Here is a 123,061-nt window from a genome sequence, read left to right on the forward strand (position 1 = left end):
AGAAGTCAGAAAAAAATCCTTGCTGAGTGGGACCAAGCTATAAATGTTCTGTAGAAAAATGCAAAAGATGTGCAATTTTTAAAACATGAATTATTAGATACAGAAACTGGTACACTCCAGTTAGAATAGTGATGATAGATATAGACAAACATGCAGTCTGAAGGAGACTGTCATTTGGAGTATAAGCCGGGACGAGGGTCCCCCGGTGGTTCAGTGGCTGAGACTCAACTCTTAATGCTGGGGACACAGGTTCAATCCCTGTGGTCAGGGAACTAGATCCCACATGCCACAACTAAAGACCCTGGATGCTTCAACTAAGACCTGGCACAGCCAGTAAAGTAAACTAACATTAAAAAATAAAGTGGGACAATTTTATGGAACATACACTATTACTTTTAAAAGCCCACATCCTTTGACTCTGAAACTTCAAATGGGTACAAACAGGGAATCAGACTGGTTTATAGCTTGAAAGAAACTCAAATGCCCCCTACCAAACAAATTTATAATACACTGTACATGCTACTGGGGAATCACCTTTATGACAGTGACAAAAAGAAGCAAAGGGTACTTTTTCTCCAATTTTTTAAACTGTGGTGAAATACACATAAAATTACCATGTTTACCATTAAAAAAATTTTATTGGGGTATAGTTGATTTACACTGTTAGTTTCAGGTACACAGTAAACTGAATCAGTTATACATACAAACACTGTGGGATCCTCTTCTCTTATAGGCTATTACAGAGGACTGAATTTCCTGTGCTATACAGGTCTTTATTAGTTATCTATTTTATACTTAGTGGTGTGTATGTATCAATTCCAATCTTCCAATTTATCCCTCTCCAAATCTTTACCACTTGTATGCATACAGTTCAGTGGTAATAACAATGTTCATAACATTGAGCAATTATCACCACCATCCATCCCCATGAACTCTTTCACCTTGTAAAACTGAAACAATACCCAGTATTTCTTCACTTCCTCATTCCCAGACCCTGAAACCACCAGGAGTATTATTCTTCTAAAAATATATCCAGACAACCTATGTTTTTACCAATTCATCAAAAAGAAAACTGGATGACTGTGTTAATAGTATAATTAAAACCTCAAATATTAAAAATGTTATGGTACTCCATCTAGAAATCCTCAACATTGGTGTCAATATGTGACAAACCTAATTTTAGTTTTTTGTAATGTACCTGGAAAGAGGTACAGCTAGATGTCAACTGTGATGCTCATTCACTTTCACATCCCTAAATCTCTCTGTATCCTCTTGCTTTTACTCAGACCCACCTATTTTTATTTGCTTTAAAACATTTTATTGCAATCTTTCTAATAAAGATCACCTAATTGATTTTGGTCCCCAAATTTCTAGGCAGCCCACCCCCTCTCCACCGGAGTTTGACAGCTGCTCACACAGGTTCACGAAGGAAACATGTGAAGTTTCAAGGATCTGACCAACACCAGGTAGGGGACATCCTCTGCATCAGCAAAATCCTAAAACTTCATAAAAGAAATACATATTAAAAACATGCAAAAAAAATGCAAGTAGCTGGCATTAGAGCATCAATCTGTTCTAGATACAAGGGACAGACTGGTATAAACTATCAGAGAGAACAGTGATTAGCCAAAAAGGACTTGTGGCAGTAATCACCTTCTAGTATATAGATACCCAATTATTTATTACACCATATATCTGAAACTAATATAACTATATACCAATTTTACTTTTTAAAGAAAACTGCCACACAAGAAGGAAAGAAGCAAGAGTGGATCAGGTGATTTCAAAGATCCTCAGAGAACCATTCAGAGACTCTAGTCCAACCAGTTCATCATCACCACTCTGCAGCTGGCAGAAAAGCCAGGAAGAGACTTACCACAGTACCCAGGTAAAAGGCATCTTGCTCTCCACTTCTTGTCACAGCTTGTTGCTGAAGTGGCAGGAACCATCACCTGGAGATCCCAGTCACCCCAAAAGTGCTTCTCCAAGAGAATTCCAAACTTTAGGCCTTCAGTCACCAGGCTAGCCTGGAATCTCTGTGAAGGGGTACTGCCCTGGCTGGGTTTCCAAAGCTCTCAGGCTAGAAAAAAGATGAAAGCAGGATAACCAATGAGAAAAACAAACAGTCACAGCCTTCCCACCAGCTCTTCTCAAATATCCAAGTATCCAGTTCCCCCAAATGAGTCAGAAATTAATCTTGACATCAAGACCAGTATCAGAGACTCTAGTCTGAGAAATCATCATTCCCAATTTAGGGAGATCTGGATCAAGGAAAGCATTAGAATTTAGAACATTCAGAGATGATAGCCCCAACATAAGGATTTATCAAATTACGCGTTCAGCGATGGAAAGTTCAGGAGAGAAAAGCAGAAAACAAATTTAAACTGCAGAAATATCTCCATCAAGAAAGCACCTTAGCAGAGTAACTTATACTAGGAAAAGGGGTGGGGGAAGCAGGTTTAGCAAGGCTGAGAAAAAAAAGTTCTTAAGAGTTAAAAAAAGATAACCTGTGAAGAGACAGATAGCAGCACACACAGCTAATACGTACCCTTCTTTTAAGAATAACACACCGGTGGACGTTTTAACTTCTGACGGAGAAATGAGACACAGGAATACGAGATCAGTAACAGTTCTTGAACAGTAACTTCTCCCCGCAACCAAATACCAAAGATCCCAGCACCGGTGGCGGTGGAGGTGGTCAGCGCGCTGCGGTGATGGCGTCAGAGAGACACTCAGAATCACCTGGAGTCATCATCACCCCCATCCTCCCCCAGCGAAACCGCCAGTCACTCCAGCTCGCACAATCCACTCACCCTCGTGGTGCCTCGGACCCTCCTTCGAGAATCAGGAGCCTGGAAAGAAAGAAGTTAGTCAGGAGAGGCCAGGGCGACTCCAGACGAGTCCCCCGTGCTCTGGGCTGGATCAGTTCCAAGCAGTGGCGTCACGGAGATATCAGAAACTCTAGTCTGTATTAATAATTCATCCCGCTCAGCCCGAGACTGCGGTTCCCCTACTCAACGTGTTCCCGAGGTACCTGCATGCCGGTAGCTGTGCAAAGACAGCGCAGGCTGCAGCCTCCCCCTAGTCTGGGGACGGTTCCGCAGCAGGCGACAGGCCAACCGCGTAAGGACCATCTTTAGTCCGCGCGCGTTCGCCGCACAAAGAGAACTTCACGGGCGGGGCCAGGGCTATTTATTTACGGCGGCGCGGCTTCGGGACCTGACGGGCATGGCTGTCTTCTGAGATGCCTGTCTCAACCCGCAGAATGTTCCTCATCAGTCGTCCACATAAGACGAAAGCAATGTGAAAGAGAGGCCACGAGCGAATATTTCACATTCTTCTGGGCAAATATTCGGAGACGTTTTGTGAATTTTTAAATACAAAGAACAGGTGACCTGACTGGCCAGGCCGGAGAAAGTCCCCAGCGCTGCCCGGTGGGCGCACACTTCCTGGATGGACTCCCAGGAGGTCCAGTCCCAGCTTGTGTAACCTGAAGCCTTGTCTTCAGTTGTCACGTGTCCCAGCAAGGCATTGGTGTCACTCCAAGGGACTGTCACCCCGCTGTCTCTAGGCAGCGAAATATGAATTCGCAACCCCCCCTTCCAGCCGACAGACCTGTCAGGCACATTATTTCTGGTCTTTTTTTTATAAACAGCTTTCAGTTCAGTTCAGTCGCTCAGTCGTGTCCGACTCTTTGCGACACCATGAACCGCAGCACGCCAGGCCTCCCTGTCCATCACCAACTCCCGGAGTCCACCCAAACCCATGTCTATCGAGTCGATGATGCCATCCAACCATCTCATCCTCTGTCGTCCCCTTCTCCTGCCCTCAGTCTTTCCCAGCATCAGGGTCTTTTCCAATGAGTTAGCTCTTCGCATCAGGTGGCCAAAGTATCGGAGTTTCAGCTTCAACATCAGTCCTTCCAATGAACACCCAGGACTGATCTCTTTTAGGATGGACTGGTTGGATTAAGGTATAATTTTATCTACGGCGGGGGTGGGGGGTGCTGGGGGGGGTGGGGGGGGTGGGCGGGGAAGCACAACCTGAAAGTTGTGAATTCTGTTTTATTCTGCAGGCAAAACTGAGGACCTTGAAATATGTACACCATCATGTGTGAAATAGACAGCTAGTGGGAAGTTGCCCTGTAACCCAGGGAGCTCAACCTGGTGCTCCCTGAGGACCTGGAGGGGTGGGATGAGAGTATGGGGGTGGGAGAGAGGTTCAAGAAGGAAAGGATATATGTATACTTACGGCAAACACAACATTGTAAAGCAATTATCTTCCAATTAAATGTTAAAAAAACAAACAAACAAAAAAAAACAACACTGAAGACTTTAGCCCAGGTTGCAGCCTCTCAGCTCCAAAGAAGAAATGGAGGAGCCAGGCTATATATATATATAGGGTTTTTGCAACAAAGGCCGTGTAGTCAGAACTTTAAAAAATTAACTTAATTAAAGAAAATCAGACATCTCAAGTCAATGAATTTACTCTTTTTCTGTGTATGGGAAGATGCAAACGTCTGGGCTTGTAAAAGTAATTCCTCAGCCATCTGGGGCTGGTATCCTGTATTTCCCCAACCTTATTCTGCAAGGGGTGCACCGTTGTAGTGGGTGGCTGCATCCACAATTTTTTCCTCTTGCACAACTGAAACTCTGTACTTGTGAACAGTTACTCCCCATTTCCCTCTTCTTCAAGTTTTTTTTGTTTTTTCTTCATCCCACAAACCAATCGTTAGAGAACTCTCCTTGCGACTCGAAATCCTTCAGTCCTTCTGTCCCAGGAGAGGGCTCTGTCCCTTGTCCTAGGAAGTGGCTCCACCTATGGGTAGCTCAAGGCATTTCAAAATGGGCTTAAAATACTCTTCAGAGTGCCATGCAAAGGGACTGGGGTGAGCGTGTGTTACATACGAGTTAGGGCTGGGGTGCCCTGAGAGAGAAGGGACCAATCCATCAGGGCAGCTGGGGTGCTCCACCCCCAACCTGGTATAAGGGAACCAGTTAAGGGCCTTCTCTGGAGGGTCCCATGGGCCAACTGGGAGCCAGCTCTTGCTTCAAGGTAGATCATCCCAGAGGGAAAGGAGGACTACCCACGGAGGCACTTCCTTAGTGATACTGCTGATAGCTGGGGTAGCCAGGGGCCGCGGTGCCCTTCTTTGGGGGCAGTTGGTTGGGGTTCTCCAATAAGGAGAGTGCACTGTGGAACTGCTGGACAGTGTAGTGAGTGTGGAGGATGCCAACACGCTGGATGAGGGCCAACAGAATGCCCACCCCCACCCCCCACCCCGAATCATTGCCGAGCCCACCATCACCAATGGGTTGCTGTGGGCACCTAGCACAGACCTGTCAGTGCTTCACTGGTAATAGAGTTCCAAAATATTCCTTGCCCTGCAGCCACACCAGACCCGTGGATGGTGGCAAACAGTCGCCCCACTCCCGCCCACACACCGCGAAGCTACCTCCAGTTTGAGGGGCTTTGCTCTTTAACAGCGTTGACAATGCCTTTCAATCGGTGCCGAATTCCTACAGGATCATTGTGGAAGCCCTTTATGGCCTGGAAGACTTCATTGCCGGTAAAACCCATAATGAAGGTTCCACCGCAATCATCCACAGTTCTCCATGGGCGAGGCTCCTGAGCAAGGGTACTCCTCCATGGCTCATGTCTTTTTAAGTTCTGTGTACTTTGGCCAAGCCTCACTGCTTGCAAGATTTTACTTCCACCAGGGATCGAACCCAGGCCCCGGCAGTGAAAGCACTGAGTCCTAACCGCTGGAGGGCCAGGAAATGCCCTGATGTTGCTTTCTAATGAACTATTTCCCTAGTGAGGACTCATGAAATTAATTGACCCAGCTTCAGGAATTCTCTTTTTTGGCCCATTAAGCTGTTGGTGGCAATTTCCCTAAAGTTTAGCATTACTATTGCTGCCAGTGAATCAACATTTTAAGGCTTTTCCAGCTTTGATTCACAGCAGAATATCCCTTGCCACCAGCTGCTTCTCCTGGAAACACTGACACCTTCCTCTCCTCCCTCTCTCTTGTCCCCATACCTCTAAAAAATAATCAGGAATAGCCTCTGGTACAGTGGTTTTTCTCAACGTTGGCTGAAACGTCGTGGTGGCTTTAATGCTATACAATGAATTGGCCTACTTCACAAGACTCTGACTCTTATAGGGGTGGCCGGGGTGGGGGGTGCATATCAGTATTTCTTTAGCCTCCCAAATAATCTCCATATATCACTACCTTTGCAAACCTTAACTCCAATGATTTGAAATTAAAAGATTTGAGGGACTTCCCTGGTGGTCCAGTGGTTAAGACTCCATGCTTCCACTGCATGGGGTGAGGGTTTAATCCCTGGTCAGGGAACTATGATCCTACATGTCCCTCTGAGCAGCCAAAAATAAATAAGATGGGGGTTTACTTTTAAAGATTTATTCTATTACCTGGCAGGTTAAGTTTTTAAAAACTTAAGCAAGCCTCCAATTTCTGCTGCTGCAGCAGTTAAACTGCACATACTATAAAGTAAGTTATGGTCAGAGCATACAATATCATATTACAGTTCACCTATCTTGTTAGTAAGACCAGCCTTTGAGAATTGGTCCAGGAACCAGAAGTATATATTTTTATTTTACCTTTACAATCTTTTCCTTAACAAGGCATCCCATACTTTGTCATTCCTAAAATGTTTTGGTTTCCCAGAGGGGAATGATTTATTGAAAAATACACAACATGAAACTTTAAGTTGTGTGATTCTGGAGTTGGTATTCATAGGCTCAGTTTTTTGGAAGGAAAGAGGTTGGGATTCTACTCAGGCTAAAGAAAGTGTTGCTTTGCAAATGGCTCAGTGGTAAAGAACCCACCTGCCAGCAGGAGATGCAGGTTGGATCTCTGGGTTGGAAAAGATCCCCTGGAGAAGGAAATGGCAACCCACTCCAGTATTCTTGCCTGGAAAATCCAACGGACAGAGGAGCCTGTTGAGCTACAGTCCACAGGGCTGCAAGAGAGTCTGGATGTGACTAATACAACAAAGTGTTAAGGACTTTTAACTGCTCCAGTAAGAAGCAGCCCCTAGAGAAGGGCTTGTGTGGGAGGAACGCCCGTTTCCCCAGCGCTATGCCGCACAGCTTTTATTCCTTTTTCATAATTAAATGTACTATTAAGTACAAAAAGGCTACTGTCAGTGAAAAAGTGTTAGTCACTCAGTCCTGTCAGACTCTTTGTGACTCCACGGACTGTCACCCGCCAGGCTTCTCAGTCCAGTGAATTCTCCAGGCAAGAATACTAAAATGGGTTGTCATTCCCTTCTCCAGGGGATCTTTCAGACCCAGGGGTGGAACCCAGGTCTCCTGCATGAAGGCAGACTCTTTTACCTGAAACTGGAGTAAAAACACCACTTGAAGTTAGACAGGAACCATACACCACCAACCCCAGTGTTCAAGCAGAGTGGAAAAACACCCTGGCCCTGAAATCACTTCTTTCTCCCTAGTTTTGCCCTGGATAGCTTAAGTGACCATCTCCACATGCTAACCTCTGAAAAAAGCTTCAGAATACCTACGGTAGAGAATGGTATGATGAGAATTACTGGGGTGACTCAAAGATCCAGGTACAGTGCCTGGCCCATCCCTCTTTATTGCCTTGCCCCCAAACTCACTTCCCTAAAACCCTCACTTGGAAAACTCCAGCTTCAGAGACCACAGCTGAAGCCAATGCTAGCCCACAGCACATTTCTGTCTTGATGATCTAGAACTTTGGAAGTGAGGGAATTCAGACAAATGCTTTATTTTAAAAGGAGACTACCAAAACTAAGAGGCTAAGTAATTGACACTAGATCATCCAGGTGGGATTTATAAAACTGATTAAACTGCACCTCATTTTTACTCTTTTGTCCACCCCTAAATTTATTCATACCTTAAACAAGACTGGAAGACTCACAGGTTAAATATGAATAGCTCTGCACAGAATGTGTACAAGAGAGGGAGGAACCATAAACCTCTCTCAACACTGCCTTTAAACCCACACTAATTTCTCCTCCCCAAAACCCTTTGCAAATCCCATCCCTACTTTTCCCTAAAACAAACCCCATGAAAATTAAAAGGGGCACCTAGAATTTGTTTTTTGTAATAGACATAACTTACCACCTACAAAAAAGTCACAACAAAGTATAGCTATAGCCATGGCTCCTAACATATATATAAGACTCCAGAAGTACTGCCCTTTCATGGTCTGTGGAATTCAAACATTCAGAGAAGCCATTATCCCTCCCCAAATAAAAATAAACATCCGCATTCATCATTTCCTTTTTATTCCTTAAGTATACAAATTTAATTCCATGACTTTCTGTGTGTTTACAAAGCAAAAAACAGGACACAGGGTGGCAGTGTTGACTCACTTTAAACAAAAAAAAAGGAAAGCCATCCTTAAACTACCAATTTACATGAAACGCAAATTCTGGTGAACACACTCATTATAACATACATAAATAACAAAAACAAGCTAGTTGAAAGGTTACAACCTAATCATAGAACAAACTGACACAGCACAGGGCTAAAATATTGGGAAAGATCAAAGTCCATGGGTCTACTAGAGACAGACAAAAAGTAAGGCCCCTAATCCACCTCCTCAATGGTGGGGCCAGACCCAGAACCCCCTTTAGGGGCCTGAGCCCCAAAGCCGCCAGCCCCGGGGCCGCCCGCCCCCTGGTACAGTCTGCTGATGATGGGGTTACACACCTGCTCCAACTCCTTCCTCTTGTGCTCAAACTCATCCTTCTCCGCTAAGGTGTTGGCATCCAACCAGGAGATCACCTCCTGGCACTTGTCCAGCACCTTCTTCTTGTCCGCCTCGCTGATCTTGCCCTTCAGCCCCTCATCCTCCACGGCGCTCTTCATGTTGAAGGCGTACGACTCCAGCGCGTTCTTGGCAGACACCCTCTCGCGCTGGACCTCGTCCTCCGCCTTGTACTTCTCCGCCTCCTGCACCATGCGCTCGATCTCCTCCTTGCTCAGCCGGCCCTTGTCGTTGGTGATGGTGATCTTGTTGGCCTTGCCCGTGCTCTTGTCCGTGGCCGTGACGTTCAGGATGCCATTGGCGTCGATGTCGAAGGTCACCTCGATCTGGGGCACCCCCCGGGGGGCCGGCGGGATGCCGCTCAGCTCGAAGCGCCCCAGCAGGTTGTTGTCCCGAGTCATGGCTCTCTCGCCCTCGTACACCTGGATCAGCACGCCCGGCTGGTTGTCTGAGTAGGTGGTGAAGATCTGCGTCTGCTTCGTGGGGATGGTGGAGTTGCGCTTGATCAGGGCGGTCATCACGCCTCCGGCCGTCTCCAGCCCCAGCGACAGGGGAGCCACGTCCAGCAGCAGCAGGTCCTGCACGTTCTCCGACTTGTCCCCCATCAGGATGGCCGCCTGCACCGCCGCCCCGTAGGCCACCGCCTCGTCGGGGTTGATGCTCTTGTTGAGGTCGCGCCCGTTGAAGAAGTCCTGCAGCAGCTTCTGCACCTTGGGGATGCGGGTGGAGCCCCCCACCAGGACCAGGTCGTGGATCTGCGCCTTGTCCAGCTTGGCGTCGCGCAGAGCCTTCTCCACGGGCTCCAGGGTGCTCCGGAACAGGTCGGAGCACAGCTCCTCGAACCGCGCCCTGGTGATGGACGTGTAGAAGTCGATGCCCTCGAACAGGGAGTCGATCTCCAGGCTGGCCTGGGTGCTGGACGACAAGGTCCTCTTGGCCCGCTCGCACGCCGTGCGCAGCCGCCTCACGGCCCGCTTGTTCTGGCTGATGTCCTTCTTGTGCTTCCTCTTGAACTCCTCCACGAAGTGGTTCACCAGCCTGTTGTCGAAGTCCTCCCCGCCCAGGTGCGTGTCCCCGGCCGTGGCCTTCACCTCGAAGATGCCGTCGTCGATCGTCAGGATGGACACGTCGAACGTACCCCCGCCGAGGTCAAAGATGAGCACGTTGCGCTCCCCCTTGCCCGTCCTGTCCAGGCCGTAGGCGATGGCGGCGGCCGTGGGCTCGTTGATGATCCTCAGCACGTTCAGCCCCGCGATCACCCCCGCGTCCTTGGTGGCCTGCCGCTGCGAGTCGTTGAAGTAGGCCGGCACGGTGATCACCGCGTTGGTCACCGGGTGGCCCAGGTACGCCTCGGCGATCTCCTTCATCTTGGTCAGCACCATCGACGAGATCTCCTCCGGGTAGAACGCCTTGGTCTCCCCCTTGTAGCTCACCTGCACCTTAGGCTTGTCTCCGTCGTTGATCACGCGGAAAGGCCAGTGCTTCATGTCCGACTGCACCACCGGGTCGCCGAACTTGCGGCCGATCAGCCGCTTCGCGTCGAACACGGTGTTCTGCGGGTTCAGCGCCACCTGGTTCTTGGCCGCATCGCCGATGAGCCGCTCGGTGTCGGTGAAGGCCACGTAGCTGGGGGTGGTGCGGTTGCCCTGGTCGTTGGCGATGATCTCCACCTTGCCGTGCTGGAACACCCCCACGCAGGAGTAGGTGGTGCCCAGGTCGATGCCGATGGCCGTGCTTTTCGCCATGCCGGTGCCCTGCCTCTTCGGCTCCGAGATGAGCTTCAAACCTGAAAACGGCCGACAGGATCCGCGACGAGAAGCTCGGGCTTTTCGGAACCCGAAAACTGAACGCGCCGAGCGGCTCGAGGAGGTCCTAGGAGATAGCGGGTCTGCGGAAGCTGTTCTCACGGACTAAGCCGCAAGTTTTATCAGCTCTCTCCAGGCTGCTGCTTTTTCTCAGGCGGTTCTGTGTTTATAATTCTTCATCAAGCCCCGCCTTTTTCCTCCTCAGCCAATGACCGAGCTCAGTGGGGCTGCCAGGTCGGGAATATTCCAGGGGTTTCGCCTCAAGTCCTGCCCCCTGGCTTTCTGGGACCAATCAGCGCCCTGGATGCCACTCCTCCCAGAACTCTCCAGACTCTTCTAGGATTCGCTGAAACAGGAATCCTAAGGGGAGGGGGAGAGGGGCTGAAAGGTCCACCCACTCAGTCTCTGGTTTCCTGGTGACTAGCCAGCCAAGTAGTTTGGAGTCGACTGGAGGGATCAGCCCTGGGCTTGTAATTAATTGTAGGGCGATGAGAGGCTCTTGTGGCTCAAATTAGTTTGGTGGTTTAAAGTAGAATTAAAGGCTACACGACTCCCGGGACAGCCAAAATACAGAAAGTTCCCGAGTTTCTCGAAGAGGGTTGGCTATCTATGGACCAAGGAAAGTGATTGGAGGCTAACGCTGATGGAAGCAGCCACGTTTGGGCTGGCTCGCCGAGTGGCCGGGCTGGCCGAGAAATGCCTTGGTCATCCGCGGCGCTTTTCCCGTCTTATTTTTAAAATGGGAAGAAAAAGGAGAGAGATACGGCTGTTTAAGTTTTGACTCCTCTTTAGCCCTATTCAGATGGGTGGGGAAATTTTAATTTTCAGAAGAAAAGCAATTAGGTATATGGTTTTTAGATTGTAGAAGGTTCCCAACGCCTTAGAAGGGACCTGCTTGGTCCGGGTGTGTGGGAAGGGGCGGGTTGGAGCCACAGCGCCCCTGTCCCCGCCCAGAGCCGCTCCCTTTCGCCTCGGGCTGGACTGGGCTTGAGAAAAAATATTTTCCATAGATGTTTAGCTGTCTTATGCGCTTCTCCGGATTCCTCATCTTTCCCAGCCTGGGGTGCGGACGCCCCCCTCTCCTCCTCTGTGCCTTTTAAATTCCTGGTTCAGCCTCGGGTGATCAGTGGTGCCCGGATTAACCTGAGTCCCGAATTCGGTCATCTGCCTTGTCATTTGCGGTTCGTAGTCTGTCCACCACTTTTAAGTAATTGTGGTGTGGTGGTGAGCCTGCGAGGGGGAAGTAGGGGTGGGGGGAGCGTTCAGTCCTGTTTGAAGAGCATGCTATATAGTTGGTTGGCGGGTGGCCCATTTTAAGCAAACTGTCTGGAATGATGCTGGAAGGTGAGAGAGGTTGGCGGGACCTAGGTTCTGTCTCCTCTAAAAGTTCAAGTTGTTTGCTGTGTACTTAATTCGTTCATTTAACTTTTTATCCTAGATTTCAGCTTTCTGTTGTTACCCTCCTTCCTGTTTTAAATACAGTCACATTTGGTAATTTATTCTGGCTTTTGTTTCTTCATCCTTTATGGGCAATGCAAGATCCCTTATTAGGTGCCTAAAGTGAAAATGTGAGGGACATTAAAGGCATAGTAGAGGGGATTCACAACCCACAAAATAGACTCATTACTGTATCCACCTCTTGAGCACAGAAAACATAACAGCACAAGTAGGAGGAGGCAGTTGTGGGGTTTTGTTGTTGTTGTTTTAAAATTAATAGCTAAGCCTTAGTTGCAGCATGGTCAATCTTAGTTGTAGCATGTGGGATCTATTTTCTTGACCAGAGATCGAACCCAGAGTCTGCATTCTCCTCCACAGAGTCTTAGCCCTTCTGGACCACCAGAGAAGTACCTGAGGAGGCAATTTCTGATAAAGAGAAGAAATCTTGCTTTTGAACACTTTTGCTTAACTGACATTTACACACACACACGCGCGCGTGCACGCACAGCCATCCATCAAAACACCTCTTCCTGAAGTCCGAGGGTATTCAGTTATTCTATAATTTGTTCAGGTTAATCAGATATAAAAATATTGCTTTAACAAATCTATATCTTTCACTGTGCAGGTAGGTGATAACTTTTTTTACATTCAGGTGTGGCTCTCTAATGAATCACCTCCTTAATCTAGTCAAACTGGTTAAACTTCAGGAATTTTCCATCTCTTTATGCAGACTCTGAATGGGGATTCCCCAAATTTCCATCTTAGCCACCCAGTTTGTGAACACTTCCAGAGAAGTGTTCACCTCCAGAGAAGTCCTTAACCTCATCCCCTCTCTCTGAAAGCTTCCTCACCATCAGCTGCTACCAGCTGGAGTTCTGGATTCTCTCTACTCTTCAAAATTTGCAATTCTCTTCCTCTATTGGCTTGAAGCAAAGGGCATCATTGTCTCCACTGCTGGACAGGGAGAAAAGGTGATAGGGCCTCAAATCTTGTGGTTGCTGGGGTGAGGGAGAGGGGGAGCCACTCGAAAATACTGTTTTTCTTTTCTTTTTTTTTTTTTTATTTTTTTTTTGAAAATACTGTTTTTCATGAATCAAGCAGTCAGCTACACACTGTATTGACCTACGCTTTGCGTTGTCTCTCTGTGGATGACCTGGAAACCTAAATATCCATATTTCTTTTCCTTTTCCTTCCAGGAGAGTCTCTTGAATTGTGTCTTCCTTTCACCCTGGAGGCTTCCCAAAGCAGGAACCTCAGGTACAGGTTTAATTGGTGCCTAAGGAGATTTTAAGAATCCCAAGAGATTTTTCACAACTTTATTTGATGCATTCTGGAATGAGTTGTGTTTTTTTTTTTTTTTTTTGGAATTAGTTTTTTAAAATCGGGTTTAGCATTTGGAAGAATCAAGGTTAAGGTTGCCCAAGCCTGACAGGGTAAAATTTAAGGGTTGGAGATGGGAAAGCGATTGCCAAGAATGTTGACTGCCAAGGGCAGGAAGTGGGTGGGGCCGGGGGAGCCTTCCTCGCCCTAAAGTTGCAGGATCTTTTTTTGTTCTCTCTCCTTTTTCCTACAGTTTTTCATCCAGTATGATTTTTCTCAAGTCTATTTGTTTTTAAAAGACAGTATAATTCTAGGTTTTTCAGACAGAAGCAAAAGAGAACAATGTGGCACCTAGAGCCAGGCATTTTTAAATTTTATTTTTGGTTGTGCTAGATCTTTGCTGCTACAGAGGCTTTTCTCTAGTTGTGGTGAGCGGAGGCTACTCTCGAGTTGAGCTGAAGGTGAGCAGGCTTCTCATTGTGGTGGCTTCTCTTGTTTCAGAGAATGGGCTCTGCGTGCTCAATAGTTGGGGCACACAGGCTTAGCTGCTTCTTGGCAGGAGGACATGTGGGAATCTTCCTGGATCAGGAATAGAACCCGTGTCTCCTGCACTGGCAGGCGGATTCTTTACCGATGAGACACCAGGCGAGCCCCGAGCCAGGCATTTTTAACCTTCAAAGGGCAAAGGCCTGACAGTGTTAGTCACCCAGTCATGTCCGACTCCTTTGTGACCCCGTGGACTGTAGCCCGCCAGGCTCCTCTGTCCATGGGATTTTCCACATAAGAACACTGGAGTGGGTCGCCATTCCCTTCTCCAGGGGATCTTCTCCACTCAGGGACAGAACCCAGGTTTCTTGCACTGTGGGCAGATTCTTCACCGTCTGATCCACCAGGGAAGCCCGGCAAAGGCCTGGGAACTCTGCTAATTTCCAGCAGCATGGGGAAAAAAACTAGCAAAGGGAAGATCTGGGTTTGTATCTAGACTCTATCTCCTTGTTGAAGCTGTTTTTCTTTCTTTCTTAACAATGAAGTACTTATAAATTAACTAAATTACCCAAATCTGTATAAATTAGAATTGAAATTTATTTCATAGTATGTTACCATCAAGAATTACAAAGACAATATTTAAAAGACTGTAGTTCAGTGCCTGTGACAGAGTAGTACTCAAAAGTTTCTGCCTTTCCTTTTTTTTTTTTTTTTTTTAACATTTGAATAGAAATTTTATTATTTTCATTTTCCAAGTGTTTTCTTTTTCTATCAGGGGAAAAAAGAGAAATCTTAAGGACAGCTGTCACTTACTGCCAAACTGAGGGTAGTCTTTCTCCGGTGGTTTAGTCGCTAAGTCATGTCTGACTCTTGCGACCCCATGGACTGTAGCCTGCCAGGCTCCTCTGTCCATGGGATTCTCCAGGCAAGAATACTGGAGTGGGTTGCCATTTCTTTCTCCATGCCCTTCCTTCTTTTATTGGAGTAACGCTCTCTCGAGTCTCATCTCTCAATAATTTCTTACAGAGGTGCTTACAAAGTTGGGGATTACTACCAGGACTATGATAGTAATACTTTCGGTTTACCAGAAAAACTATCTTAAGATTTTTAGGCAGAGTCCTTCAGCCAAACCTTTCTGTTTTCAAAGATGAGCACAAAGGTTCAGAGGTTTTGTGGCTTGGCCAGATCACCCAGACAGGTAATTACAGAACCGGTGACTGAACCGACATGTCGGCATATTTCCTACTTTGGAGTCCTCTCAATGTTGGCACATAAACCCTATCGTTCCACGCTCTATAAAAAAAAAAAAAAGGAAAAAGAATAGAAACGACCATGGAAGACCGTAAAGAGTGAATGCCAGGGCTCTACGTGCACCATGGGGGTGTGTAACCTGCGGAGACTCACCTCCAGGCTGTTGCTTCTGACTCACGCCTATCTACCATCTACCCCACCCAGCCCCGCCGCTTCCCCCTCAACACCCACACTTCCACCTTCCAGCCCTTCCAGCTTCTCCCAGGACCGTCTCCCCTTCCCGTTATCACAGACTGGTAGGTTGTTAACAGAGGAAGGGAGGGGGAGACCCGCTACTATGGCTAGGCTGGCAAGAATCTTCTGGAAACTAAATGTAGAGCCGTGACTAAGCTTGATGCTCTAGGGTGGCGGCGGGGCAGGGGGCGAGGGGCGGGGGAGGGAGACTTGGGTGGGGCAGTTTGTTTGTTAGGAGTGTTCCTACGAGCCAGTCACCGCCTCAGAGCCCAGAGGGCTCGAGAAAGTTCCTGACACAGCCCGAAACGGCGGCTAGGAGCCAGAGCGAATAAGACCCCGATAGAGCGGGGCGGGGCCTGACGGCGGGGCTGGCCGCGGAGTTGCCTGGCCGGTGCCGGCGTCCTTCGGGTGTCTTCTTCAAAATGAGATTAAAGGAATGAATAGGGGAGAGACCTTTAGAGTTTCCCTCAAACTCGCTAATTTGTTGGGTGAAAACACTGGGCAGGTTTGTAACTGACACAAGTAATCGGATGGATTGGGGTGGCCAGAAGCGAGAAGGTCCCCACCGCCCGAGGCGGGTGCGCCGCAGCTCTGGGCAGGGATGGGCTACAGCTGCGAGCTTGCTGTCTTCTTTCTGCCGCCGCCCCATCTCCCGAATCTAGTCCCTTGTTCTCATGGGGACGTTTGGAGGGGTAAAAGGGTGGAAGATCCTCTGGGGGTGATTCTGGTCTTCTGGACTCCCCCGCCCTCTTACCCTGTATTTCCTGTGTGCCCTCCCTCCTCCCCCGCCGTGCCCTTTCCCCCGATCCCCTGCCGGGCAGTACTGGCGCCCGTGGGGTGGGGCAGGTTGGCTCGGCATCCCGAATTCGCTGCGATACCTGACTCCTTAACGTCTCTACGTGAGCTGGACTTAGGAGAGGACTGATGGCGTTGCTGTATCCCACTGAACTGCACTGGATACTTTGCGGGTGACCCTCGGGGACGGACTTAAGGTGATCAGTTAGAATAAAGAATGACAGTTGCCCTTTCTTATTCCTACCTTGAGGCTCGCCCCCTCAGAAATCGCCAGTGTTGACGTTTCACCTGAAAACCATTTAACTGAAAGCCCATGCTTCTGTGCACTTCTCTCACAATTACGTTATTGCTTTGGTATCCTTTTCATTTTTAATGACAGAATCCAGTTAAACACCAGGAATAACGTAGTATCTTGGATTTAAAATCAGTCGCATTACATAACCATTAATTTTTGAGGGCTGGCATAGGGAGGTAGGTGAGATTGAAATTAGGGAAGGCGTTAGATTTTAAAAATGCTTTTTGATCGACCATTGTTTTTCCTTGATGCACGCCCCCCCCCCCCCCAAGAGTTCCTGCTGCTACCGCAGACACCTTCTCCAGGAATGACTTTGCATTCTCTTTGTCCCTCAGCTTTATGTTGAAGGTGATTATTTTCAAAGTAGTCTGTGTAAGGGACTGTGCAGTAACATCGTATATTGACTTCCTAATAAAACACCCTGATAGTCTTAACTGATTTAGCCACAGGAACTCATTTTCTCCAAATTAATTTCTGGAGATTTCCCTAATCTCTCTTATCAAAGGTGTGTGTTAGGTCTTTACCAATCTCCACCCACCCTCCCCATCCCTTGCCACCTCCCCCTAAAGTAGTGACTGCTTGGAGAGTTACTGTATTATCTGCAGATGACAGTCACAGATGGTACTGCAGTTCTGTGGGGGCAGAGGAGGTCTTGTTGCAACCACATATCCCCATGAAGGTTGACTCATTGTGGCAGGAGTCCACCGTGCTACACTTCACCTACTCTGAGGATTAAACCTGTGTTTATATGCTGGCCTGCAAGTCTAAGCACCTCTTAGATTTTCATTTCCAAACTTACAGGGACAGGTCTACCTCTCCATGTTATTCCCATTAATATTAGAGTTTCTTCTAACGCAAGTATTTAGTGAAAGATTTGGTGGGCCTTGAGATACACACACAAAGTGCTTTTCCAGAATGTTGACACAATTTTTTTTTTACTATTTTTGGTGAATTCACATAACATAAACCCTTTTAAAGTGTACAATTTAGTGGTACCTAGCCCAGTTTGTGCAATCACCACTTCCAGAATCTCCATTACCCCCAGATACAATTCACTTTTAAAGGGGCTCACTCCCAAGTCGTGAGGATTGTGCCTGGCCTTTTTCCACAAACAGGCTGTGGAGGGGACTATGCCCAGAATGCTAGCAGCAGTTAGGGCAAGAAGCATCTCCAGTGGAAGCAAGCCTGTGATTAAGCCTTCCTGGTACAGTGCAGCAGGTTTTTTCACTCTTCTAAATTAACCAGCACTAAACCTCTAGCATTAACCATATTATCTGACATAGTTGTTTAGAATCAGAGAGTCAAAGCAGAAAGATTACTGATTGTGAAACCTAGGGTAGACCCATAACCCAGAACCAGACATGCACAAAGCCCTGTGGACAGCAGAGCAAAAACCAATAAAACCTCAGTTGGAATCCAGGTTCAACATCTTCGCTGAACTCTTTTTTTTAACCTTGAAATAAATCTTAGTCAAGCCAGTGACTTTAAGGCTCCACATACATCCACCTGTGGAAGCCAAACACTGCCTATACTCAGTATGGTGGAATGGGAGTTAATAAACATTTGAAAGGCCCTGGTACAGTACCTGGTAGGTAAGAACACTGAAATACTGGGGGTCCTCGTGCTGGGGCATGAAACAGTGACACCTCTCTAAAGTACTCAACTGGGATACTTAAAATGTAGGTAACCAGTACTGGAAATATGCAGCATTTTTATCCCAGCATTCTTTCAAGAAATTAAATATAAACTGAAGCATCAGGCCAAACCCTTCCATTTTAAACTCTGAGACCTGGGGATCACAGAGGCTAACACAATAGTGCATAACTAGGCAAGCCAGTACTAGAATTCACATTTCTTCAAGGCAATTTAGGACTCACCTTCTCTTTCATGCTGAATCCAGATAGTAACAAGGCTCCAAGGTATCACCTGTACTTACAAGCAGCAGGAGCCATGACCTTCCACTCTAACTGCCTCTTTTATTTACCTGCTTCTGCAGGAATACTCCCATTCACAGGCTCCTTCTGAGGTCACCCTTAAAGTATCGAGTCCCCCCGCTCCCCCCCACCTTGAGGCTACCATGCCAGTAGCCCTTAACATTTTCTGGGTTCACAAACCCAACCTTTCAAATGAGCAGTTTTAGATTTCCCAAGGATACTATTTCCCTAAAAGAAATGTGTCATAATGCTATATTCTTCCTTTCCGGATCTCTGACCTTACCTAAGAGGCCAACTGCAGTTCACTTTTGGACACTGTAAAAAAAGACAACCTCTGCAGATCCTTCCGACTTCAAAATAAAAACACAGAAACAAACATCACTCTAATTATGTGAGTTTATTTACTTGAAAGTAAACAGTGAGAAACGGGGGGGGGGGGGGACGGTGGAATTAGCTTGAGTTTGGCATGAGTACTACAAAAAGAGAAGTTGACAAAAGATGGCACTATACATTCAGCTCTATACTTAAGACTCTGGAAACGAGTTCCAAACTTAACCAAGAGAGACAGTTCAACATCTCAAACAGCTTGCATAGCTGATAGCTGATGAAAGGCAGATATATAAGGCAATGCAAAGCCTTGGATCCCAACAGTCTCCATAACAAACATGAGCAATCCAGAGGATTCCTAATCCACCTCCTCAATGGTGGGGCCAGACCCAGAACCCCCTTTAGGGGCCTGAGCCCCAAAGCCGCCAGCCCCGGGGCCGCCCGCCCCCTGGTACAGTCTGCTGATGATGGGGTTACACACCTGCTCCAACTCCTTCCTCTTGTGCTCAAACTCATCCTTCTCCGCCAAGGTGTTGGCGTCCAACCAGGAGATCACCTCCTGGCACTTGTCCAGCACCTTCTTCTTGTCCGCCTCGCTGATCTTGCCCTTCAGCCCCTCATCCTCCACGGCGCTCTTCATGTTGAAGGCGTACGACTCCAGCGCGTTCTTGGCAGACACCCTCTCGCGCTGGACCTCGTCCTCCGCCTTGTACTTCTCCGCCTCCTGCACCATGCGCTCGATCTCCTCCTTGCTCAGCCGGCCCTTGTCGTTGGTGATGGTGATCTTGTTGGCCTTGCCCGTGCTCTTGTCCGTGGCCGTGACGTTCAGGATGCCATTGGCGTCGATGTCGAAGGTCACCTCGATCTGGGGCACCCCCCGGGGGGCCGGCGGGATGCCGCTCAGCTCGAAGCGCCCCAGCAGGTTGTTGTCCCGAGTCATGGCCCTCTCGCCCTCGTACACCTGGATCAGCACGCCCGGCTGGTTGTCCGAGTAGGTGGTGAAGATCTGCGTCTGCTTCGTGGGGATGGTGGAGTTGCGCTTGATCAGGGCGGTCATCACGCCTCCGGCCGTCTCCAGCCCCAGCGACAGGGGAGCCACGTCCAGCAGCAGCAGGTCCTGCACGTTCTCCGACTTGTCCCCCATCAGGATGGCCGCCTGCACCGCCGCCCCGTAGGCCACCGCCTCGTCGGGGTTGATGCTCTTGTTGAGGTCGCGCCCGTTGAAGAAGTCCTGCAGCAGCTTCTGCACCTTGGGGATGCGGGTGGAGCCCCCCACCAGGACCAGGTCGTGGATCTGCGCCTTGTCCAGCTTGGCGTCGCGCAGAGCCTTCTCCACGGGCTCCAGGGTGCTCCGGAACAGGTCGGAGCACAGCTCCTCGAACCGCGCCCTGGTGATGGACGTGTAGAAGTCGATGCCCTCGAACAGGGAGTCGATCTCCAGGCTGGCCTGGGTGCTGGACGACAAGGTTCTCTTGGCCCGCTCGCACGCCGTGCGCAGCCGCCTCACGGCCCGCTTGTTCTGGCTGATGTCCTTCTTGTGCTTCCTCTTGAACTCCTCCACGAAGTGGTTCACCAGCCTGTTGTCGAAGTCCTCCCCGCCCAGGTGCGTGTCCCCGGCCGTGGCCTTCACCTCGAAGATGCCGTCGTCGATCGTCAGGATGGACACGTCGAACGTACCCCCGCCGAGGTCAAAGATGAGCACGTTGCGCTCCCCCTTGCCCGTCCTGTCCAGGCCGTAGGCGATGGCGGCGGCCGTGGGCTCGTTGATGATCCTCAGCACGTTCAGCCCCGCGATCACCCCCGCGTCCTTGGTGGCCTGCCGCTGCGAGTCGTTGAAGTAGGCCGGCACGGTGATCACCGCGTTGGTCACCGGGTGGCCCAGGTACGCCTCGGCGATCTCCTTCATCTTGGTCAGCACCATCGACGAGATCTCCTCCGGGTAGAACGCCTTGGTCTCCCCCTTGTAGCTCACCTGCACCTTAGGCTTGTCTCCGTCGTTGATCACGCGGAAAGGCCAGTGCTTCATGTCCGACTGCACCACCGGGTCGCCGAACTTGCGGCCGATCAGCCGCTTCGCGTCGAACACGGTGTTCTGCGGGTTCAGCGCCACCTGGTTCTTGGCCGCATCGCCGATGAGCCGCTCGGTGTCGGTGAAGGCCACGTAGCTGGGGGTGGTGCGGTTGCCCTGGTCGTTGGCGATGATCTCCACCTTCCCGTGCTGGAACACCCCCACGCAGGAGTAGGTGGTGCCCAGGTCGATGCCGATGGCCGTGTTTTTCGCCATGCCGGTGCCCTGCCTCTTCGGCTCCGAGATGAGCTTCAAACCTGAAAACGGCCGACAGGATCCGCGACGAGAAGCTCGGGCTTTTCGGAACCCGAAAACTGAACGCGCCGAGCGGCTTGAGGAGGTCCTAGGAGACAGCGGGTCTGCGGAAGCTGTTCTCACGGACTAAGCCGCAAGTTTTATCAGCTCTCTCCAGGCTGCTGTTTTTTCTCAGGCGGTTCTGTGTTTATAATTCTTCATCAAGCCCCGCCTTTTTCCTCCTCAGCCAATGACCGAGCTCAGTGGGGCTGCCAGGTCGGGAATATTCCAGGGGTTTCGCCTCAAGTCCTGCCCCCTGGCTTTCTGGGACCAATCAGCGCCCTGGATGCCACTCCTCCCAGAACTCTCCAGACTCTTCTGGGACTTGCTGGCTGGCACTGTCTCAGAAAGGGGTAATGGGAGGGGAAAAGATGGGAGGGGCTGGTGGGTCAGGAGTTGGGGCGGTGGTATTGACGCCGCCCTGCTCTAGTCGCGTTACAATGGAGGTGCTGCCTCTGACCTCACGGGCTAGTGGAGAATTAGGATGATAGGTCTGGACCCAACTCAAAGTCGTATGACGGGGCGGGTGGGGGGTGGGGGGACACCGCCTGCGCCGTTTGGCTATTGAAGGAGCCCCAAGTTATAGGGGCTCCGCAATCTGAACCGTATCAAACTGGATCGAAGGCGGCGGGAAACTAGGTGAGTCAGAAGTGCTGTGACTGGAATGGGCTGGGAATAGGCAAGACGAGTAGGTCCTGGTTTGACGAGGTATTGGAAACTTCTCTAGTTTGTTTAAATATAAGGTATGGGTGTGGTGGCTAGTCAGCGAAGGGGGCTCCTTTAAGGGCCGCAAAGGTGGCTGGAATTGCTTAGAGCTACCAAAAAAAAAAAAAAAGAAGGAGCTGGTAGGTTATTGTCTCCAGATAACAGGAGTTCTGTTTTTGAGATTAGAGAAAGTCTTAGAGAGCACCACCTCACCTGAGAAAACTCACGAGGGCTTGATTGGGTTCTTAGCGGCATTCTTCAGACTGGCCGAAATCTCCACAATCCCTAATAGAGGGTAAAAGAGGACCGGCAGTGCTGCTAAACCCACCTGTGGAAGTGATGTCTTCTGAGGAGACTAGAACTTCAAATAATGAGTTCATCGGGAGACTTGTACAATATTAGAATAAACTATATCACAGACATAGAAACAGGACCGTGGAGTGAGGCCCTGTGGGGAATTAGAATCAATATGCCACTGCCCTCCCTCTTCATGCCTGTTAGCTAGGAGTTTTTCTATCTTGTCCAAAAACCTTGTTTGGAAGAGATGTTTGTACAGGGATTATATGGCAGGATTATTCATAATAGCCATAAAATGGAAACCAATTAAGTGCCACAGAAAGAATGAGTAAACAAATGTGGTATATACATACAATAAAAGTTATTCAGCCATAAAGATGCAAGAAATTATGACATATGTTGTAAAATAGATGAACTTTTAGGATATTATGGTAAATTAAGCCAGTCACACACACAAAAAATAGTGTATAATTTCACTCATGTGAGGTACTTAGAAGAGTCAAATTCTGAGAGACAAAAAGTAGGCCCCCCCAAAATATGTAGACTAGTGGTGGTTCAAGGGTTGGGAGGTGAGGGGAAATGAGTTGTTTAATGGGTATAAAATTTGTTTTGCAAGATAAAAATTCTGGAAATTCGTTGGCCAACAATGTGAATAGACTGACTTCTGAATTATATGCCAAAAATTGGTTAAGAGGGTAAATTTATGTTGTGTGTATTTTACTACAGTTAAAAATAAAATTTAAAAGTTCTCACTGAAAAACTTTTATCTCATTCTTTTCCCACAGACCTAGAAAAACCATGGCTGCTGCTAAGGGAACGGCCATCGGCATCGACCTGGGCACCACCTACTCCTGCGTGGGGGTGTTCCAGCATGGCAAGGTGGAGATCATCGCCAACGACCAGGGCAACCGCACCACCCCCAGCTATGTGGCCTTCACAGACACCGAGCGGCTCATTGGCGATGCGGCCAAGAACCAGGTAGCCATGAATCCCCAGAACACTGTGTTTGATGCCAAACGTCTGATCGGCAGAAAATTTAATGATCCTGTCGTGCAATCAGATATGAAACTTTGGCCTTTCCAAATAATCAACGAAGGAGGCAAGCCCAAGGTAATGGTCTCCTACAAAGGGGAAAAGAAAGCTTTTTATCCTGAGGAAATCTCTTCTATGGTACTGACTAAGATGAAGGAGACTGCTGAGGCTTTTTTGGGCTACACTGTCACCAATGCTGTGATCACTGTGCCAGCTTACTTCAATGACTCTCAGCGTCAGGCCACCAAGGATGCAGGTGTTATCGCAGGTCTCAATGTGCTAAGAATTATCAATGAACCCACTGCTGCTGCCATTGCCTATGGCTTAGATAAAGCAGGTCAGGGAGAGCGACATGTCTTAATCTTTGATCTGGGTGGAGGCACATTTGATGTGTCCGTGCTGACCATAGATGATGGGATTTTTGAGGTTAAGGCGACAGCTGGGGACACCCACTTGGGTGGAGAGGATTTTGACAACAGGCTTGTGAGCCACTTTGTGGAAGAATTCAAGAGGAAACATAAGAAGGACATCAGCCAGAACAAGCGGGCTGTGAGGCGGTTGCGCACTGCCTGTGAGAGGGCCAAGAGGACCCTGTCATCTAGCACCCAGGCCAACTTGGAAATTGACTCACTTTATGAAGGCATTGACTTCTACACATCCATCACCAGAGCCCGGTTTGAAGAGTTGTGTGCAGACCTATTTAGGGGCACCCTGGAGCCTGTGGAGAAGGCTCTTCGGGATGCCAAGATGGATAAAGCTAAAATCCATGACATTGTCTTAGTAGGGGGCTCTACTCGAATCCCTAAGGTTCAGAGGCTGTTGCAGGACTACTTTAATGGTCGTGATCTCAACAAGAGCATCAACCCCGATGAGGCAGTTGCCTATGGGGCTGCAGTTCAGGCAGCCATTTTGATGGGGGATAAGTCTGAAAAGGTACAGGACCTGCTTTTGTTGGACGTGGCTCCCCTGTCTTTAGGTTTGGAGACCGCAGGGGGAGTCATGACTGTACTAATCAAGCGCAACTCCACCATCCCCACGAAGCAGACACAGATTTTCACTACCTACTCAGACAATCAGCCGGGCGTGCTGATCCAGGTGTATGAGGGCGAGAGGGCCATGACTCGGGACAACAACCTGCTGGGGCGCTTTGATCTGACTGGCATACCTCCAGCACCCAGGGGAGTGCCCCAGATTGAGGTGACCTTTGACATTGATGCCAATGGTATTCTCAATGTAACAGCTATGGACAAGAGCACGGGCAAGGCCAACAAGATCACCATTACCAATGACAAGGGCCGGTTGAGCAAGGAGGAGATCGAGCGCATGGTTCTGGATGCTGAAAAATACAAAGCTGAGGATGAGGTCCAGAGAGAGAAAATTGCTGCAAAAAATGCCTTAGAATCCTATGCTTTTAACATGAAGAGTGCTGTGAGTGATGAAGGTCTACAGGGCAAGATTAGTGAGTCTGATAAAAAGAAAATACTGAGTAAATGCAATGAGGTCCTTTCGTGGCTGGAGGCCAATCAACTGGCTGAGAAAGATGAGTTTGATCATAAGAGAAAAGAATTGGAGCAAGTATGTAACCCAATCATTACAAAACTCTACCAGGGAGGATGCACTGGGCCTTCCTGTGGAACAGGGTATACACCTGGAAGGGCTGCAACAGGCCCCACAATTGAAGAAGTAGATTAATCTTATGTGGAGCTGGACGGTTCTAGGGTGCCTCTAAGATGAATTTTGTTGCCCTCATCTTCAAACATGGTTATGATTCCTGAATTGACTGGACCTGAATCTAAGTGACTATCCCTTTTGGATTCTGATGGAGGAGTCTCATATACCATCTTTTCACACTCCAACCATTTTCTGACACATTCCAACAAATTTCTGACTCTGGAATGAGACTCTTAGGAAAACTAGGCACCTCTCGGAACCATTTGAAGAATCTGAATGTCTGTTATTTATTTCCAGCCTTCCCAACTTCCTTTTTCCTGTGTGGATGGTTATTGTCCCTCAGTAAATTTGTTCCTAAAGCAAATTACTTGTGGTATTTTTAGACTATGAGTGTATCTTGTAAAAAGGGAGAGTGTGTGGAGCAACCATGTGTGGTCTGTTTGTGAGCTAATTGTGAATGATTAAGCTGGTAAGGGCAAAGTATTTGAATTTTCATGAGCTGATTGAAGAAGGGAAAATAACTTTTGATTATCAGGCACCTTTAACCTTTAGCCCCAGTTAGAGTAGCTGCTAATTTAGATACTGCTTTTAAGTGATTGACTGATTTAGGTGTTTAAGGTTGAGCCTGGGGAGTTGGGGCAAGGACCAACTTCTGCTTGATGTCCTGATGTCACTCATAGGTGGGGCCTAGGAGATCCTGCCCCTGCGCACTACATATTACTGTCCTTTACCTGCTGAATATATTTCTTAAAAAACCTCCTAACAAATGTGTACTTTTATGCAAGAAGAGAAATGAAAAACTTATGAGCTTATCCCTTAAAAAAATACCTTCACCTATTGTCATAATTTCACATACTTATAAAGCCTGGGGGAACATGATATAGAAGTATGTGTAACTGCATTTACTGCATTAGTGTCCCTTTGTGTTAGAGAGGGAAATATTTGGACGTGAAATATTAGAATGGGTACTTTTATCCCGGATCCATTGTGTTCTGTTTTACTCAGTCCTTTACAGGACAGCCGTAGGCAGAGTGTAAAAGAAATGTGGACTGAGAGAGTACTGTGTTTATTGGGAACCTTTGATAAAATCAAGATTTGCGGGCGTGCAGGCTCTTGATCTCGGGGACTTCCCAATTTTTGTTGTTGTTGTTACCCAAGTGTAGCATACAGAGAAAAATGTACAAACCATCATGGATTTTCACAAGCTCTCCGGCAGTCAGTCTGCAATAGGAAGTGTCTTTAGAGTAAGAGCAAATCGGGCTGGGAGTGAATTTATTGTCAAAGAAAGGAACAAAAACCTAAGAGGCAGTGAGCCAGCCTTTTTAACCCTCCGGGCGCAGTTGGGACCCGCGCCTGCGCGGTGGGAGCTCGCCCCTCCGGGAGGAAGTCGGAAGGCGGGAAGCCCCGCCCCTCTCCCGGCTTTGGCTTTCTCCTCAGTTTTACCGGGCCGGCTCCCCTTGAGCTGTGATCCAGCTGCTTGCTTTCCTCCATCACTCGGAGCTCTCCGCTGCGCCTCCCCGCTGCGCCTGCGCGACCCCATCCCGCCCCACGCGCGGGCTCGCGTTCCAATTCCCGCCAGGCCTCCGGCCCACGGCACCCGGCCCGCGCCTTCCCGGTCCGGCAGAGAGCCGGCGGCGCAAGCACCATGGTAGGTAACGTGACGTCACAAGGGGGCGCCCTCGGGGAGCGCGGGCGGTTGGGACGGTTGGGGGCGGGGTGGGCGTCCCTTTGGAGGCTTTGTTCCTCTGGGCTGGCGTTGGGCCCTAGATTTTCCCTCCATTATTGGTTCCTCACCTCAAGTTCTTTGAGAAGAGACTTGGAAGCAAATGGAATTTTTTACCCCCTATGAGAGAGTCAGCAGGGACAGTAGACCTCAAGGAGCATTTCCTTGACGGAGACCAGGCTCCGAGAAGGGGCCGGTGGAATACTTAATACAATTATCTAGGAGGCGTGGGCAGGACTCCAGGAGCGATAGTCCATTGAGGCAGACCCGAGGTGTGCAGGGCAGATGATTCTAGGGCTTTATGTCAGGGGCTCGTAGTATGCATCATCGTCAGGGCTTCAACTGTTCATTCGAGTATTCCTTCTTGTGTATTCCTGTGAAGTATTCCTTCCTGTGAAGTTTAGAGAACTGCCAGAGATGTGGCGGGATCCCAATACTAGTGTTTGGTAATACTGGAAAGGGTTCACACCTCTTTACTTTGTCCCTTCCCATATGATGGTTTTCCCCCTCTCGCCCAATAGCTCTTCTATTCCTTTTTCAAGTCCCTTGTCGGCAAGGATGTGGTCGTGGAACTCAAGAATGACCTGAGGTAGGTACTTGTTCCCACAAGTTTGTAGGGGGTGGATGTGCTGAGCGCCCTGGAACCTGTTTAATTTGAGGAGTATTTGAGCACTAGGCAAAGTGGGAGAGTTACAAAAGGAAGAAATGACTTGTGTCTTAAACTTACAGATTAGCTGGGGAGTTGTATCATGTATTGGAAAACAATATAAAGAAATCTGTAAGTAGTAAGTACCAGAGAGAAAACAGGGCAGACCCAACTTCGAAGTATCAGTTCCACAAGTAACAATGTATGTAGAAAGATGGTAGATTTGCGTGTGTGTAATAGTAACAAGTTGGGGGGGGGGGAATAGCCATAAATAGGGAATGGGTTCGATTGTGGTATTTCCATATAATATAGCTGTCACATAGAAATGAGATACCAATAGGAAAAGCTATTGCAGTACTGTATATGTGGCATAATCTCCCTTTTGTTGAAGAAAATATAAAAGATACACAGGAGACTGGTGCAGCTCCTCCTGTCTGTACAGCTTTTACATCCCCTGTCCCCTTGTATCATTAGCTTCTAATCATCTCTCAGGACTTGGATTAAACGCATATCCCTGGACTTGCCTGGTTCTAGCCAAGTACACTATTCTGTTACAAAGTCTTTTTCCTTGCTACAGGGTGCTTCTCAAATTATGATTTCATAGAAATGTAACTGTTTAGGAACCATCTTTCCTACAGGGCCAAGACCATGTTTAAGCTTACCACTGTGTACCTAATGTCTAACACAGGCCTGAATAAATTGTTTAACTCATTTTATTTTCAGAACATCTCTACATGACATACACTATTGTTGCTGTTTTACACATGAGGAAACTGAAGGTTGGATAGATTAAGAGACTTGGTTAGGTCTACACAACTAGTAAAAGACAAAACCAGAACTTAAATTCCATTATCTGCGCACACACCTGTAATACCTTTCTAATGGGCTTCTCTGGAATGCAGGAGACCCTGGTTCAATTCCTGGGTCAGGAAGATCCACTGGAGAAGGGACAGGCTACCCACTCCAGTATTCTTGGGCTTCCCTTGTGGCTCAGCTGGTAAAGAATCCACCTGCAATGCAGGAAACCTGGGTTTGATCCCTGGGTTGGGAAGATACCCTGGAGAAGGGAAAGGCTACCCACTCCGGTATTCTGGCCTGGAGAATTCCACGAATTTTATGTCCATGGGGTCGCAAAGAGTCAGACATGACTGAGCAACTTTCACTTAACCCCTTTTTAAATTAAAAACAGGGTATAGTCTCTATGCAGTTGTGAAACTTGCTTTTCACTTAACAGTATGTTGTGGGTATTTTCCATGTCAATAAAGTTGATGTTTAATGTTGTTAATGTCTGAATGGCATTTTTCTAAGCTGGCTAGAACTGATTTAAGCAAAACCTTGCTTTGCTGGACACTTAGGCTGTTCCCAGTTCTTTGTTTTTACAAGTGATTTTGCCCTGAACATCCTCAAGCGTAAATCTTTGTATACATCTCATTTCATTAGAAGAAGTAAAAAATCCTTTGAATGAAATGTACATTTTAAATATCAAAACATACTACCTGACTATCCTTTAGAAAGTTTGAATCAGTGTATTGTCTCCCCAGCAGTTCCTTCTACATTTCTATGTGAGATAATTTCTTAGTGGGGGAAACATTGACATGGCAGAATGGTGAAGCAAGGGATTTATTTGCCTTTTAGGTCAGAGATTTCTGATCTATGGTACCCGCAATGCATGTGATATTGATGGCATATAAATTGGGTCCATATAGAGAGACAAGTGTGGAAACCACAACTACTTTCATCACTTCTGTAAGATGACTTGTTTTTTATTTTCCTCTTTTTTTTTTCCTGGGTTTTCCAAATGGCAAGAATAACTGTTGTTATAGCCCCAGACCTTAAAGCAAGGACTTAAAGATTCAAACGTAATCCATTGGGTTGGGAGAAGTGTTCTTTCTCTCATGCTGGGTGTCAGACCACTTTTGTGCCAAGTATCTCATTCTAAAGGGACTGAAGAAAAGTTACCACTTTATGCAATTCCTGAAAGTTATTTCACAGCTGCAGTAGGTGATAGGGCACCAAGGGGTTTTTTTTTGTTTTTTTTTTTAAGCATCCAGGAATATGGTGAAATCACCACTGAGGCAGTTGGTCTGACACTGGATTTCAAATTACTTAGAATTTTACAAAAATTATGACCCAACAGAGAACGGACAACTTGAATTTTGGCAAGATAAGGATATTTTAAAAACTGCTATTTATTAACAATTTTTTAATATAAAAAAGGTCAATTAAAGAGCAGTTATTCTTACAAAGAAAACTATTGACAACCTTTACCACACTATACACATACTACACTAGCTTTTTTTTTTTTTTACACTAGCTTATGTTTCCTCTTTTGTCATAGATTCTTGGAATCTTTGAGTGCACATTAGTGTTTGAGAAACAGGTTCTAAGGAACTTAGAATCTGGTGGTGACATGCAGGAGGGTTAGGATGAGGGCAGCCAGGCTGGAGGCTAGCCTGGATTGAGCTGTAAAGTCATTAGACCTTGGTTTGTCAGAATTATAGAAATTGCAGAAATGTTAGACATCAGCAAACAATGGGGATTTGTAGGACATGAAGGGTCCTCGATTTACAGGGTTTGAGGTTGTGAGACAGTGTTGAAACCATTGGCAGAAATTAAAGGATTGGGAGAGAGTCTGGCTTGAAGCACTGGTATTTAGATAGCATTCCTCTTTAATATTGCAGGGGGCTCATGGATTGAGGGAGAGGACATCTCTTGTGCCTACATCATCAAGAACACTGATAGTTTGTTAATTTATATACATTACATATGGGGCTCTGGTTCCAAAGCAGTAGTATTTGAAAAGAACTGATAATTTGGGTCAGACAGGCCTGGATCAAAGTCCTTGTTCTAAACTTGGCCAAGTTACAAAATGTTTCTGGGCCCCTGGATGTTTCATAATAGCTACCCAATGAAATGGCTGTAAAGATTACAAATACTGTGGAGAATACAGGTCTGGCACATAACAGTTGTCTGATGGCAGCTACAAGAGTAAGTTGGTTTAGGGAGAAGAGATGTGAGGTCTAAAATAACACACTGCTCTGGAAGCACTTTCTTTCCTACTCCAGAGCTTAGTCATGCCCCTTTCTGTTTGTACCTTTTCTGGTTTCTTCAAGTCCTTTACTTCCCCCATCCATGTTCTTATACCCTGCTCTGAAGTCACCTCTGTGTTGACTTTGGTATAAATTAACTTGGTTTTACCCTCTCTCTGCCCATAACAGCATCTGTGGAACTCTCCATTCTGTGGATCAGGTGAGATTATAATAAGGGCCCTGAATGGGGTCTTGGGGAAGGAAACGGGAGAGCTTGAGAGCTGGGTACTTTCATCTTGTCTCTAGTTTTAATGATGGTGTTCATCTTTTCTTAGTATCTCAACATCAAACTAACTGACATCAGTGTCACAGACCCTGAGAAATACCCTCACATGGTGAGTTGTGGATAGTAGAGAAGAGGAACACCTCTCAAAGAAACCAGGAGGTCCCTGGGTGGATGGAGGGCATTTTTTAAGGGTGTTTTCACATTTGCCTATCTTTGTCTAGTTATCAGTGAAGAACTGCTTCATCCGGGGCTCAGTGGTTCGCTATGTGCAGTTGCCAGCAGATGAAGTCGACACACAGTTGCTACAAGATGCAGCAAGGAAGGAGGCCCTGCAGCAGAAGCAGTGATAGTTCCTCCTACCTTCCCCTCCTTCCATTGGTGACCCTTAACATCATGTCCCAGCCCCGGAGGCCTCCCTCCCATACTTCTTGAGGTGGTGGTGGTTTTTTGATAGCAAAAGCTTTTTTTTTTTTTTTTTTTTTAAGGAATGTGGATGAGAGGGCTAATAATGGGGAGTGGCTGTCCTCTGTTGAGTAGGCTGAGGAACTGAGAAGCCTTCCCTGTCTCCAGCACCTGCCTTTTTCACTTCTTCCCTGGAGGTGGTGGGAGAATCTCTCAGAGCTCTCCAGGGTAGCACGTGATTTATTGTGGGGAGGGAAGGAATCTATCCCGCATCGGGAATAAAATTTATGAAGCAAATTCGAGTTCTGGTTCTGTGTGTGCTTTGGGAAGGGGGCTGGAGAGGGTGGGAGAGGCGTGCTGAATTCGTCCAAGCCCTGTTATCCCTGTTACCCAGCATTATCCGCTACTACTCTCCTGGTACAAACCATATCATTACCCCAACTGGACTATGCCGTTTTCTGAACATTCGCCTACCCAACATAGCCTTATACTGTACCTACAGTGCTTGCTGTCCTTCTATTAATATGAAAGTTAATGAGACACCAAAAGTGCGTTTGATGCTGCTGGATTTTTTTCCTCAACCTCCCAAATCAGTACAGTTTTCCCCGCTATCTATTGTAGATAAATACAAACAAGGTACAATTTTTGCTGTGGAGAGTTGCTGGCATTGAACACACGCAGTTAGCAAATAGAGTTCCCGCTACAGATAAAGAATTCTCAGCATGAACGGACCTTATAGGCCCTCCAGCGTGACTCCCTCTTCCCACAGAGGAGGAAATGAGGCCCCGGGAGGTTAGGAGGCGGGGAACCTGCACGCCGGGGCCTTTGGTCGAACGGACCCCAGACTCGGGCGCCGTCCGCAGCGGGCAGCGCTCTCCCAGTCGCTTCCCCGGCTGCCCGCTCGGCACCGCCCTCCCTCCCGGCCGAGGACCCGCGCGGGGTGTCCGCGGCGGCGCCTGACCGGGTCGCGGTTCCCGGGGGCGTCCTCCCCCCGCCACCCCCGTGCCCACGCCCCGCGCCATTCCTCAGGAGCGCGATCTGCAGCGGGCGGCGTGACTACCCCCAGGCCAGCGTCCAGCAGGACTGCGCCTGCACACGCAGGCGGGGCACGGTCGCCCGCGCCAGGACCCGCGGGCCCGGAAGCGCTCTCAGTCACAAAGGGGGGGGACACGTGGGCGCCGACGGCCCGGGCGGCTGTCTCAGGGAGCTAGGGTCGCCCAGAGAACCGCCCGCCGTCCCTGCCCGCCGGATTCCTCGGCCGCAGCCGCCAGGCCAGTCCAGCTTCGGCCGGCGCCCGGCTATGAGGTGGATGCCCGGCTCAGTGTGACCACCTCCCTCCAGTACGTACATGCAGCCCGAACCCGCGTCCCACGGCCGCCAAGGGACTCCTACGAGCTTCCCACACTCCCCGAGGGCCCGCGGTCACGGGAAGTTAGTTCCCCACTGTCACTGCCACCCCGAGAGCTGGGTCCTCGGGTCTTGAGGCCCAGTCATACTTAGTCCTAGATGCCTCGGTCTTACCCTGTCTCTCTTTCTCCTTAGGGTTTTTCCACCGCGTTCGGACCTCCCGCGTAACCATGTCCATTCTGTACGTCTCTCCTCACCCCGATGCCTTCCCCAGCCTCCGAGCCCTCATAGCTGCTCGCTACGGGGAAGCTGGGGAGGGTCCGGGATGGGGAGGAGCCCACCCCCGCATCTGTCTCCAGCCGCCCCCCGCCAGCCGGACTCCTTTTCCTCCACCCCGTCTGCCAGCCCTGGAACAGGGTCCCGGTGGGCTCTGGGTGTGGGGAGCCACGGCTGTGTCCCAGCTGCTGTGGCCAGCAGGCCTGGGGGGTCCCGGGGGTAGTCGGGCAGCCGTCCTGGTCCAACAGTGGGTCAGTTACGCAGACACCGAGCTAATACCAGCTGCCTGTGGGGCTACGCTGCCGGCCTTGGGACTCCGAAGCTCGGCCCAAGACCCCCAGGTGAGAAGAAGCGTGAAGTGGGGAGGGGGAAATTTAGAAGAAGAAAGCAAAAGTCGGAATGGATGGTGAGTCAGGAAGATAGCGTATCAGACGTTGAAAAAGACTGATCATATCCCGGATTGCCACTTGGTTTGGTAGCTTTGGGCAGGTTAAACTCTCTGAGCCTTGGTCTTCTTATGTCTATAAAAATGAAAATTGAGAACATGTTGAGAAGGTTAAAAGATGTGTGCAGAGCACATAATCTAGTGCCAGGTGCTTTAAAAGTCTCTGAGTTTGGTGAATCTGAAACCGAGGAGGTTAGTTAGAGGTTACTATGAATTGTAGGAAAAGACTGGGTGAAGAAGAGGTGAGGAGAGGCAGTCAGAGAAGACAGTTGCTGGAAGAAGACAAAGGAGAAAAGAAATGAAGAAGGAAAGCAGGGGGAAGGAGAGATAATCACACCAGATTATAAATGTAAATTCTTCCTGAATGGAGCTGTGCCTTACAGGCCAATAACACCACCTCCTTGCAGAGTATTGAGCGTATGGCAGATACTTACAGTTTTCAAACAAATGAATGAATGAAATGAATATATGACATAGATCCTGACTTACCCCCTCATATCCTGACTGCCCTATTGATATAGAGGGCTCCCCCTCTGGGATTCTCTCTCCCCCTCGGCCTCATTTATTTTTCTTCAGGGCTTTTAAGGAGAACAATAGGGGGTAATGCATTATATACTTGCACATTTATTGCTGCCCCTCGCTACTAGAATGTAAGCTCCAACAGGTCATGGACTCCATCTGTTCAAACTGCCTCCTTGTTCATTAGATAAGTACCTGGCATGCAGGAGGTACTTAATACGTATTTGTTGAAGCAATTACCGTGTTGCCTCATGTAATCTTTAGCCTCCTGTGCTTAGTATATTGCAGCTGACATATAATAAGTGTTCGGTAGGGGACTTCCCTGCAAGTCCAGTGATTCATACACTCTGTGCTTCCCCTGCAGGGGGCATGGTTGGATCCCTGGTCAAGGAATCCCACATGCCCTGTGACCCAGCCCCCCAAAAAAGTTTTCAGCAGGCATTTATTGAATGAGTGGGAAGAATTTTTATTATGATCATTTCAATGAAGAGGAAACTGGTAATCTGTGGGAATGGAAGGAGGCCCAAATGGATTGCATGGGGGTGGGGACTGTGGTGGGCCAAGCGTTATCTCATACCCTTTCGTCTTCCCACTAGGCTGCACTGGCAGCCCTGGGTAGAGCCCTGAGCCCCTTGGAAGAATGGCTTCGATTGCATACCTACCTGGCCGGGGAGGCCCCGACTCTGGCTGACCTGGCAGCTGTCACAGCCTTGCTGCTGCCTTTCCGTTATGTGAGTCACTGGGACCTGGGGAAGAATGAAGACAGGTTCCCTTGGACCTCACTACAGGGTGACTAAGGATAATTCATTTCTTTCCCCCACCCCAGGTCCTGGACCCCTCTGCCCGCCGGATCTGGGGTAATGTGACTCGCTGGTTTATCACATGTGTTCAGCAGCCAGAATTCCGGGCCGTACTGGGAGAGGTGGTTCTGTATTCAGGGGCCAGGTCTCTCTCCCAACAGCCAGGTGAGGAAGGATGGAGAGTGGGTGGGGAGGGGGTTCCTCTGGGCCCTTTCATAGGCTCATTTTCTTTTCTCTCTTAGGAATAGCAGAATCAATGGGACAGGAGCTGGGGGATGGTACATGGGAGGTCAACATGGGGGAGCCTTTGGGGACCTAAATAGGCCATCTGAGACATGGTAGCCCTGTGAACAGCACTCTTCACAGGCCTGCAGCAACACGTCTGCATTTCTGTGCCTCTTTCCAGGCTCTGATGTCCCTGCACCCCCAAAGACAGCTGCTCAACTCAAGAAAGAGGCAAAGAAACGAGAGAAACTAGAGAAATTCCAGCAGAAGCAGAAGGTCCAACAGCAGCAGCCACCCCCTGGGGAGGTGAGAGGCTGAGGGTGGAGCAGGATGGAGGGTTGGTGCCATGGTGAGTGACTGGTATCTAGGCCTATATCCTTTTCCTCCCAAGCAGAAGAAACCAAAACCAGAGAAGCGGGAGAAACGGGATCCTGGGGTCATTACCTACGATCTCCCGACCCCACCTGGGGAAAAGAAAGGTACTAAAAGAAAGGAGGGCGAAGAGAGACCCTCACTCTTCACCCCACCCTCCTTTTCTCTTTTCTTTGTATCCTGTTTCTTCTGTCCTTGCTCCCTCTACTTTGCCTAGTGAGGCCCATGTCCTTCTCTGCTGGCCCCTCGTCCTTCTCCCAGCTGCTCCCAGCCTCGGCTCTGACCCTGCCCTTCTCCCTCAGATGTCAGTGGCACCATGCCTGACTCCTACAGCCCTCAGTACGTGGAGGCTGCCTGGTACCCTTGGTGGGAGCAGCAGGGCTTCTTCAGGCCTGAGTATGGGGTGAGTGGACACTGCCGCCCAGGCCTGGAGGGGATGGGGATGGGGAGGGACAGGGTTCAGGATCCATGGTCCAGGAAGGGGCCAGGCCGTGGAAGAGGTGACATGAGGCCTTAGCAAGCACCCATCTTCCTCCCCGTCAGCGTTCCAGCGTGTCAGCACCAAACCCCCGGGGCATCTTCATGATGTGCATCCCACCCCCCAACGTGACAGGCTCCCTGCACCTGGGCCATGCGCTCACCAACGCCATCCAGGACTCCCTGACCCGCTGGTGAGCTCCTGTCCTCTCCTCCAGGCTTCCCTCTGCCTTCTGGCTCCTGCTCCTTGGCTCTTTTCTCTTTGCTGACTGGGGCTCTCACCTCTGCCCCCTGGTGGTGCTACACTTGCCTCTAGATCATTCCCATCTGATGACTTAGCATCCTCTTCTGGTCAAGTAACCAACACTCCCAGCTTGCAAACTCTCTTCTCATGCCACTAAAAATAACATTATTTTGAATTTAGAAAGAAATAACATGAATAGTTTCTTGTAAGAAATTTACAGCTTCAAGTTTCCTTGACCACCTTCCTCCAGATTCACTCCCTCCTAAGAATTAGACACTATTATCATTTTGATGTGTGTCTTTCAAGACCTTTCCTATTTACTTACATATTCCTATACCCATGGAATTCCCAGGTAGCTCAGTGATAACGAATCCACCTGGCAATGCAAGAGACACAGGTTCGATCCCTGGGTCAGGAAGATCCCCGGAGAAGGAAATGGCAAAGCTCTCCAATATTTTTGCCTGGGAAATCCCATGGACAGAGGAGCCTGGTGGGCTATAGTCCATGGGCTCACAAAGAATTAGACATGAAAAAAAAAAAAAAAGAATTAGACATGACTTAGCAACTAAACAATATCTTGAAAATGTCAGAAAGTGTCCATATCCATTGCAGCATATAAGAAATACCTGTGGTCTGTATGAGAAAGAAGTTGCTATAGTCCTGTCCCCAAGGAACTCTAAACCTAGTGGGGGTAAACAGATCAATACAGTAGTGAATATAATGTAGTTTGGTGAGTCATTGAAAATAATGTACAAATACAGTGAACCTAATTAAGCTTACCAATGTTTTTTTATTTAATCTTCACTATCTTGTTAAAGAAAGCCTCCCCTACCTCAAAGTTATAAACATGATCACCTATTATTTTCTTCTTTTTTTATTTTTGGAAATGATACTATTTTCTAATGCTTTTTCTCATAGTTTTGTTTTCTTAAGTTGAAAGGTTTTTTTAAAAACTGAATTAAAATTAAATTTAAACATTAAAATAAAATTATTTTTGTGACTATGGGGAAGTAGGGCAATTTTCCAATCAAATTAGCTACAGTCCCAAACAAATTTATTGAAGTTTGCCCTTTCTCCACTGACATTTGAAATGCCACCCTTAACAAATACTAACTATGCTTACATCTGTTTCCAGTCACTGTTTTGTTTCCTTAATCGGTAACTTTGTTCCTGGTTCCTGTGAAAACTTGTTTTAATAATCATAGTTCTCTGATATGTTTTGCTATCTAGTTGGGCAGGAGCCTCCTCTTAGTTGTTTTTGCCAAATTGCCTGGGCTGTCCTCACACATCTCTCCCTGACGATTTTAGCATGGGGAGAGTTCTGATCCACCGCCCCTTCCTTTCCTGAGTCCATCAACCACCTGTCTAGAGTCCCTGCTTCCCTCGGGACAGCTCCACCACCCACTCACCCCTGCTTCTCCATGCTCCCTGCAGGCACCGTATGCGTGGAGAGACCACCCTGTGGAATCCTGGCTGTGACCACGCAGGCATTGCCACCCAGGTGGTGGTGGAGAAGAAACTCTGGCGCGAGCAGGGGCTAAGTCGGCACCAGCTGGGGCGAGAGGCTTTCCTGCAGGAGGTCTGGAAGTGGAAGGAGGAGTGAGTGCCAAGTCCCTGCTGGCATCACAGCCCCGTGACCCTGGCTGCAGGGTCAGACCCGCTCACAGAGGCTGAGGGTCATGTGGGCCCAGGGCCCAGGTTCATCTCAGAGTGATGAGTGATCCCCACCTTCTGCCCCCTTTGCTACCTGATGTCATCCTCCAGCCTAGACCCCATTGCTGATCCCAGTCTGTCTGTCCACTTCCAGGAAAGGTGACCGGATTTACCACCAGCTGAAGAAGCTTGGCAGCTCCTTGGACTGGAATCGAGCCTGTTTCACCATGGATCCTGTGAGTAGGAGTAGGAGGGGTCTTGGGGCTGGGGTGGGAGGGGGAAGCTCCCCACAGAGGAGAGCACACTCTGGGGGCCCACTTGTAGGGAGAGTGGGTCCCCTCCTGGGGACACCAGGAAGTGGTCCACTCATAGGAAACCACTAGGGCTCAGCTGCAAATGCTTTCTACCCCATGTCACAGCCCTTTGTGTGCCCTGTCGTTCCCTATAGGAGCTCAAATTCCTTCAGGTGGCACCTGAGGGGCCTCACCCTCCCCTGAGCTTGCACTCCTAAGACTCTGCACTAGCCCCTGTTCCTAGCTGAGTGACTTCCCTGCCATATCAGCGTCACCACGCTGTTTCCTATCTGTGTGTTCCCATAGTCCCCTCTCCCTGCTCAAGAAAAGCACTTCTCCCCTTCAGCCCTTAAAGGGGGCCTATGTGCTGGCAGTGGGCTCTGGCCTGGCCGGGTCCCACTGGCCTCGCCTGTCTCAGCACCCAGGCCCATCTCTGGCTTCCCCTCTTCCCACTAGAAACTGTCAGCAGCCGTGACGGAGGCCTTTGTACAGCTCCACGAGGAGGGAGTCATTTATCGCAGCACCCGCCTTGTCAACTGGTCCTGCACCCTCAACTCTGCCATCTCTGACATCGAGGTGTGCCCCTTCCCTCCCTCCAGCTCTCCACACCTCCACCACACGCCCCCAGCCCCAGCCCCTGGGCCTCTTTTCTTAAGCTCCGTCTCATAGGTGGATAAGAAGGAGCTGACAGGTCGTACCCTGCTCTCTGTGCCTGGCTACAAAGAGAAGGTGGAGTTTGGGGTCCTCGTCTCCTTTGCTTACAAGGTCCAAGGCTCAGGTAGGAGCCAGGGGCACCAGGATCCTGGGCTGGGTTGGGGGAGGGGCGGGAAGTGCTCACTGCTGAGACCACAAGGCCTCCTGTCACCCCAGACAGCGACGAGGAGGTGGTAGTGGCAACAACTCGGATCGAGACGATGCTGGGAGATGTGGCTGTAGCCGTGCACCCCAAAGATCCCAGATACCAGGTGTGGTGGGGGTGCGGCCCGCAGTTGGGGGAAGAATGCTGGCTGAAGAGGGCTTCCACACTATGTGTAGGGATGGGATGGGCACTGAGAAAACTGGATTAGAAACGCATGGCTTTGGCTGCTTTCTGGCCCTGTGGATGGAGTTTGGGTGTCAAGAAATAAGGACCCTGCGTAGGAGGGAATCGAGCCCAGTCCATTGTGTGTTTCTGGCGTCTCCCTCTGTCCCCAGCACCTGAAGGGGAAGAGCGTGATCCACCCATTTGTGTCTCGGAGCCTCCCTATCGTCTTTGATGACTTTGTGGACATGGAGTTCGGCACAGGTAAGCACCGGGCTGTCCTGTGGGGAGAGGAAGGAGCCATGAGGCACACCTGAACTTGCAGGACTTGGGCCGGTTCTCAGGGGACTGTGTCAGGGGGATGGGGCAGTCTGAGAGCACATCCATTGGCAAAAGGTGGGGTGCGTGTGAGCAGAGACCGCAGAGTCCTACGTGACCCCGCACCCCCACGTACGCCCCAGGCGCGGTGAAGATCACCCCCGCCCACGACCAGAATGACTATGAGGTTGGGCAGCGGCACGGGCTGGAGGCCGTCAGCATCATGGATGCCCGCGGGGCCCTCGTCAACGTGCCCCCACCTTTCCTGGTGAGACAGCCTGGGCGAGGTGGCCCTGTCAGGAGTCAGCGGGGCTCCTGGCACAGCCATGACGGAGCCTGTTTCCCCCTCAGGGCCTGCCCAGGTTTGAGGCCAGAAAGGCAGTGCTGGCAGCGCTCAAAGAGCAGGGACTGTTCCGCGGCATTGAGGACAACCCCATGGTGGTGCCACTTTGCAAGTGAGGGCGGAGGCCAGGGAAGGGGGTGGGCGCCTCGGGGTGCTCACCACTCAGCCTCCTCACCCACGTGTACCTGCAGCCGCTCCAAGGACGTGGTGGAGCCTCTGCTGCGGCCGCAGTGGTATGTGCGCTGTGGGGAGATGGCTCAGGCCGCCAGCGCTGCCGTGACACGGGGCGACCTCCGCATCCTGCCGGAGGCCCATCAGCGGACGTGGCACGCCTGGATGGACAACATCCGGTGCGTCAGGCCCCTCGATGTGGGGAGGGCGACCGGGTGAGGGGCCGAGCCGGGCACAGCCTGGCGCCCTGTCCACCCTGCCTTGATGCCTTCTCCTCCCCCTGCCACTTGCAGGGACTGGTGTATCTCCCGGCAGTTGTGGTGGGGCCATCGCATCCCAGCCTACTTCATCACTGTCAACGACCCCGCCGTGCCCCCAGGGGAGGTGAGAACCAGGCCAGGGCTGGAAACTGGCACATCTGGGGTGGGGGAGGGCTTTCGGTGCATTGGGTATTGGTGGGGGGACAGGCAGAGGCGCCCCCTTGGATACTCATTCCACCTGGGCATGGCAGGACCCTGATGGGCGGTACTGGGTGAGCGGGCGCACTGAGGCTGAGGCCCGGGAGAAGGCAGCCAAGGAGTTCGGCGTGTCCCCCGACAAGATCAGTCTCCAGCAAGGCAAGGCAGGGCCTTGGGGTGGGGGGCAGTGGGGGCCGATCCTCACCTCTACCCTTCTGACCTCTGATCTCTGGCCCCCCTCAGATGAAGATGTACTGGACACCTGGTTCTCCTCTGGCCTCTTCCCCTTCTCCATCCTAGGCTGGCCCAACCAGGTACATTCCTGGTGCCAGCCCAGGGCCAGGTGGGAATCTTGGGTGTGGATGCGTGGCTCCCCATCACTCACACCTTGCTCTGACCCCAGTCAGAAGATCTGAGTGTGTTCTACCCGGGGACGCTGCTGGAGACAGGCCATGACATCCTCTTCTTCTGGGTGGCCAGGATGGTCATGCTCGGCCTCAAGCTCACTGGCAAGCTGCCCTTCAAAGAGGTGTGGAGACTGCCGAGACCCCCACAGTCCCCTCCCTCACCTGGACAGCTGTGGGTGGGCCTGGCCAAGGGGGCTGGTGGGGCTGAAAACCAGCCTGCACTCTGTTAAGTGATTCTGTACCCCGCTTGCTAGAAGAAGGAGCACTTCTGATTCACGAGAAGGGGCTGGCGGGGCCACCGAGGGGCCCGAGGTTCAGAGAGGAGCAGACCAGATGTGGGGGTGAGGGGGAGAGGCACTGGGGTCTAGGCGGGGAGACGTCCTCACAGGCCTTCCCTGCCCTGGCCTCGCAGGTCTACCTCCATGCCATTGTGCGGGACGCCCACGGCCGGAAGATGAGCAAGTCTCTAGGCAACGTCATTGACCCCCTGGATGTTATCCATGGGGTCTCCCTGCAGGTGGGGCTGGGTGCTGGGTCAGGCCGGGAAGGGCTGTGGGGCGGTTGCCATGGGCCCCTGACTACTCTCACCTCACCTCCAGGGCCTCCATGACCAGCTACTGAGTAGCAACCTGGATCCCAGCGAGGTGGAGAAGGCGAAAGAGGGGCAGGTACAGGGGGCAGATACAGGGGTGGGCCGCTGGCTGGCATGTGGGCAGAAGGCGGGTGAGCCTGACTTAGGACACTTCCCTCCTTGACTCCTCCTCATTTCCCCACAGAAGGCAGATTTCCCGACGGGGATCCCCGAGTGTGGCACTGATGCGCTCCGGTTTGGACTATGCGCCTACACGTCCCAAGGTACGGCTCCCCATGGCAGTCTCAGCTGCATCGTTCTCCCTCCCCAGAGGCACCCCGCTCTCCACTGCCCAGGGCCTAGGGCCGGGAGGGAGAGCAGTGTAGACTCACGCTTCACCTCTGCCTAGGCCGTGACATTAACCTGGATGTGAACCGGATATTGGGGTACCGCCATTTCTGCAACAAGCTCTGGAACGCCACCAAGTTTGCCCTCCGTGGCCTTGGGAAGGGTTTCGTGCCCTCACCCACGTCTGAGGTGAGGGCCTGGTGGGTGGTGAGGTGGGCAGCACCCACGCGGGTCACACCCTTGCCATCCCAACATCAAGCCTGGCCCCTGCCCCTAAGGAGCCTGCGTGTAACTGGGGGGACAGAAAGACACAGGGGAGGCCTCAGGCACTGCGGTCCTCCCGCACAGTGGCGGGGCCGGCCCTTTCTGGCCTGGGCCACCACCCTGGACACGTGGTGGTTGCTTTGGACCCATCTCCTCCTGGAATGCAGATTCCCCGTGGTTCCCGTTCCCATGGGGTTGTGGCCCCTCCTCCTGGGCACATGGTGCCCCCTGGCTGACAGGCTCCTTCCCCCCGCAAGCCCGGAGGCCGCGAGAGCCTGGTGGACCGCTGGATCCGCAGCCGGCTGACCGAAGCTGTGAGGCTCAGCAACCAAGGTTTCCAGGCCTACGACTTCCCGGCTGTCACCACCGCCCAGTACAGCTTCTGGCTCTACGAGCTCTGCGATGTCTACCTGGTGAGCAGGAGCCGCCTGCCCCACCTCCCGGTCCTTGGCCTTCTCCAGCCCTGAACCCTGTGCCCCTCTGCCCCCAGGAGTGCCTGAAGCCTGTGCTGAATGGGGTGGACCAGGCGGCAGCTGAGTGCGCCCGCCAGACCCTCTACACCTGCCTGGATGTGGGCCTGCGGCTGCTCTCACCCTTCATGCCCTTCGTGACCGAGGAGCTGTTCCAGCGGCTGCCCCGGCGGACGCCACAGGCTCCCCCTAGCCTCTGCGTCACCGCCTACCCGGAGCCCTCGGAGGTATGGGGTACAGTCTGGATGGGGGACTCCAGGGAGCTCCTCAGAGCCACCCCAGCTTCCTCACCCCCTTCTCCTCCCCTCAGTGCTCCTGGAAGGACCCTGAGGCAGAAGCTGCCTTCGAGTTGGCCCTGAGCATCACTCGAGCTGTGCGCTCCCTGCGTGCCGACTACAACCTCACCCGGATCCGGCCCGACTGTGAGCCTTGGGCCCACGTTCCCCTGTCCCCTCCCACCCCAGGACCAGTGTCTAGCATGGCTGCCTCATCTCTGTCTCCTCACCTCTCTCCCTTCTCCCGGCAGGTTTCCTGGAAGTGGCTGACGAGGCCACAGGTGCCCTGGCATCAGCGGTGTCGGGCTACGTGCAGACACTGGCCAGCGCGGGGATCGTGGCTGTCCTGGCGCTGGGGGCTTCTGCACCCCAGGGCTGCGCTGTGGCCCTGGCCTCTGACCGCTGCTCCGTCCACCTGCAGCTGCAGGGGCTAGTAGACCCAGCCCGGGAGCTGGGCAAACTGCAGGCCAAGCGTGACGAGGCTCAGCGGCAGGCCCAGCGTCTGCGGGAGCGCCGCGCCGCCTCAGGCTATGCTGTCAAGGTGCCCCTCAAAGTCCAGGAGGCAGATGAAACCAAGGTGTGTGGCGTGTGGGGCAGCTCCTTCCCCATTTCCCACCTCTTGCTCCCTCCACCATCAAACCCCCTCCCGCAGCTGCTCGGCCCGGCCCAGGCAGGAGAGCAGGTGGGACCATGGAACCCCTCCTTTTACACATGAAAGACAGAGGGGCAGGGGCACAGCCCTGGGTCACACAGCAATTTGAAGATGGAAGCAGACCAGCCAGCCAGTCGGACCCCTCACGCACCACCCAGTGCCCAGAACATGGCGTCCACATGCCGGAACCTGGGCTCAGGATGGAGCCAGTGTAGTCAGGGAGCTCAGCAGATCACCTAGGGACCCTCCAGGGAGGAACCATGGGGTAAACCAGGGGCACAAAGGAACAAGAGTGGAGGCTAAGAACCCGCATGGCTGAGCAGGTTCTCACTCCTGTCTACCCAGAAGTCCTCTCATGGCAGGGCAGTATTACCGTCACCATTTTCCAAGGGAAGGCTAAGGGCCTGCCTCGGAACCTGCATTCCTAACCACTGTGCTCTACCTCCGGGTCAGGGCCTGGGGCTGGGCCACTGGGTGGTGCATATGAGCTCTGGGGCCCCTTTGTCCTTGGGAACTGAACACTCTGGGAAAAGGCAGGACCCAGGAGACCAGTGATGGTGGAAGAGAAGGGGGTGCTGGTAGAAATGAATGAGGGTGCTAGTCGGAGAGTAAGAGGCTGCTGGTGGGAGGTTGGTGAGAATTAGGGGGAGACAGGCCAGTCAAACACACGGGTACCCCAACTACTCCCTGCCCATGATCCTCATCCGTCTTTCCAACTCTAATGTGTCTGCTCTTGTGGGCATTTGGGGTTCTCCTCTCTTGGGCCTGGGCCTCCTCACCCACCACCCCCTTTTCTGTCCTCAGCTCCAGCAGACAGAAGCAGAGCTCAGGAAGGTTGATGAGGCCATCGTCCTATTTCAGAAGATGCTGTGAAACACCCAACTCTAACCCTCATACCCCCCAGTGGTTCATCATGGGGATGGCAGCAATAAAATATTTTGCCACAAAACCATATCTCAGCTGTGTGTGTGGTGGGGCTGGGGAGGGGGTGCTGAGGGGCTGCGTTCCTGGATCCTCAGAGGTGCCAGTGTGAACAACGGGAGGGCAGCAGGCTGGGCATGAGGCACTGGGTCCCGGTGGGTAGAGGTGTGTCTGTCTGGGCCTGGCCCTGGCCCTGAGCCAGGCCTGAGTCACGGCGCTCGCTCCCTCTTCCTCCCGCCTCTTCATTCACCTCCGCACTGCAGCTAAGGGAGGCCCGCCCTGGTGCTGGCTGCTGCTTGTGGCCCTGGGCAGGGGTGAGAAGAGGGGCTAGGGGTTGCCTGTCCTGCCCCCACCCTGCCGGGGCCTCCCTCCCCTTCCACTGAGTCAGGCCTTAGGTTAATTATAACTCTGACCTAAGTGCCCCGTGACGCCCGGCCCCGCGGTCCTGCCCAACGGAGACCCAGCAACCAGGTAGGGGAGAGTCCTAGAGAGGGGACTTCCAGTGCCTGGGTGGGGTGGGGGTGGGGGTGGGGGCGTCCGCCTCGGGGAGGGGAGGGGCGTCCTGGGGGAGGAGCCTCAGACCCCGCCCCAGCAGGTGTAAGTTCCTATTGGTCTGATAGGCCCTCAGGTTTGCCGAATGATTGAAGGGGGAGGGCGGGGAAGCCAGCCGGAGGAGATAAAGGGCCAAAGCAGGTGCCCATGGAGACAAACAAAGCCAATCCTGCACTAAGTCTGTGCTGCTTCCTTTCCTCTCTCGAGTGCCTTCTGTCCCTCAGGTCCATGTCTTAGCTATGCTCCCTGCGGACGTGCCCCTATCCCACCTGGGCCCCTCAGTGCTGCTGCTGCTGCAGCTGCTGCTGCCTCCCGCATCTGCCTTCTTCCCCAACATCTGGAGCCTCCTGGCTGCCCCCGGCTCCATCACCCACCAGGACCTGACCGAGGAGGCGGCGCTCAACGTCACGCTGCAGCTCTTCCTAGAGCAGCCGCCCCCAGGTCGGCCCCCACTTCGCCTTGAGGACTTCTTGGTGAGCGTCCCTGGGTCCAGTCACATCCCGGCCGGATTCCCCCATTCTGGGGACCTCTGCTACTTGAGAGTCCTGATTGCCAAGAGAAGGGACCCCCACACACATTCCCTCCTGTCCTCCAGGCAGCAACAGTGCCCAGGAGTCCTAGTCTTAACAAGCAGGAGTCCCCCTCCATACAGACGTCCAGGACTGCCCCTCCCTTGTAGGGCCCAGCACCCTCAGCTCCTTTCACATCCAGCCTTGAGCACTAGAGCCGGGTGAGCATGGGCAATGATTCCAACCTTGGGGCTTCCCTGGAACCCCTGCCCCTCCCACTCTCCCAGGGCCGCACCCTCCTTGCCGACGACCTCTTTGCCGCCTACTTTGGACCTGGGTCTCCTTCCCGACGGTTCCGAGCAGCCTTAGGAGAGGTGTCTCGTGCCAATGCCGCCCAAGACTTCCTGCCAACTTCCAAGAATGACCCTGACCTGCACTTTGATGCCGAGCGGCTGGGCCAGGGCCGCACACGCCTGGTGGAGGCTCTACGGGAGACTGTGGCAGCTGCCAGAGCCCTTGACTACACCCTGGCTCGCCAGCGCCTGGGGGCTGCGCTTCACGCCCTGCAGGTGAGAACAGAGTCGGGGGTCGTGGTCAGAGGGGTCTTCGCTTCCAGACTTCTGGACTCCCGCAGGGTGTTTTCTTAGTCATGCCTCCCCCTACTCTAGAAGGGGCTGGGGCCCTGCTTGCCAAGGCCCTGGGGCTATTCCCTAGTCCCCACCAGTCCCAACTGGCAGCTTTCTGTGGGAACAGCCAGGATGCCTTTGTGGCTGGAGCGAAGTGAGTGAGAGGAGGGTGCTGAGGTCCAGAGGTGGGCCGTGCAGGCCACTGAAAGGCCTTGGCTTGGGCTCTGAGTGAGATGGGAAGAAACAGTGGGAGGCTCCCACTTCACCAGAGCTGTATTCCTGGCAAGGGAGAGAGCATTAGAGGGGATGTGAGGTGTCTGGAGGAGCAGCCGGGTGGGAGGAGGCGTTCAGGCTGGAGAAATGGAAGGAGGGGCAGTTGCAGCTGGAGACCGCAAGAGCAGTCAGCTAGTGCTCCTTCCCCGTCTTTCTCCTGGGACCAGGATTTCTACAGTCACAGCAACTGGGTGGAACTTGGGAGGCAGCAGCCACACCCTCACCTCCTCTGGCCGAGGCAGGAGCTCCAGAGCCTGGCACAAGGTACGGCTGTGCGCCTGCTGGTAAGCGGGAAGCCCACAGTGCTACCTCCTCTCAGTCCATCCAGCCACTGGGTCACATCCTGAGGTCAACTAGGAGGTGACATGGCTTCAAATCTGAGACAACCTGTGAGGTCCCTCAGTTCAGTTCAATCAAAGGTCAGTCAATTAGCTGGCTTCCCCAAGAGCACACAGGGGAAGACGGAGACAGAACCAGCTCTGCAGACCGCAAGGAGTTCTCTTTCATGAGGTTTCCTCCCTGCACTAGATCGCAGGGGACTCTCCTCTCAGTCCCCCCTTCCAACTGAACTATGACCTGGAAGCTGCCTCCTGTTTATTACAAGTACACTTCCTGTCCACAGCTCACAGAGGGTACACTTCCCGTAGGATTGGTCCCCATGATTTTCTAGCACACTCTCAGTCTCAAATATCGAGTCTCATGGCCAGCCATGAACTCCAGGGTTTAGTTCAGAAATCCTAGAAAGGTACCCATGAAGGGTACCTGTGGGCTTTCACCTTGTTCCAAGTGGGAGGAAAAGTTGAAGAAGTTTGGGCGGACTGGGATAAATGTCAGGGGTAGCAGAATCATGGGTCCTCTCTTCCCAGTGGGCGATCCTACCTGCTCCGACTGTGAGGAGTTGAGCTGCCCTAGGAACTTGCTGGGCTTCACACTCCTCACCTCTGGCTACTTTGGAACTCATCCCCCCAAACCTCCAGGTACCAGATGGGAAGACCCCCGGGAGTAAGGGGAGAAGTCCCTTCCTCTCCCCTGACCCTCTGCCTAAGGACCTCAGTCCTGTAGGCTCTTGTCCTAAAATCTGGTGGTATCATTTCTCAGAAGGAAAGGATGCTGGGAAGGGGGTGGGTGGCTGACTGAAGGCCCACTGAGGTGGCCATGGTTGTTGGAATGCAGGGAGGACAGCTTCTTACAGAGCTGATAAGACTTCAATGCCCAAGGGAGCTTCTGGGGACCTACTTGAGGGATCAGGGGATCTACCACGTGCTGTTACAACCAACCATTCCAGATTTACTTCAGATTTACCTTCTGCAAAATGCCCTAATTTTCTGCTGATCCTTTCCTGAGGAGTGAGAGGGTCAGGCCAAGTCAGAAAGGGCTTCATTTTATTAGAAGGCAGTGGGTTTTTCACCTTCACCCTTCAGATCCATTTCCCTAACCCAGGGAAATGTAGCCACGGGGGCCACTTTGACCAGAGCAGCTCCCAGCCGCCACGGGGAGGCATCAACAAGGATAGCACATCCCCAGGCTTCTCCCCCCACCACATGCTGCATCTCCAGGCTGCAAAACTGGCCCTTCTGGCCTCCATCCAGGCCTTCAACCTCCTACGAAGCCGCCTGGGAGACAGCGGTTTCTCCAGGTGAGTGGCCTCCTGGAGCTGTGCTCCTTAATAGGTAGGTTGCTCTGGAGCTGAGAAACCAGGGGCTGGGGACAAGTTTGCAGACCGTGCACCATATCTCTGGCCTGCTTCTCAGGCTGCTGGACATCACCCCAGCCTCCAGCCTGAGCTTCGTCCTGGATACCACAGGCAGTATGGGCGAAGAGATCAATGCTGCCAAGATCCAGGCCCGTCATATTGTGGAGCAGCGACGGGGCACCCCCATGGAGCCCACCCACTATGTCCTGGTGCCGTTCCATGATCCAGGTAACTGTGGTCTGGCCAGGAGAGTGGAAGCAAGTCCGGGGTAAGAGGTAATGTCACTGGTAGGGAAGCAGGCCTCATGGCTTCACTTCCATAATAGAATGGAGGCACTTCCTACGATCCTTTTCCTTTATTGGTACCTCTATGGATATAGGGAACTATCAGCCACTTCTTCTACTGTTTCCAATATGACAGCACTTGCCCTAGGAGTTTAATCATGATGGGTGCTTAGGCAGGCAGCCTCTGAGTTGTTAGGCGTCCATCCTAATAAGTCATTTTCAATTCTCTCCATTTCCTGTGACAGAGGTTGGGATGAAGATGGGGAAGTTGGTGTGTCCAGGCCTCTGTGAAATATCTGAGACAGCTACTTATATCATATTCCTTCCCCCACTGACTTAGAAGTCAGATTATCTGACCTGGGTTTACCAGTCTTACTGTGTGTCCTTAGCCTGTTTGTTTAACCTCTCTTTCCTCAACTTCATCATCCATAAAATGGGTATTTATCCTGACTATCTCCCAGGGTTGAAATGATCATCAAATAAAATTTGGACTGAAACTTCCCTAAGGAGTGGGTTTGAGTCTGATCCACCTATATAACTCTCATGGTGACTGACATTCAACAGGAGCTTATCACATATTTGATAAGGGTATGAATAAATGAATAATTAAGAATTTAGCACTTATTATGTGTCAAAACACTGTTCTGAAATTTACAAAATCAACTCAATCATCTCAATGGGCTTCTCTGAGGTAAGCACTATTATTTCTCTGGCTTTTCTGTGAGGAAACTGAGGACCCAGGTTTTTTTTTTTTGTAGTTGATAAGTATAGTTGACTTACAGTGTTTCAGATATACAGCAAATTGATTCAGTTATATATATCATTTTTAGGTTCCTTCCCATTATAAGTTATTATAAGATATTGAATCTAGTTCCCTGTACTATACAGTAGGTCCTTGTTGGTTATCTATTTTATATATAGTTGTGTATATCTGTTAATCCCAAACTCCTAATTTATCCCTCCCTTTCCCTTTGGTAGTCATAAATATGTTTTTTATGTCCTTGAATCTATTTCTGTTTTGTAAATAACTGCATTTGTATCATTTTTTTAGGTTCCACATACAAGTGGAATATCATAATGATATTTGACTTATTTCACTTAGTATGATAATCTCTAGGTCCATCCATATTGCTTCACCAGTTGTTTTTATACTTAAACATATACCCAAAAAAAGGCTCACTCAAGACCACAGGAAGTACTGCCATTTTGTGAGGGAATGAGGTCCTCTTTCCCACCAGAGGTAGCTAAGCCCTGCCTTGTCCTATCCTGTCAGTATAAATATAAAGAATATTGTTATCTCAATACAAGTCCACCCAAGGAACACTGCAGGGTCTCTTTACTGGGGAGATGGCCCTGGGCAGGAAAGAGAGGAGCCTTCTCCTCAGTCTCTCAATCTCATTCCCTAGGGTTTGGCCCTGTCTTTACAACAAGTGACCCTGACCACTTCTGGCAACAGCTCAATGAGATGCATGCCTTGGGAGGTGGAGATGAGCCAGAGATGTGCCTCTCAGCCCTGGAGGTCTGCTCTCCCCACCCTTTCCCTCCCCCTACCCCCTCTCCAGGTCCCACTATCAAGGGATCTAGAGCTTCCCTGGGACCCCACTCTCCATTCCATCTTCAGAACCTAGTCTCACTCGTTTCATTCCAGATTTCAGGGCCACACTGCCTTCTACTCTGCCCTCCCTTGCTCTGCCCATTCCCCTACTGCCACCATTTTTAAAACATTTATTTATTTTTCATTGAAGGCTGCCATTCTTTACCACCAGTTTTTTCTCTTCCTGCCAGCTGGCTCTGCTGCACACACCTCCATTCTCAGACATTTTTGTCTTCACTGATGCCTCCCCTAAGGACGCCTTTCTCACCAACCAGGTGGAATCTCTGACACAGGAACGGCGTTGCAGAGTGAGCATAACTGGTGGGAGACTAAATGTTAGGTACCCAGGGATGTGGGAAACCCCAGGACAACTCTCATTACAAGGGTGACACTCACACTAGGGTGATTAAACCAGCCTTGGCTTGGAGGGGAGAGAAGTGGATCATGAGTGTAACATTTCCAAATCCCTTTAACAATACTAGAGTGGGAGGCCCTACTCTTAATGCTGTAGCAGCCAAAGGGCAGACAGAATTTATCACCAATGGTCAGCTCTGTAGATAGCTTAAGCACAGGAGATCCTTGGTTACAATGGTACATAGCAAGTAGAAACCTCAAGTACTGGCCTCTCTTCCGGACAGGTCACGTTCCTGGTAACTGAGGACCCATCTAGGGCTCAGGGCCGGGCCCGGCGTGAGGTCTTGTCCCCTCTGCGTTTTGAGCCATACGAGGCGGTGGCCCTGGCCTCAGGAGGAGAAGTGATTTTCACCGAAGACCAGTACATTGAGGATGTGGCGGCCATTATTGGGGACAGTATAGCTGACCTGGTGAGTACGTGTGGAGGCTCAGCTAAGAACTGAGGGGATGGGCGACACTGCATTTCTCTTTCTCGTAAGGAATGGTTTCCTTTGCTGAGTTGCCATTCCAGGCAGAAGGGTGGGAAGGAAGTTTCTCTCCCTCTGAGATCCACAGCTTCCCCCTTCTATCCTGCTCCTTCCATATTAGTACTACCTGTCCCCTCGCCTCACCCCCAATCCTGACCTCCAGTATTTTGTCTTCACGGGTCCTCTGGGAAGTCCTGCCATCTCTTATGGGGGGCGGGGCAGGGCAGGAAGCAGTTACTTCATCCTTAATCCCTTGCCTCCAGCTTTGTTATTGACTATAACTCCACCCTCTGTTCCTTCCTCTCTCACTGGGATCCCTTCTCCAAGTGTTCCTTCATTTCTTTCTGTCTCTACCTTTCTCTCTCCTGCGCTTGTTCCCACCTCATCCCATGTCTTATCTTCTCCCCCATTTTTCGGTCCTAACCCCTCAAGGTGACCCTTCCCCTGGAGTCCCGTGTTGTGGTAGCTGAGAGGCCACTTGTGTTCAGAGTGGATGGACTACTCCGGAAGGTCACGGTCTGGATCCACGGGGAGGTCAGCAGTTTCTGGATCAGAAACCCTGCAGGTACTTCCCTGTGTGTGTCTCAAGGCAGTGGGAAGAATAGAGACTGAAGAAGGAGGGGTAATGTACAAAGCAAAAGGAATTCTCCTGTGCCAATCTCTCACCCCCCACACCCACCCAGGGGTCTCCCAGGGCCAGGAGGAAGGTGAGGGGCCTCTAGGTCACACTCGCCGCTTTGGGAGGTTCTGGATGATGAGCATGAATGACCCTCCACAGTCAGGAACCTGGGAGATCCAAATCACAGCCAAGGGTACCCCCCGGGTGAGAGTGCAAGGTAAGGAGGATGATATATTCCTGGGAAAGGGACGGGGAGACCAGAGAGCAGTTATCAGTCACCTTCATCGCCGGAGGGTCTCTGACCGCCTTCGCCCTTCCTCAGCCCAGACCTCCCTGGACTTTCTCTTTCACTTTGGGATCCCCATGGAGGATGGACCCCACCCTGGCCTCTACCCCCTGACTCAACCAGTTGCAGGTACATCTAGCCCCACCCCTAACTTGTGTGTATATATGTAACTTTTTATTGAGTTACAACATTTATAAGGTGCACTAAACTCAAGTGTACAGGCTGGGTGGATTTTATATATTAATAACCATCACTCAGTTCAAGCTATGGAACATTTCCAGCATCCCAGAACTTGCTGCTGGCCCTGCCCATCAGTACCCCCTAGAGGTAACCCCTTTTCCCCATCCACATGGCCCAGAGCTAACCACTATTCAAAGCCGTTCCTGTTTTTCTCCCTGTCTCCAAGTCTCACGCAGATCTCTGTTCTCCCCTCCCCTCCCCTGTCCAGGTCTCCAGACCCAGCTGCTGGTAGAAGTGACAGGGCTGGGCTCCAGAGGAAACCCTGGAGGCCCTCTGCCGCACTTCTCCCACGTGGTCCTCCGAGGGGTCCCGCAGGGTGCCGAGCTGGGCCAGGTGCCTCTGGAGCCCAGGGGACCCCCAGAGCAAGGTCTCTTCGCTGCCTCACTACCGCCCACCCTTCTGTCTACCTTGGGACCCTTCTCTCTGGAGCTGGTTGGCCAGGATGGAGCGGGGAGGGGCCTGCACCGGGCGGCCCCCCAGCCCTGTGCTGTAGTTCCGGTCCTGCTGGAGGTGAGAGGCCGAGGAAGGTGCCGCTGGGGCTGGAGGGAATGGGTCCTGCTCCTCCCCTGACCAGCCCTCCTCCGCAGCTCAGCGGTCCCCCGGGTTTCCTGGCGCCAGGCACCACAGCCCCGCTCAGCCTCCGCATTGCCAGCTTTTCGGGCCCTCAGGATCTCTATCTTAGGACATCTGCCAAACCCAGTTTCGCCCTCACCTCCAACCTCTCCAGGTGAAGCCCCTGAAATCTCCTGCTCCCTTCTGGTCCCATCTTTCTGTGCCCGGGTATGGGATCCGGTACCTGCTCCTCTGGCCCTTTGGGATGGGAGCTCAGATTCCTCGCTTCCCTCCCCACCTCCCCTTGGCTCTCAGCTATTCAAGCCTGTGTCTGAAGCCAGATGTTGGCAACCACTCCCCAGGGTTCACTTGGAACAGAATGAGTCCGCCTGGGGGCGCCTGTGGCTGGAGGTACCAGACACAGCCGCCTCTGACTCCATGGTGATGGTGACAGTGACTGCAAAGGATGGAGAAGCCAGCACAATGCCCCCGACCCATGCCTTCCTCCGGCTCCTGGTGCAGGCCCCCGCCCCGCAGGTGAGTGCCCCCACTTTCAATTGCAGGATAGGCAGGGGAAGGGGAAGGTGGTGCAGGATTAATCTGGGGGCAACCACCCTGACAGTCTCTAATTCTCCCCAGGACCAGCTCCCTGCTCCCGCCTACTCGACTGACTTGGTCCTCAACACCTCCAGCCCTGCCTTCCATCTTTCCACCTCCGTGACTCAGGGCGGGGCTTGGGGAGGGCTGCTGGGCAAACCCTGGTGGACCACATTTGCGGGGATGTTGCTTTTGCTTAGCCTAGGCCCCTGGTGATACAGCAGCTCCTGGAGGGAAGGGTCTCCAGCGCTATGCACCATCTTGCCCACTGGTGAGAAGATAGGAGGGGCCTCTACCTCTCCAGGTGGGATAGAGGTTTTCCTTCTCATCCACTTGCCTTTCTTTCCAAGATTGGGAAAGAGAGTGATGGATTTCCCACAATGCACTTTCCCTAACCCTTGTGGGGGGCAAAAAAATAACAACAGACTCATTTTTGGAGAAAGTTGCTTTCTCTTTCTCTGCAGCATCTTTGTTCCACCAATTTATGCTCTCTCCCAAGCTCAGGTGGAGGGGAAGATATGTGGGGCAGTGTCTAAGACTGGAAGTGGGGAGGAGGGTTCCCCACCTCCTACCCAAAGTATTATTGACATTCTGGAGGTGCTCCTATTTTATTTTTGAAATTCTGGAGAGGCTTCTATTTTATTTTTGTATTTAAAATTGAAGGACAATGCCAATAAACATGTCTTCTCCCCAGAGAGATTTCAGAGAAAGATCACTTATGTACATCATATCGGAAAGAGTGGGGGGCTTCCCAGGTGGGTGGTAGTGGTAAAGAACCAATGCAGGAGATGTAAGAAGCGCAGGTTCGATCCTGGGTCAGGAAGATTCCCTGGAGGAGGGCATGGCAACCCACTCAGGTATTCTTGCCTGGAGAATCCCCATGGACAGAGGAGCCTGGTGGGCTCGCAAAGGGTTGGACATGACTGAAGCAACTGAGCATGCATGCATAGGGAAGAGTGAGAGCATGAGATGACAAAAAAGATAAAATGGAAGTTTTCAGGAGCAGAGAAGAAACTTTACACCAGTATATTTGGATTTCAGCTGACCTCCCACCCAGAGCCATTTAGTTGCTGAGTCAGAATAAGGAGGCTGGGGATTCTCTCAGTCTCGCTGGCATGACTGAGGGGACCAAAGGAGCCTTTAGACACGGGTAGGGCCCCTCCGTCCATGGGGGCAGCCTGGCTGAGCCATCACCCCTGTTGGCTGAATGCCTCCTTTCTGCTGCCTTGACATCTCCTGGAGAAGAGGAGAGACAGTCTGGACGTCTGTGTTCCTCACTCCCACGGCCGGCCGGCCGGCCAGCGTTCCTGCCCCCTACTACTCACCTGTTGCCACCACATGTCCTGTTTCCTTGGCCTTCCCTTCCAGTCCTGGGTGGTGCAGGAACTAGCTTTGTTTGGGGAATGTGGGAAGAACTGGGGGGAAATGTGATGTTTTGTTAGACCAGTGCTGACCTCAAGTCCCTTCTTCATCCCCATTTCCCAAAAGTCTAAACTAAAAACAATAACCTCACCTTCCCCTGAAGCAGATTCTGCAAGCAGATGTTCACTCTCTGAATCTGGGCTAACTGGGGGCCACCAGGCTCTGAGTGTAAATCCGTTAGAAAATTCTAAAGGAGGAATTGGAGGCAGACAACATGGTGAAAACTTGAGCTCCATCTGCCACTCTTCTCCTGTCACCACAGGCCATTCCTCTCCTCTATCCAGACCCCTCATCCCAGTTCCCTGCCAGGCAGGTGGGCAATTCCAGTACTCTCTGCTTCATCTCTGTAACAGTCCAGTTCTTCAGCTCCTCAAATGGCATAGTCCCCACTTTCTCTATTCTTTATGGATCCTCCCTGCCCATCACAGCTCATTGGAACAATCCAGGCCACTCCCCCAGCTCCATGGAGTGATCCAAATTGTGTCCCTCTGAATAGAATGCCGACCAGTCTCCTCTAGGCCCAACTATGAACACCAACCTAACACTTGGTGGCATCCTGTCATTACAATGCTGCTTCCCATTCTTGATCCCTGTCCATTAACTCTTGCCTTTCCAGGATGGTATCAGGCTGTGTTTACCCATCCCTGCAACCCCTGCCCCCCCACCCCTTGGGTCAGCCCCATACCTCACCAAGGGCCCCCACGTGCAGCTGCTGTTGCTGAGCCTCCCTCAGACGGCCCTCATACCAGGCCTGGCTATGCTCCAGCAGCTCCAGCCCCTGCCAAAGGGCGTCCTGCTCCCGCTCCAGTGCCTGCATCCTCTGCAGCTGAAAAGGCAAGGAGCAAAGGCTGACTCACTCTAGAGCAGGGCGATAGGCCATGCTTGGCTTCACTGTGTGGTTGGGTTCACTGTCTGGTCACTGACCAGGAGCCCAGACTGGCCACTGAGGACCTGCAGGGTGAGCCAAAGCAGGGGGCAGGAGCTGTGAGTCCTCAAAATTTACAGGGACTGTAGGAGACTGATCTAGGGAAGTGGGCTTCCCCAGGATTTCTTATGGGACTGATACTCACCCAGAGGAAGAAGCTCCGGGCCCCTGGGTCTTGGCGACTTGTCTCCAGTGGCAGCAACAGAACTGTGTAGGGGGCTTGCACCAGGGGCCACCCACCAGGACCCCGGCTCCCCATGGCTCTGAGGTGGGAAGGGTGGAGCCACGCCCACTGGTGCAGGGCTGGGCCCTCCCTTTCCCCCAGCCTTGTTCTGGTCCTGCCTAGTCTTTCAGCCTCTCAGAGCCCTTCCAGCTGGGTCTGTCTGAGGCCGGGGTGTTCCTACTTTGAGGGAAAAGAACATCTTGGACTTCTGTCTTCCCTCTCATCTGTTTTTGTAGGGCCTGTTGCAGTGGCTGGTTCTCAGAAAGTCCCCCGGGTAGAGCCCAAGGCCTCCTTCCAGCAGTGATACTGTATTTACAGTGAGGCAAGGCAGTTTCCTCTATAGACTGCTGCTTCCTGTTTCATCTCTTTCCTACTTGCTTCGCTTTTTTTTTGGCTGGTCTAAGAAAACAACAACTTTCTCCAAAATAAGCTTTATTATTAACATGAAACAGAATTTCCAGGGAAACTGAGAACTCTGGATCTGAGGGAGGTAAGGAAACAAGGAGGTCTGGCAGTGTTCAGGGGTTTGGGACCTGGAGAAGGGCCCAGGAAGGACTCTCAGAGGATGGTGGTGGCAGCAGGCAGCACCTCCTGACTCATGAAAATGTCCAGGTCCAGGCTGGGATCTTCCAAATCCAGTTTCAGAAACTTATCTACTAATGTCTGGCAACTGAAGGGAGAGAAAAGAAGTGAGGTTTGGGGGAGGATGGATAACAGAGTCCCTGAGCAGAGGGGAGAGGATGCAGCACAGGAAATCCATGACCTTGAGAATTTAGGAATTTCAGGAAGAAACTGTGAATCGTTAAAGGGCAAAGAGGCTGTCTAAGTCCCTGGAGGGGGCAGAGGAGCTGCAGAACATGGACCCTGAGAACAAGGACCCAGGGTCTGCACTCACTTTTCCATTTGCTTCTCCTTTAGCAGCTCCTTGACAGGTTTGATGGGCTTTCCACTGCGGATCAAGTCCGAAACCTGGGACCAAGGAGGAAGGGGTAGAGGTGGGGTTGGGTATTGGGTAAGAGAAGAGAAAGTATGGGTCAGAAATTCCATGGGCCCAGAAATCCAGACCCCTGAGAGAAGCAGGGACAGTGAATGGAGGTGGTTGCTCTTTGGGCCCCACCTGCTTGCCTCGAGCAATGAGTTTCTCAGGAAGCCCAGCCTGCGAAGCTGTGTGGGAGGCGTGGCTGGCACAGGCAACACCTTCGCAAACTTGATAGAAGAAGACAAGGTCGTTCCCATCCTCACAGGTCTCCATGGTCTTCAAAGAAAATAAAAGGGGGCAGTGTTCATCAGTCATTCTGCTTCCTGCCCCAATACCCTTGGTCAGTTACTGTTGAGAGTAAGAAACAGGAAGGGACAAGGTCCCTGTTCTGATGCAGGAGCCAGTTCCCAGCTCTGGGAAATGCTCAGCCTCGGGGTCCCTGGGGAGCTGGGTAGTTCTCCTCACCAAGTACTGCACAAGCGGCCCCTGTGGCAGCAGCTGCAGCTGAACAAGGCTCAGAAAGTTGGTGGCCACAAAGACATTGGGACACGCGGGTCCGAGTGCCAGCCAGTGTCGGATCACGGCAGCCAGCAGCGCGAGCCCATCCACCTGCGAGGAGTGCAGGGTAGCACAGGGTGAAGGTGTGGAGCCACAGGGCCCCGTGCGCCCCCTCTTCCTGCCGGGCCTTCCCCCCTCATGCCCACACACCCCTATTATTTTCCAGAGGCCCAGCCCCACCCTCCTGCTCCTCCGCCCTCCATTTTCCTCTCCTTAGTTCCTTACTGTGTTGGTTCCCTTTCCGAATTCATCCACCAGGACCAGCGAGCGCTCAGTGGCATTGTTCACCGCTTTCGCCACCTGCTGGGCACCCGGTGGATAAGGAAGAGTTTCATAAACATTCGAGGCCTGGCACTGACCAGTGTGCCTACGAGTAAAGCTGCTTGAATACGTGTCCACCCTACTGAACTGCAAGTTCTTTAATGGCAAGACCCATGTTTTGTTCATCCTTTCACTGACAACAGCGCGTCACACAAAGCCAGGGACTGGCAAAGGTTCATGGTATTGATTCTCCTGGTTTCTGAATTGGGTGCTCCCTGCCCCTAGCATAGAGAACAGGCAGCAGAAGGAAAGCTTTTTCTGTTCTGACCATTTTTCAGGGCTAGGGTTCCTTCCCCATTACCCCCTCCCCCATCCCTGCCTCCTCTTAACCTGGTTGAGGTCGATCATGAAGGTGGAAAGGCCAAGGGAGATGGATTCACAGCTGTGAATTCGGGTGAAGATGGCGTCTACTGCCCCGATTTCAGCTTCCTCTGCCGGCACAAAGCTGCCCACCAGGGCCATGAATGTGATCAAGCCTACCTGAATAAGGGAGGAGACAGGTACAGTGCCTGGTGGTATGGGCTGAGGTGAAGGTGAGGCTAATCTCAGGGGAGAATGATAGATCAAGATAGAGGGATACAGTTTAACAGTCCCTTCGGCTCACTTTAGAGTAAGTGAAAAGGGGCAGGAAGTAGGCAGAGGCATGTTTAGGAACCGTGTGGACCTCCTCAAGAGATGGCAGAGAAGGATTCAGGTCAGAGGATGGTCATTAGCACACGGCCCTCCCTCAGGTAGAGAAGGAGAACATGGAAGGGAGAGGGACAGCAGGTGTGAGTCTTTTCATGACACATGGGGTCAGAGCAAAGTGGAGAAGAGCTGTGGGAACCTTGGTTGACTGGCAGGTGGGGGGTGGAGATGATGGAGAAGAGAATGCAGAGATTCACCTACCTGTTTGAGGTATATGCTCTTCCCTGAGGAGTTGGGTCCAGTGATGACTTTGACCTTCCCTGTGTCCCCCCCGCACTCTGCAGAGTTGGGCACGAAGGTTCGGGCACAGAGTTCCATCAGCGGATGCCTGCAGCCGGTGGAAAGTTACCTTGCATGTGGCCTGTGGATCCAGAAGATGGGGCCTTTGGACCCCCCGCCCCGTGTCTATTCCTCCACCCATTTCTGTCCTCACCTGCCATTCTGGATTCGTACCCCGAGGAGCTGTGGGGAGTAACGGGGCCTTGAGTAGCCGTAGTCCCGGGCGGCACTGGCAAGAGCCAACAGGACGTCCAGGCGGGAGGCAAGGTCCAACACCCGGGTCAAGATGGCTGCCCGTGCCAGCACCTGGCATTGCAGCTGGTGCATCAGCAGGGTCTCCTGGTCTGGGGGCAGGGGAGGGAAGAAGCTGGTGTCAGCTCCAGGGGAGAGCAAAGGAGAGACAAAGAAGCCAGCAGACGAACCTAGAAACCATCTGAAATCCCAGAGATACTCAGAAAAGGCAGAGTCAGAGAGAGGAAGAGGGAATAGCAGGAAGGAAAGGAGCCTATCAGAATCACCTCCACGCTGCCCGGTCCGCTCCAGCCACTCGCTTCTCCTCACCCCGGATGTCACAGTGCAGGTCCCCCAGCAGTGCGTCCAGCTCCTTGGTTCGAGCACTTCGATAGTGCAGCTTCTCCTCTGAGAGGAACTGGGTACAAGGGTTCAAAGCTATGGGCTTTGCATCTCTCCATCCTCATCCTCTCTCACCCCACCCAGCCCTGGCCTTGATTTCTTTCTCCTTTGTCTCAGAGCTGGTAAAGATACAACAATGAAAGAGGGATCCCACACTGGGCAGAGCTGATGGGGAAAGGCCCTCCCCTCAGCTGCTGATTGCCTTTCCTTATTGCCCCCTACAGAGGTCAAGGGTCTCACCATGAAGTCCAGACCTTCAATCTCAAAGTCACTGGTCTCCACCATGGAAGGCAGGCGGGGAATAGAAAGAAGGAAGCCGATCTGGGGAGAGTAAAGAAGAGATAAAGCAAGGAGTGATGCTCTGGGCACTTTCTTTATAAGCAGCCAGAGTCCCCTGTGTCCCCCAAATGTTTCCCTCAGGGACCTAAGCACCAAAAAGTGTTCATGTTCTTCTGATTTTTCCAGGAGTTTTCTTATCTATCAGTGTGTCCTTCCTAAGCCTCATGTCTCCCTAACGCCCCCAGGGAGTGCACCACCCCTGCCTCCTGCCCTCACCAGAGGGATGTAGATGACACTGCATGAAGGAATCCGGGAGTCCAGATTCTCCAGCTCCTTCCGAGCCACCTCAGTGAGGAAACTGGGAAGTCCCATCAGTCTTCTTTTTTCTAAGAGCGTGGAAGACACGTGAATATCAAAAGTAAGGCTCCCACCCGATCATCCCCACTTGGAGGGGTCGCCTGCTGAGGACGGTACCCCATCGCAGGGCAGGTTCATGTTTCAGGGCTCAGGGGCCCATCCGTACACCTAACACTCACTCTCATCAATTTCAGGATCTATGTTGGGGAGGACCGTGAAACGATTTTCAGCAAGGCTGCCCTCGAAGTCCACCTGAGGAGACAAGAAATCCAGGTTCTTTCCATCCAGCATGATCTCGTCCTATTCCTCACCTCTACTTGGGCCCCAACTTGCCTTTCAGTCCTGGCTTTAACCCTGACCCTCTAGGCCTCCAAGCACACCCCTGATGTCTGCCATCCCATCTTCTGGCCATCCAGCTGACCTCAGTGTCTCCCATGCATCCTCGTTTTCCACACCATATTCCCCAGAGCTCCCACCTGTTGCTCTCCATTATTTAGATCCATCTCTCCCCCCTAGTTTCCCAGATCTGCCTCTTTCCTTCCACTCACCACTTTCCCAATGAGGCTGGCAATGTGGTGCAGGTCATCTGAGAACTCTTGGGCAATGTCCCGGAAGAGCTGAATGGACTGGGGCAGGGAGCGGCAGGCATCCCTCAGGCCCAGGGCACTGTACACTGTCTGTGGGAGAAATGGACAGAGGAGGGTGGCCCGTACCCATGCTGGGCTGAGGTGAGGGGACAGGGCTGGATGGAGAAGGACAAAGACCAATAGGGAAAAACATAATAACAGAGACAGAGGAGCTCTCAAAGACAAAAAAGAAACCAAGAGAAAATAGCATCTGCAAAACTCTTCACCAGGCATCACACTAAACTCTGAGACTCTGAAGACAACAAAGACAGCAGGGTCCCTTGTCCCACATGGGCTCTCAGTCTAGTGAGGAAGACAGACATATACCCAGAAGATTTAAAAATAAAGTGGTAGGTGCTTTGATAGAGATTTGTACAATGTCCCAAGAGAGAAGTTTGTACAGAGGAAGGAGAAGGAGAAATAGGGATATGAAAGGCAGAGAAGAAGTAGATAGGCAGTAGGAGCAATGCCAGCATTTGGGTGAGAGAGCACGAAGACAGGACGGGTGAGAGTCACTGAGAGTTAGTTCCCAGCGTGAAGGTCAGTGACCTGGGGTGTCTGCTCTAACCAGGGATTAGATTGAGTGCACAGACCCAATCCAAAGGACATTTACTGAACCTTACTCTGTGCCAAAGGACATATAGAATATATAAATCAAAGGGCTTATAATATAGCCCTGATGGAAACAAACAAGTAGCAGAAACAATGGCTACTCACAAAAAAGACTGATCAAATTATGGAACTAACTAAAATTACTAAGGAAGTTCACAGAATAAGACTAACATGGGGCTTCCCCGGTGGCTTAGTGGCAAAGAATCCTCCTGCCAATGCAGTAGATACAGGTTTGATCCCTGGTCTAGGAAGATCTCACATGCCTTGGAACAACTAAGCCCAAGTAACTGAGCTTGTGCCAGTGCACAACTATTGAGTCTGTGCTCTAAAACCTGGGAGAGGTTTCCCAGGTGGCAGAGTGGTAAAGAATCCACCTGCAGTGCAGGAGATGTGGGAGATGTGGGAGATGTGGGTTTGATCCCTGAGTCGGGAAGATTCCCTGGAGAAAGAAATGGCAACCCATTCCAGTCTTCTTTTTTTTTTTTTTCATTCCAGTATTCTTGCCTGGAGAATCCCATAGGCAGAGGGGCCTGGTGGGCTACAGTCCATGAGGGTGCAAAGAGTTGCACATGACTGAGCATGCATGCACGCACTAGAGCCTGGGAACCACAACTACCGAAGCCTGCGCATCCTAGAGCCCACGCTCCCCAACAAGAGAAGCCTCTGCAATGAGAAACCTGCATACCATAACTAGAGAGTAGCCCCCACTCACCGCAACTAGAGAAAAGCCTGTACAGCAAAGAAGACCCAGCAAAGCCAAAAATAAATAATTTAAAAAACCATTACATTTAAGAGATGGATAGAAATCTAAATGAGATAATTGACAATAATATTAATTTTTAGGTAAGAAGTATTGTTCTTTTTAAAAAAATTAATTTTCTTTTAGAAATCATTTTGAAATATTTATGGGTGAAGTGATGTGATGGCTTGGAATTGCTTCAAAATAATCCAAGAAAAGGAAAGTGAGAGAAGAGATATGTGAAACAAGATTTGCATAAGTCAGAGTGTTAAAGCTACATGGTGGGTACATGAGGGTTCATTATATTATTCTCTCGAAAATTTTTTTGACAATTTCCACACTACAAAGTTTTTTTAAGATGTTGGAATAAAGTTGGACAGGGGGACAAGAGTAAAGAGGGTTTGGGACACATGCTGGGGGCTTAACCTGGATTTCTAGGTGCAAGAAGGGAGGTCTTACCTTGTAGAGAACCTGCCAGTCACTGACCTTGGTGTGGGACAACTTCATGCGTTTAAGAATCAGCTACAGTCAGACAAGGAGACAGTTGCTGGTTTCCTTCTCCCACTCTAATGGCCCTCAAGATGCCCACCACTCCTCAGCCTCCTTCCCCACCTCCCTGCCCCCCAACCTGGGCTCACAGGCACGTTCTTGATGTGACCCAGCAATCGGTGCAGCATCTGAGCCATGTCCAGATGCTGGGGTAACAGGAAAAACTGAATGACATCCAGACGGGAATTCAGTTCCCCCAGGTCCTGGGTTGGACGTGTGAACCACAGCCTGGAAGTGAGGGTTGGAGTGGGGAGACCAGAAATTACACCTGTTCTCATCAGTGTCTTGTTCTCAATTTGGGAAAATGTGCCCTTGGAGGGCCCTGGGGATGGTGGCAATGTGTATTGGTACACATTGTAAGAACAGTGTCCTATCTATACAGGTGTGTTTACTCACACCTACTGAAAATCTCTGGATATGAGCACCACTGTGACTGTGTATCTCGGTTGTGATGGATATGACCATGTGTCATTCCCTGTGGATATGTGATGGAGCTTTTCAATATTTTTAGAGGGAGAGCAGCATGTTGAGCCAATTGAATTCCAACACTCTAGCTCTCTCTGCAGCTGAGTAAGAGTGATTCAGAAAGAGTTTGCATATCCGTATTTAGCTGTGAAATAGCACAGACATTCGTCTTTTCATGTCCTTCCTATAAAAGTATGTAACTGTTCCATGTAGAATGGTAAGTCCTCAATTCATATTCATAAGTCCTCAAGGTCATGCCTGCAGGGAAGAAAGTATTAGGTAGAGGTACTTAAAGAGCTTCACAATACTGTCTTGTTTTTAAACTGGCTAGTGGAAACACAGAGGCTTATATTATTATTACTACCTTCTATGTGGCTGAGGTATTTCCTGACAAATTAAATTATTATACAGAAATAAATGTCTCATCTGTGTTTCTCTAATTCAGGGAGAGTATCCCTATCTCTCTATGGCCATGAAGAGCAGTCAGAGTCTATAATGACCTGGGAGGCCACGGATTCTTTCCTGCATTAGAGCAAGCCATTAGGCATACCATTTTGTATATGAGTCAACCTGTGGAGACACTGAGGCCTAAGGATGTGTATATCACACTGACTTTATGGCCACTTATTCTTGGTTAGAACACCCTAGATTAGAATGAAATGGAGGACTCATTTGGATTTGAGGGTGGGTTTCAGGCACCTCTGTTTCATGGGCACAGGGGAGCAGAGGTGCCTGAGGCAGTGTAGGCCATTCTGTGAATACCTTCCCCACAAGGAGAGCACATGGGCTCACCAGACAGGCGTCCTTATAAAACACCTGAGTGTCTCTGACTTATGTACTTTGAGTGCCTGGAGGTCTTAGTCGAGTCAGGCTCAAGTCAGTTGAGGTGATGAGGCCCTTAGAAGATAAGCAAATTGTCCAAAGTCATGCCACTAGTAAGAAGGACAGCTGGATTTCAAAACCAGACCTCCAGACTGCTTGGACATCACTCTTCAGAGCATACTGTGCAGTCACCTTCCAGGTTCTTTGTCTAGCTTTAGATCAGCTGGGCTCTTGGCTGATCATCAGGTTGTGATTATATGCCCTGTTGGGGTCCTATCTAGGGAATCTGCACTCTCCCTCACTTTTGATACAGTTCTCTTCTCTGAGAATTCCTTTCCTTTCATCCCTCATTGAGATTAGAGATCTATACTTGAAGAACGAGAGAATGTAGGGGTAATTAAATTACCTCACCAATTATCTGGAGATGACTTCAGAGATAATCCTAAATTAACCTCCAAAAGATATAGATTGCAGAGCAGGTGGCATGGGAAAAGGACTGTGTACCTGCAGGCTAGCAAAGGTTTCCTAACTGTTTAGAGATGATGTAACCAGTGTGCTTGTGTTCTACTTCATAGACGGTTATGTGCTGAGTTAACAGGAATGTGCCATGGCATAGCATTCACTCACTTGCATAGAGGGCAAGTAGATTCACTAAGTGCTAATTCCAACCTGATGTGATAGTGCAATTAAAAAACATAAATAAGGACTATGTGACCACACAGCAAGATGCATGCCAACACACTCAGAGGTGCCTGTTAAAGCTTCACCAAAAAGTTGATAGTTGGGTTGCACCTTGAAGAGGATTTAAGATTCTGACCAGTGGAGAACAGGGGAAATTTTTCTAAAGGGAACAACATAAATGTAGACTGGAGGGGGAATTCTCTGGTGGTCCAGTGGTTAAGACTCCACATTTTCACTGTGAGGGCCCAGGTTCATCCGTGGTCTGGGAACTAAGATCCTAAGTCTTGTGGCCAAACAGCAACAACAAAAAATAACCATACACTTGAAGAGATAAGCCTTGAAATTAAAACTGAGGGACCCTGAGCATCGTACTGCTAAAGAGGAAAATCTTCATCCTATAGGTAATGTGGGAACCTCCTAAGATTTGTCTTTTGTTTTTATTTAAGATTTAAAAAATAGGGGAGTGACATGCTCAGATTTCTGTTTTGGAATGACAGTTATTTAAGAATGAAGAATAGATTGGAGAAAAGAAGAGTTTAGAGGCAGAGACACCAATTTGAAGGTGAATGCAATGCTCCAGGTTAAAGATGAAGAGAGCCAGAATTAGAACAGAGGAAAGAGGGAGAAGGGAATGGCTGGGAGAGACATTTCAGGATAGAATCAATAGGTCTTAGTGAATAACTGAAAATGGGGGGTGAGGGAGAAGCATCAACCCAAAGTTCAGAGCTTGAAAAGCTATATTGCCAGCAACGCCACTAAGCAGAAAAGGGAATGAGGAAGTAAGAACAGGGCCAGTGGGCATAGGTTTGGATGCTCTGAGTTTGAGCTTCCTGTGGAAATTGCAGGTGGTAATGATGGGCAAAAGAGCATTCCACATTTGGAGCTCAGAACTAGCGATACTAATTTGAAAGTCATCAGAGAACAGCTCACATCTGAAGTGTGTTTTTAATCATTAAAGATATTACCATATTACCATGTGTACACTGCTGTCATGTGATTGTGTTTCTGCTGCAAGTACGTGTGAAAGTCCGTGTGTCATCAATGGGTTTGTATGTATCTGTGCTGACAATGTAAAATGAGAGTAACATACCACATGGGGTTGTTGTAAGGACTAAAGGCATTTAGCCAGCATTTGGGAAAGGGCAGCTGTTTTCATTACTGTTAAGGGTGGTGTGTTTGAGGCTATAGGCGGCATGCACATGAGTGACTCTCGCTCACCTGAGCAGCTTCTCTCCCCACTTACAGCGGCATCTATTGAGGATTCCTGTTGGGGTAGGAAGTGAGCCTGTTACAAGCAGGGGCAGAGAAAGGAATATATGGATGTGTCTAAGCTGAGGCATCAGGGTCAGAGGTTTGGGTGTTGGGCTGGCTGGCTTGGGGGTTAGTCCCCAGATACAGGACACAAAGGCAGCCAAAGCCAGCGTCTGGCCACAAGTCTGAGCCGGGATTACCTTACATGGGCCTGGGGGAGGGAATGAGCACTCATAGGGACACTCAGCCAGAAAAATATTCAGAGTAGGCACAGTTAGACTCACAAAAAGCCCAACACACATAAGTAAACATTAGATCCAATCCACTGAGATGCAGTGAAACCACGTGGATAGTCGGGTGATGTCCCCAACACAGCCTAAAGCCTGAGATAACTATAGGAGATAAGACTCTATGCAAAACAAACACAAGAGTTATGCAACTACATAACTCTCCTCTATACAAAGGGTCTCCCAAAGTCCCTAGACAGGTACATCACTAGTACAAATATTCATACAAATCCAAGGAATAAAGACGGAGTTGGTAAAGTAGGGAATGATATGCAAATGACATGGGACAACTATACTGGACAAGGCTTCGGGGAGACCCCCAAGCTCAGGAAGGGAACAAAGAAGATAATAAAGCTGGACTAGAGCTGAAGTGACAGCTGGCAGTGGGGTAAAGTGGGAAGAGAGGAGCTGGGATCCGTCTCTGGAGGCAGCTGCTTTTCTGGCAGGCCTGTGCAGTGTGGGATGAGGGACAGGCACACCTACCAAAGAGGCTGAGCCCCTCCTTGAGTCCGCTGGCCACTTTGTACACCGAGGGGTGAGACTCACTCTTAAATATCTGCAGAACGCTATCAGGGAGAAATTAGGGTCATTTGGGTTTTTAAAGGTGATTGAGAAAATAAAATGGGGATTGGGAACCCCTCCTGAGATCAAATCTTGATGTAAGGTTGTCCCTCTGGCTCTTGCCTCGGTTTCTCCCTTTAGAAAAGGAGGGTAACACCTTTGTGTTTTTCTTCTTCTCTCCTCTCAGCCCCCACTTCTCTTTCCTTCAGGGAGAGAAACCTTAATAGCCCCAGGATTAAAGAAACTGAAGCCCCATTAGGATTATTACAGCATTAAGCTTAATCCTTCTCCCTCCCCAAAGATGACAGCCTGCCTCCATCTCCTTACCTGTAAGTGTCTTGATCTATGCTCACCAGATGGGTTCTAAGGGCAGAAAACAAGCAGAAAGGAAGGTGGCTGGGGCATGAGAGATCTGAGTTTATTCCTAAGTCCCACCCGTTTAGCCCTCCTTCGAGAAGATGGTCTCAGTTTTCTCCCCAGAGCTCCACACCCTCTCAGGAACCCTGTGTGTCCTGAGCACTTTACCAGATGGGTCACTGCCACCACTCCCCAATCTGCCTTACTTTCCAGGCCTCCCAATTCCACCTTACTTTGGTTGAGGTTAGGGTAAGTCACCTACAACACAAATTTCTTAAAGCCTAGGATGGGGACGCTGACGTTATAGTCTTCTAGTTCAACCCCGATTCTTCTTCGACCCAGGAACTTGAGCAGTCCTCCAAGTGCTCGAACCTAGGAGGAGATCAGTAGTGGAGTTGGGCTAAATCCCAGTTTCTTGGTGGCTAGACAACACGGGAAGAACTATTATTTTCCAGGACTGGGCTAGTACCTCCAGGACTCAACCCTGGTGTCCAGGTGCTTGTGCCTTTTTCTAATCTGCTACATCCCAGCCCTTATCTCCCAAGACCCATCTCACCATGAGGAGGCTGTCAAAAGGGATGATGGAGGAGAGGAAGAGGATTTTCTCGGTGGTGGTCATGGAGTCTGGGATGAAGGAGTAGTTTCCAGAAAGGAGGCGCTGTTTGCTTATCTCCAGGCCTATTTTGAGGGGGGAACGAGAGGGAAAGATCTTGTAGCCCCAGTCTTATTTTAAGAATGAGAAAACAGAGAGATGATGTGGTTTGCCAAATTCACACAGGCAATTAGTGGAAAGCTGAGACAAGAACCAAATTTTAGACTCTCTCTTTAGTCTACATATAAAGACGTTTGGCTGGGAACATAAGCTGAGAAAGATAAAGGACTCAGGCGAGTAAGATATCTATCTGAAATTGGGGATTCTGGGTCAAAAAATCATATTAATAGAGGAATTTAGGATAGAACATTCCCTGTCCTTTTTACAAACCTGGGAAGATAACGGAAGTGCCTTCTAGATCAACAAGGTAACTGAGGCAGTGCTTTTTTTTTGTTGTGTTTTTACTAAGGAGTAAATGGTTTTGGCTTAAAGGGGAAAATGCTAACAATCAAAACTGACCAAAAAATGCTACCACGCCCTCTTTCAGGGAGGGCCCTCATCCCTAAACAAGCCTAAACTGCAGGTTATTAAAGGTAGGTATTAGGAGAGATCGTGGGGAGACTGGTCATGGGGCCTGAAGAACATACAGGTTTAGAATGAGACAGGGCTGAGAGGAGACCTCTAATGATGAAACTGGAATTAGGAGAAAGGGTCACATAACTGGGATGGGGGTGTGGGCAAAGCAAAAAGGAGGAGATACCAAAATCCACATTTGGCAAAAATATGATTTCGGGTCTCTTAGGCTCCCTGTGCTCTTGGGAGGCTGTAAAGGAAACAAAGGGCCATCAGTCTGTACATCATAGTCGTTTTGCCTCTTTCCCATCTTCCCTCTCATCCAATTCTGATCTCTTGGCTGTAGCTCCCCACAAGACCCTTTAATCTCTGGAACATTCTGTAATTTTGTCCTTCCCCATTTTTCCTCTTTTCCTTTTTCAGTCCTTACCAAGCTTCCCCAGAAACCGAGTCATATTCTCATCCTGTTTGGCACTTGTAACAACAGACCGGGGATCGATTTCATCCAGAACTTGGAAGGAGAATGGAGAGCAAATGAGTTCAAGGATCTTTATCTCGACTAAAAGGGAACCTGTAACCCTCCCTTTGTTATCTCCCTTCACCGCTCAAAAACTTATTTCCTCCAAGAGCAGGGAGGGCCCCCCACATTGGGAGCTGAAGTAGGAGTCACACATGAGATTAGAAAAAGAAAGAGAAGTTAAGACTGATGGGGTAGTGGGAAGGAAGAGGGATGCCCATGAGATTATCACTGGACTGTAAACTCCTAATGGACAGACATGACTGATTTGCCCAGGACTATATCTCCAGCACCTGATATATTTGTGAATAATGAGATGAATTCCTGAAAACAATAAAGGGAGCCTCTAGGAGTCAACTAATAAAATAGATTGAGACAGGTAAGGCCCTATGAATGAAATACACTTCCAGTGCCAGCATAGGTGAATTCCTAGTTCTGTCCTCACCTCTTTGGAGCAGTTTGAGGCTCTCGTGGTCTGGGGCATCTGGCATAAAGTGGATGGTGGAGTCACTGGTATCATAGTAGGCAATGCCCAGGTATCCTGAATTCCACAGGACACACAGATGAATCTGTCGGGCAAGGAGGAAAGGAAACTAATATTTGATCCACTGACAAGTACAGGGTTGGGCCATGTCTTATTTAATTTTAATTATTTTATCGACTCTCAGAGATAGGTATCAACACCCCCATTCAGTAAATGTGAAATCGACACTCAGCGGAGGGAAATGACTAGCCCAGGTCTTCGCAGACCCTTTATATTCTAACAACCAGGCGTTCCAATCAATTTCCAGCTCTGTCGAGCTCCTGCTCCTCCAACAGCGCCTCTCCCCCTACAAGACCTCAGCAGGCTCCTCCTCTTCCTCCTCCTCGGGCTCCCGGGGGCCTGGCACGGAAGCCACGGTGGGGAAGCTGGCAGAGGCCTCCCCGGGTCCTGGTCCGTTCGGCGTCCTGGCTGGGGTCGCTGCTACCGAGGCCATGGCTTTGGAGGCTCTGTGGATGCAAAAAAATGAAGACAGTTCTGGAGCGAGAGCTCACTTGCTAGGAGGTGGGGGTAGCGGGGCGCGCAGAAGCAAATCCACTGAGAACTACTGGGAAAGGGCTGAGGGGCAAAGCTGCGTGGGCCTTCGAGAGCTGTGGTTACAGGTGTAGGACATTTGGAGGGGCGACTTTTCCAGTATTTCACTGTAGTACAGACTGTGAAAAACACCACTCGCCCCCCCTCCCCCTCCGTCATCCCTGTGACGCGGAGGTTGTGTTTCGGGGACGGTCTTGAGCGTCCTTTGGGCGGCGAGTTTTACACGGCTCCTCACTCCCCTCCTGCCAACCAAGTCCCCAAGATCACAGTCTCACGATCTTGGCTTCCCCGACCCGGATGCAGGAAACTCGCAGTGTTTTCCCGCCTTTTCAGTCACCTGGGTCGCGACGTGCGCGACACCTCGTCACTAACAGCCGCGGAGCAGCGGGACGGGTGCGCCAACACGAAGGCCTGCTGCGCGCGCACATGCCCCGCCTCCTTAGCCGCTATTGGTCGAAGAAACCCGGATCCTACTTAGAGATCCAACAGAGTGAAAGGGAGAAAAGGACCACAGAGAAGGCTGGATGATGATTGGCCTATTCGCATACGGGGCGTTGCCAGAAGGTTCAAACTTCCCGCCCTCTGCCGTTGCCTAGCACCCGCGCCTCGGGCCCTCAGGCCTTCTGGGCTTTGATTGAGAGCCTGTGAGAAAGGTTCTTAGCAGAGCTGGAGCCCGATCCCCACCCCCACCCCATCCCGCGCAGGGGGTCTAGGGACTTTGGGGAATCTGCAGACAGGGCCGACCTTAAAGGAACAGAAGTGCACTTTTTTTTTTATTCTGGAGAATGGAGATAAGCAACATTAATTCAACCTATGGCAACAATCTAAGTTAATATTTATAAAGAGCTTAGACCAGTGCCTGGCAAACACAGTAAGAGCTTCCTGAGTGTTTTAAATAAATAAGCTGAAATAAGAAGCCAGGCTCCTATCTCAGCCCACCTCTGCTTGTTTCCTGGGTGCAGAGTATGATTGCTGCCATAGAGGCACCACAAGGCCTAATTAATAATTTCGGCGCCCCACGAGAAGTTGGAAAATTCGAATTTCACCAAATTCTGGCAGAGAGAAAAAGAAAAGAAAGAAAGTGAAGTCGCTCAGTCGTGTCCAACTCTTTGAGACCCCATGGACAGTGCCTACCAGGGCTCCTCCGTCCATGGGATATTCCAGGCAAGAATACTGGCAGGAAAAAAAAAAAGAATACTGGCAGAGAGAAGTAGACCTAATAAAAACACCTACACCCCTACAAGCACATGCCCCTACCCTTACACACACACACACAGACCCCTAAGAATAGAAGAGTGTTATTCATTCATTCTGGGCCAGGTGGTGGAATCAAAGCAGGTGACAAGTTCCTACTCCATGAGCCTAATTTTTGAGTGTGTATATGAGGGGAGGAGAAACAAGAAGATCAAGAGACCAAAATTAAGTTTATATAATTTTATAATTATATTATATAATTTTAAGGGACTTCCTGGTGGTCCAGCAGCTAAGATTCAATGCTCCCAGTACAGGGGGTCCAGGTTGGATCCCTGGTCAGGGAACTGGATCCCACATGCCACAGCTAAGAGTTCACAGGCTGCAACTAAGAATCCTGTGTGCCACAACTAAGACAAGGAGCAGCCAAATACATATATATTTTTTAAAAGTCTCTTGAAATACATCTTCACCCTCAGGTTGTTCTGGGTACTTTGAGATGCAGAGATTCCCACCAAAGCACTTAGGAAAGATGGTGGGGGTAAAGTGGCTCTGCTAACTAATAAATGGAAAATCTCCTCTAGTGAGAAAGGTGGAGGAGTGAGTTAAAGACTAGGTTAATGGTTACCCCTGGCAAATTGTTGAGCAAGGGAGCTATGGAAACCTGGAGGAGGCCAGGTGACAGCTCTAAGGAGTGTCAGGGGAGGGACACACCTTCCAATCTGGGGTGGGAAGAGATTAGGGACTGGTTTACCAAGCTGAGGAAGGGGAGGAAGTGGAAAGAGAAGCCTGGAGAAGTAAAGGGGAGAGACTGAAATCGGAGAAAAGCAGGGGCAAGGAGATGGAGATGGGAGGTAAACTTCTCTGAGGCAGGATTTGGGGGCTGTAGCCCCTGACTTCAAACCCATGAGACACTGATGGATGGTACCAGGAGAGGGCAACATTACCTGTCACCTGAGAAGTTAAGGAAAAATACTTTGTGGGCAGCCATGCCACCTAGCCAAAGTCAATATTGATGATCAAGGCAGTTCTAGTTATAAAAATGTAGGAGAGAAAAAGAGAGGCAGAGGAGAAACTGCCAAACCCGTTTGAGTTCAGGACTGGCCCAGTTTGCCTGAGGCTTCTCCCAGAGGGGAGATTTTTGTGAGGCAGATTCTGGTGGACATGGACCAGCTGGAGCAGAAAAGGACCCTGGGATGTAGTGCTGCTTTGACCTTCTTCAGATGGAAGGGGTCGTGTGTGCAGGTTTCAAGGGTCACCTTGGAGGAGATTCCCCTCAACGAACAAATATTTGTTGAATCGTTCTATATTCTTCTGTTGAAGGAAAGTGAAAGTCACTCAGTTGTGTCCGACTCTTTGCGACCCCATGGACTATACAGTCCATGGAATTCTCTAGGTCAGAATACTGGAGTGGGTAGCCTTTCCCTTCACCAGGGGATCTTCCCAACCCAGGAATTGAACTCAGGTCTCCAACGTTGCAGGTAGATTCTTTACCAGATGAGCCACAAGGGAAGCCCAAAAGAGAACAAATATCAAAAATATCCCCTCTGTGAGGAGGACAGAGAAAGGCCTTCCTCCAGGGAAGAGAAAACCCACAGAAGAGGAAGCATGAGAGGAAACCACTAACTGCTGGTTCTAGCACCTCTCTTCACTCCATCCGCTCCTCCCCCAACTCTCTCCTGTTCTTTAAGTTTCAAGCCCTGTTTTGCTCCTATATCCTTGATTTTCTGAAACTCTAGATGTCTTGTTAGACAGAGGGTAGTAAGGAAGAAAGAGATGGCTGAATATGACAGAGATTCAAATGTGGAGGCTGGCATATGTCCTGTTTGGAGAATATATTTTGGGGCTATTTTTCAGCAGATCATAGTTTGATAGAGCCTCCAAAATCAAGGTTATTGGGGAGGGAGGGAGAGAACTATTCTTCCTCTGTCCTATCTACTTCTTTATTTGTGTCCCTAAGGACTCTGCTGACACTATCTTGTCTGATTTTCACCTTTTCTCCCCACGATAGGACCAGCTACCACCAGCCCGGTAGGATCAGTGCTGCTCTACTCTAGGGCTACAGTAACCCCATGCTTTCCTCCTCATCTCCAAGGCAACCTGTCACTGAGAAAAGGGCAAAAGGCACAGCAAGGGGCTCCAGATAGGGGGCAGAAGTGGAAGCATTAAAGCTGAACAGGCTTCGTGGCTGATTCACGTCAATGTATGGCAAAGACCACTACAATATTGTAAAGTAATTAGCCTCCAACTAATAAAAATAAATGAAAAAAAAAAAAAGCTGAACAGGCTGCTGAATGGGAGAGGACCTCTCCCAGCGATGAGGCCCCTGGGCTCAGCTTCCTGTTTCCCCAGCACAGGGCCTGTTATCTCCCCTCCCCAACCCTGCCCTATTTTTCACCACTCTCTTCCCTCAAACCCAGCTTCCACTTCCAAGTCCCTCTTGAGGATCACAGTCCTAGCAACCCAGAATTGGGAACTGGAGTCCGGAAGAAACTTGGAGAAAGGAATAAAGGACCACTTTTCCCTTCTATAATTCCCTTTCTGGGCCCTCGGGGACGTGCTCAAGCAGTGTCAGATTTCTTGGGTGAGGGTGGAGTGGGAGTGTCCTCTGATTAAGCAAGCAGGGAAACTGAGGCAGAAAAAAAGTCCCATGATCAAGGAGACTGGCAGAGACACAAGGCATTTTCGCGAGACTCATCTCAAACCCCCTCCCCCATCATCAGGGACACCCGAGGCTCACCCCTCCGGGCCCACTCCCTAGGTCGTCGAGTCCCGCCCCCCGCCCGTCCCTTCCCCAGGTTCGGGGCGGGGCGGTCCGTGAGTCAGCTCCCAGATCAAGTCCGAGAGCGGGTAGAGCTAGAGCCGCTGGGTGTGGAGTACGCTGGACTGCTGGAGAGGCCGCGTCTGGAGTGAGCGGGTCTGATCAGGCTCGTGTGGCGCTGAAGGGCCAGCCCTAGGTCTGGGGGAGAGAATCTCTTCTGTGAGACCGCCTTCCCTGCCGGGCCCCTCCCAGTTCCCCCAGCGACGGCCGCTTCCTGGTCCCCGTCGCAACCATGGCTGAAGAACAACCGCAGGTCGAATTGTTCGTGAAGGTAAGAACACCTTCTCCCTCCCTCGGCCCCCCTCCAAGTTTCTGGAAGCCAACTCTCACTTTTCTCCAGCTCCAGCCTCCACTCCCCACTCCCTTTCCTCTTTGATTCCCACTCCCAGCCCCACGTGCAATCTTTAGTGTGGGGGGGGGGGGGGCGGGAGGGCTGGGAGGCGAAGATAATGTGCGCGCCTAGAGAAATCTAGGCTCAACCCTGAAAAGTTTGTAAAAGTGCAAGTTTCCAGCAGCCTAAAGGACAAGAAGATAGAGAAAAGGGAGGGTTCCCAGGAGTTGAGAAGATTGACGGAGTGGGGGTGAGGGAACAGCTGATAGGAGACAGAGAGAAGGGGCCAGCCGGAAACCTAACAAGGTTTGGGTGGGACCGAGGGAAACTTCAGGATAAGGGTCCTACAAAAAGATCAGAGGGTGAGGCGCATGGTGGGGGAGACTTGGATGGGTGTGTGTGTGTGTGTATGTGTATGTGGCGGGGGAGGTTTCAAGGAAGAGGGTGTGGTAGGCAGGTCTGGGAGTGGGACCAAGTGAACTGGGAAGAATTGGTGGGGTGGAAGGAGACAGGAGAGTGGGAGTGGAGTTCCAGAAGCTGGCGTGGGGGTCAGAGGTGGGGGTCCAGAGGTGATGGGGTCGAGAACCAATGTCCTGGGGTCTTGGAGAAGCAAGAAAAAGGGTGGTGGCGGGGAGATGAGAGTTGAGCAGTGGCTACCTCGAGGGTAGATGGGAAGAGAGAGCAGGAGAAGGAGCGCTTAGGGCGTGTAGGGTTTGGGGGTTATTGAAACGAGAAGAAAAAGAGCCGTCCCAATTCTGTCCTCTCCGTGGGTGTTGATGAGGAGAGGTGGTCCCAAGATATTTGCATATCGAAACCTCAGGCTGCCGCTTCTGCCGCGCTGCCTTCCGCTCTAGACTTGCATTCTCTCGCCTCTCCAGACCCCTTCTCTGTGCTCCTCCCTCCCTTTAGCGACCTCCCCCTCCGTCTGTATCTCTTGGCTCGCAGTCTCCCCACCCTTCACTTTCCTGTCTCCTTTCCCTCCACTTCCCCTCTTTTGTTCCTCCAGCCTTTGTGTGTCCCAGCCCGTTTCTCCCTCTGCTTTATGCCAGGGCTTCTCAAGCGGCCATTCCCTCTCCCTCAGTCGTGTCGGGGTCCGCCCCCTTAGGTGTGGTCCCCACCTCACTCTCACTCTTGCCTCAGGGGCTATTTTTACTCTTGGGTGGGGCTGCGCTGCAGAGATTCCAGCCCTGGGTCCTACGTGAGGAAGGTTATCTGGAGCCAGGGGATTTGCTTTGGGAGACGCCCCCCTCCCCTGGCAGTGCCCAGGGAAGAGGGAGGTGGCATTGTCTGCCCAGGCCTCAGCCTCACAACTCCCTGCCCCCACTGCTTGCCAGGAAGGAAGCTGCTGAGACCCAAGACACAGTGAGATGAATCATCCTCAGCCTAGGGGGAGGTGTCCGTTGGGGGGTGAGGTCAGGGATTAGAGAGCAGCCCCCCCTCTACAAGGCCCTCCACACCTCGAGGGTGAGGCTCTGAGCCCCTTGACTCCCCACCCAGCTGCTTGGGTAGTGTATAGAGAACCAGAACTCCTGCTTCCAAACCCCCGCCCCACCTCTCCTGTCTTCAGGCTCTACTTCAGGAATCCAGGCCTCTAGCCGACACTGCCGGCTGGCTTCAACAAAGGCCCTTTCTAGGCTCTATTTCATGGGTCGATGTGAGAATTAAATGAGTTTTATGGCATGTAGAATGCTTAGAATAGCACCAAGAAAGGTAAATATGTCTGCCCCCGTTGTCTTCCCTCTCTAGGGTCTAGCTCCTCCAAATTCTCCAAAATCTATTCCCTGGGCCTTCCTCCCATTGTCCTCGGTTCTCTGGGAAACCAGAAGCTTACCTTTGCAGAAGATATTCTTAACGATCCGTCTTAGGTTTGACCCAGACCAGAGAGTGCAGAGCCCAGTTATGTGGGGAGCTTTTAGCGGTGAGACTGAGTATGTGTCATGACTAGGCAGAAAGCAGCCAAGTCTGGGAGTAGGAGATGCAGAGAATGGCCTCAGGATGAGTGGGGTACACCAGGCCTAACCTTGGGCTGGGGCTTCCTTTCCAGGCTGGCAGTGATGGGGCCAAGATCGGAAACTGCCCCTTCTCCCAGAGACTCTTCATGGTGCTTTGGCTCAAGGGAGTCACCTTCAACGTCACCACTGTTGACACCAAGAGGTAGGCCCACTTCTCTTCCTCTAAACACCTGTTTTTTTTTTTTTCTCTCTAAACCCCTCTTACGTGCACACAGGTGCACACTCATTCACCTGAGTCCTTCCGTCCTGAACCATTCCCCCCACCCCTCCATCTGCCCCCTCCCACCTCCCTCCATCTCCCCTTTCTGGATCTCCCTAACCCCCTTTTCCTCCTTACGCCTGGTCTCTCCTCCAGGCGGACTGAGACGGTACAGAAGCTGTGCCCAGGAGGGCAGCTCCCTTTCCTGCTGTATGGCACCGAAGTGCACACAGACACCAACAAGATTGAGGAATTTCTGGAGGCTGTGCTGTGCCCTCCCAGGTAGAGGGGAACTTGGAATGGGAAGTGGGGGAGCTGGGAGACTCTGGGAAAGAGGGGTTGAAGAAATGGAAAACAGGGATGGTGGTGGGGCTAGGGCAGGCGAGCTGAGGCTCCTCCTCGGAAGATATCTTATCCAGTTTCTCCCATTGGCTTTTAGGTACCCCAAGCTGGCAGCTCTGAACCCTGAATCCAACACAGCTGGGCTGGACATATTTGCCAAATTCTCTGCCTACATTAAGAATTCAAACCCAGCACTCAATGACAGTGAGTCTTGTGGGTCAGAGGCCTGGGTTCTAGGAGGAATGGAAAAGATCTAGGGATTAGGGACACCTGGATATTCAGATATCAGGAGATGGAGCAGATATTGGCAAACCTTACTTCAATTAAAAAATAATAGCGACTCTAGATCCAGATGACTTGAGTACCAATTCTGGTAGCTGTGAGCCTTCAGGGAATTCATTTCACTTCTCTGGAAATCTATTTTCAGATCTATAAAATGAGGATAACAACACATACTTCCCCGGTTGATGTGAGAATTAAATGAGTTTTTGTATGTAAATTGCATAGAAGAGCACAGAGAGGGACTTCCCTGGCGGTCCAGTGGTTAAGACTCTGTGCTTCCAATGAAAGGTGCGTGAGTTCGATCCCTGGTCGGGGCACTAAGATCCCTGCTGCGCACTGCTGTGCAGTGCGGCCAAAAAAATAAAAGAGAAATAAAGAATTATAAAGATTAAAAAAAAAAAGAAGAGCACAGAGAAAATGAAACACATGAGTGTTAGCTATTATTGTTTTGGACTTTCCTCACCCCCGCCATGGGCCTTCTTGGACTTTGTCGATCTTCTGATGTTCTTACCAACTCCCTTCTCTTGCACAGACCTGGAGAAGGGGCTCCTGAAAGCCCTGAAAGTATTAGACAATTACCTGACATCCCCCCTCCCAGATGAAGTAGATGAGACCAGTGCTGAGGATGAGGGCATCTCTCAGAGGAAATTTCTGGATGGCAATGAGCTCACTCTGGCTGACTGCAACCTGTTGCCCAAGCTCCACATAGTACAGGTGAGTAGTGATTGTGGGAGGAGTAGGTGGGAAGTGGGATGACTCTTTAAGGGGCTCCCATGCAGGCTTCCCATGACAACCACTCCAAAAGTAGTTTCTTTCTGAGAGTTTCCAATGGCAGACACCACCCTATTCCTTCTCTGCTATCTTTGTTGGCAAGACCACTGCTTGGGAGAATTAATTACATTCCACGATGCAAGGTGTGGGTGCAAACAGACTGAGAGTAACACATCCCAGTATTGCTTTCAAGAATGCTCTTCCTGTCTCTATCGTTGCCAAATCCCCAGATCAGACAGACCAGGCTTTTCCTAAAATCAAAGTTTTAAGTCTGTTGTTTCAGTCTCCACTTCCTCTTGTGGAAGATGAAAACTGCTGGTTCCCTTGTTTTTGTCACAGCTCAAAGTTATGGTTTAGTTTGTGAAACGTGGGCCCAGTGTCGGTCTGCTGGAGAACTGTGTATTGAAAATCTCTGTATTTATTTATTTGGCTGCACAGAGTCTTAGTTGTAGCATGAGGGACCTTTGATCTTGGCATGCTGCAGGTAAGTTCCTGCCTGCAAAGGATTTGAAATCTAGCTGAGAAAATAACTTTCACATGAAAGTTAATAATATATGATTAAAAGCCAAATGACAAGTAGACAGAAATTGCTGTGGAAATTTAAGAGAACTTTATGGTTTGTGAATTATATCTCAAAATCAAGAGGAGAAAACAAGCACCATGGACTAGGGTGGTCTGAAAAGGGGCTGGTTATAAATGGCCAGGATTTCAGTAAGTGGAGAGAAAGGGTGAAAGGCCTTACTAGACGAGAGTTAAGATGACTGCAGGTGATCATGTGGGAGATGAGTCATAAGGACTGATGTTGAAGCTGAAACTCCAATACTTTGGCCACCTGATGCAAAGAGCTGACTCATTTGAAAAGATCCTGATGCTGGGAAAGATTGAAGACAGGAGGAGAAGGGGACGACAGAGGATAAGGTGGTTGGATGGCATCACCAACTCAATAGCCATGAGTTTGGGTAAACTCCGGGAGTTGGTAACAGGGAGGCCTGGCGTGCTGCAGTCCATGGGGTCACAAAGAGTCGGGACTGAGTGACTGAACTGAACTGAACTGAAGAGTCATGAGAAAAGAAACCAGGTAGCGGACTTGCTTAAATGCCTGGATTTTATCATGTAGGCTGTGGGATAAGGGAAGGACCAAGGGCATGGCAGCTGGTGTGACTTCCCTGAGGCTAACCTATTGGTCCTCCTTCCCGCACCCCTAGGTGGTATGTAAGAAGTACCGGGGATTCTCCATTCCGGATGTGTTTCGCGGAGTGCATCGATACCTGCGCAATGCCTATGCTAGGGAAGAGTTTGCTTCCACCTGTCCAGATGATGAGGAAATCGAGCTGGCCTATGAGCAAGTGGCCAAGGCCCTCAAATAAGGCCCTTCCTAAGGCTCCCTGGCCCCCCTCCATTTTCTCCACAAAGGCCCTGGGTGGTTTCCACATGCTACCCAACGGACACACTCTAAAATGGCCAGTGGGCATAGAATCCTGGAGCACCTGTGCAGGGCTTGCTGGGGGCGATGAGAAGCAAGGATGGGTGATCTGCGAGAGATTTTTGTTGTGGGGTGGGTTGGACAATGTATTTCAGTAATAAAATATAGAATGACAATCTAGTGTTTTTATACAAAACGGGGGCTTGAAGTGTGAATAACAAGGAAAGAGTAGGTCAATGACCTTGAACTCCTGGCAGAAACCAAGGAATTTAGAAGAGGGGTGCTTGTGATGGGCTGCCATTTTTATGTGTAGGTCCATGATAGTGCTATCTTGGGCTCCATGCCGCATTTGCAGCCCAGCTCCGGGGCTGGCCTGATCTGGGTGGGTCTGGGCAGCGATCTTGGGGCGGGGCGGAATTCCGAGAAGGGGGGCGCGCAGTCGGGGTGGAGTGGGCGCGGCATAGCAGGGCGGAATGGGCGTGATCTCGAGGAGCCCCGCCCCGTCCCGCTTAGACAATGCCCTGGAGCCGCCAGACCGTCGTGCCCCCGACCCACTGTAGTACTTGAGCTCGCCTACCCGGGGACCCCTCAAAGCCAAAGCTCCGGTCCCCAACGCTTGAAGGCTACGACTCTCTTCTTCACCAACTCTGTCCTCAGGGGGGTGGGGCTCCAGCCAAGATCACTGAGCGGCAAGAGCAGCGGTGGCCGCTGGAGGTGAGTCTGGGGTGGGAGGTGTCCCTTGGACCGTGTGCAGGCCGGAGTTCCGGAATGCTGGGCCCGTGCTTGCGCCGGGACAGTGCGGAGGGTCGACATTTGGGTGCGGAGCTGAGTCGGGGTGGACTTTGGGGAAGACGGGTCAGGAGACTGGGGGACCAGGTCCAGGCGCCCCGAGTGGCGCCAGCTCCCCAAGAACCACGCCCCCCAATTTCCCCGCCCCTCGGATTTTGTTTTAGACCTCTCCCAGTCCTCCGGGACTCAATCTGGTTTACACTGGGTCGCGCTAGGGACGGAGTGACTGACTGGGGTGGAGAGAGGATGTTTAACTCCTTAGGCTCTATTCCCTCCTCCTTGACCCTCTCTCCCTTTCTCGTTCGGACATTCAAGACTTTCATCCCCCAGGCTCTAACTCTCTCCCCAGCTGTCTCCTCCTGTCCCATCACCCCTGTGGGTTCCTCGCTGCACTTCGGGTCCCTAAGGCAGCGAGCAGCTGAGGGTTAAGGGGGCGGGGCCGCTGCATTTTTGGGGAGTGAGCGCATCCTAGCGGCTGCCAAGAGGGGCGCCTGGCGGGGACCTCTCAAAAACCCTCAAGCAGGGGCAACAGGTGTTTTGGAAATTAGGGGTCCGATCTTGTTCCTCGGACTCCCCCTAAAGCAGCAGATCCGCTAGGGTGCGGGGTGGAGTGAGGTCCGCAGGAGAGGAAGGTCTGGAGGGGGTGGGGCGGAGTGGGAGGGGCGCCCGGAGAAGGCAGACGGAAGACCCAGGCGCTCTTAACCATCCCCCTACGCCCTTCTCTGCATGTCTCTCTCTCTGCCTCCCCCCTTTCTGTTTCTTCTCCCAGACAGGTGAAGTAGAAAGAAAACTAAGAAATCAGCGCAGCCGGAGGGGGCGTCTGTGTGGATGGGATGGGGACGCCAGGGGAGGGGCTGGGCCGCTGCTCCCATGCCCTGATCCGGGGGGTCCCGGAGAGCCTGGCGTCAGGGGAGGGTGCGGCAGCTGGCCTCCCGGCTCTGGACCTAGCCAAAGCTCAGAGGGAGCATGGGGTGCTCGGGGGTAAACTGAGGCAGCGATTGGGGCTGCAACTAGTAGAACTGCCTCCTGAAGAGTCGCTGCCGCTGGGACCGCTGCTCGGTGACACCGCCGTGATCCAAGGGGATACGGCCCTAATCACGCGGCCCTGGAGCCCCGCCCGCAGGCCAGAGGTGAGCGCCTGGGCATGGGTTCGAGTAGGGGGAAAGAAGGATCTGGACATCCCGGGCTTTAGGGAAGAATGGGGGTGGAAATATCTGTTTCGCTCCCTCTTCTCCTGCCCTAAGGTCGATGGAGTCCGCAAAGCCCTCCAGGACCTGGGGCTCCGAATTGTGGAGATGGGGGACGAGAACGCGACGCTGGATGGCACTGATGTTCTCTTCACCGGTGAGGTTAGGGTGCCTGCACCCTGGGGCCTGGTACAGGGAGGCTGTCTTTGGTAGAATGGGCCACATCGAGCCTTGTTTCCAACTCACTCGCGCCTCATACCTCGACGACCTCCCTGGGCTCAGGCCGGGAGTTTTTCGTAGGCCTCTCCAAGTGGACCAATCACCGAGGAGCTGAGATCGTGGCAGACACGTTCCGGGTTAGGAGCGGGGGTGGGGGGGAGGTGGGGGGAGCCGGGGGTGGATGGGGTCGGAGGGACCTGGGCGGGGAGGAGAGGGGAGGGACAGGGGGAATGAGGAGGAAGTTGCTGAGAGTAGCCTGTGTTTAGCCTATCCCCGTCACTGAATACTTTCCCTTGTTCCCTCTAGGACTTTGCTGTCTCCACGGTGCCCGTTACAAGCTCCTCCCACCTGCGTGGCCTCTGCGGTATGGGGGGACCCCGCACCGTGGTGGCGGGTTCCAGCGAAGCTGCCCAAAAAGCTGTCAGGGTGAGAAGGGGCGGGGCTGGGGTGGGGCAAGTTGGGGGCCTGCCAACGACAGTGGGCGTGGCTCTAGGCCCAGGAGGCGGGGAGCAGGGCAGCTCTGAGAATTAGCGCCAACCCCTACCCTCACTGTGCTGTCCATCTATGTGAGAAAACAAGTTACTATAAGCGGGACAAGCAGCTGGAACACCAAGGAACAGGGACAATTAACATCATCTTCCGGGGTTTCACGAAACTCTATAAAGGGCGCCTAATCTGTGTCTTGAAGGATGGATAGGATCCACGGGTGGGGTCTGGAGTAGCACAGAAGTGGATAGCAGGTGGAAAGAACTGCCTGTGAGTCCCAGGTGGAAATTAGCAAAGTTAATTAAAGTACTCAGTGTCTGACACATAGTAGTTGACATGTGGTTGCTGTTATTATTATTCCACAATAATGTGACTCTTTCCCCCACCCTTAGCGGTGGTAGCGCAGCAAGACTCAGTTGTGGAGAGGCTGAGCCTTGCATGTTTCCTCTCTCTTCTCCCCCAAGGCAATGGCAGTGTTGACTGATCACCCCTATGCCTCCCTGACCCTCCCGGATGACGCAGCGGCTGACTGTCTCTTTCTGCGTCCTGGGCAGCCCGGCCTGCCCCCTTTCCTCCTGCACCGCGGAGGCGGGGACCTGCCCAACAGCCAAGAGGTGAGAGAAGGCAGGAGCTCCACCACCACCCCCAACCAGAGAAATGGGGCTCAGGCCTTCCTTGTGGGAGGAAGAAGGGGTGCCTTTTCTAGAAGCCCGAGTGGGGCCACTCAGAGCTGGCTGAAAGGGGGCCCCGCCTGTGGGTCTTGGGGTCTCACTTCCTTCTCCCCACATGCTGTCCTCCCTGCAGGCACTGCAGAAGCTCTCTGATGTCACCCTTGTACCTGTGTCCTGCTCAGAATTGGAGAAGGCCGGCGCTGGGCTCAGTTCCCTCTGTCTGGTGCTCAGCACACGCCCCCACAACTGAGAGCCCTCCCTGGGGGTCCTGGCTGACCAGGGGTAGAATGGCATAGGAGTAGAAGGGGAAGGAAGGTTAGACAGAGGATGGTGATTAGGCAGTAGTGGGGAGAAGGCCCCAAGATAGAGGGCACAGAGTGAAAAAAAGGATAGAGACCACTGGGTGAGTCCTTTCCTCAAGAACTAATAAAATAGAACTGACCTTTTAGACTGGACTGCGACTGGTGTCTTCCTGGAGCAGAAGGACAAGGGCAGGGCTGAAACCCCAGGTTGGGATTAGTGCTGGGGAGGAGACCTCCTTCATTCATCAAACCCTCACTCTACACACCCTGACTCATTGTCCAGCCCTGTTGTGGGGGCTTGGGTACAAGATGGACAGGAAAGAATTTCTCTTGTGGGGAGCATGTACTGGGCAGAGAAGAGAAAATATGAGTGAGTCACTCACTGAATTTATCTAAATGTCAGATGATTCAGAGACTTGGAGATCAACAGCCTATCCCCGAGCTGATAGGAGGAAATGACATTTCCAGGGACATTCATTTTCACTCATTTACCGAGGCTTAGCAGTAAGAGAAAAAGGGTCAGTCTCCTGATATCAGGGAACTCACAGTACATGAAAATTTCTTATAAATTGAAATACAGGTTGTAATGGAACAATTCACAGGAGGCTGTTGCTATGAGAGAAATAAGGGGCTCCAGAGGGCATCAAAGTATATGCAGGAGTGGGCTAAGAGGGTCAAAAATAACTTCCCAGAAAAGATTACATTTGAACTGAGTCCTGAGGATAAATAAGAATTAGCCAGGCGCATGGTGAGGAGACAAAGGGCAATCCAGGAAGAAGGAACTGCAATGGGCACAGGCATATTTGTGGGCTGGGGAGAATTTCTCAAAGGCTGTCATGTTCTAGGCATCGAGTGACAGAGATAAGCCTGGAGGGTAAGTAGAATACTGTAACACCTTGAAACCAAGGCTGAGGGCCAGAACTGAAATGCTGCTGAAATGTAGGCGGTCAGGAGGTTAGCATTCAGGGAGATTCTGGTTTCAGTGAGGAGAGCAAGGGCAGGAGAATGAGATGAGCCTGTGGGAAATCCAGGGAGGAACTGAAGCGAGTACACTCAGGTGGCAGTGCTGGGCATGCAAAGCGTGTGGATCTGACAACGACATTAAAATAGACAGGACTTGGTTTATCATGTGGGAGTGAGAGGAAGGTGGTTACATGACTCCCACTTTCTGGCTTGGGCAACAGGGTTGATCAAGAGAAGATGCATGGAGGAAGGATTAAATAAGTGGCTTGGGAAATGACAGTGCATTGGCTTTTGGACCTGCTGTGTGCAAAATACCTAGGATCAGCCAGGCAGGGATGTCTGAGGGACAGTTTGGAAATCTCATATCAGAGATGGGAACTGGAGGGAATTCTGGGTGTTGTTTGCAGTTAAAGTAAAGGCTGAGGACTGGCTGTGGATGATAGCATCCTAGAAGAGGGAGAAAAGCAGATATTAAAAAGACAAACCTGGAATGGTGGGGAATACTGTGGGAATAGGGAGGAAGGAAAGGGAGTCCAGGAGGAAGACACCAACATTAAAAAAAAACAGCTTAAATAAGAGAGCAATCAAAGGTCAAGCCAGATGAATGGTAACAAAACATCTAGTGGGTGTGGCTATTAATACATCACTGGCAATCTCATGGAGACTGGTGAGTAGTAGGAGCAAGGAAAAAATGGAAGAGACAGGTGTAGGCCCTCGGTTCAAAGAGCTTGACTGTCAAGAGAAGTGAAGAGATAGGGCAACGATCTAGGAGTTGCTGGTGTCTTAAGGTGGGAAAATGGGTGTGAGAGACAGGGGTAAGGAAGGACCAAGATCAGCAGCAGAGATAGCCTGGAACCTAGGTCTCTCAACTCCCAGTCTAGTGCTCATTTCTATCCCATGGTGCCTTCCTTTGTCAGGTGAAGGGCCAAGAAGGGGAGGGGTGTAATGGAGATCTGGGAGCCCCCAGCTTGTGAGGTTTGCTGTAAAGGCTTCCCTTCAAACTACAACAGCATAGATGGTGGAGGCATCAGCAGGGACCACTGGGGACAGTCGGTTGGACCTTCTGAGGGCCATATGATCCAGGTCTGCGTAGAGCAGGCTCTGAAAGGCGGGGAGGAAGGCAGGAGGGTCTCAGAAGTCTGACTCCCCTGGGTATCCAGGCCTCTTTCTCCCTCCACTTGAGTCAAGGATTCTGGCCAACCCGCATCCCGCCCCCAAGTCCTTACCGGCTCCTGATCCAGGTCCCCTGACATCTTGGGCTCTTCCTCCTCTTCTGGCCTCTGGGGCTCGGCTTTCACGAGTGAAACTATGTGGGGGGGACAGAGCTGAAGGATTGAGAGAAGGTGACCAACTTGTCTGCTCCCGGCAAGGGCTCAGACTCAGACACTGGGTGGGGAATGTGCGGATAAGGAAAAGTGCGGGGGAGTTAGTCTCACCAAATCTGGGGGTTGGTCGAGGCGGATGAGGGGGCGAGCGCCTGTAAGGGATGGGTAAGAGTCTTTGAGAAGCACTAACCGTATCTTGCTTCGTTCTGGGCGCCCCCACCCCGGACGCGCCAACAACGACCCAGCCAGTTTCAGGCTGTGACCGGGAAAATAACGTAGGTTCCACCCCCACGGATACATCAACTCACGCGTGGAGCCTTCTCCGCCTCCAGCTTCGCCTCCTTAGCTATGGCTCCACCCACCAGTCCATGGCCTCGCCCCCCAGTTCTAACCTCCCCCACTCATCTCCAAACCACATCTGATCTAGCTTTGGTCTGCGAAAGTTCTGGGCCTGCCCCTCCCTCCTCGGGTCAAGACCCTTTCAATCAGGCTCCGCCTCTTGTGCTCACCTGCGCCGCCAGCAGGCCCAGCCCACTACTCCGAGGCCCAGCACCAGCCCAGCGCCCAGTAGCGGGATCAGAATCTGGGAATACGACGACCCTGGGGGAACGTTGGAAGCGGGGTGGGAGTAGTTGATGCCGAGGTCAGGGTGTGGGGACAGAGCGCTAGCCCCCCCGCCCCCCCCGCCCGGAGCCCCCAGCCGAGGCCTCTCTCCCTGCTGGGGGCGTGTGTCAGAGTTAGGTCCCTGCGCATGAAGGCATAGACCTACCCAGAGCTTTGCAGTAGGCCCGGTCTCCCAGCACATGAAGCTCCGTACGGCTCTCCTCGTCTTGGCGACCCTTGCAGATAAAGGTGCCCGAGTCCCCCGCGCTCAAGAGCAGCTCCAGTCTCCGGATACCAAGGTCCAGGGCATTTATGCGGCCAGCAAAGGGCTGGGCGGGAGACACGGTGGGGGTCCCACTCGGTGAGGCCCACAGGATCGGGCGGCGTCCTTTGGACAGGCCTTTGCAGGCCGGGAATCTAGGTGCCCAGACCCAACGGGTGGGTTGCGAGACCCCTATGCAGGAGAGATTCACGCGGTCCCCGGGATGGCCGTTCAGTGAAGCTATGGGAGGCCAGAGGCGTTGGTTGGTTAAGAGAAGACCATAGGGCAACACGACCCTCCCACTTAGTCTGATGCCTCTCCCGTGCTGTCTTGCCATCCTGGATCTTCCCATATACATCTCACCCTCCTGTCGCCCCTTCCTCCTGCCTCAGTCTTTCCTCCCCTCCCCCCATTGCAGCTTTACTGGGATGGCTTACCCCCTGGGTCCCCCTGGGCCCTCGACAGCAGTGGCAGCGGTAGCAGCAGCAGCAGCTGCAGCAGCTGCAGAACCAGGGTCATGGCTGGGATGTGGTGGGAAGAGGAGGGCAGTGAATCAGCGGAGGAGACCGGAGGGAAATCAAACGGGGGTGGAGGGGGAGACCGCGAGTCTGGGGGCACTGATAAAGGGTGGGGGAGGGGCCACCAGCTGCCCAGATCCCTCTGGGAATCCTCAGAGGCAAGTTCACAGCCCTTAACCAGTGCTCACTTAAAATGCATGCTGGGGTCCTTTACACAAGCACTTGGGCAGTCCTCAAATCTTGCATCGTAGCAGTTGCCGTGAGCACCACAATTTCTGGATTCTGGCTGTCTGAATTCAAACCTTGATTTCACTATCTACTAGCTGCGAGATGTGCACAAGTCACTTCTGTGAGCCTGTTTGCTCATCTGTAAAATGGGCATAAAGGCACCTACCTCATAGAGTATTTGGAGAACTAAATCAAATAATACATGGAAAACACCTAGAACAATGGCTGAGTCATAGGAGCACTATGTGCTTGCCATTATGACTATTCCTATTCCTATTTTAGCTGCTACCTCACCTCTCTATGCCCATTCTGTCCCTCCTGGCCCAAGGAGCCACACCCAACTGAGCAGGTTTTGGCTCGGGAGGTGCTTTGGAGCAGATGTACAGCCCCACACCCTCGGCCTTCACTGCACCAGAAGAACCAAGGCCAGGCCAAACCCAAGTGGAGCTAGGGCAAGGTCCTGAGAACCTTCAGGGGTCCTGAGGCAGCCCCTCCTTAACAGGCAGCTCCAGCCCTTGCCTCTGCTGCTATTACATCACAGAAACTCATGGTGACATCACAAACCCTACTCCTTCATCCTATGACTGAGCAGGGCTTGGGAAAACAAAGTGGGGGCTGAAGTGAGATGAATGCGATGCTTAATTCCTGCCTACATGCGGCTACCAGTGCCCCCCAGGGACCAAAATTTGGTAGTCAGCTGGGGCTGCATCCCATTGTCCATTTCCCAGGAACCAGGAGATGCTGCTACCACCCCAGCCACTATAACATCACAGGGGCCTTTAGTGATACTTCTCCAGAGGATTAGGCAGACAGAGATGTTACTCCTGGAGGCCAGGAGGGTGTGTCTTAGAGGAAACCAAGAAGCAAAATGGAGTTAGTCACTGCTGCACCTGCCCTCCCCACACCTGTCTCTCCCATCCCCATCCCACTCCTCCACTGGGTCCTGCTTAGCCCCTCCCTAAATGGGGAAGGAGGGGCCACCAGAGCCCAGGGAGGGAGGGACTGTTGTGATTATAAACTCCAAAAAGGCCACTCAAGTCCCAGAGCCAGAGTCGGATCCCTGAAGTCCTGCTGTGTCGGCTGCTGCCGTTCTCAGGACCCTCACCATGAGAGCCCTTCTCCTGCTCTCCTTGTCTGCTCTGCTCTGCTGGGTCTCAGGTGAGCCCCTGGGGCCCCTCAGGATGTGGTTCGCCTGGTCAGGATTTTTACACCCTGCCCCAGCCACTGCCCTACAGTACCCATGGATCCTAAGCGCCCTCGGACCCAACTGGCTTGGCTCTCCTGTGCCCCTGTGACAAGGTCCTTGCTCTGTTCTCCCCCATCTCCATCCTTCAGCTTCTTTCCCACCTCGAAAACCCACTCTTCTAACTGCCCAGGGTTACAGGTTCCTGGTTCCTCAATTCTCATAAACTCTCATTTCCAGTTCCCCTCCCAACCCCACTCCAGGATCCAGTTTACCTGCTTTCTCCTCTCTCCACCTGCACTCAGCCAGGGTGTCCTCCCAGAAACCTAAGCATCCGGCTGGGGCTTCTTTTGCCATCCATCCTCCCATCTACTCCATCAGGGACTTTGTGCTCTGTCCCTCAAGCAGGGGTCTTTCCTAGATCCCCTCCCCGCCCTGCTCCCCCCTGGGGTGCATACTTCCAGGGACACAAGCTCTGTGGAGGATTCCAGGGAGCCAGGGAGATTCCCCAGCCTTCTAGGGAATGTCAAGGTTGCTCACCCCAGGATGAGGTGGGTTTCACTGAGAGGCAATCACTGGGCTCCTCCACCCATGGCCTGAACTCTTCCTTCTCTCAAACCTTGAATCAGATGTGGCAGGAACCTTGGGGCTGCCACCTTCTGCGCTCATCCTCTCCATTTTGGTAAAGTGCTCAGATCTATTCTGATGATCTGCCGCTCAGATACTACTCCTTTCTGTCGGAGACCTACCAGGGTGGGAGGATTTATTCTGGGTCTGCTTCCTCTTCCCACACCCTTGGTGGCCTCAGGAGGTAAAGAATGCTTTGCTTAACTGCCCCCCTGCCCCCCCCCGTGACTTTCTTGCCCGCCTTGAGTTCCAAGCCATTCCTGCAAGTGTTATAACCTCCACGATTGATTTTTACTTTGAATATTTCTTCCTATTTCATCTCTTCATCTGTAACCTTCTGAATTCCTTCATCTCCTCCCTAGACACCTACACATTCCTTCCCAGTGGCAGTCTCACATTCCATCCGCCCCCAGCCCCATTGTTGGTAACTGCCCCCCTTGACTCATCTCCAGATGGGTTGGAGTGAAGAAAGATGTTTAGGGTGTGGGCCATTCACAGACCAACTCCACCCTCACCCACTTCAACATTTTTTTTGCATCCCTTACCTGTTCTGTCCCTAGCAGACCAAACAGGTCAGAATCCCAACTTGACTGACTCCTCTCCAACCCCACCCACCAGCTTGGCTCATTCCTTGGTGAGTCATATATTCTGTCACTTGTGTCTTCCCAGCTGATATTCGATGTCACTCCTGCTACAAGGTCCCAGTGCTGGGCTGTGTGGACCGGAAGTCCTGCCGCCTGGAACCAGGACATCAATGCCTGACAACCCATGCATACATCGGTACCATCCCCTTCTTCAGTGGGGAAGGGGGCCAGTGGGGGACTCTATGGCTGGGGCTCAGGTGGAACAGAGAACTACAGCAATGATAATATTTGGCCAAGGATTACTGTTTCCCAGGCACCATCCTATATCTTTACATGGATTGTTTAAATTTATATTCATGACATCCTATGATGTGGATGCTATTATTATATTGAGGAAGCAGTCTCTGAAAGAGACAGGAACAGATCCAAAGCCTCATGGGCAGCAAATGATAGGCCCAGGATTGGGGTGAGGGGGCAGGGTAAGGAAGTGCAGGAGAAAGCTTAGACTGAGAAGAGATACAGAAGGGCAGGGCCAGGGGCAGGGTTGGGAAGGCTGGAGCCTGAATGGGGTGCATGGGGTGGGGAGACAGGCCCAGGCATGCCAGATGCCTGTCTTTACTAACCTCTTTGCTCCCTCCTAACCCCAGGGAAGATGTGGGTTTTCTCCCGACTCGACTGTGGCACACCAGGAGAGCCCTGTAAGCCGGGGGTCAACCAAACCAACCAGAAGGGGGGCCTGACCTATAACACCACCTGCTGCAGCCAGGACAACTGCAATAGCCCAGCCCCTCGGCCCACGCCAGCCCTGACCCTTGTCTTCCTCACCTCCTTGGCTGGCCTTGGCTTCTGGCTATTGCACTGAGACTGGTTCCATGGCTGCCCCTCCTCCCATCTGCCTTCGCCTGAGCCTCTCTTCTTGTGTCTCCATACACCCTGCTTCCCTTTGCTCAGAAAAGCATCTCTCCAGATGCTTCATACTGCTTTAACTAGACAGCGATCTCTCCATCCATCTTTCCACCCATGCCCTCCACTCTGCTTTCCCAGAGACCCTTCCCATTTCCCTCGACACCACTCCAGATCCTCCACTGCCTCCAGGGAGAGCTCCCCACTTTGCTTCCTGCGCTCTCCCATGCTCTGTGTGAAGAGCAATTGGAATCTGGGCCTGAAATGGGAGTTCTGTCCTGTCTCCAGTGAAGGCTGCCAGGAAGCACCTGATAACCTCACCGTATAAGCTGACACTTCAAATCCTGGCTCCCATACATACCTCATCCCCATGCCCACCCCTTTCCATTCCAAGTAATAAATGTGTAAAGTCGATCTATTGTGTGTGTATTGTCAGAAGATCTATTGTCAGTAGCCCCCCTCCCAGGAAATAACACTCTCAGCCCCAACCCTCACCAAAGGGCCCTTCCGGGAGTTTCGCTGGGAGGCCAGGGTTGGGACAAAGGGAGAAACGGGTTTTTCAGACCTGTCCTTTCTTCCAGTGTCTGGGGGTGGCCCAGTGTTTGCAGAAACAGTCTTTATCCTATGTTTAGGCCACACCTGTGTTGTACTGCCAAGAAGGAGGTGCAAGCCTGACTTGCAGGCTCCCAGAACGGGTAGGAGAGTTGCACAGGGATGGGACCTGGGACCCTCCTTCCAGGCCTCAGTCCCTCAGGTTAGAGTCAGAGGCCTCACCTGGCCTAGTAGGTGGGGCACCAAGGCACTGTTCTGCCACAGGGTTTACATTTTCTTTCTCAATTCCAAATAGTCATATTGGGAATCAAGTTGCCAATGGGGGGAAGGGGAACAAGCCCAGACAACCAGACTCACTGATTCCTGGTGGCCAGCCCAGAGCCCGCTCCCCTCCGTGATCCTTGTTGCTAAGGAAGACTCTCCCTGGCAACAGGTAGGAGTCACTTAGGGCAGATTCTCCATTGTCCTTTGGGGTTTAGTTGGTTAAGAAGTGTACCACTGTAACTAAGTCCACTGATCCTTGATAACCCCTAAACTAGAGCCTGGATGCCCCTGCATTACCCCTTCAGCCCTCCTATCAACAAAAGATGGAATTTTCCAGTCAGCTCTGGGGTGGTCGATAGATTTTAATGGCTCACAGATCTCCTTTATTTCCTTGCTGCCTTCTCCACCCCTGCTCCCATTACCCTCTCCAGAGTCCTGGCAATAGCCAGACCAGCGTGGTGACTGCTGCAGCCACGATGCTCACGGGGGCTGAAGTGCTCGCCACAGCACCGTTGCACAGGTCGCCGACGCAGCAGTCCCTGTGGGTCGTATAAGTCACGTCTCCCACCACTTCTGTCTCCACTCGATTGCAATGATGGGCTGCCACGCAGGCTGGATGGTGATGAATCAAGGTCACTGAGGCTGAGAGAGAAAATGAGACTGGGGTGTTGAACTGGCTTGAGGACTTGCCTTTTGGGGCAGAGCAGATATGATTTCAAGGAGCCCAAAGGGATCCTCCGCCCCCTCAAAATACACCTCCCTGAAAACAAGTGATCAGAGTTAACATGCTGACATCGTGAAGCCCTAACAGCATCCACTGAAAGGGACGAACATCACTTCTTTCCCAAAACTCAGGACCTCAGTCTAATCATGAGAAAATATCAGGTTAATCCAAATTGCAGGAAATCTTTAAAATAACACATCAGTGTCAAGTATCAGAGATCAAGTAAAAGTATCAAGATCAAGAAATACAAAGAAAAGAAAAAAAAGTGTCAATATCATGGAATCAAAGGAAGACAGCACTGTCACAGAGAGGTGACAACTAAGATAGGAAAGCAAAAGGCGGTAGATCCTGGATCCGAAAAAGGACATGAAAGGGAGAACAGGCTCCATTGAGTAAGGTCTGTAGATTAGTCCTTCTGAACCAGTGTTATTTTCTGATTTTGCTAATTGTACTGCAGTCGTATGGGCTTCCCAATTGGCTCAGTGGTAAAGAATCTGTCTGCCAATCCAGGAGATGCAGAAGATGAAGATTTGACCCTTGGGTTGGGAAGATCTCCTAGAGATGGAAATGGCAACCCACTCCAGTACTCTTGCCTGGAAAATTCCATGGACAGAGGAGCCTGGTGGGCCGCAGTCCACAGGGTCACAGAGAGTCAGACACAGCTAAGCGACTAAGACACTGACCACACACACACTATGGTTATTTAAGGCAGTAACATTAGAGGAAGTTGGGTAAGGAGATACAGTGCTAACCTGTACTATTTTTGAATAAAATTAACTTTTCTGTCAATCTAAAATTATTTTAAAATTTAAAACATTAGAATATACATACACACATACCTCCCTGGTCCTTAGCTGATGCCTGAGAGTAGGAGTTTGGTTGAATATTTCGGTCCCTACCCTCAAGGTAGAGAGGCTTTTTCAACCATTTGTGAGTACATGGGCTTATGAGTCTCTTTCTGGAGGGTAAAGAGGAGGGAGGTGAGGTCACGCAGACAGCAGGCTTCCGGGGGCTCAGTGCCAGGAGCCAGAAGGGGCTCCAGGCCGCTTCATTCTGACAGCGGCACCATCTGCCCAGAGCTCGACTGAGCCTGGAAGGTTCTGGAAGCCAGAAGGACTGAAGTAGTAGGGGCTGGAGGCAGGGAGGGTCTGGGAGGAAGGGGGACACCCTGAGGACTCACGGTTTCCAGACAGCTTGGTCTGTGCCAGGTCTGGTTGGGGTTTGCGCTCCAGGAAGCCGCAGCGTTCGCCCTCTCCGCAAGTAGTCACCGTCTCTTTGCAGGAGCCACTGGGACCTCCACCGCAGTCATAGCACCGCATGCGGTTTCCTGGTGGGAGAGAAAAGGTGCTGGACCGGGCGCTCCGGAGGTGGCTGGCACAGGGCGACAGGCCTGTGTGACAGGCGCCCCGGCTCCCTCCTTACCCAGGGCAGCCCCCAGCAGGGTGCTGAGCAGGATCCCAGCAAATAGGGGGTTCATTGCGTCTGCCTGTGTCTGTAGCACCTCTCCCTCCCTCCCACCCCCCTCCCTGGTCTCCCCTTTGCCAGCCTTTTATCCCTGTTGCCTTTGGCTTTATAGGGCAATAAAAAGGGAGGAAAGAGTCTGTCTCCCCTAGAAGGCACCGAGGCCCCAATAGGGACAGGTAGGCCCCCCTGGGGGAGGCCTTCCCAGGAGAGAAAGAGCACTCAGCATCCTCTGATGTCCCTGAACTCCTCCATCTCAGAAACACTTCTAAGATAGTGGCCCCAGAACTCCCAGGGGTCCCTAAGACCCTTTCAGAGAGTCCTGGACAGTCTTCCTTTTCCAACTACATATCTGTCAGATTTTCTTCATATATTCAATCAAAATCCCAACAGGCTGAATGCAAAAGCAAATGTGAAAACCCAGCCATCTTCTACTTCTTCTGTTAAGCCCCATATTAAACAGATTCCCCAAAAGGTAAAGAAATGCCACTCTTCTCACTATACTGTTGGGAAAGACATTATTTTTCACAAAAATGTGTTTTGTTAACACGTAACAGTTTCTGACCACTGTGTGGGTCTTCCCTGGTGGCTCAGTGGTAAAGAATCCCCTGCCAAAACAGGAGATGCACATTCCATCCCTGGGTGGGGAAGATCCCCTGGAGGAGGAAATGGCAACCCACTCCAGTATTCTTGCCTGGAAAATTCCATGGACAGAGGAGCCTGGAGGTTCATGGGGTCGCAAAGTGTCAGACACGACTTAGGGACTAAATGACAACAACAGGTTTATTGCTTTATATTTTTATTTTTATTGCTTTATTTTTTTAATGAATCTGTTAAAATGTTCTGCTTTGATTTCTCAACTAGCAAATATTGATATAACTTACATAATAAGAACTCTTTGGGGGCTTCAGTAATTTTTTTTTTTTTTTAGTAATTTTTGCGTGTAAAGAGGTCCTGAGATTAAAACATGTTTTTGAAATCTGCTACTCAATGGATACCTGTGTCTCCTCTGTCTCACCCCCCACCCCATCTGCCTCTGACTCCTGGTAGTCTGCTCTGATTCCCCAGGTGCTGACTCTTCTCCCCAGTCTCTTAAGCCCCAGTCTTCCAGACTCTACCCCCGACCCAAATCTTATCCCTCCCTTCTTTCCTAGTCTTTCTGAACCCTACCCCTGCACCAGTGGAAATACATCAGTCCCTCTGGCCTCACCCATGATTAACTATTTTCTCTAATGTAGTAAAGCTGGGAGAGATAATTATGGGGTATGGATGTTGAAGCTTGGGGGATCAAAGGGATGGGCAGCTAGGTGGGGTCCCTAGCTGCGTGTGCAGGTGGGTGGGTGGGTGGGGGCTTGCTGAGTCCACACTCAAACACCACTCGCAAACAGATCTGGGCCAGGGCTGTTTAGGAGAGTGACCTTAAGAGACTTAAATGCACAGCAGGGAAAGACAGACAAACAAAAACAAGAAGATGTGAGAGCAAAGAGCAGCTTGAGACAAGGGGAGGGAGGGAGAGGAGGAGGGAAAGTGACAGACGCTGACAGACACCATTCGAGAGAGCGACAGATGAAGCCAAGAGTAAGCTGCAAGAATAGAGAAGACCCTCAGGGCAAGAGCAGGCTCCAGTAGGAGGCAGGGAGGGTGTGAGAGCTTCCGGGCCAGGAACTCTCCTGTGTCAGGCTGTTGAGTCTGGTCCCCGTTCCGCCTCACCCTCAGATTCACTCCCTAGGTGTGTTTGTTTACTGGTTCCTCCCTGTCTCACTCAGATGCTCCAGCTCTAGGATCTCAGGGTGCAGATCACATTCTCCCAGACTCCTGAGCCCCGGGTACAGACATGGATACCTCCAGCATCTTCCTCTGCATCCTTTCCCTTGGTGGGGCACTGGGTAAGGGTGAGCTGGAGAATCCTTGGGGAGCAGGGTAGGGCGGTGGTGGTGGCAGGGGTTTGTGGAGAAGCCTGAGAGCTAGCGGTAGGGGGGTGAGGGAAAAGGTGCTGACCTATGCTGAGGAGAGAGCTGTAGGGGGTTTGGAAAGAAGGGAATGGTCTCAGGCCAGCCTGATGAGGTGGAACAAGAAAGATTTCCTTTCAAAGGCATTTGAGAATAACTGTCTCTTCCTTGTGGCATTTTTGACAATCCTGTCTCCCCTGACCCTTATCTCACCTCTTGCTTCTTTGCTGGGCACCTTGGTCAATGTTAATTCCTATTTTCTCATCCGACTCGGCACCATCTGCTTAACTTCTCCACTGGCACCCCCTCCTGGCTCCGGCCTGGCTTTTTGTGTCATTCTCTGTGTTCACCTCCGATTCTCTTGGCTTCTGTTCATGTCTATGTATTTCTCGCATGCTCCCTATATCCCTTGTGCCTCTCTGTCTTTTCCTCTTCGTGCATGATCTCCACTCCCTTCTCTTTTTCTACTTCGGTCTGCTTCTCCCTCCATTTCACCGCTCCTCTTTCCCCACTTTGTGTATCACCTCTGTCTGTGCAGCCCGTTCCCGAATCCGGGCTGGGCCTCTCACCTGTCTTGTTTGCCTCTACTCCCTGCTTGATCACCACGGACTCCACAGGTCTTACCACCTCCTCGGCCCAAAAACAGCTCCACTGTTACACCTGCAACTTTGCCAAACCCTGCTACCCGGTTCCGACCAAGTGTCAGGATGATGAAGTTTGTGGCATCAGTATTGGTACCTCAGGTAGGAGGACTCTGGTCTGATGGACGTTCCTTAGATCTTCCCCACAGCCATCCACCCCACCTTTCCTGGGACCCCCTTGGCCCTTGCCTCCTTCCTGCCCGACCTCAGCTTCCCCTCCCCCAACCACCTCTGTCCCATAGCACAGAACGAGGTCATCGAGCGGAGGGGCTGCCTCCCAAGGGCCGAGTGCTCCCTGCAGGGCCACACCACCTACTGGTCCCGCTCCTACACTCTCCGACACCACTGCTGCGAGCAGGACCTGTGCAACTCGGCTACCATGCCGCGTCAGCTCCCCAGCCTCCTCCTCATCACGCTGCTCGTCCTGGTGGCCAGCTTCACTTGGGGAGGCCACTAGCCTCCAGTTCAAGACTCTTCCACTGTCACTGCGGCCCTGGCAACACCTGCACAGAGATCTTTGGAGATCTGCCCAAGAGCCTGACTGTGTACAGAGCTCTCAGATCTGTGGGCCCCACACCTTCACAGGCCCTTCCCCAAACCTGATTCCTCTGGCTGGGCATTGCTCCAGCCCCTAGCTGCCCAGAGGTACGTGCCCAGAGCCCAGCCTCATAAAGAAGCTGTGGTCTAAATCCTTGGCCTTTTCTAGATGTTTGTTTCTGATGCATTCTGTAATCCCCAGCTCTCTGGCAAGGCAGGTGTTTGAAGGATCTGGGGGTCCCAGGCAAGGGGATTGAAGGAGCATCAGGTGTGATGAGGAAGACAGTCCTGCTAGGAAAGATTAATTTGGAAGATCAGGGAGGAGGGCTTGGGGAACTATGAAAAGTAAATGTAATAAAAGTGCTATCTGGAAGGTCAGTAACACTGCTCTTTATGTGTGTGTGTGTGTGTGTGTGTGTGTGTGTGTGTACCTGTGCAGGCACACGTGCTATCTCTAACAGCAAGCTAGAGCTGCTTAGCGAGTTGGGCTGGGGTGCTGGCACCGGAACCACGACTTTCACTTCACCCTCCATCTGTCGTTGGCGTCCTCCTTCTTGCCAATAGCTTACTTAAGCCACTGCAGCGTAAAGGTTTTTAGGTGACACAGTCAAGAACGCTTTTTTCCAGTGAAGCCCAAGCTTGAGCAGATCACAAAGGGGCCCTTGTGGAGTGGTGAGGGTGTGGCTGGGAGGCCAGCTCCATGCTGCCTGAGACCAGGAGCACCAACACCCTCTCCCATTCCACAAGCCCAGACTTGTTGTTCACTGATCACCCAACACGCAGGGCCCAGTTACACACCCCGCCAGGGAATTCACTCACCCACCACTGTGGACACTCCCTCTGCCCAGGGAGATAGCTTATGTGTGACTTGTGGGGCCCCCAGGACGATAAGCTGTGCCCTGCTCCGGATGCCACAGGATAAGGAGGGGGAGCGCCTATGATAAGGAGGGAACTGTGGGGTAGCGGCGGGGCAAGGGCACCCCCCACCCGTCCTGACAGTTCCCTCCCCTTCCATCTGAGGAAGTCTGGCGTCTGATTAGAGGTGCTGGTTCTCTCTCAATTTCTTCTTTGTGAGGATGAGATGGCAGTGAGGATCTGGCTTAATTTAGAGGTGAGTCTTCTTTCCATTCTTCTGTCCTTCAATCCTCCCTTTTCATACTTCCAATTTTCTTCTCTTTCTCCATCTCTTCCCTTTTCCTGTGACTTGAGCCTCTTTCCCTTCCTCTTCTTCAGTTTCTACCGTTTGTCCTTTGGTACCCCTGTAACTGATTCTCTACCACTGCTCAAGTCTCTGGATTCCTGTCTCCTTTCCCCCTCCTACCTCTCCCCAGCCCCTGCCAGTTACCCCAGGCTCCCCTGAACTCTATGGTACTGCAGCCTCAGGGCCACCCCTCCACTGGCTACTGTTAGACAGGAAACCACACCCTTTCATAGGTGACATCATGGAATAATGCTTCTTCTTTCCTTCAGCCCCCAGCCCCTTAACACACACACACACAGACACACAGAGCTTGGCTGGAGACCAACTGGACAGTGAAATAGCACTCCCAGCCCCTGCCCCCTTGCCAAGGTTTTCAGGAATCCTTCAGGTGCCAGATGGCCAGGGAGTCAGCAGGTCACACTTCCTAGCAGATGTCCTCGAGGTCACCTGGTTTTAGGGGCAGGTGGGCTGTGGGTTTTGCAAAGCAGAAAGACAGATTAAGGATACTTCCATCCTCCACCTCCTCAGGAACCAACATCCCATCCCCACCCCAACTTCAGTCTCCTCCGGGATTTAAGCCTCTGCCCCCTAGTAGCTCCTCACCTGAGATGGGCCAAATGGATGTTCTCATAGACCTGGATCTCGGGTTTGAACTGAGGAAACGAGGCATCTGGAGAGATAAAGCCGTATGAGGTGCAGCAGAGAAGTCACCAGGTGACTCAGAGCTGTCTTCCTTACCCCACCTTCTCCCCTAGAGAAGAAGGGTAGAGAGGCAAGACCTGGGAAGGAGGGACTCACTTCTGTGTTGAGCCCCCTGGGCCCTCTGCCTCCAGAGCATGACGCCGAGGACCACGATTGTGAACCCCTGGCCCACAGTGAGCAACAGCGTCAGGATCCAGGCCACATGCCAGTCTGCGGAAGGGACACAGAGGGCAGGGGAGGCATCCATGGAGGCTGCAGTTAAGGGCAGGACAAGAGGGATTGGGAGGGAGGCTGGGAGGGGAGTCTGTCTCTTGTGCCCCAAAGAGAGGCTTTCCTCCCATAGTTTGGTGGGTTTTTCCAAAAGAAGACTTCCTTGCCCCCACTATCCACTACCCCACTTGGCCTCTCACCCTGACCTCATGAGCCAACATTGATAAAGAATGGTGGTGCCCCCCAGGCTACACATGGATGGCTAACTCTGGGTTGGACCATCAACCATAACTGTGATTTTTTTCCTCATGCCCTACACAGTAATTCACCCTTTTAAGAAAATAAGAAAGTGCCTTGTTTATTCATTCTTCCATTCATCTACGCCATAGGCATTCATTGAGTGTCCACCACATGCCAAACCCCAGATTAGGTGCTAAGGAATGTAGAGGGAGATAAAACCCCATCACTGCCCTTTGCTTACCAAAATAATGGCCATTTGCTCCTCCCTCCTGCCTTGTGAATGGGTTATTCTACATCCAATAGCATTCTTTCTCTGTATAATGGACTTCTTATTGTAAAACAATTATATATTTTTTCTCCTTCTGCCTCCACCATCAATGGGCCATTATAACATTGGTGCATATATCCTTTCTTCAACAAACAACTGCCCCAGCAGTAATTCTTACTTTCTTCCTTTCTGCTAAAGGATATTCCACAAAAATCATAGATTATCCTATTTCTAAACAAAGGCGTGTTCCACCAGAATTCTTCTTCTCTCTGTTGGCTTATGGTCTATCCGATGAGAAAGCTGGCTTAACCAACTCCCTTTTCTGTTATGGATTCAATCAAGGAAAAAAAAAAAAGCCCTCCTCCTACAGGCAGTGGAGGAAAATAACAGCCAATAACAGATTTGTCTAGCTAGCAGTAGGGGATGTACTGGAGGCAAAAATCTCTTCCCTTACCTGCCAGGCTAAAGCTGATCCCTTTGTTCTGAGGTGCGAGGCAGCGGATGATTCCTGGTTTACGTGCCCTGGGCTCAGGAAGCCCCTCTCCAGGACACACCAAGAGCAGGGTAGCCCCATCACCCCAGAAGGACTGCACATCACCCTTCGAAGGACCTTTCCCCTCCTGCCAGGTCACAGACTCCAGGCTCCTGGCAGGGATCACAGAGCACAGGAGGACAGAGCAGGAAGATCCATCTGCAGCCCTCGCAGAGAACTGGGATCCTGGAGGGAGAGAGGGACTCCTCAGCTCTTTGCCTGGACTTCCCTGGCTCCCAGTGACCCCTAGTCTGCAGGCCCCCCACTCACCTCTGAGCACGGAGACGTCATACACCCTCCAGTTCTGGTACCTGTAGCGCTGACCCAGCACGGCGCACCAGTACCGCCCGGCGTCTCCTGCCTTGGACCCCTCCAGCCACAAAGAGTAGTTTCCCAGCAGTTTGAGCCTGGATTCCCTTCTGGGCTTCCCAGGGTCTGGGGAGGGCCTGGCCACTTGGACGTGGGCCACTAAAGCAGTGGAGGAGCCTGCTGCCGGGCTGCGAAACCAGGACAGGAATTCATCCCCATGCAGGGCAGGTGGTGATGGACATGGCAGCTCCAGTGCCTCCCCCAAGACCACATAGATGGCCTGGATGCTATCTGTGGGGAGGGGGCTGTGTGAGACCAGAGACCTCCATCAGGTCTGCGATCCCACCCCTCCACCTCCCACTCCTGGCTTCCTCCCTTCTGGTACCCCAGCACTGGGGCTGACTGTGAGCTACTTTCTCAAGTGACAGCTACAAAAAAGTAAGGTGGAGAGAAGAGGGTAAGGCTCTCTCCACTTCTCCTCCAGCGACTGCAGGGATCTGAGGATAGGAGGGCAAAGGCTGGAATAGCTGACAAATGCCCGTGTCCCTTCCTTTCGCTTTTCCTCTTCTGGATGAGCATTTACTTGTCCGCTCTTATTTTCTAAAGGTGCCTGATCTGGACCCTCACTGACTCTGAATCTTTCCTAACATTAGAGGCAGGGGGAGGTCAACTGGGATAGATCTATCTTCTTGAGCCAAACACCTTCCCAGACCCCTAAGGAGAAATAGCAGCAGTCCCTCCCGACCCTTTGGAGAAGTGAAGAATCCCCCTACCCCTGCTCCTTACCTGCTTCAGCCTGGGGAAGCCCACAGAGGAACAGAAGGAGGAGGAATAAGACAACCATGGGGAGAGCTTATCAAGTTCTCTTGCCTGGGACCTGCTATTCCCAGGGAGGAAACTGAGCCCAGATAAAAGCCTATATTCCCCAGTCTGGAATGACATGGGCCTCTGAGCGGGATGGGAATGCCGGGGAGATAAAGCCCAGCTGAATGTCCACTGGGGAAAAAGTAGCAACCACCTTTCCATGCCAAGAAAGGACCAGTTCAGGCCGCTCCAAGCATAATCTCCTCACCCTTCAGACTCCACACGGGCTGAAGAACTCAGATCAAAGACTCTCAGTGCTAAGAAACCTGTGCAGGGACTTGTCTGGTGGTCCAGTGGCTGAGACTCCACACTCTGAATGCAGGGGGCCCAGGGTTCTATCCCTGGTCAGGGAACTAGATCCCACCTGCTGCAATGAAAGATCCTGCATGCCACACTATTCATAAAAAAAAAAAAGGTCCCGCAACTAAGACCCAGTGCAGCCAAATTAATTAATTAATTAAAATAAATTTAAAAAGGACTTCCCTGGTGGTATAGTGGTTGAGAATCTGCCTGCCAATTCAGGGGACATGGGTTTGATCCCTGATCTGAGGGCTTAGTTGGTAGTCTGCCTGCAATGTAGGAGACCCAGGTTCAATCCCTGAGTCAGGAAGATCCCCTGGAGAAGGAAATGGCAACCCACTTCAGTATTCTTGTCAGGAAAATCCTGTGGACAGAGGAGCCTGGCAGGCTACAGTTCATGAAGTCACAAAGAGTCGGACATGACTGAGTAAGTAACACCTTCACTTTCTGGGAAGGTCCCACATGCAGTGGGCTAACTCAGCCCTTGGGGACAACTACTGAGCCTGTGTTCCAGAGCCCATGCCCCGAAACAAGAGAAGCCTGTGTACTGCAATTAGAGAGTAGCCCCCTCTCATCGCAATTAGAGAAAGCCCTCATGCAGCAACAAAGACCCAGCACAACCAAAAATAAATAAATAAAAAATTTAAAAATTATAAAAACAAAGAACTACTAAAAAATTTAAAAAAAAAAGAAGAGAGAGAAGAAGCCTGTGCAGAAGAGGTCATGGCTGTCCACCTCCCATCAGTCTGAAAGTACATTCCGTGTTCTCTCCTCCAATTCAAGAGACTAGCCACGAGGGAAGAAGCTGAGTCTTCATGTTGGTTTCCAGGGAATCCAGCGCAAGTCAGCATACTCAGTCAGAACTCCCTAAATGACTGAGAATGACTTCCTTTGTGGCTGCCTGGCACATTCCAGACTGCTTCTGAGCCCCTGATGAGTATATTAAGTCGTTACTCAAGGAGAAGAATAGCAGGGGCCTAGAGAAATCACTGATTTATCCCTTTGCCCCAGAGAGGATTCTCTTAAGGTAGCTCTTCATATTGCTCTCATAGTGTCTTAATGTGTTATTTATTTTTAAAGGCTATTTTTGAAATTGTTTTTGATGAACTATTTCATACACACCAAATACTACATCTAACATACAACTGAACAATGGCTAAATAAACTGTGGTATATTCACATAACGATAGCAACAAGAATTAACAAGTCACAATAATATGCAACAAGGCTGAATCTCACAAACATAAGAGTAAAGTCCGAAACATAGGGCACGTACTGTATGATTCCATGTATATAAAGTTTGCTGTTGTCGCTTAGTCACTAAGTGATATTTGACTCTTCTGCGACCCATGGACTGTAGCCCACCAGGCTCCTCTGTCCATGGGATTTCCCAGGCAAGATTACTGGAGTGGGTTGCCATTTCCTTCTCCAGGGGATCTTCCTGACCCAGGGCTTCCCTGGTGGCTCAGATGGTAAAGAGTCTGCCTGCAATGCAGGAGACCCAGGTTCAATCCCTTGGTGGGGAAGGTCCCCTGGAGAAGGAAATGGCAATCCACTCCAGTATTCTTGCCTGGAAAATCCCATGGATGGAAAAGCCTGGCAGGCTACAGTCTATGGGGTCGAAAAGAGTCCGACATGACCTGACCCAGGGATCAAACCTGCATCTCCAAAAAAAAAAAAACCCAAAAAACCTGCATCTCCTTCATTGACAGGGGATTCTTTACCACTGAGGCACCTGGGGAGCACCTATATAAAGTTCAAAAACAGGCAAAAGAAACCTCTGAAGTTAAATTAAAATAGTGGTTACCCAAGGAAGGATCTAGAGATTATCATACTAAATGAAATAAGCATGCATCATGCTAAGTCACTTCAGCCGTGTCCAACTCTTTGTGACTCTATAGACTGTCGTCCACTAGGCTCCTCTGTCCATAGGATTCTCCAGGCAACAATACTGGAGTGGATTGCCACGCCCTCCTTGAGGGGATCTTCCCCATCCATGTTGCTTAAGTATCCTGCACTGGCAAGCGGGTTCTTTACCACTAGCGCCACCTGGGAAGCCCAAAAGAAGCAAGTCAGAAAGACAAGTATCGTATGACATCACTTACACGACACAAATGAATTTATCTATGAATCAGACTCACAGATATATTTAATTAGTGCACCTTTCTGTATATGTGTTTACTACAATGAAAAGCTAAAGGGTTTATATATTATGTAGGTGTACAGTACAAAGAAAAAAAAACGGTATACTTTTTGAGAAACAGAATATTACCCTTTCAGTCAACGATCCTCTGTGCTGTGTAACAGTGTTATACATTGCTCTTTATCTTTCACATAATTGATCATTGAATTTTATGTATTTTTTAATTTTATACTATGGTGTCACGTTGTATGTAATTATGGTTCTGAGAATTGTTCTCGTTTAAGTGCGATAATTCATCCTTTTGTTTTTAACCAGTGTTTCACACATCTTAACGATACTAAATCTTCCTATTCATAACCATGGCGTAGCTCTCTATTTATTCAAGCCTTCGTTTACCTCTTTCAGTAATTTTTGTAATTTGTTCCTAAAATCTTGCATTTCTTTTCTTAGATGTATTCCTAGATATCTTTTTTGTTGCTCTTTTCAAATGCTAATCTTACCCCTTGTTCCCACTGTCGCTCGAGAGTCTGCCAATATTAAGGGGCAGAAAAAAGTGACTTAACCATGTGTCATGATACTTTTAACTCTCCACGATCCAAACGCCTCTAACTAATTTCTGACCACTGCTGCACCCGTAGCTCCAAGTGCAGGAAACCCTGCTCCAGAAGCGCTGAAACTGTCTCAACTCGGCGCGAGGCGGAGCCGGTACGTGCTGACGTCGAGGGCACGCAACACCTTAGCGGCCTGGGAGGGCGGGGCCAACAGGGGGACCTGCTGCTGGAAGAGCAGCGGCCCGGGCCGGGGCCATGGCGAAGCTGCTGAGCTGCGTCCTAGGCCCCCGGCTCTACAAAATCTACCGGGAAAGGGACTCTGAAAGGGCCCCGTCCAGCGTCCCTGGGACTCCAACTTCAGTCACTAACCCCCACTCCAGCTCCTGGGTGAGTCGATTCTCCCCTGGTTAAACACATAGTACGGCCCAAGCCCCTTTGCGGCCTTTGCTCCCCAGAAGCACCCATTATTGGAAATCGGGGGAGCCTGCTTGTCAAGCCAGTTGTCCGCAAAGTCTGTGCTCTTTGTGCTTCCTGGGTTAAAGTCACGCCTGTGGACTGACCGCCTGCTTTACTGCTGTTTGCCAGTGCTTTCTCATTCCGACTGCCACTCCTAGCTTTTTCCTTTCGCGACCCCTCACCCTGCTCGTCGTGGTTCATGCCGTTCCCAGTTGACTCTTAAGTCCTGGAAGAGACCCCGCTCGGATTCCGGAGCTGGATGATTTTGCTATCAAACTCTCAATTTCCTCGTATCCCGTGCCTCACCCGGTTCCGTTTATCTCCCCTGGCCTTGAATTTCAAAATGACTTCTGCAACATATCATATATCCGGTCTCCCCCACCCCACCCCTAGTCTGCCTTAGAGACCTCAGGATCACTGTGTTCAAGAAAGCCGGTGAGGTGGTAGGCAGTGCCCCTAAATGCACTCTTCCTTTTTATCGGTACTCTCAAATTATGTTCATTGTACTCTACAAACTGCCCACCCCCAGCCACATTCTCTTCCTTAATGAATCTGCTCTTCCAATGCTTTTCTTTCCGTCTTAAAGTTGTCATGGTGCCGTTTCTTCCCTAACCCCGATCCCCATCCGCCCACAACCCATTTGAAACTGGGTTGCTGAAAAGGAGCAAAAGTCGGCCAAAGCTGCTTTCACTTTTGCTTCCAAGTCCAGCCCCCTGTGTTTGTTCTCAGGATCTGGAGTGAGAGATCAGGTTATGAGTCAGGGTTGGGAAGAGGGGAAGCAGAGACGTCCCAGGAGAGATGGCTTGGGGGGCTAGGACTGGAGTGTTGCAGAACACGCATCAGACCTTCCAAAAGGGATGGTGGAGGCCTTGTCAAGGAGCAGGGTCCTTAATTCGGCCATCTGTTTTGGCAGGATACGTACTATCAGCCCCGTGCCCTCGAGAAACATGCCGACAGCATCCTGGCACTGGTATGTCTGCCCTGGCATCTGGGACTACCGCATCTTTTCAGACCCAATTGCCCTCTTGAACCTTCTCCTTTCCATCCTGGGAGAAGGCAGTGCCCCTGGGGGTGGGGGATGCTCTGGGCTCTGCAGCAGGCATCTCCAACATGCATACACACAGACAGCTCTCCAGCGTGCATACTTGGTACTCCCCTTTGGCCTATGTACGGCTTTCTCTGGGGCAGCCTGAACCGTGGGGAAACCGTGTTTACTTTCACGACCATCTGCAGGTGCTGAGTCCTGCAGTCCCCAGTGACCTGTCCTCCCTGGCAACTAACCTCTTTGGCTGCGGAGACAGCTGTTCTCTCTGGCAAGGTTCCTTTGGTGACATTTGTGCATCTCTTAGGGACTGGGCCAGTGACTGTCTTGAGCAGGGCTGATTGAAAAGGCTTGATTATCTTGAGTGGAAAGAGACTGGTCTTTACGTGTGATGAAATTATGTCCAGAGATGATGAGAGGAAGAAAATAGAAGCCATGCCTAGTTTTCCAGCCTCTGTTAACACTCTGACACACTACCTTTCAGCAAATAATTGAGCACCTACTGTGTGCATGGTGTCATGCACAGAATAGGTACTTGATGTGATATCCCTCAGGTTATTCACTTTGGTCAGAGCCTAGGCCTGGTAATGGCAGAGCTGTGTGTGTGTGTACTGATTGCTTGTCCCTGTCTCTCTGCTGCAGGCTTCAGTCTTCTGGTCCATCTCTTACTACTCCTCTCCCTTCGCCTTCTTCTACTTGTACAGGAAAGGTCAGTGTGATTTCAAAGGTGGTGGGACAGGAAATGGGCAGATTGTTGGCAGCTGAGTCGATTCCCCAATGAGGAAAGGGGACCTGTGATGAGGATGGCTTAGTTTCCCTCTTCCATCAGGCGTCTTCTCCCTCTGAGGGCCTGCTGTCCCCCAAAGAGGGTGTGGTGGGAAAGTTGGGACTGAACTTGGAAGAAGGGCTGGGGGGCAGTGGGAAAGGCTTTTCACATGATCCTTCTCCCCTCCCAGGTTACTTGAGTTTGTCCAAAGTGGTGCCATTTTCTCACTATGCTGGGACACTGCTTCTACTGCTGGCGGGAGTGGCCTGTCTCCGAGGTAGGTGGAGAGGGAACCCGGTTTGGATCTGTCCATCATTGGGTAAATATTCATTAAATACCATCTCCCAATACCGTTTGGTGCTAGGCCCTGAGGGGGAGTAGTCAGTGGTCAAGACATGATCTTTTCCTTAAAGGGCGTGAGTCACAAGTATGAACAAATACTTAGCAAAAAGGTTTGCTATTATCTAGAAAAGCTGCATATACCCTCCAACAGTTCCATACATATCCATGTATGTTTGTAATAATCCTAAACTGGACTCTATGACCCCACATAGCAGGATGGTTAAATACATTAGAGGGTCGAGTCCCACCACAGAACCCCAGAGAGCAAAGCACTGAACACACTGGTTACACTCAGCTACACAGATGAATCTCACAGCTGTAACTGGTGACCACCAAATAATTTATGCACTATGTTTCTATTTACATAAAGTTCCAATGGATGCAGAAATAAGCTCCACAACACTAAAGAGAAACACGGGCATGATTGTCTTAAAAGTCAAAAGTCGGGAGAGTGATTACCTGGGAAGGGGAGAGAACTGGCTGGGGAGGACCCCTGGTGGGAGGTGGCTTTGTTCTCTTTCTTGACCCCCGGTGATCAGCCCAGGAATGTTTGTACTTTAAACTGAATGTATGCTTTATGTAAATATGTTATTATCTCACAATTTAAAAAATGAAAAGAGATAAGCCAAACCATTGCCCTCTGGCAGGTACACAAGATGAAAACTGGGTGAGGGGGATGCCTAAGAAGGGAGGGGTGGGGTCAGGAGCTGGGCGGCTGCCTTTGGGTCCAGTCTGGGGTGAGGACCTTCTACCTGTTTCACCTCCTGATTTCCACAGGGCTGAGCTCCCTCCCCAGAGAGGCCCACCCTGCCTATCTAAAAGTTGCTCCCACTCCTCAGTTTTGCCTTAATTTTCAATTTTTTTTTTCCATTGGTCGGGAGAAATTAGGTACAGAGAAGTCCAGAAAACAAAATATCAGAACTAAAATGCTTGTTTTTTGCACTTATTGCTTCAAATACCTTTTGTCCGTAAAATACAGGGTTGGCCAAAAAGTTCATTCAGGTTTTTCTGTAAGAGTGGAAAAAACCTGAACGAATTTTTTGGCCAACCCAGTGCTAAAGCGTTACAGAGTTGGCGTTCCTGTTGGAATCTTCCCCAGCCCCAGAAGTAACCATGGTCATCTGGTGTGGGTTTTTCTTTTTCCTGGTTTATATTTTTATACTTTTACAAAATACCGACCTCATTCCATCACATCTAAACTGCTATGAATTGTAAATGCATATCAATTGCAGAGTTTTCAAATGTGAAAAAAATAATCTGCCTCTCAGAATCTGTGCAAAATGACAAGTATAAACACTATATAGCATTTGGAGGGGTGCAGTTTACATTTTTAGCACAAATGACATCATTCCATCCAAGTCATTCTTTAGCTCTTTTCATTCTCAGTATTGTTTGGGGGCGCTCCCCTTGATGATACACAGCATTCTAGTTCCTTCTGCTTTTATTTTCTTTATAGCCTTTATCCCTCTCTTAATTTTTCTTGTTTACTCATTTATTGTCTCTCTCCAGCCCCACCCCACTCCCAACCAAAATGCCACCTCTCTGAGCACCAGGACCTGTGTGTCTGGTTTCCTGCTGTCTCTCCCCTGCCTGCCCTATGTCTGACACCTGTCGGGTCAGGAGAGGCAGAGAAGTCAGTTGAGACTTCCCAGCAGTGAAGGGAAAGCTGATACGATCAATGAGGGGCTGAGCAAAGAGAAAAAAGAGCTCAGTGTTGAGAGTGGCCTTCGATTCAGGGAGGGAAGGGAAAGGGAGGCAGGAGAGGAGGAGCCCAGGAATTGAAAGGAGGCAAAGATGGACCCAGGAAACAGGAGAAAGGAATCTGGCAGATAGCAAGAGTGCTGAGAGGCACAGTTAAAAGAGAATGAAGACAGAGGAAGGGGACTCGGATGTAGTGAGGAAGTAATTATGGGATAAGAGCTGTGAAGCCAGATACACAGAGTTAGAATTTGCAGGAGAAGACAGAAAGGTAGCATTGGAGAAGGGTAGAGGGACAAGGAGAAAAACCCACGGTTAGCAAGGGTAAAGTCTGAAGGCAAGTGACAGGTGTTTTAAGACTGGGAAGAATGAACTTCCTGAAGGGTGGAAGGTCCATAGTCTAGGAAGAAACCAACTAGAGAAGTTAGGGAGGGGAAGAATGCCCGTGGCTGGAATATGGTGGAAGGGAGTCGGCTCAGGTCACCTGTTTCCCCAGATCCAGGGCCCTCTGTTCTTCTGCTCTCACTTCTCTTTGCCCATCTCTGAGTCTCTTCCTGAAACCCTCCCATCCTGCTTCCCAGTTTTCCTAATATGGTTTCCTATCCTCTCTCCACCAGGCATTGGCCGCTGGACCAACCCCCAGTACCGGCAGTTCATCACCATTTTAGAGGCAACACATAGGAACCACTCCGCAGAAAACAAGGTGAGAGGCTCAGCTGTTTCCCCAGTCACCAGCCAGCTTTGCCCAAGCAGGCAGATGTGTTTCCCCACCCGCCACACTGGGCATTTGCTTGCACATGGCTGGACCCCTTCTCCCCTCCATAAGTAAACTGTCTGCCCGAGGAAATTTCCCTTCCCACTTCTGATGGAGTATTCCACCAGAGCAATCCTCTACTCTCTGTCTGCAGAATTGTCTAGACGTGGAAACATTCCACAGCATTTCCTAGAAGGGGGTTTTCTCGCTATCACAACAGCTCATTCTCCCAAATGTTTGTTTATTTTTTTATGTGTGCTGAACACTGTACTAGTTTTGTTCAGGGATGGGACAAGACAGACAGACAGACAGCACCATCCTTAGGGTGCTCAAGAGCACACCATGGTGCCGGGAGGGAGAAAGGCTAGGGCAGAGAGTCCTTGGAGTTGTGCCAGCCCAGCCAGTGCTGGCATGTGATTATCTTTGAGAAGGGGCTTCAGGGCCCTATAAAGCTCTTTCCTGTTACAAAGGGGTCCCTGGGATCAAACAGCTCTGACCACCATTGTCAGATTACTGGTTGCCCCACACCACCACTTATGGAGCTTTGTAAGGATGCTCCACCACGCATTTTGCATACACCCTTTCTAATACTCACAACCACAGTGTGAGGTGGCATTATTACCCTTCTTTATATGTCTGAGGGAATAGAGGCAAAGAGAGGTTACAAGACCCAGGCAGAGTCACCAAGCAAGGAAGTGACTCAGCCTGTGTTTGGGTCCAGGCCTGAACAGAGCTCGCCTGAAATTTGCTTCCCTGCATTTTGTTTTGTTTCACCATTTACATTTTTGTAGAATGTTTCTATTGCTCTCTCTCAGTCCGGTTATTTTTGAAAATGTCAAAAAAAAAAAAAAAAAAACACAGTCTGTGACAGAAAATAAAAAAACTATTCTCAAAATAGAGTTCTGGGAGCTCTGGGGGCGGGGGAGGGAATACAGCAGAGTGAAAGGAATATAGCACAGCTCCCGCTGCCCTCAAAAAGCACATGGACTGATCAGTGGAGTGAATGGAGGCACAGGGGGTCTGGGTGACCCATGGCAGCAGGAGCTGAGGGAAGGGAGGTGGCCAGAAGGATAGAACAGTCAGAGAGAGCTTGGTTCAGATGGCGGCCCGGGTGCAGAGGGGCTCCTGTGTGTACGACTTCCCTCTTTCCCTCTCACCCAGTCTTGGGACAGAGGTTTTGATCCTTCAAGTCAGCATTGTGTGAAGGACCCAGGTGGGGAAGGGAGCAGTGACCAGCCAACAGGCTCCCTGCCTTCTCCCTCAGAAGCACCAGCCCCTCCAGCCACCCCTGCTGGGGGTGAGTCAGCCTTAGATTTTAGAAAAGGGAAGAGTCTTCGGTTCCTCTTCTGGAGGAGGGCAGACAGGCCAGTCTTGATACCTTAACAGGGCATCCTCTCTTACCTGATTTTGCTGGTTCTGGCAGAACTTTGCATCTGCGAACCAGAGGGTGCTAACCTCTGTGTGTCCCCCCCATGATGTTTGGGGGCCAGTCCTCTGGGTGGTGGGAGTGTCCAGGGTGGGTAGGTGGGCTTCCCCACTCCGACTCCCCTAATCATTCCTCATATCTCTCTGCCCACCACAGAGACAGCTCGCCAACTACAACTTCGACTTCAGGAGCTGGCCAGTTGACTTCCACTGGGAAGAACCCAGCAGCCGGTGAGGCCCTAGTTCTTTCGCTGCCTCCCTGCTCTGAGCCGTCCCCCACCTCCAGCCCCTCCTGGGGTCCAGTGCCTGCCTTCCAGCGCTGTCTCCTCATTCCTAGACCCCACCATCCTACGGACCTCAAACGTCCAGCTTGCTCCTCCTCACCCCATGCTCCCCTGCATCTTTCCATTCCTCAGGAAGGAGTCCCGGGGGGGCCCTTCCCGCCAGGGTGTGGCCCTGCTCCGCCCAGAGCCCCTGCACCGCGGGACGGCCGACACCTTCCTCAACCAAGTCAAGAAGCTGCCTTGTCAGATCACCAGGTAGGAAGGCAGGGAGGAGAGGCGAGCTGAGGTGGAGGGAACATGGGGTGCGGGCTCCAGGACAGGGTGCTCCACTGGAGGATGACTGTCATTTATTAGGCCTGGTGCCATGGCTATCGCCTTGTGTGTGTGTGAAAAACGAGAGGTTCAGAGAGCTCCACAGCCTCCTAGGTGGTGCCTGAAGAGCTGGGATATTAACACAGTTGTGTCTGACACAACAGCTCTTTCAGTGAGACTGAGGGGGAAGGATGAGGTTGTGGGTGGGAAGGGGATGCACGGCCTTGGCAGCTGCAGGGTCTTTTGGCGGCTGCGGCCCTAGCCTGGCCCTGCTGCTGCTTGGTTTTCCCACTGTGAGGCAGTTCCAGCCTCCGCATCTGTGAACAGCCTGCCTCATAGAGTTGGTGAGATTTAACACACTCTGAAGGGCTTCCTCCTTGCCTGGATACCCGAGAGTACGAGGTAAAGCCCAAGTAACCACAGTGACCACTCGGATCTTCCAGTGGCCGGGCCACTATGGGAGTTTTCTGTTGCTGGGGGCTCAGAGGCAGGTTGGAAGATACCAAGGAAGGGGGTGGACTTGGTGGTGGGTTTTGGACCGTGTGCTGATTGATCAGAGGGATGAGCCAAGTTTGAGATGTTGAGGGGGGGATGCTGGACAGGTTTGTAGTGTTTTCTGGGGACAGATCCTCCTTTGGGATTGACTGGACATGGTTAGCTATCTTTTTAAGGATGTGGCACCTGCCACATCTGATGTGTCTAAATTAGTGCATTTGTTCAAGAAATATTTATTAAGCTCAGAGTATCCTGTGCTAGGCTCTCAGCACCTACTACATGGCAGATAACCGGGCATATCATAATAAACGATATTATTTATTTGGGGACTTTTAATAAATACATTAACAGAATCATAATTGTTAATTACTTTGCTTTTACTTGTCGTATATACAAAGTATTATCTCATAAAACTTTCAAGATGAATATGTACATATGTGTGTCCTAGACCACGATATAAAGTATCTTTAAAAGGTTGCAGTAAAAAAAACAAAAAAGGTTGCAGTAAAAATAGTTAGAAAAGAGAGTTCTCTGCCAGTCCAGTGGTCAGGACGCCACACTTTCTCTGCTGAGGACATGGGTTCAGTCTCTGGTCGGGGAAGGAAGATCCCATAAGCCACATGGCACAGCCAAAAACCAAACAAAAGACGTTGAAAAATTGGTACATATATTGGTTCATTAAGTCCTAGAAAAGGAAAAACGAAACTGTGAGGGTCAGAGGTGAAGCAGACCACAGTCTGTGAGTGCTCGGGCCGGGATGGTCCCTGGACTCCCCTGTGTATGAGGTTCATCGACCCCGTGTTCCCCACAGCTACCTGGTAGCACATACCCTGGGGCGCCGGATGCTCTATCCGGGCTCTGTGTACCTGCTCCAGAAGGCCCTCATGCCTGTGCTGCTGCAGGGCCAGGCCCGACTGGTGGAAGAGGTAAGGCCCCCTTACCCAGGACCACCCACCCCCACAGCCCTTCTTCCCCCACCCATGAATGGGGCCTCCCGCCCTTCCAACTTGGCCAATGCATCTCCTCCACTCAGTGTCATGGGCGCCGGGCAAAGCTGCTGGCCTGCGATGGCAATGAAATTGACACCATGTTTGTGGACCGACGAGGGACAGCTGAGCCCCAGGGACAGAAGCTGGTGAGCGGGGAGCCCAAAGGCAGCCCGTGGGGAGGGCAGTGGAAGTGGTGGGGTCTGCCGCAGCCCTGAGGAAGCCCAGTGGGGACAATCCCAGCTCCCACCTCCTCCCTACCAACTTCTTGGTGTAGGAAATCCCTATAAGAAGGAAATGGATGAAGGAGTTGACATGCAGGGACCAAAAAGACATCATCATAATAGTTGCCTCTTAGCGCTTACCACGTGCAGAGCCCCCACATGCTGCCCTCCCTGCCAGTAGGGGGATTTTCAATCCCAACTGGGCTTCTTCCTGCTCCCTTTCTAGGTGATCTGCTGTGAGGGGAACGCAGGCTTCTATGAGGTGGGCTGCGTCTCCACACCTCTGGAAGGTAGGCCCATGGCTCAGCCGTCTTATCTCCGCCCCTTGGGATGGAATGTCCCCACCTCCCCACATGGATAGGACCTCCCAGGGCCTAACCACCTTCTCTGAGTGAGGTTTGAGACCCTTGCCTTTCGGGAAAAGCCTACTACCCATTTGCTTTGCTAACCTTACATCCCTCCCCTTGGGCTGTGTCCCTTACTCTATTACGCTCTTGGTTCTGTTCCCACGCCTCAATAGTCACATCTCTCTCCTTTCTGCTGCGTCAGAACCTTTTTGTCATCTTCCCATTCTGGGAAGGCTTGGAGTTATTTGCCTCTGAGTTGGGTGTTAAGAGTTCCAGTGTCCTTCTGCTCCTTCCCTCAGAGCTAGGAGCAGAGAGTGGCCAGAGGTCATAGGCCATGAGGTCCCAGCCCTTCCTCCCTCTGTGTTACAGCTGGATATTCAGTCCTGGGCTGGAATCATCCAGGCTTTGCTGGAAGCACGGTGAGACCTTCTCTGAAATCTCTTCTTTTTCCTGAATTATAGTCTGTCTCCCTGTGGTCAGTCACTGGAGTCAGGGAAAGGGGTCTATATTTCTATAGGACCTCCCACTCACCTGTGACCTGGGTGCCAAGGGCGGGGAGCTGCAAGCCTCCTTCTGTTACATTGGGGGTTTAGCAGGAGGGGAGATAGTGGATCTTGTTATAAATGACTGGTTTCTAGAGTGAACAGACCCTCTCATGGCCCTATTATTTATTTACTTTTAATGCCACTGACTGGAGTCTATTCCATTAAGTAAGATGATAGCTCTCTGAATTGTCTGTTCAGAGCTGCAGTTCCATCTTCACTGTCTATTGCAGTGTAGCTGCAGGAAGTGTCCATGCTGGGAGGGTGGGGGTGGTGGGCAGGTGGTCTTTTGTGCTGACCCTTTGCCCTTCTTCCCGCAGGGGGTGCCGTTCCCACAGAATGAGGCCAACGCCATGGATGTGGTGGTCCAGTTTGCCATCCACCGCCTGGGCTTTCAGCCCCAGGATATCATCCTCTATGCCTGGTCCATCGGCGGCTTCACTGGTACCCACCTCCTTCTTACCCTGCTACTGTAGGCGCACTCAGGCCATCTCTGTGTCCCCCCAGGAGTGGGGTGGAGGAGAGAATAGGTGGACTCTCTGACTAGGTCTGGAAGAAGCTATCATATTTGAGTACACTTCACATTTCCTCCCCCCACCTTGTGCCTGATGATTAAAAGTAGAACCTGGGTCCTGGGGTGGGGAGATCAAGGAGTAAATGTTGCCTCTGGTATTGTCTTCAGGGCACTTCGTTGTTCTCTTTGGACAGTGCCCTGGCCTAGTGAAGGGAGGGATTAAGGCGAGACCTGGGGCTAACTTAGTAGGGAGGATGGGGTGGGCCTGTAGGGTCAGGGGGATGAGGGTAGGGGTGGGGGTGGGCAGGAGCTCCTTGGTCCTCATCTTTCCTTTCCTGGTACCAGCTACGTGGGCAGCCATGTCCTACCCGGACATTAGTGCCGTGATCCTGGATGCCTCCTTTGATGACCTGGTGCCCTTGGCCTTGAAAGTCATGCCAGACAGCTGGAGTGAGTGCAGCTCCCAGGCCTGCCTTTGAGGGAAGAGGTGGACTGGACCTGGAAGACGTTCTCACTGGAGATGGTTCCCCTCTGTGTGGGTGGGGAGTAGGCCACTGCATTGTTGAGAAGTAGGGGGACTCCCCTGTCTGGGAAACTCCGTTTTCTATCTCCACGGACAATGGGGACCTTTGTGTTGGGCAGGGGGCTTTGTCTCTGCTGTCCTTTCACATTTATCTCACGTTAGGGGGCCTGGTGACCAGGACTGTGAGGCAGCATCTCAATCTAAACAATGCAGAGCAGCTGTGCAGGTGAGGGCCGGCCAGTGTCTAGCCTCTGATACCCTTCCCCCACCTCATCCCCTGTAGAGATGCTGCTGGGTGTTCAAATGCTGAAATTAGTACCAAAGTACAAGCATAAGCCACTGCCCCATGTCCCCTGAGGGGCCCTCCCACCACCCCAACCCCTCCTGGCTTCCCTGGGACCCTGGACCTTCTCATGATCTGGCAGCTAGTCGGTTCATGCCTGGCACAGCAGGGATCTCCCAGCAAAGCCTGAAAAAAAATACAGCCAGTGCTGGGGTGAGGCAGTCAGTTGTCACCTGTCCCCGCTCTGAGGTCTCCCTCCCCACTGTGCTGTCCTCTGAAGGTACCAGGGCCCTGTGCTGCTGATCCGCAGAACCAGAGATGAGATCATCACCACGTAAGTGCTTGGGAACTTCTGCCCTCCCGGATCCCAGAGACAGCTAGGAAGTTGCCCCCCACTCCAAACAGTGCCCACCAGAAACCCCGGTATCCAGACCCTTCCTCCCCAACCTCCAGTGTCCATTCTTCTCCCCCCAGGGTTCCTGAGGAGATCATGTCTAACCGAGGCAATGACCTCCTGCTGAAACTCCTGCAGCATCGGTGAGAACCAGGGTGTGTGTGCGCACACATACATGTTTGTACTGCCATCAGTGCAGGGAGAGGGGGAGGTTTGGGGATGAGGAGTGAAGAGGACTGGGTCCTGACCTCCTGTCCCGGTGCTCCTCCATAGGTATCCCCGGGTGATGGCAGAGGAGGGTCTTCGAGTGGTGAAGCAGTGGCTGGAGGCCTCCTCACAGCTGGAAGAAGGTGAAAGGGGATCTGCTGAGGGCTTTGGTTGGGGGCCTGGCAAGACCAGGATGCTGATGGGCACTCATCTCTCCCCATGACCAGCCTCGATTTACAGCCGGTGGGAGGTGGAGGAGGACTGGTGCCTGTCCGTCCTCCGCTCCTACCAGGCAGAACATGGGCCTGAATTCCCCTGGAGCGTGGGTAAGGCGTGCTGGGGCAGAAGGGGTTGGGAAGAGCCCAGGAAGGGGGTGAATACCCAGATGGGTGGCCCGTGTTTGAGCACCTTCTCTCTGCAGGGGAGGACATGAGTGCAGATGGAAGACGGCAGCTGGCTTTGTTTCTGGTGAGCTAAGGCGTGGGAAGCAGGAAGAGGGTGCCTGAATGGCCAGGGGCACAAGTGGGGCTTGGGGAGGGGGGTGCCCTGTAAGCACTGGAAGGAACAGCTTCTTTAAAGTGGGTAGTTGGTTCAGAAGGTGTCCATGCTCTGCACCCCACCCGTCCCACCTTCTCCCCTCAGGCTCAGAAGCATCTGAATAACTTCGAAGCCACACACTGCACCCCGCTTCCAGCCCAGAACTTCCAGATGCCCTGGCACCTCTAGGGACCACACTGGGACTCATTCTGGAGGAACGGATGGACGGAGACATGAGGAAGGACTGTATTTGTGATTCTCTGTGTTTATTTTGCTGTTTATAGTTTCTGGCAAGCAGGGGGACCACTCCCCCATTCTCACCGTTCCTCTTGCACGTTTCCCCTCATCCATCCGGCAGTACCTAACCTTCCCAACACACATCCTGCATTAAATGAACGAGTTATCCCTAATAATTAATAAAAGTATTTTTTCTACTGGCTGGCTCATTTTGTGACTTCCCAGCTCTCCAGGAAGCCAGGGTTGGGAGTGGAGAAGAGTTGAAGCTCCAAATGACTGGGCTTTGAGAAACCCCATTTCAGGCAACCAATTTAACCCTCACCATCTCTGCTGTTGCCCCAGGCAATCAGCCCCCAACCTGAGTTGTCCTTGTGTAGTGGGTCCCCAGCCCTCACCTTTCCCTGGCATGCCTACCCATCACCACTGTGCAGCCTCCCTGGTGCCTGCCTAGGTCATCCTACATACAACCACCCCAGGAGACCACAGTTGTCTCCAATGCTCACAGTTCATGAGCTCTGTTGTTTACAAAGTACTTCCTAGCACCTGACTTACACCTACGCAGTAATTCTACCGATTTCTAGGTCCAGACTGCATGGTTCAGCATCAGTACCTCCAGTTTTCCTTGCTTAGTTTCTTGCTGTTTCCATGGGGAGTGAGGAATGGCTTGTTCCCCATGTTGTACGCAGCAAGCCCTGCACAGCCTCCTCACCATGTCAAGTCTCTCTCCTCACACTCTCTTTGCAATTCAACAAACACAGGCCCTGCCAGGGACTGAGGACAAGGTGCCAAGGACGCAGGACTTCCCAGAGCCATACTTCGTCTTACTGGACAGCTGTTAGAATGTTCTTGGTTTGAACCAGGAAACACTATTGGTTCCTTGTAGTATTAGTTGCTCAATCATGTCTGACTCTTTGCCACCCCGTGGACTGTAGCCCACCAGACTCGTCTGTCCATGCGATTCTCCAGGCAAGAATACTGGAGTGGGTTGCCATTTCTTCCATTCCATTTCCATTCCTTGGACGTTGTGGAACAGAATGAATCCCTCTCCCACCCATCACTTTGTTGCTTGGCCGCCTTCTTCCCTTGGAAACCTCTTTCCCAGATGAAATACCCCTAGGTTTACCACCCTGGGCCCACCATTTTGAACAAGATACTTAAGATGAGCAACTATATGGTGAGGTTCGGGATACTTCAGTGTCTCCTCCAACCTCAATGCACAAAGCTCCCCTGCAATCCCAGGGGCAGAGGCTGTCTGCCCCAACCAGCTCAGTGGCTCCTTCAAGGGAAACACACTGAGCCTCCACTGGAAGGAGTGATCTGAGACTTGTCAGATGACACGATGTCCGGTATTTGGGGTTAGAGGAGACTGACTGCAGCTCCACAATGCTCCACCTTTAGTCAATACTGGAGAGCTGATACTGGCACCCCTCCCCTCTGTCCCGTCCTAGGGAGCAAACAGGGTGGAATGTGAAGCTGTGGGACCAGCTGCATGATTCTGAACCTCTTCCAGATCCATTAGGTCACATTAGTCCCCTGGAAACCAAGTCTTTGTTCAGCCAAGGGAACCTCCTTAAACGCAAATAGGGGGCCCCACCTCTCACACCCTAGAGACAAAGTACTCCTTCCTCCTGGCCATGGCCAGTAGGGAATCTGTTGACCAGGCTCTACCACCACTTCCCCTCTCCCTTCTTCCTGCACTTTCTATAGATAACAGTGGGTATGCCATGAGGGGCCCTTGGATACTTGAAGTGAGTGGGGAGAGGTGAGGTTCAATATTTGAATTCCTGACCACGCCACCCAAAAAGTCTCAGTCTACCCTTTTAGATGACTTCCCATCTGACAAGGCTACAGCAGCTGTGTTTTCAGAATCACTCCCCCTACCCCAGGGTGGGACCAGCTCCCCCGTCCACTCTTCACCCTATTTATCAGGGTTCTAGCAGTCTCAGGAGACCAGCTGAGATGCAGACACCACTCCTGCTGGGTCTCTGGCTCTTGTTGTGGCGGGCACTAATCGAGGCCTGGATACCCATGGATCCCAGAGTTGCTGGGCAAACTGGGAGAGGGGATGGTGGCTGGGAAAAAGGAGAGCTAGCAAACGGATAGGAAACATGGGAAGAAGGAATGGCCCCTGGGCTGAATCCTTTATCTTACCGTCTCATTGGCCCAGACTACACCCTAGCTGCTCCCAGTGTGAGGGGCTGGACTCCCGCTCTCAGTTACGTACTTGGGTTGATGGTTTGCTCCGTGTCCCCGGGAGGAGCATGTGTTTCCTGCACTGTCACGAATGAGGGCCCCGAACGTGTAAGGCTCCAGAGAGTGGGGATCCCAGGTGTCGGGCATAGCCAGGTCTCCATCTATCCATCCAATTAGCAAGCCTTTCCAGCTCCCTCAGGAGCCCAGTCATTCATTTTTTCCTTTCATTTCTATACGGATTAAAGATGCCCTTACTAGTTCCTTTCTAGACCGCGGTATCGCGGCCCCTCCCCTAACAGAACCTGGCTTTCGCCTGGCCCAATCATCTTCAGCTCCGCCCCTTGTTCACCCCGATTTATTGTCCCCTAATTGCAGCACTCTGACCTGAGGCCCGATCTGCTTTGGTAATTCGGTTGCTCACCCTCAGATACCGCTTGTCCCGGGGGAGGGGCCCTCAGCTTGGATTTCTTCAGCTGCTGCGGTCACCAAGGCGACTATCGCAACGCCCCGCCTCTTCACCGGGGAAAGCCTCCGAAGGGCCCGTCACCGTGACAACGAACTGGGGAGGCTCTGCGCTCGCAGAAGCCGCGCCCAGTCTCGTAGACGGGGAGGAGCAAAACGAAGCAAGGGCGGGATCAATGCGCCTAAGGCCACGCCCCCTGAAGAAGGCCCCTTTCAGACCCTCTGCGTCCACCGTAGCGTAATTTCACCGCAAGTCTTCTGGACCTCTCAGGACGACCCCTTCAGGGAGCCCAACCTCAGCTCCCCTAATCCCTTCTCGTTGCGCTTTTATTCAAGAGAGGGAGTCAAAGGGTGCTGTGCAATTTCCTTCTGCCTCCGCTTTGCTCCTTTTGCTTCGAAAACAGCCGATTCTTTTTGTCACTCATTCAACATTTACATCGATGCCAGGTGCTCCTCCCCAGTTCGCCATTACTCTGACTTTTCTTTAAAATCTATTTTTATCATGCCAAGGCTCTTCAGGTGAACGCAGTGGTGTGTGTTTTTCTCTCGTATTTTTTCTTTCGCGTCCACCTTTCTTGGTGTGTCTCCATCCTTTCGTCCTAGCTTCCTCATCAGCACCCCGAGGCAGGATGATTCTTGAATAATCTGGCACCACAGCAGGAAATCCTTGGGCTGGGCCTGGCTCCAGACCTTCAGACCGGAAGCTGGTGCAGGTGGAGCGTTCATGGAAGCGGAGGACTTTCCGTAGCCCTCCTGACCCTTAAAGCTAAAAACCTGTCTCTCACAGAGCAGGCGAGGTGGGCCCAGGAGGCCCTCTGGCGGAGGAAGCCTATGGGGTGCCTGGAGCAGCATCCGGGTGTGGGAGGGATGTTGGCACCAAAGTGCCACCTTCTGGGGAAGCTGCATGGTACTTTAGGTGATCCGCCAGGGCAGGCTTCCCTGGTGGCTCAGGCGGTAAAGAATTCGCCTGCAGTGCCAAGAACTGGGTTCGATCCCTGGGTTGGGAAGATCCCCTGGAGGAGGGCATGGCAACCCACTTCAATATTCTTGCTTGGAGAATCCCCATAGACAGAGGAGCCTGGAGGGCTACAGTCCATGGGGTCACCAAGAGTCGGACACGACTGAGAGACTAAGTACACACACACCCCTGAGCAACTAAGTACACACACACACACACACACACACACACACCCCTGAGCGACTAAGCGCACACACACACACACACACACACACACACACCCACACACACACACACACACCCAGGGCAGGATGCTTGGGTCCCCACGAAGCGAGCAACCACACACACACACACACACACCACAAAGCGAGCAACCACACACACACACACACACACACCCAGCGCGCGCGCGCACACACACACACACACACACACACACACACACACCCAGGGCAGGATGCTTGGGTCCCCACGAAGCGAGCAACCCAGCCGCCTGGCCCAGAGCTGAGCTTGGGCTGGGGGCCACCCTCGCATCTTCCCAAAAGCTCTGAGGTGCAGCCAGGCGCGGAGAGCGAGCACACAGCGCCAGAGCCGATGGGCACCGGAGATCAGACCCACTGACCTGCGGTTGAGCTGAGGCGGGACCGGAAAAGCGGGGGGTGGAGTGGGGGGTAGGGAAAGGCTCTGGTTTTCTGGAACACTTACTGAACTGAGTAGGGTCACTCGCGACTCAGGTGTCCTCACTTTTTGGATTTCTGACACGTCTTCCCCATCCTGAAAAATGTTATCATAGTCATTCCCTTTGGCAAGCCTATTCCCCCTTCATCACCTCACATTCAGGCTAAGTCCAATCTGTCCAATCTTCCTTCTAAATGCTGCTCATTCACTTGTCAGCTTCCCTCTCTTCTGCTAGACCAGGCCGCCATCTTGTGACTGGACTCAGGAATAGCTGCCTAACTGGTTTCCCCGCCTCAGAAACCTTTTGCAAACAGACATCTGATATTGTACTGTTTTGCTGAATCTCTTTGTCAGTGGTTTGCTCTGCCCAAGTTCCCCCAGAAACACTCTTCCCCTTCCTCCATCACTGTTGACTTGTCTTCCACTCTAGATTGTGCTCTGTGAGGATAGGGACTTTGTGCAGTATTGTATCCCCAACACCTGATGCAGTGATCTAACGAATGTCTGTTGAATTAACATGAAAGAAGGTTCCCTTCTCCTTCCCCCATTGCTGGGTCCTTGTTCCCAAACTAAGACGTTAGGGCCGTGGGTGAGGACACTCTGTCCCTTGGCTGTAGATTCTAGCATTGATTTCCACTCCAAAGGATGTTGCCTCTTCCCTTCCTCTTTGCCCACTTCTCTTAGGCCAATATAAGGCCAAACTGGACGCTGGTGGGCAGTCATGTATGTTATGGAAGGCCATGCAGGTAGCCAGAATCAAACCCTGTACATAGTCCTCTTAATAGCGCTGGTCACGATGAGCTGGGTGTTTGGTAAGTGGTTCAATGGGGTCACAAGGGTTTTCTAACCTGCTGGATACAGAAACCCTGATACCAAGTATCTGAGTACATGTACCAAGGACATCCAGGTAAAACCAGGCAGGAGGAAAGATGGGATGGGTGGGCTTGGTGGGATAATGCTTGGGGACTGATAACAGACTAATAATCGCTCTGAGGGAGATTTCTGGTGATTACCCCAAGGCTGTCTCACTCAACAGCAATAACCTGAATGGAGATACTAAGGGGAATCTCTGAGAATCTGAGGGCAATACAGAATGGGAAGGGTTGGGGGAACGTGCCAGATGACAGCCTCAGGATACACAGCGTAGAACAAGGCTAAGTTCAGCCTGATAACTCCACTTGACTGCAAAGCACCATCTACACAGAAACCAGATCCAAAGTGTTTGCTCAGCATCTGCCTCATACCAAATGCTCTGCTGGGTCTGAAAGTGGGTTTTGGGGGCACAGTAACATGTGATCTGGGCCCGGGACCAGAGGAGGAGGGAGATGAATATGGTGTAGTTGGGGAGGGCTTTAGTGGACAAAGTTTCATGAGTCTGTTCAGTGAAAGGACAACCAAACAAAGAATGTAGCCCTGGGCTGTTTGAAGTCTCCTGGCTACAGAAAGGAGAGATTCTTCCTGTCCTGTGATGATACGCTCTGAGGTTTTCACACTCTGAACATTACAGATTAAGAGAGCATATTCAAAAGAGAGTCTGGGTGTTGGGTGAGGAACAGTGAAACCAAGTCACAGAGGAAACACTGTCTTAACAGGGCTGCCAAAAGTTGGAATGAACTGCTTTGCCTAACCTTTAAATTTAGAGGCTTGTAGAGTGCTAAGCATGTTAGCCCCTCAAATGCATGTTGAATGAATGAGTTCCTCATTTCAGGAGGTATGAGAGTAAAGAGTGGAGATTTTTTATGAGAACTAAAGCTTCTCTTGTTAGATTAAGCCTGGTGGTTTTCAAGAATTGGTGATTTTATGGTTTTCTGAGTTGGGAGGTAGGAGGGAACAATGGGGTTGACCAGTCTGGGAATTAGGTGGGTTTGGGATCAGTGCTTCTCTGTGTTCCAGGTCAGTCTGAGTTGCATGATGCAGGAATCATTAAACCGGAACATTTAAACAAATACCTAAGCTGCTATCGATGCCTTTTTGAGACCAAGGAGCTCGGATGCCTTCTGGGATCTGACACCTGCCTTGTCCCAAAGGGCAGCAGCTGCATGACTCTGCTCATAAAGAACAGTAAGCTGCCTCTTCCTTTCATCTTGGGCCCAGTTCATTCCCGAATTGAGTCTCTACCAGCCTTCTAAGCTGCACCCCAACTGGTTCCCACAACTCGAAGATACTGTTCTACCACTCCCTCTCTCTTTCCTTTTCTTTACAGTTACTCCGCATCACTACTTCCATTCCTCTTCCCTTCTTGGCTTACCCTCCTTATAACACCCAGCCTTGCGGGCCTAGAGTTCACCAGATCCACTGGCCTTTCCTTGGGCTGCCTTCTCCCCATCTGTCAGCGGTAGTTCCTACCAGCACCATTTTTCTACTACATCTTCCACTACTTCTTCTCAGCCTCCTTCACTTGCCTTTTTCTTCTGGAGCCGTAACAGTTCATGTTCACCAGAGTTTGGTCTTTTGCTGTCTTCCTCTTTACTCTCCTAGAGGAATTTTTTAAAAAACATTTATTTATTTAAGGTGCACCAGGTCTTAGTTGCTTCATGGGATCTGAGTTGCTTAGTGGGATCTTTTGGTTGCAGCATGCGGGTTCTAGTTCCCTGACCAGGGATGAAACCTGGGGCCCCTGCATTAGGATCTCAGAGTCTTGGCCACTGGACCACCAGGGAAGTCCCTGACACTGTGTTTTGAATGGCTCTTTCCCACCAACCTTCCATGGGAATCTTCCACAGAGTTCATGGCTGGTGATTCCCTGGCATTCCCTGACCCTGTCCAGTTCCGGGGATCTGCCTTTCTGGGGTCCAGGGTGGGGTATGGAGTCAGTGATGGTCAGTCCCTGTGGCATGAGGGGATGGGAGGGCTCGGGGCTTTGCCTGGGACTTCCATATCACTGATTGCTGCTGTCTGTCCCCAGACAGTGGTTTTGAGACCATGGTGAGTGACTGCCGCAGCAAGGAACAGATGAGTGACTGCTCATACACCCGCGCCTCTCCAGTGTTTGGCTTCTGGATATTCTCTCGATGCTGCTTCCAGAATTTCTGCAATAACCCTCAGAACAGAATGATATATATTTCTTAGAATTTCTATAGAGACCTCAGGAGTACAATCCTGCCGATTTCCAGCCGTCCTCCTGATTTCCACCTGGGGACAGTAGGGACACTGTCCAGCCTCCCCCAAGGAGCCCTCCCTGCCACCCTCAGCAGCAGTTACTAGACCCCAGCCCTATCTGCCTCTTGATTGATGCCCCTCAACACCCCTCAATTTCCACTCTGCCCCTTCCCACTTTCCCTCTCCAGAATCCTCAGTCTGACATCTTTCCTCTTGTCTGTTCCCACCTCAAGGATACCTCTTTGCCCTGCTTCGTTTCTTTTCCCACAACAGTTCTCTCCCCAAGTCCCCAGCTGTTCCTCCAAAATAAATAGATGTACAAACTGTCTGGTTTGCCTCTCTCTTCTGGTGGATATGGAGGTTGAGGGATGTGGTACTACCTGACTGTTCCATCATGGGGGCAGGAAAGGGGCTCCCCGACCTGCAGAGCTCAGCTCCTGCTTTGCCCTGCTGTGTCTGACTCAGCTCTCAGGTCAAGAGGAACTGGAAGCCCTCCTGTGGCTAAAACCAGAAGGGTAGTGGATGTCCTCAGAAATGCTGTCAGACCCAGAGCTGGGTGGGGACTGGCCAGGAGGTCCATGGGGGTATGCTGGTGGGAGTGGAGCTGTGAAAGAACCAGTCCCAGGGAAGAGAGGGTGGGGAAGGAGTTCTGTGGAGAGATGCAAGGCCTAGTGTCCTCTCTAATCCCAGGCTAATTTCCTTTTTCAAGGATCATGGTAACTCACCTCAATTTCGGGCCTTGGGCTTCTCAGCCTCTAAGGCTGCCTTCCAGTTTGACTTGCTAGAGCTGTACAGATCTGGGCCTTTGACCTATACTGAAGTCAAAGGTCACGGCGGAAAACACGCAGGCAAGAGAGGAACATAGTGGCTT

The 123,061-nt window shown here is 51.3% G+C and overlaps 16 protein-coding genes, 1 long non-coding RNA gene, 3 other non-coding genes and 1 pseudogene across 30 annotated transcripts; 9 read left to right on the plus strand and 12 right to left on the minus strand.

The window, feature by feature from the left end:
• Window positions 1-618: 618 nt before the first annotated feature.
• LOC136151728 (uncharacterized) lies at window positions 619-3,172 on the minus strand. The gene is made up of 5 exons (XR_010660081.1): window positions 3,035-3,172; window positions 2,814-2,852; window positions 2,549-2,588; window positions 1,877-2,080; window positions 619-1,502 (listed from the first exon to the last, which is right to left on the minus strand). It is a non-coding gene; the product is annotated as an uncharacterized lncRNA (long non-coding RNA).
• LOC136152030 (small nucleolar RNA ZL8) lies at window positions 1,765-1,846 on the minus strand. The gene has a single exon (XR_010660186.1). It is a non-coding gene; the product is annotated as a small nucleolar RNA ZL8 (small nucleolar RNA).
• LOC136152020 (small nucleolar RNA SNORD52) lies at window positions 2,182-2,248 on the minus strand. The gene has a single exon (XR_010660177.1). It is a non-coding gene; the product is annotated as a small nucleolar RNA SNORD52 (small nucleolar RNA).
• On the minus strand, window positions 2,697-2,759 carry LOC136152021 (small nucleolar RNA SNORD48). Its single transcript, XR_010660178.1, has one exon. It is a non-coding gene; the product is annotated as a small nucleolar RNA SNORD48 (small nucleolar RNA).
• A 1,930-nt stretch (window positions 3,173-5,102) lies between the features above and the next one.
• LOC136151191 (mitochondrial import inner membrane translocase subunit Tim17-B pseudogene) lies at window positions 5,103-6,040 on the minus strand (annotated as a pseudogene).
• A 2,237-nt stretch (window positions 6,041-8,277) lies between these two features.
• On the minus strand, window positions 8,278-10,737 carry LOC136151323 (heat shock 70 kDa protein 1B-like). Its single transcript, XM_065912341.1, has one exon. The coding sequence runs from the start codon at window positions 10,522-10,524 to the stop codon at window positions 8,599-8,601; it is 1,926 nt and encodes a 641-aa protein (XP_065768413.1). The 5' UTR covers window positions 10,525-10,737; the 3' UTR covers window positions 8,278-8,598.
• A 2,523-nt stretch (window positions 10,738-13,260) lies between these two features.
• HSPA1L (heat shock protein family A (Hsp70) member 1 like) lies at window positions 13,261-25,995 on the plus strand. 2 transcript variants are annotated; one of them, XM_065913401.1, is made up of 2 exons: window positions 13,261-13,278; window positions 22,813-25,995. In XM_065913401.1, exon 2 carries the CDS (start codon window positions 22,826-22,828, stop codon window positions 24,749-24,751), a length of 1,926 nt encoding a protein of 641 aa, XP_065769473.1. In that variant the 5' UTR covers window positions 13,261-13,278; window positions 22,813-22,825; the 3' UTR covers window positions 24,752-25,995. The 2 variants fall into 2 exon arrangements, with proteins under 2 accessions (XP_065769473.1, XP_065769472.1); XM_065913400.1 differs by lacking the exon at window positions 13,261-13,278 and adding an exon at window positions 21,554-21,664.
• On the minus strand, window positions 18,848-21,158 carry LOC136151381 (heat shock 70 kDa protein 1B). Its single transcript, XM_065912462.1, has one exon. The coding sequence runs from the start codon at window positions 20,945-20,947 to the stop codon at window positions 19,022-19,024; it is 1,926 nt and encodes a 641-aa protein (XP_065768534.1). The 5' UTR covers window positions 20,948-21,158; the 3' UTR covers window positions 18,848-19,021.
• Window positions 25,996-26,159: 164 nt separating the features above from the next.
• On the plus strand, window positions 26,160-31,193 carry LSM2 (LSM2 homolog, U6 small nuclear RNA and mRNA degradation associated). Its single transcript, XM_065913402.1, has 5 exons — window positions 26,160-26,378; window positions 26,975-27,042; window positions 30,318-30,348; window positions 30,464-30,523; window positions 30,636-31,193. The coding sequence occupies exons 1-5, from the start codon at window positions 26,376-26,378 to the stop codon at window positions 30,759-30,761; spliced, it is 288 nt and encodes a 95-aa protein (XP_065769474.1). The 5' UTR covers window positions 26,160-26,375; the 3' UTR covers window positions 30,762-31,193.
• A 768-nt stretch (window positions 31,194-31,961) lies between these two features.
• VARS1 (valyl-tRNA synthetase 1) lies at window positions 31,962-43,706 on the plus strand. Of its 3 annotated transcripts, none has more exons than XM_065913396.1 (30): window positions 31,962-32,156; window positions 32,359-32,780; window positions 34,000-34,134; window positions 34,230-34,368; window positions 34,610-34,734; window positions 34,820-34,907; window positions 35,103-35,203; window positions 35,344-35,471; window positions 36,956-37,120; window positions 37,329-37,410; window positions 37,924-38,043; window positions 38,137-38,245; window positions 38,338-38,432; window positions 38,662-38,752; window positions 38,950-39,074; window positions 39,158-39,261; window positions 39,341-39,499; window positions 39,614-39,704; window positions 39,832-39,937; window positions 40,022-40,092; window positions 40,182-40,307; window positions 40,598-40,702; window positions 40,785-40,853; window positions 40,962-41,040; window positions 41,166-41,293; window positions 41,626-41,781; window positions 41,859-42,065; window positions 42,149-42,260; window positions 42,365-42,690; window positions 43,570-43,706. In XM_065913396.1, exons 2-30 carry the CDS (start codon window positions 32,394-32,396, stop codon window positions 43,636-43,638), a joined length of 3,798 nt encoding a protein of 1,265 aa, XP_065769468.1. In that variant the 5' UTR covers window positions 31,962-32,156; window positions 32,359-32,393; the 3' UTR covers window positions 43,639-43,706. The 3 variants fall into 3 exon arrangements, with proteins under 3 accessions (XP_065769468.1, XP_065769470.1, XP_065769471.1); XM_065913398.1 differs by having other exon boundaries at window positions 34,823-34,907; XM_065913399.1 differs by lacking the exons at window positions 31,962-32,156; window positions 32,359-32,780; window positions 34,000-34,134; window positions 34,230-34,368 and adding an exon at window positions 34,450-34,481.
• A 245-nt stretch (window positions 43,707-43,951) lies between these two features.
• VWA7 (von Willebrand factor A domain containing 7) lies at window positions 43,952-52,933 on the plus strand. 3 transcript variants are annotated; one of them, XM_065913141.1, is made up of 17 exons: window positions 43,952-44,157; window positions 44,446-44,711; window positions 45,035-45,316; window positions 45,814-45,910; window positions 46,513-46,623; window positions 47,087-47,282; window positions 47,398-47,567; window positions 49,030-49,142; window positions 49,409-49,525; window positions 49,856-50,041; window positions 50,531-50,663; window positions 50,782-50,934; window positions 51,040-51,132; window positions 51,452-51,753; window positions 51,831-51,970; window positions 52,158-52,332; window positions 52,435-52,933. In XM_065913141.1, exons 2-17 carry the CDS (start codon window positions 44,478-44,480, stop codon window positions 52,606-52,608), a joined length of 2,676 nt encoding a protein of 891 aa, XP_065769213.1. In that variant the 5' UTR covers window positions 43,952-44,157; window positions 44,446-44,477; the 3' UTR covers window positions 52,609-52,933. The 3 variants fall into 3 exon arrangements, with proteins under 3 accessions (XP_065769213.1, XP_065769216.1, XP_065769214.1); XM_065913144.1 differs by lacking the exon at window positions 52,435-52,933 and having other exon boundaries at window positions 51,836-51,970; window positions 52,158-52,289; XM_065913142.1 differs by lacking the exon at window positions 43,952-44,157 and having other exon boundaries at window positions 44,413-44,711.
• A 542-nt stretch (window positions 52,934-53,475) lies between these two features.
• Window positions 53,476-55,266, minus strand: SAPCD1 (suppressor APC domain containing 1). The gene is made up of 5 exons (XM_065913145.1): window positions 54,885-55,266; window positions 54,500-54,640; window positions 53,906-54,001; window positions 53,718-53,807; window positions 53,476-53,628 (listed from the first exon to the last, which is right to left on the minus strand). Exons 1-5 carry the CDS (start codon window positions 54,996-54,998, stop codon window positions 53,533-53,535), a joined length of 537 nt encoding a protein of 178 aa, XP_065769217.1. The 5' UTR covers window positions 54,999-55,266; the 3' UTR covers window positions 53,476-53,532.
• Window positions 55,267-55,341: 75 nt separating this feature from the next.
• MSH5 (mutS homolog 5) lies at window positions 55,342-81,961 on the minus strand. Of its 5 annotated transcripts, none has more exons than XM_065911953.1 (25): window positions 81,929-81,961; window positions 68,527-68,677; window positions 68,133-68,256; window positions 67,601-67,681; window positions 67,358-67,420; window positions 66,562-66,683; window positions 66,268-66,377; window positions 65,976-66,011; window positions 65,571-65,653; window positions 64,768-64,813; window positions 61,671-61,809; window positions 61,492-61,554; window positions 59,604-59,732; window positions 59,235-59,307; window positions 58,975-59,084; window positions 58,660-58,740; window positions 58,305-58,435; window positions 57,941-58,130; window positions 57,709-57,835; window positions 57,151-57,296; window positions 56,725-56,799; window positions 56,407-56,550; window positions 56,080-56,217; window positions 55,858-55,931; window positions 55,342-55,632 (listed from the first exon to the last, which is right to left on the minus strand). In XM_065911953.1, the coding sequence occupies exons 2-25, from the start codon at window positions 68,662-68,664 to the stop codon at window positions 55,521-55,523; spliced, it is 2,535 nt and encodes an 844-aa protein (XP_065768025.1). In that variant the 5' UTR covers window positions 68,665-68,677; window positions 81,929-81,961; the 3' UTR covers window positions 55,342-55,520. The 5 variants fall into 5 exon arrangements, with proteins under 5 accessions (XP_065768025.1, XP_065768028.1, XP_065768026.1 ...); XM_065911956.1 differs by lacking the exon at window positions 81,929-81,961 and adding an exon at window positions 74,937-75,130; XM_065911954.1 differs by lacking the exon at window positions 81,929-81,961 and adding an exon at window positions 72,694-72,830.
• Window positions 72,873-78,310, plus strand: CLIC1 (chloride intracellular channel 1). Of its 2 annotated transcripts, none has more exons than XM_065911960.1 (6): window positions 72,873-73,045; window positions 75,150-75,259; window positions 75,473-75,598; window positions 75,756-75,862; window positions 76,473-76,654; window positions 77,917-78,310. In XM_065911960.1, exons 1-6 carry the CDS (start codon window positions 73,007-73,009, stop codon window positions 78,076-78,078), a joined length of 726 nt encoding a protein of 241 aa, XP_065768032.1. In that variant the 5' UTR covers window positions 72,873-73,006; the 3' UTR covers window positions 78,079-78,310. The 2 variants fall into 2 exon arrangements, with proteins under 2 accessions (XP_065768032.1, XP_065768031.1); XM_065911959.1 differs by lacking the exon at window positions 72,873-73,045 and adding an exon at window positions 74,574-74,815.
• Window positions 78,627-81,934, plus strand: DDAH2 (DDAH family member 2, ADMA-independent). The gene is made up of 7 exons (XM_065911958.1): window positions 78,627-78,848; window positions 79,693-80,053; window positions 80,168-80,267; window positions 80,393-80,466; window positions 80,636-80,755; window positions 81,280-81,429; window positions 81,620-81,934. The coding sequence occupies exons 2-7, from the start codon at window positions 79,757-79,759 to the stop codon at window positions 81,734-81,736; spliced, it is 858 nt and encodes a 285-aa protein (XP_065768030.1). The 5' UTR covers window positions 78,627-78,848; window positions 79,693-79,756; the 3' UTR covers window positions 81,737-81,934.
• Window positions 81,962-82,060: 99 nt separating the features above from the next.
• MPIG6B (megakaryocyte and platelet inhibitory receptor G6b) lies at window positions 82,061-85,460 on the minus strand. Its single transcript, XM_065911961.1, has 6 exons — window positions 85,379-85,460; window positions 84,846-85,181; window positions 84,586-84,676; window positions 84,188-84,228; window positions 83,978-84,076; window positions 82,061-83,852 (listed from the first exon to the last, which is right to left on the minus strand). Exons 1-6 carry the CDS (start codon window positions 85,458-85,460, stop codon window positions 83,779-83,781), a joined length of 723 nt encoding a protein of 240 aa, XP_065768033.1. The 3' UTR covers window positions 82,061-83,778.
• Window positions 85,461-86,716: 1,256 nt separating this feature from the next.
• On the plus strand, window positions 86,717-89,353 carry LY6G6C (lymphocyte antigen 6 family member G6C). The gene is made up of 3 exons (XM_065913193.1): window positions 86,717-86,845; window positions 88,167-88,277; window positions 88,729-89,353. The coding sequence occupies exons 1-3, from the start codon at window positions 86,794-86,796 to the stop codon at window positions 88,941-88,943; spliced, it is 378 nt and encodes a 125-aa protein (XP_065769265.1). The 5' UTR covers window positions 86,717-86,793; the 3' UTR covers window positions 88,944-89,353.
• Window positions 89,354-90,175: 822 nt separating this feature from the next.
• On the minus strand, window positions 90,176-92,013 carry LY6G6D (lymphocyte antigen 6 family member G6D). Its single transcript, XM_065912787.1, has 3 exons — window positions 91,947-92,013; window positions 91,705-91,851; window positions 90,176-90,442 (listed from the first exon to the last, which is right to left on the minus strand). The coding sequence occupies exons 1-3, from the start codon at window positions 91,999-92,001 to the stop codon at window positions 90,219-90,221; spliced, it is 426 nt and encodes a 141-aa protein (XP_065768859.1). The 5' UTR covers window positions 92,002-92,013; the 3' UTR covers window positions 90,176-90,218.
• A 629-nt stretch (window positions 92,014-92,642) lies between these two features.
• Window positions 92,643-95,144, plus strand: LOC136151830 (lymphocyte antigen 6G6e-like). The gene is made up of 4 exons (XM_065913255.1): window positions 92,643-92,766; window positions 93,752-93,871; window positions 94,552-94,677; window positions 94,818-95,144. The coding sequence occupies exons 2-4, from the start codon at window positions 93,820-93,822 to the stop codon at window positions 95,030-95,032; spliced, it is 393 nt and encodes a 130-aa protein (XP_065769327.1). The 5' UTR covers window positions 92,643-92,766; window positions 93,752-93,819; the 3' UTR covers window positions 95,033-95,144.
• A 1,612-nt stretch (window positions 95,145-96,756) lies between these two features.
• LY6G6F (lymphocyte antigen 6 family member G6F) lies at window positions 96,757-99,418 on the minus strand. Its single transcript, XM_065912786.1, has 6 exons — window positions 99,361-99,418; window positions 98,536-98,865; window positions 98,188-98,451; window positions 97,112-97,267; window positions 96,917-96,983; window positions 96,757-96,781 (listed from the first exon to the last, which is right to left on the minus strand). The coding sequence occupies exons 1-6, from the start codon at window positions 99,416-99,418 to the stop codon at window positions 96,757-96,759; spliced, it is 900 nt and encodes a 299-aa protein (XP_065768858.1).
• Window positions 99,419-102,629: 3,211 nt separating this feature from the next.
• On the plus strand, window positions 102,630-114,997 carry ABHD16A (abhydrolase domain containing 16A, phospholipase). The gene is made up of 20 exons (XM_065912785.1): window positions 102,630-102,819; window positions 103,802-103,858; window positions 104,573-104,639; window positions 104,887-104,973; window positions 107,354-107,439; window positions 109,073-109,146; window positions 109,332-109,454; window positions 110,818-110,932; window positions 111,040-111,141; window positions 111,443-111,506; window positions 111,933-111,982; window positions 112,426-112,549; window positions 112,965-113,069; window positions 113,305-113,368; window positions 113,706-113,759; window positions 113,900-113,962; window positions 114,093-114,169; window positions 114,254-114,352; window positions 114,448-114,494; window positions 114,669-114,997. The coding sequence occupies exons 1-20, from the start codon at window positions 102,688-102,690 to the stop codon at window positions 114,750-114,752; spliced, it is 1,674 nt and encodes a 557-aa protein (XP_065768857.1). The 5' UTR covers window positions 102,630-102,687; the 3' UTR covers window positions 114,753-114,997.
• Window positions 114,998-123,061: the final 8,064 nt, after the last annotated feature.

The sequence above is a fragment of the Muntiacus reevesi genome, chromosome 20 (genome assembly GCF_963930625.1).
Source record: "Muntiacus reevesi chromosome 20, mMunRee1.1, whole genome shotgun sequence".
NCBI classification, from domain to species: Eukaryota; Metazoa; Chordata; class Mammalia; order Artiodactyla; family Cervidae; genus Muntiacus; species Muntiacus reevesi.

What these genes read in the sequence shown, in the direction of transcription:
- MSH5 (XM_065911953.1), bottom strand. Translation starts at nt 68,664, where the DNA reads ATGGCCTCGGTAGCAGCGACCCCAGCCAGGACGCCGAACGGACCAGGA. An exon ending in CCTCAAACTGCTCCAAAGAG is followed by an intron (nt 67,682 to 68,132) that starts GTGAGGACAGAA and finishes TCTCCTTCCAAG; the next exon opens with TTCTGGATGAAATCGATCCC. An exon ending in TCATTGCTCGAGGCAAGCAG is followed by an intron (nt 55,932 to 56,079) that starts GTGGGGCCCAAA and finishes CCTTGGTCCCAG; the next exon opens with GTTTCGGACTTGATCCGCAG.
- LY6G6C (XM_065913193.1), top strand. Translation starts at nt 86,794, where the DNA reads ATGAGAGCCCTTCTCCTGCTCTCCTTGTCTGCTCTGCTCTGCTGGGTC. An exon ending in TCTGCTCTGCTGGGTCTCAG is followed by an intron (nt 86,846 to 88,166) that starts GTGAGCCCCTGG and finishes GTGTCTTCCCAG; the next exon opens with CTGATATTCGATGTCACTCC. An exon ending in GACAACCCATGCATACATCG is followed by an intron (nt 88,278 to 88,728) that starts GTACCATCCCCT and finishes TCCTAACCCCAG; the next exon opens with GGAAGATGTGGGTTTTCTCC.
- MPIG6B (XM_065911961.1), bottom strand. Translation starts at nt 85,460, where the DNA reads ATGACCCTGGTTCTGCAGCTGCTGCAGCTGCTGCTGCTGCTACCGCTG. An exon ending in GGCCCAGGGGGACCCAGGGG is followed by an intron (nt 85,182 to 85,378) that starts GTAAGCCATCCC and finishes GGCCTCCCATAG; the next exon opens with CTTCACTGAACGGCCATCCC. An exon ending in GGCCTACTGCAAAGCTCTGG is followed by an intron (nt 84,677 to 84,845) that starts GTAGGTCTATGC and finishes ACGTTCCCCCAG; the next exon opens with GGTCGTCGTATTCCCAGATT.
- LOC136151323 (XM_065912341.1), bottom strand. Translation starts at nt 10,524, where the DNA reads ATGGCGAAAAGCACGGCCATCGGCATCGACCTGGGCACCACCTACTCC.
- HSPA1L (XM_065913401.1), top strand. Translation starts at nt 22,826, where the DNA reads ATGGCTGCTGCTAAGGGAACGGCCATCGGCATCGACCTGGGCACCACC.
- LOC136151830 (XM_065913255.1), top strand. Translation starts at nt 93,820, where the DNA reads ATGGATACCTCCAGCATCTTCCTCTGCATCCTTTCCCTTGGTGGGGCA. An exon ending in TTCCCTTGGTGGGGCACTGG is followed by an intron (nt 93,872 to 94,551) that starts GTAAGGGTGAGC and finishes CGGACTCCACAG; the next exon opens with GTCTTACCACCTCCTCGGCC. An exon ending in CATCAGTATTGGTACCTCAG is followed by an intron (nt 94,678 to 94,817) that starts GTAGGAGGACTC and finishes TCTGTCCCATAG; the next exon opens with CACAGAACGAGGTCATCGAG.
- LSM2 (XM_065913402.1), top strand. An exon ending in GAACTCAAGAATGACCTGAG is followed by an intron (nt 27,043 to 30,317) that starts GTAGGTACTTGT and finishes TGCCCATAACAG; the next exon opens with CATCTGTGGAACTCTCCATT. An exon ending in CTGAGAAATACCCTCACATG is followed by an intron (nt 30,524 to 30,635) that starts GTGAGTTGTGGA and finishes ATCTTTGTCTAG; the next exon opens with TTATCAGTGAAGAACTGCTT.
- LY6G6F (XM_065912786.1), bottom strand. Translation starts at nt 99,418, where the DNA reads ATGGTTGTCTTATTCCTCCTCCTTCTGTTCCTCTGTGGGCTTCCCCAG. An exon ending in GCTTCCCCAGGCTGAAGCAG is followed by an intron (nt 98,866 to 99,360) that starts GTAAGGAGCAGG and finishes CCCTCCCCACAG; the next exon opens with ATAGCATCCAGGCCATCTAT. An exon ending in CCAGGGGGCTCAACACAGAA is followed by an intron (nt 96,984 to 97,111) that starts GTGAGTCCCTCC and finishes TTATCTCTCCAG; the next exon opens with ATGCCTCGTTTCCTCAGTTC.
- LY6G6D (XM_065912787.1), bottom strand. Translation starts at nt 92,001, where the DNA reads ATGAACCCCCTATTTGCTGGGATCCTGCTCAGCACCCTGCTGGGGGCT. An exon ending in CCTGCTGGGGGCTGCCCTGG is followed by an intron (nt 91,852 to 91,946) that starts GTAAGGAGGGAG and finishes CTCTCCCACCAG; the next exon opens with GAAACCGCATGCGGTGCTAT. An exon ending in GACCAAGCTGTCTGGAAACC is followed by an intron (nt 90,443 to 91,704) that starts GTGAGTCCTCAG and finishes TTTCTCTCTCAG; the next exon opens with CCTCAGTGACCTTGATTCAT.
- DDAH2 (XM_065911958.1), top strand. Translation starts at nt 79,757, where the DNA reads ATGGGGACGCCAGGGGAGGGGCTGGGCCGCTGCTCCCATGCCCTGATC. An exon ending in CACTGATGTTCTCTTCACCG is followed by an intron (nt 80,268 to 80,392) that starts GTGAGGTTAGGG and finishes CCCTGGGCTCAG; the next exon opens with GCCGGGAGTTTTTCGTAGGC. An exon ending in CTGCCCAAAAAGCTGTCAGG is followed by an intron (nt 80,756 to 81,279) that starts GTGAGAAGGGGC and finishes TTCTCCCCCAAG; the next exon opens with GCAATGGCAGTGTTGACTGA.
- LOC136151381 (XM_065912462.1), bottom strand. Translation starts at nt 20,947, where the DNA reads ATGGCGAAAAACACGGCCATCGGCATCGACCTGGGCACCACCTACTCC.
- CLIC1 (XM_065911959.1), top strand. Translation starts at nt 74,771, where the DNA reads ATGAGTTTTATGGCATGTAGAATGCTTAGAATAGCACCAAGAAAG. An exon ending in ACCACTGTTGACACCAAGAG is followed by an intron (nt 75,260 to 75,472) that starts GTAGGCCCACTT and finishes TCTCTCCTCCAG; the next exon opens with GCGGACTGAGACGGTACAGA. An exon ending in AAACCCAGCACTCAATGACA is followed by an intron (nt 75,863 to 76,472) that starts GTGAGTCTTGTG and finishes TCTCTTGCACAG; the next exon opens with ACCTGGAGAAGGGGCTCCTG.
- VARS1 (XM_065913396.1), top strand. Translation starts at nt 32,394, where the DNA reads ATGTCCATTCTGTACGTCTCTCCTCACCCCGATGCCTTCCCCAGCCTC. An exon ending in GTCTCTCTCCCAACAGCCAG is followed by an intron (nt 34,369 to 34,609) that starts GTGAGGAAGGAT and finishes GCCTCTTTCCAG; the next exon opens with GCTCTGATGTCCCTGCACCC. An exon ending in CCTGTTTCACCATGGATCCT is followed by an intron (nt 37,411 to 37,923) that starts GTGAGTAGGAGT and finishes TCTTCCCACTAG; the next exon opens with AAACTGTCAGCAGCCGTGAC.
- VWA7 (XM_065913141.1), top strand. Translation starts at nt 44,478, where the DNA reads ATGCTCCCTGCGGACGTGCCCCTATCCCACCTGGGCCCCTCAGTGCTG. An exon ending in CTGCGCTTCACGCCCTGCAG is followed by an intron (nt 45,317 to 45,813) that starts GTGAGAACAGAG and finishes TCCTGGGACCAG; the next exon opens with GATTTCTACAGTCACAGCAA. An exon ending in TGCAGGCCCCCGCCCCGCAG is followed by an intron (nt 52,333 to 52,434) that starts GTGAGTGCCCCC and finishes AATTCTCCCCAG; the next exon opens with GACCAGCTCCCTGCTCCCGC.
- SAPCD1 (XM_065913145.1), bottom strand. Translation starts at nt 54,998, where the DNA reads ATGGGGAGCCGGGGTCCTGGTGGGTGGCCCCTGGTGCAAGCCCCCTAC. An exon ending in CCCGGAGCTTCTTCCTCTGG is followed by an intron (nt 54,641 to 54,884) that starts GTGAGTATCAGT and finishes TTGCCTTTTCAG; the next exon opens with CTGCAGAGGATGCAGGCACT. An exon ending in ACGTGGGGGCCCTTGGTGAG is followed by an intron (nt 54,002 to 54,499) that starts GTATGGGGCTGA and finishes TTCCTCCTTTAG; the next exon opens with AATTTTCTAACGGATTTACA.
- ABHD16A (XM_065912785.1), top strand. Translation starts at nt 102,688, where the DNA reads ATGGCGAAGCTGCTGAGCTGCGTCCTAGGCCCCCGGCTCTACAAAATC. An exon ending in ACCACTCCGCAGAAAACAAG is followed by an intron (nt 107,440 to 109,072) that starts GTGAGAGGCTCA and finishes TGCCCACCACAG; the next exon opens with AGACAGCTCGCCAACTACAA. An exon ending in GGCAGCTGGCTTTGTTTCTG is followed by an intron (nt 114,495 to 114,668) that starts GTGAGCTAAGGC and finishes TTCTCCCCTCAG; the next exon opens with GCTCAGAAGCATCTGAATAA.